General features: G+C 48.3%; 1 protein-coding gene and 1 pseudogene across 3 annotated transcripts; both read right to left on the reverse strand.

Annotated features, from left to right (window-relative positions):
- Window positions 1-9,121: 9,121 nt before the first annotated feature.
- IQSEC3 (IQ motif and Sec7 domain ArfGEF 3) lies at window positions 9,122-116,320 on the reverse strand. Of its 2 annotated transcripts, XM_081083663.1 has the most exons (14): window positions 115,750-116,320; window positions 81,785-81,868; window positions 60,424-60,688; window positions 47,403-48,538; window positions 44,924-45,085; window positions 30,878-31,000; window positions 30,190-30,356; window positions 25,020-25,159; window positions 23,725-23,850; window positions 21,637-21,736; window positions 21,320-21,481; window positions 18,219-18,311; window positions 16,102-16,151; window positions 9,122-12,703 (listed from the first exon to the last, which is right to left on the reverse strand). In XM_081083663.1, exons 1-14 carry the CDS (start codon window positions 116,301-116,303, stop codon window positions 12,269-12,271), a joined length of 3,597 nt encoding a protein of 1,198 aa, XP_080939789.1. In that variant the 5' UTR covers window positions 116,304-116,320; the 3' UTR covers window positions 9,122-12,268. The 2 variants fall into 2 exon arrangements, with proteins under 2 accessions (XP_080939789.1, XP_080939788.1); XM_081083662.1 differs by lacking the exons at window positions 9,122-12,703; window positions 60,424-60,688; window positions 81,785-81,868; window positions 115,750-116,320 and adding an exon at window positions 15,937-16,018 and having other exon boundaries at window positions 47,403-48,604.
- A 2,934-nt stretch (window positions 116,321-119,254) lies between these two features.
- Window positions 119,255-120,093, reverse strand: LOC308514126 (cyclin-C-like; annotated as a pseudogene). The gene has a single exon. The product of its transcript is annotated as a cyclin-C-like (transcript).
- Window positions 120,094-143,525: the final 23,432 nt, after the last annotated feature.

Here is a 143,525-nt window from a genome sequence, read left to right on the forward strand (position 1 = left end):
CAGCACCCTTCACAAACCCGAGGGAAGTGCCCTCACCCCGTCCTCAGGATGCATGGACAAGCTGAGCAGCTCTCCTTCCCTGTCAGCTTTCACCATCTGGGACCCAAACACTTCCCTCATCCTTCTCCCCAAGGTCCTGGTGGGGCTCTCCTAGAGAGACAACTTGCTTTGGGGCAGCCAGCTGCAGTGGATAGGCGGGCGGCCAGCCAGGCTTCTCAGCTACCTGCTGCCACCCACACCTCGGCTCTGTCAGCCTGGGGGACAGCATTTTCTGTTGTGGGCAGGTCTGCACAGTGGTGGGGCACAAGCTCTCCCCAGCTCATAGGGCCCTGGATTGTCTCTCTGTCTCTGCAGACTGTTAACAGACACCATCATCCTCTCCCACCTTCCTCACCTCACATACATGCGCCAGACCCCCTGGCTCTAAACTCACAGGCTGTCTTAGAAGGTCTCTGTTCTGGCTCTGGGACAGCTGGGAGCACTCAGTATAGAGCCCCCATGGCCTGTGAGTCCAAAGAATCTGGAGGGGTGGCTCGGGGCTGAGGAAACAGGGCGTTGGGGAAAGGGACTTCCAGCCAACTTCATAGCTCATAGGAGCCCACTCACAGCATGGGCAAGGAGCAGCAATTGGGCCCTTTAAAGTACCCCGAGCACTGATACAGGTGTGTGTGTGTGTGTGTGTGTGTGTGTGTGTGCGCGTGTGCGTGTACATATGTGCACACAGAACAGGTATGGGGTTAGCTGGGCTTGCTTCCATCTCCTAGGCTGGGTATCATAGAGGCCTAATCTGGCAGCTATGATCTGTTTGGCCAGTATGATATTAAAAATTTTTTTTAAGTGTATGCTTTTAGGTACTCTCCAGTTTGCTGCAGACTCCACAGCTTCAAATTACCCAAACCTGAGCTTTTCACACATTTGAGTCTAAAGGCATTTGACTTCCTAACCTGTGCCCCAAGGGAAGGACTGAGACCTGTGGGCCAGGCAGGGAACCAGAACCCTTGCTTGAGCGGAGGGGAACTAAGGGCAGCGCTCTCAGGGTCCCAGTGCCTCAGAAGGGGGCAGTCCTGGGACAGCCAACACTCTGGCTTGTTCATCTGTGGGTCTCCCACTCGGTAACCCTTGAATCCTGGTCAGTTCTCCCCTTCCCACCAGCTCTTCCCTTTCCCAAAGAAGGGTGGTGGCCAAGTTTACTTTCAAAGCTAGCCCTGAAGTCTAGACCAGTGGCCCAGCCACAAAGACCTCTGTTGGGTTTTGGGATCACTTCTGCCTCCCAACCCCATCAGTTCACCCAGATGTGCTTAGGAACACCCTCCCCCCAATTTCCCTTTATTTTAGGCAAAAGCATTTAACCTGACTGTGGTGCTCCTCCACATGTGAGGCTGAGACTGTCTCACTTTTCTAAGCACCCGAGTTCCTCCTGGGAACCACCCCCGCCACTCCCAGGCTGGGCTCCCTGTGGAGCTGACTTGTCAAGGCTTCCGGTCTTGGGGTTGCAGTCCCCAACCACTCACCTTGGCTCTTCCCTATGTCCCCCTTGGCAAGGCTGAACCTGGGTTTGGACTCTCCCCTCTTGTCTCAACTGGGAGCCCCTTCTCCACCCAGCATGTGGGTTGCCTGTGAGGGAGCTGAGGAGTAAGCGAAGGTATGCTCTGTGCCCTCTCTACTCCCGTCCCCCAAGCCAGGAGAGCGCAGGGAGCCGAAGAGGGCCTTGAACTCCACTGAGATTGGAGCCCCAACCCCTGATGAATGGACTTCCCATGTGTGAGACTTCGGTCTGTGAGGATTAGGTTGGAAGGGCACCTGACCAGGGGAGATTGTTCCCTATCTAGCCGGCATCCCACTTTTACAGCTTCTCCCACCTGGTCCCATGCAGGGCCCCACCAAAGAGAGCCTGGGTCTGGTTTGAGGCCTCCAGGTATTGCTGGGCTCCACCTCCAGCTGACCTCCCAAACCACCCTCCAGGTCCAGACCACCTTGTGGGTCTCATGTCCGCTGCTCCCATGGAAAGGAAACATCCGCTGTGACCTATTTCATCCTAGAGCTGTCTGGGGATGCCAGCCTTGTCCTCAGGTTAGAGCTCCTCCCACCCTGTCAGAGAGAAAGAGAATGTAAGCCGCCTGGCCTGTCAGCTTTGTGGGCCCTTAGCTGCCTCGGTGAGGGGCCAAGGTTACGGGAATAAGATTTGGGGCAGGAGAAAGGAACAGAATCATCTGGGAGTCACAGGGACATAGATTAGGAGGCCAGGAGGAGAGAGGTGTGGATTTGGGAGGAAGGAGCCAGACTGCGGTTTGGGGGGAAACATCATAATCAGAGGACGACGCTCAGCTCACTTGAGAGGCTAGCACCTCGCCCTGAAATAGCCAGGGCATGAAGGAGCTCCTGGATGAACCTTTCGGCCCACCCCTGCCTCCTTCTCCCCCAGGACCCCAGATCTTCACCTCCTGCTGTTCATGCCCTGACCCACAGCGCAGATGGAGGACGAGTGAGGGGCATTTGCAGCTAGGTCATAGAGGGCACTAAGGCTTCATGATCTCTTGGGTCACTGCCTCTGGTGGCAGCCGATCGCCACACCACGTGGACACTCAGGCAGAACCATAGAGAGGCCCATGTGGAAGGAGCTGAGGCTTCCGGCCAAGAGCCATCACCAGCTGGTCAGCCAGGTGAATGATCACTGTGGACATGGAAACCCCAGCCCCTGTCAAGCCTTCAGATGACTGTAGGCCTGGCTGATGCTGACTGCAACCTTATGAAGGGCCCTGAGCCAGAAAATACCCCACGGGGTGGGCCCTGAGTCACTGACCCACATGAAAGATAATCAATGTATATTGTGTAAGCTACGAGTTCTGGAGTAGTTTGTTCAGCAGTAGTAGATACCTAATACGGGTCCTTGGCTTCCCTAAGTACAAGAATCGCCCTTTTTGAGGGTGGGGTATGCCCCTCAGAGCACTGTCCCTCAGCACTGCAGGAAGGGAGGCCTCGCTGGTGTTCGTCCTGTGTGAGCCCTTCGCCTTTCTCCCACATCCTTATCACTCTGACCCTCCATAGCCCTCCGGACCCTGGGCCTTGGCCTCTCCTCCCTGCCCTGAGGCAGGTGAGGACTGCCTGCCTCTCTCCCTGCTGCTCTAGGCCTCACATGCCCGCTCCCTGGTGACCAAGCGCACTGGCTTTCCTGCGGGTGTAGCTGCTCAGGGAAGTAACAAGGGCTGATTGGACTTGACAGGGGTGAAAGCTTGTTAACCACCCATCAATACAGAAGGTGGCGGGAGGACAGCAGAGGACGGTGGGGGCCAAGCCTGGCAGGTCAAATGAGGCTGAAGTGGGTTGGTGTCCTGGGTCCTGGCACCTTGCATACCAGCACGCTCTACTTCCAGTGTGATGACCAGCAGTCAGGTGGCTGCTCCTGGGGTCTGAGGAGTTAATGGGTTGACAGGGTGGGGAGGCAGGCACATCATTGCTAGGTGATGCAACAGACAGAGAGAGGAAGGCTCTGGTGGCCTGGGTTCCTCCACAGGATCAGTGCCCAACCCCACGGCTGCAGCAAGAGTTCAGTCAATACTCCTGACGCAATTGCACTTGGAGGCTTTCTCTGCACACACCATGTCACCCACCCACGCAGGGCCACTGCAGTGTAGCCAAAGGGCCCGAGGCCGGAACTCCCAAGTGCCACGTCAGCAGTCAGCAACGCTGTTACTAGCAGTGGACCGTCGCTCCAGGCGCCACTCATTCCCTGTCTCCACTCCGCAGGGGTCTGGGAAGGTGGCCGGCACCCTCCCTGGTCCAGTGGGTGCTCGGCAAGTGCAGTTGGAATCGGGGTCTGTTAATGAGAGGAGGGTCCCGGAGGAGGCAGGGGCAAGGCCAGAAGAGCACACCAGGCAGAGGAACAGCTCCTAGCCCGCTGCAGGCTTCTCTCTCCTCTGTATTAATTCTAACACTTTTACCTCTTGATTCTTTAGAGCTTTTTACATAGATAATCAGACTGTCGGAATTAATTTCTCTGATCATCATTCCTTTCAGTTTTTTCTTGACTTCCTTCACTTGGTAACTAGAAGTGGTGGTAGGAGGCATCCTTGTCTCCCTCCTAATTTTGAAAGGAATTCTAACATTTAACTATTAGAATTATTACTCAGGGTAATAGTTGACGTAGATTTTTGAAAAATATCATTTATTAGGCTATGAAGTTTTCTTCTGTTCCAATGTTTCTGTTTTTGTTTTGTTTGTTTTTTTTTAAAAGAATAAGTGTTAATCAGATGGTAACTTGACTACTGTGATGATCATTTCACAATATATACAAATATTGAATCATTATGTTGAATACCTGAAACTAATGGCATATGTCAATTATATCTCAGTTTTCAGAAGTGTTGACTTTTCTTGATTGCTTTTTATGCATTTATTGAGAAGATCATATTGTTTTCTCCTTTAATCTGTTAATGTGGTGAGCTGTATTAATAGATTTTCTAATATTTAACTATCTTTTAATTCCTGGGACAAACCTAACTTGATTATGGTGCGTCATTTTTTGCTTGCTAGTCTTTCAATGCTAGATTCAGTTTCTTAACAATTTGTTTAGAATTTTGTATTTATGCTCCTTTCTGACGCTGTCCTTGCCTGATTTAGTTTTTGTTAATAAGGTTACACTAAACCTATAAGGAGTCTGAAAGTTTTCTTTCTTTTTCTTTTCTCTGAAAGAGTTAATAAGAGATGGAAACTATTGCTCTTTGACTGTACAGTAGAATTTTGTAAAATCATCTGGAATGGTATTGTGAGTTTTTTTTAGGGGGGAGGTGTGTGGGTAGATTTTTAACTACACATTTAAATGTCTTTAGGGGGTTTACATCTCAACTTTTCTATTTGTTCTTGAGTGAGTTTTGGTAAGATATTTTTCTAGGCTAGTGTTCATTCTGTGAAGGTTTTCAAACTTACTGTCATAGGTTTCTAGTTTATTTGCAGTATTCTATTTAAATTTACCTCTGCAATATAGATAGCATGTCCCCCTGTTACTTATCTGTGCTGATTTTATTTTCATATTAGTCTTATCAGAGGCTTGTAAGTTTATTAGTCATTTCTTACTACTAGCTTTCAGTTTTGTTCATCTTTTCTATTGTATATATACCTTCCATTTCATTATTTCTGCTTTCATCTTTGCTATTTCCTTCCTCCTACTTACTTTGGGATTATTCTGCTGTTCTTTTTGTATCTTCTTAAGTTAAATAGTCCCCTTAGCCATGAAAGGAAGCAGTAGGACTAACTGACCTGTCTGTTTCCAAGTCTGACATTCAGGGATTCGGTGGCCTCCTGTGCTAGTGGAAAGGGCTCTCTTACGCCCTGCCTCTGCTCTCTGTGGAGGTAGGGAGGGAGGCTACTTCCTAGCCCGGGTGTCTTGGAAGGAAAGGGGGTTGGGCAGGGTGGGAGGCAGCAGTCTGTCCAGGGCAGCTGAGAATATGGGAACAGGAGCCCGCTCTCCTGGTGGTCCCCTGCTTCCCTGCAGCTGGTTCCCACAGTTTTTCCAGAGCCTGCCTGAGGTTCGTTAGGGTCATGGGAGCAGGAAGCACTGAGGTGCTAGGGGCTGGTGAGTGGGGTTAGGGTGCCTGGTTCTCTAGGGAAAGAAGCCATCCAGACCTGCAGGGAGGAAAGAATTCCCAGCCCTCCTCCCCATCTCCTGAGCCCAGTTCCCTCATCCTCCAGCCTCTTCCAGAATGGAATTTTCCCAGTAGCAGTTCTGGCTCAGAGCTGGGATCAACTACCTTTCTGGGAAGGGGTGGGGAGCGGATAAGGACTCAGCCTGCGACTCCAGGCCACTGGGCTCTGTCTGGGCCTCACCTCAGTCCTGGAGGAAACACCTCTCCTGCCTCATGAAGGGTCTCTCCCAAGCCCTGCAGTGCCTGGGTGTGGCCTCTCTAGGCCATGCTTTGCCCCGGGATGGAGAGCCCCTGAGTGACTTCTCCCTGGCATTCCCAATCTGCAGCTGTGGCCGGTTGCCATCTGTACCTCAAGGGCTCCGTCTCTGGTCAGAGCAGAGGGAGCTGGTGGGAGGTGAGTGGTGCAAGTGAGGTGAGCTAGAGCTGCCAGAGTGGTGAGTCCTGGAAGGAAGCAGCCCTGAGCATCCCTTGGGCAGAGCGTTGCTGAGCTAAGAAGCAAAGCAAAGCCCTTTCCATGAGCAATCTGAGAACAGTGGGCCGGGCCTGAGCAGCCTCTGCCACCATTCCTCGCTTTTTTTCCGGGGCGCTCGGTCTCACAGCCCACAGCTTCCAAAACGCTTGCCTTCAAGGTGGCTCAAGAAGGATGACAGGGTGACAGGTTGGCAAGTTAATTTCATGCTGGGTGTCGATGTACATTGATTGATGGTGACTCCTGGAAAGCTTGATCCATTAGGCATGCCTGTGGAGGCTGGGGAAGGAAGGAGGGGTGCCAGGCCTGCTGCAGGGCAAGTCAGTCTTACTACAGCTTCATGTTGCTCCTGCTGAGCTGTGAAGGGCTGTCAACCCCAGAAACCCATGGGAACTAGGCTACGAAGTCCACCCTGTTATTATTTTAAACAAGAGGCCTGGTGCACGAAATTCATGCACTCGGGGGGGCAGAGGGGTCTCTCAGCCTGGCCTGTGCCTTCTCACAGTGCAGGAGCCCCATGATGGATTGCCCCAAAGAGGTAGGTCAGAGCTGCCAGGACCCCCAGGCCTCGCTGCACGGAGCTGCTGGGACCCGCCTCCAAGCCGCGCATGCAGCATCAGGTCCCCGCCCACCCACGCGCGCCCGCTGTGCAGGCAGCCTCCTGGTGATGGATTATGACGGCATGAGGGCATCACGGCATGAGGGCATCACGGCATGAGGGCGAGAGGGTGTGATGACCATTTGCATATTAGCTCTTTATTATCTAGGATAGCAAACCTGACCTGCTTGGATGGGGGTGATGGGAAGAGATGGACAGAGGGCTTCCTGCAGGCCCACCAGGCCCTGGTGGTGCCTCCTGATCAGGAGCTGCCCTGACAGCTTGTCCTGATGGCTGGGGTTTGTCCTTCAGATTCTAGTTGGGGGTCTGGCTCCTCCTGCTGCAGCCCAGCCTTTGATATTACCTCACCCACCGCCTTGTCCAGTGGCCAGCCTGCTGCTGTCAGCCCTTCCTTCCCCGCTGATTGTGGTGACCCTTTGCCCTGGGTTTCCCAGAAGCCCAGTTTCATTATTTCCTTAATAAAGGAGACTGTAAACTGCACCTCAGTAAGGTGTAATAAGAATTTTCACGTAAGTAAATTCATACCCCAGGAAATAGTCCTTACAGACTCTCCCCTAGAGGTGGTGTCTGAACGGCTCACCTGCCCTGGAACCTGACCTTCGCCTTGTTGAATCTGCCCCCTTGGAGAGGCCTTCCTTGAAGGCTCTTCAGCAGCCCCCTTGCAGCACCCCTGCTGCACCACCATCTGTGTGAAAGTAGCCGGTCTGCTTGTTGATTTCTGAGGGCACTACCCAGTGGGAACTCGAGGGCAGAGGCATGGCTTGTCACATTCTGGGCCTATTCCGACACCTAGACCAGCACCTGGCACACGCCAGGTGGTCATGAGCTGGTCGCATTTCCCTGATTTCTAGCGCTGGCCTCATGTTCTGGCCCATCGCTCTCAGCCAGAAACCGGAGAATTCCAAGCACCTTATTGGAAACATTCCAAGTCAACGGCTGAGTTTCCCCGTCTAAATGGTCACTATAAGGAGCCATAGCTCTCCATTCCTGTGGCAGATGGAACAGAGGGCCTGGGACCCCCGGGGGCTCTGTCAGGGGCAGCAGCTGGGAGGATGGTGGCAGCACTCCACACCCGCACAGACGGCAGCAGGTCCTTTGAGCCGTAGTCCTCTCCCAGGCCTGAGCTGAGCTGGTCCCCTCAGGGGTGCTCTCAAGGGGCTAGTCCTCAGCTTCCCGGGACAGCGAGTTCCCAGGATGTGACAGGTCAGAGCTGGCCCCAGGCTTCTCCTGGAATTTCCCTTTTTCTGGAAGGAGAGTGAGGTCAGGTTTCCTTTCATTTTAAAGGAATAAGGGGACCCAGCCTGCGGAGCTACCGAGATTTCGGGATGTTCAGAGTTCCAGTCGCCGGGGGAGCTGGGTGTGTCTTCACAGGTGTCCCTAGGCCGGCCATCGTGGCCAGTTGCATTTCTCCCACAGGCGGCGCCTCTGGCCTCAGCTTGGCTGGAAGGTTCTCCTCTCTTGCAGCCAGAAGAGGTCACTCTGTGTCAAGCCTGCTGTGGAGCCTGATCTGAGCATTGACGCAGCTGTGAACGCTAGCCAAGCGACCTTGTGTCAGCCTGCTCTCCTGGTTTACAGCCACTTGGCTGCTGTTGTATCCTCTGCAGAACCTTGGCCTCCCTTCCGGCAACCAACAGGGCACCTGGCACACTGTGGGGCTTGGTAAACGTTTGCTCCATTGCACTCTATGGCTCTGTGCACTGTTCCCAACAATATTCCCCCAATCCTTTTACCTGGGTCTGCCGCCCCCTCCATTGCAAATCGCACACCCTAGGGCTTGTCACAGCACATGCTGTGATTAGGTTAGGTTTTTGGAGCTGATGTCTGGTGAGTCACCTGAGGGTGATGACCCAGCATGGTCAGTGGGACCCTGACCTCCCAACAGTCCCTCACTCCCGTGACAGAAAGCCAAGCAGAGCCCATGGGCTCCTGGCCCCCATCTCTCACTCTGTTGGGTGCACACTGGCCGTCACGGTGATCCCTTCTCCAAAAGTGCCCCTCGTCCCTGTTATAATCTGCTCTCTCAATTGGCTCAAAGCTGAGTGTGTGTGTGTGTGTGTGTGTGTGTGTGTTAGTGGGCCTTGCACCCCTAGCTCCAACCCTGTGCCCACCCATCAGATGACCCTCTCCCACATACCCAAGCCTCATTAACTTAAGACAGGACTTCCTAGTCTTGTCACAGCATGGCTCAGAAGGGTGTCACTCTGGGATAAAGGGGTGACGCCACTATGGCCGGAGAAGAACAGCCTGGCAGCCCAGCTGCCCCTGAAAGACCCCAGGGCTACGAACATCAGACTGTCCTCTTGCTCGGACCCTCCCCAATTAGACCCCTCTGAGTGAAGGTGGACCCTCCCTCTTGCAGAACAAAAGAAACACAACCGACAGTTTGCTCAAGTGACATATTTCAATATAATCTCTAAAACTCTATGAATTGAACAGATAAAATACCTCTGGGCTATTTTGTTACAAAATATTTGCCATTTGGATTAGTCGCTGGGTGCAGCCACCCTGCCTTCCCTAGAGAGGTTTCTCTCCAACAGGGTGAGGGGTGCCTGCGGGGAGGAGGTGCAGCAGGAAGGTACACACAGCAGAACACAGGGCAGACAGACAGATGGTTATCAGAGCAACTATCGGGTACAAGAGACGTTCTGGCAGGCTACAGGGGAACAGGTGGGGTGGGGTGGGGTCAAGGGCCCGGGGCTGATAGACATGTGTGGACACAAGCAGGCAAGCTTCCAGGTCAAGCTGCCCGGGCAGGTCTTGCTCCAGGTTTGGAGGTGGGACTTGCCCAAGAGTGGGTGGGAAAGCTCATTTCATCTCCACTCCTGATTCTGGAGCTGGAGCCAAATGGATAAAATTGATAAAGGGGCTCGGGTCCCCCAAAGTAAGGCCTAGAGAGTTGATAGAGTGGGGCCATGTTGGGGCTATGTCTGGGGCTATCAGCACTCCAGTGCCTTCAGCCTTGGGAGAGCAGAGGGCCCCATGAGCATCTCCAGTGGGGCCTCTGCAAGGGCAGGAGGCTTGTCCAAGGTTTCTGGGGCTAGGCTCTGGGGGCGGGGATGAGGGGGTCCCAGCCTTAGCCTGCTGGCAGGACAGGGGCAGGAGGATGCAGACAGTGGGAACTGTTGCTTCCCTAACAGGAGGAGGGCCAACTGCCCCTTGCTCAGGCCACTGGGATGAAAAGCCTCACAGCTCAGGCTTGGCTCTTGTGCTGCAGAGCCCAGGCTGGTCTGCTTCCGGGGCCGGGACTCCCAGTGCTGCCAGGGTCCCAGGGAAGCCACCGCAGTGCCTGGGAGCAAGCCCCAGTCCCCGAGCATCCGGGTCCTCAGGGAAGGCTCTGTGTGCTCCATCCCCAAGACCTCTGAGAGTCTGTCTGCAGAGTAAGGGCTGCAGCAGAGGTGGGAGGAAGGGGCCAGGGCTGCCATGCCCACTGAAAGGGAGGAGAGCACTTTGCAACGAGAAGCACTATGTGGGCAGTGACAAGGGCCTGACGGTAGGGGCTGCTGCTTCCTCACCAGCCCCTGGCATTCATGGTCCCCATTCCATAATCAGGTTTGGCCACCTCAACCCCCCACCCCTTCCTTCACAACTCATACTCCCTGCTGCCCACCCATTAACTTCCACTCTATTTCCAGGCTCCCTTATTCAAGATCCATTCACTCCCACCCCAACTCTGCTCCTCTTCCCGCTCGCACTCTTTACGGGCGATCCCTGCCCTGGCCACGTGCATCAGAAATGTCGTAGTGTGTGGCCCCATCTGTCAGCCACTCTGTTCTGAAAGCCTCTTATTGGCATGTCCTTGTTACAGTAGAGACACAAGAGAGGGACCAAGACAATAAGGACAAAAGCAGCTCGGCTGGGGAGCCACACGGAGGAGACAGCAAATTGGTCACAAGTTACGGATCCCAGGATGACAAAGACAGGGCTAGAAATAAACTCGCTGGGTGACGCCATAATGACGTTTGGTGACCACACATACAAATAAAACCAGGTCATCTGGAAGCTCCGAGAGCGCAGGACAAGGATCAGGGTCTCCTAGCTGGCCCAGGGCACTGCATTTGGGGTGTGAGGTAGGGTTAGGGAGAAGCACATTCACTTCCACCTCTGGGGACACTTTGATAATGGGCTCCAAGTAGGAGGGGAGCTCGATGAGGGACAGCAATGGAATGACGGCCCAGGACTGGAACCTGGCCCGGCTTGGACAGACACTTCCTGAAAGGGCGTGACTGGGGCCCGGGTATCTTCTGAAGTCTTTGAGGGGGCTGCACAGGCTCTGTGGGGTCACCTAAAGGTTGACTCCCCAATGCTATTTGGCCCCGAGGGGGTTGGTGAGACCCACTTTGCACTCTTTGCAATTCTGAGGGGGCAGGGACTCAGTGCCCCCTGCAGGAGGCGGGCCACTTCTTGGGGGAGGTGGAGAGGCGGGAGGTTTAAAGGCTGAGGGGCAAGTTTGGGATGGCAGCAGGGGGAAGGCACGTGCCTGTGGAGCACCTGCTTCTCCCACCCACTTCTGCATCCAAATCCCTCGCGGCGGCCACAGAAACCATGCGAGAGGGAGCCGGGCCTCTCCGACCACCTCCTCTGGCTGCATTTGCCCCTGGGCAAACCACTGCCCCTCCTCCCTGGCTCCACTGCCACAGGGGAGGGAACTAACCACTCTACTCCCAGGCCCCCTTATTCCAGGCCCCGGTGCATATTTCGCATTGGCCGGGTGTTATTTGGGGCTGGGGAACTAAAACCCTAAGAAGATTTATTTTAGATGAATGACCTCACGGTTCCACAGCTGGTTGAATTGACCTAGAGAGAGCTGAGACGAGTCCCCCTCCTCCCTCCCTCTCTCAAAGCTTTCCTGGAGTCTGCGCAGCCCTGGGCAGGCAGTGCCCAGCTCCAGAGGAAGGGCAGGCCCTGGGAGGAGGGGGAGGACGTGGTCAGGGCAACCAACATCCTTGGGGACAGACCGACCTCCTGCGTCTGCCAGTTGTGGGGGGTGGGGCAGGTGCAGCAGAAAAAGACCCCTCCTCACACTCCCACTTCCCTGGTCCCTTCAGGGATCCAGGGCCAACTCTCCTCCACCCAGTGCAGCACCTAGAGCTGAGCAGGGAGCCAGGCCACTTTCTGTCCGGTGCTGGGTGCTGGCTCCCCTTGGACCCCCCTCCCAGCCTGCGGCCCAGGGCCCAGTAGACTCAGACTCAGGACCCAGAAGCTGGGTAGGCCCTCAGTTCTTGTCCTCCGAAGTCCGTGGTCCACGTGGTAAGTGGTGGCAGGAGGAGAGGCCTGGCCATGCAGCTGTGCAGGGCCCAGGGGAGTGTGGGGGAGTCTCCAGATTGAAGGGGGGGGGGCGGGTGTTCAGCTGAGTACGGGAAGCATGTCGGGTGAGGCAAACCCAGGTGCCAGGGATCGAGGTTCTTTTCCAAAACAATGGTGATGGTGACCAGGAACACAGCGTGCCAGGGTGTGGGGAGCAGTGAGGGGGCGGCCGGGGCTCCTGGGTACAGCCCAGGGACCCTGGTGGCAGCCCCCTGGGGCAGCAGTGTGGGAAACAGTCTACACCAGGCTCCTGGAGCCGCTGGAGTAGCGGCGCCGGTGCAGCAAGGAGCCTGGCGGGCAGTACTGGTGAGGGTGGTTGTAGGGGGGCGGGGGTGGGGGCAGCGGGGGCTGGTGGATGACCTTGACCGGGGAGCCCGGGCCGCCCAGGGGTGTGGAGCCGCAGGAGTCAGAGGAGGAAGAGGCGTAGCTGGAGAGAGCCTGGCTTAGCAGGGGCTCCATGCGGGCCAAGCAGGGCTTGTCCAGGACAATGACCTTGACAATTTGCTGACACTGCACCAGGGTCCCTGGGGGCGTGGGTGGTGATGGCGGCAACGGCGGGGGCTGCTCTCTCAGGGGGCTAGGCTGCGGGTCTGGCGGTGGCACCGCAGCTCTCCTCTGGGCCCCCAGCCCGGAGTTGTGTTGGGACGTTTGAAGCCTGTTGTGAATTGACACCTAGTTTAGAAACAGCCAGAGAAGCATGAAATGTTACAAGACTAATTCCCAGCTACTAGGACTGGCTACCCTGAGCCTCCCTTCTCCCCTTCCCTGGCTCCTGTGCCCATTAGGGGCTCTCAGCCCTCACCTTGACCCACTCCCCATCTCTCCACCAGAGGAAAACTGGCAGCCAACAGAGGTTCCATCCCTGCCGTCAAGAGACTGGCGTGTTCTGCAACTGACCATGAGCAGCCTCAGTTCTCTCAGCCTCAGTCTCCTCATCTGTGAGATGGGCGTTTGGACCATAGACTCACTGAGGTTCTGCATAGCTCTGCAGTCTGACTTCATGGCCCTGCTGGGTGGCTTTGGGCTATGGGTAAACTTCTCCCCACCTTCCTCTCTACCAGCTTCTGAGCTTGAAAAACTGGGGTAAGGGTCTTTGCTCCCTCCCTGCCTCCCAGGGTATGTTCAGAGCCAAGGGAGGACTCAGGGACAGGGTTAAGCACCTGAGACTTTCCAGCCCTCTCCTTCCTCTGGCTTTGTTAGAGGGGAAGCCTCATTGTCACTGTAAACATCACGAAGGCACCCAAACCCCAGACTGCCAGGGACCCCTGAGGGGTGATCTGGAGCTCCCCCCACTCTCCCCGCCCCCAGACTCCCAAGGCCATGATCACACATCCAAGAGCAGCCCAGAGGGCAAAGGCCAGAGTCTGATCCCCAGCTGCCTTTATGGCCCAACCTGGATCCTGGTTAAACTTCTGCTGCTGCATGAGGGGTTGCCCAGAAAGGATTCTAATCCTTATCTCCTAGGTGGGGCATGAGGAGGTGGCCCCCTCCCTCAGGCCATGGAGGTACTATGAACCAGCCTGGCCTCTTCTTGCGAGCAGGGGGAGGGGAGGAAATGGGTGGCAGAGCGGCTAGAGGATTCTGGAAGGAGAGGGCTTTAATTCCCCACCCCGCAAGTCTCTAGATACTACAACCCCCTCCCGACACCTGAGCCCTTTGGGGGTGGCCGAGACCCTTCTCTCTGAGGATGTTTTCTACTGTCCTTGGAACCACCACCCAGGACAGGCTGTGCCAAGCCCAGGAGGATCCAGGCTACAGGTAGGGGACCTTATCCCCAGGCCTAGACCAGGAAGGCCCAGCCCAAAACGATCTTGGGGCCCTAACCAGCAGATCTTAACCCCATTTATTGGCAAAAGGTGCAATTTCAGGGATTCCCCCCCATTCCTGGGTCCCCTCTCCCAGTGGCCTGTGTCCCTCTCCACAGCTCCTGAGCCCCATCTGTCTGCCCTTCCATAGTCACAAGCCCCCAGCCAGGCTCAGCATGTTGCAGTCTTTACTCTTCATTCTCAACCTCCAGCCTTGGCAGCACTTCCCAGGCCTGAGATTCCCCCAAACTAATGAAGGGGCCCCTGAGCCCTGCACTGCCTTGACAAGACACAGGGTGAGCAGAGAGCGTGGCTGGGCCATTTCCCTCCTGGGGAGCCCTCTGTGGCCCTCACTTGGGCAGAAGGCCTCTGTCCACTGCTGCTGGGGGCAGGGTGGGGGGTGGCGGGGACAAGCTCCCTTCCCCACCTGCTCATATTCTGACCTATTTCCCAGGAGAAAAGTGGCCAAGACAGCAGGGGCAGGCTTGTGTCCCTTCTGCTCCCCCCCCCAAGACTCTATGGCTGCCCCTCCCCAGGCAAATGCCTAGCTGCCCAGTCCACACTCGCTGAGCCCTCTTCCTCCCCCTCCCCAGCTGCCCCCATGTAGCCCACAGCTCTGGACCTCATCCTGCCCCTCTTCTTCACCTCCCCTTTCTGATCCCACCTCCACTGTCTCACCTTCCTCCTCCCCACCCCAGCCTGATCCCTTATCTTTAATAGTAAGTGAAAAGCAGGAAGTGACAGCAAAACATTTTCTCATTCTGACCCCCTGCTGAAGAAAGAAAGGAGAGAGAGAGAGAGAGAGAGAGAGAGAGAGAGAGAGAGAGAGAGAGAGATTGAGGATGGAACATGAGTAGCAGCTCGAAGATGGAGAAGCGCCTGCCAGAGCGGCTTGGCCAGGCAATGAGGAAATGACAGAGAGAGGGCAGAGGACAAGGGAGCTCAGGGTCCAGCTGAGAGGGTGGGGCAGCGAGGCTGCCCTCTGTGCGGGAACAGAGGCTGGCAGGGCCCTGGGGCTAGCTGGGGTGGCAGCCTTGCAGATAGCCACATGGCCCTCTGGGGAAGGTTGGAGGGGAGAACGGGCCATCAGAGTGCTTGTCCTCCCTGTGCAGGTCCGGCTAAGGTGCGGGCAGGGCTGGCAGAACAAACCCGAGGGCTGGTAACTTGGTGTGTTTATCTGCAAGGCTAGAGAATGGGCAGCTGCAGGAAGATGGGGAGCGGAGGGGGCAGGGGATGGAATACCCACCCTGGGGGCTTGTCAGCTGCTGGGGCAGGAAGCTCCTCGGTGTAAAGGTGCCTCCTCCAGACACAGGTGTGTGGGAGATGGGGGCCGTGGGGAGCAAGAAGAAACTGGGCTCCCCTGGGTATCCTGGGGCTTCCCTGAGCTTAGTCAGGCTGATAGGTGGCAGGGCTCCTCCCCCAGATCTCTACGTGGGGGCTCCTCCAGCTTGGGTGGGGGGGGGGGGGCGGTGGGAAAGGAGGCGTCTGTGTGAGCAGCTAGTGGTCCCTGGAGGCTTGGCAGAACAGGAGTGAGGAGGCTCATTGGGGTTTGAGGGGAGCCAGTGCAGGAGGACAGGGGCCCAGCAAGGCTAGCAGGGCAAGCAGGGGACGACGCTCTTAGTGCCTGGGAAGGAGTAGCTGCTGCGGCTACTCCCCAGTCCTTCCCATGTGGCTTGAGGATGGGCTTCCCTCTCACATGGACAGTCTTCAGAGAGATCAGCTCTCCCCGCAAAACCCCTAAGACAACCCCAATCTATTCTGCTTCGCTTTCTCCTGCACACACCCTACCCTGTGGCCCACTTTCCAGATGGACCAGCTGTTCCAGGGAGAAGCTCTGTCCTCCAGCTTCTCCAAGAGGCACCGGTGGGCAGGGTCCAAGGGGCATGGTGGTGGTGGGGGGGTAAGAATATTGGGTTCTCTGATACAGCAGGTGTTAGGGGATCGGTGAGCAGTGTGCTGGTGGCGTGGGCTTGGGGGTGTGTGAGAGGGCTTCATCTGTAAGGTGTTAGTCAGGGAGCTGGGCCTGGGAGGGCAATCAGCTGGCCAGGCTGGGGGTGGGAGGAAGTGCTGCAGCTTAACTAGGCGCTGAACAGTGGCATTACCCATGCTAGCAGTAACTTTTAATTGTATCTCTTGAAATTGGTAAAATGGTGAGTCGGGCTGGGGAGGCATTGATTAATACCTGAGAAGAGAAACAACAGAGACAGTGAGAAGGACAAGCGGGGGCACAGAACCACTCACCGGGGCAACCAGGCCTCCACTCACCTCCACCGTGCTCTCCGAAGGCCTCTCGCCCAGCGCAGCTTCCCTTTTGGCTTTGAATGCAAAGAGCACAGGGCTCATTCTCCACCCTCCCGATACAAACCCCTGCCCCCTCCGACCCCTCAAACTGAGCATGCCTACAACGAGAGGGCGTGGCTGGTGAGACTCTGGGTGCCACGCCACTCCTGACTGAGATGCAGCCAGGGCAGTGGACTGGCAGGGGAGCCCAGCTGTGTGACCTGGGCAGGATGTCACGCCTCTCTGAGCCTCCACAGACCAGAAGACCTCTGAGATTCCGTCTAACCTGGCCATTGTGGAGCCTTCCCGACATGGACTGTGCAGGCTGGTTATGAGCTGGCATTGGTTCTCGGCTCCCAGAAACACAAGGAGGCTCTACTGGGCATTTGTGGGCACCACGTTCATCGGCCTCCTTCAAACACAGGCTCCTTTGTGTGAGGAGGGGCCAAGTTCCTTCTCTGTTCCCATCCCCGCTGCTTGGCCCACTGGTGGGGATTCAGTGAAGTGAGGCTTCCAAGCACTCACCACAGGGCCTGGCACGGGAGAGCCTGTGATGGCTCTGTAATTGCTACAAGGATAGACTGACTGGCCTGGAGCAGCACCAGAGACCCTGTGGACCCCCAGGGACAACTTGATGACTTTTTCTGGCTCAGTCATCTTCCTGCCCTCCCCATCCCACCCAGCAGGCATTCCAGGGCTCCTCTGCCAGAACCCCTCTTATCTCTCACACCCCTGAGGTGGGGAGGTTGTCAGCTCCCACGCTGCACTCATCCCCCTGCCTTCTGTAGCACAAAAGGGAGCTGGGCCAGTGTTTGGGATCAAGAAGCACTCCATGTGGAGGCCCCTGATGGACAGGGCCTGGGGGACAGGGCCTGGAGGACAGGGCCTGGGGGGGACAGGGCCTGGAGGGACAGGGCCTGGGGGAAGGGCCTGGAGGATAGGGCCTGGAGGGACAGGGCCTGGGGGGACAGGGCCTAGGGGACAGGGCCTGGGGGACAGGGCTCGTCTGACCAGGGCTGCAGCTTCAAAGAGGCAGCTGGGCTGCAGAGCGTGCAGTGGGCTGTCAGGGAGTCGATCACAGCTGCGATTCAGCTCTGGATAAACAGCTGCGGAAACAAGCAGCTGTGACCTGACAGAAAGAAAGGGGCCAGCTGAAAAGCAGGCGGGGGCGAGAGGTGGGGGAGAATCATGAATGCATGATGGCAGGTCAAACTCCAGTACAGAAGGTGACATCACAGTGAGCATCTCCATGCAGCTCAAAGAGCTCTCAGTCCTGCCTAGAAAATGAGTCACATCTCCCAGCTGGTGTGACTCGCCCTGTGAGCACGTATGTTGCAGCAGCATGGCATCCTGGCCGTCACTGAGGGGTGTGGACCGGCATGGAGTTTCTAGGCTCAAGCCGACGTCTTGCTAGGACCCTGGCTTCCCAGTGCTCAACGCGGGACACACTGCAGGCACTCGTAAATGTTTGTTACACATAAGAATAGGTGCCTGAATGAATTAATGAGCGCGTAGTTCTGGGTAGTTTGCCGGGGGCTGATGTGATGGGGTTTAATTCTCATGCCCCCTCTCCTAATTCTATTTCATTTGGGACTGTGGAGGTGGAGTAAGTCTTCCCTGAAGGTAGGAGTGAGGGGAGAGCAAGGTGTAGGTAGGTAGAGGTGTCAGTGGGAGGAAGGAAGCAGGCCTAGGAGCATGGCCAATGGGGGTATAAAGCCAAGAGCTGGCTTCATTTGCGTGGAGTGAATAATTCAACACCCCATGAACCAGCAGTCTTCCGAGAGCCTGGGTGTGTGAGGGCAGAAGGTGTCCTCACTAGGGCCAGGGTTATCAGGGCTCGGGCCTGACTCCCCATGGTGGGCAGCAGGTGGACGCCGGGCCCTGGGGCAGTCTCTCTCCTTCCTCCTCACTCCCACTATGAAGGCCCCATGAGAGGAAGCCTGGTGCTCCTCCGCAGGGAGAAATGGCCATGGAAACCAGCCCTTCCCTCATCCCCAGTCCCCAAGATCCCACGCCCAGGGGTGGTAAGTGGCCTCCATGCCCTCCCTGGCCCAGCCACCCAGGCCTGGGGTCTGAAACTCCAGAGCAGGGCCGAGGCTCACCTGTAGGCGATCCCTGCTTCAACTGCGAGTCCACCTGGGCTCCTCCAGACTTGAAGGAGCGTGTCTTTGCTCCCTGCTGCTTCTCCAGCTCCCCTAGGGAATGGAGAGGCTCATGAACAGAGAGAAACCCTAACCTCAACCACAAGAAAAAAACACGAAGAAGCAGAGAGAGCAGGATGAGAACGAATCCTTAACACGTGCTACAAAAGGTGGGCCTCAGGGTCTGGCACCCCACTTCATGGCAATTACTACCCTCTGGAGCCTCAGGTTCTTCATCTGTATATGGGGATGAAATATCTGCTTGACTGTAGAAGAGGTTAAGAAGAGGAAGGTGGGCTGTGTGGGTTTGAATCCTGGTTCTGATACATTCTGTATCACTTCAGGCAAGTTACTGAACTCCTCCATGCTTCACCTGAGGGATAGCAGTGCCCAGTTCAAAGCATCATTAAGAGGATTTACACGAGGAAATATATTAAGGCACTTAGAACAAGACCTGGCGGTGGCAAGTGCTCAATAAACATCTCTCATTACAATGTGTAAGATCACTTGGCACAGCAGACTTTGGTGACGTCTAGCCCGCCCGCCATGCGCCCCAGGGCTCTGCGCCCCCCGCCTGCGGTGCTTCCGCAGTGTTTTCTGAATCTCCCCAGGAGAGACCCACGTGCCCGGGGAGGAGCGGGTCTGTCAGTGCTGCACAGCCCGCATGGCCAGGGCATCTGTCTTGGTACTCAACTGAGTCTTGGTATTCAATTTCAATTTTTCTCTCTAGACTGTAAACCTGTTCCTCCTTGTTCTCTGGGTGCTGCTAGAGAACTGCCAGTTACCATCCTTGGAGATTTGACAGTCATTATTAAATCACTCCAGCTTCTCTCTTCCAGGAGACATAACTCAAGTTTCTTTTATTAAAGCTATTCTCCTGGGTCCCATTTCCTGCCTCTCTGGTTGTCTATAATCCAGGGACACAGACTGCAAGCCCCGAACCAAAACCATTTGTCCTGATTGCCTGAATCACAGCATCAATCAATACGAAATACTGTTACTGAACTGGGCTTCGTTCCTCTCCCCGCAGAGGGGCTTTCTCAGCTTTGGGGAAATTGGTGCTCAGTAAGCAGTAGCTGTGGCTGATTTTCATTTCCTCCTTTCTCCTTGACTCCCTGCCTCCCTGCCCAGCACTGCATCTTCCCTCAACTCACCTTTCCTTTCTCCTCGTCTGAAGAATCAGAGCTAGATGTCTCTCCTTAAGTCCCTTCCCTCTAGACAGCAGGAGAGGATATTCAGCTCCTGGCATACAGATTCTGGCGATGTCTACACCTTTGTACTCTGGGGAGATACACGATGGGCTGCTCGCAGGCAGATGGGAAAAGGTGCCTCTCCCAGCAAAGCTGGTGCCCATAGGCCCACTGTGGCTCCTCGGGGCTGTGTGGAGCCACCTGTGACATTTTGATGATGAGAGAAGTGAAGCCATTTCAGAGTGTGTCCTCGAGAATGTTCAAGATCAATGGCTGAAGTAGCATCTCTGAGCATGCAGCCCAGCCCTCTTTAAAGAGTCTGTTGGTTACACTGTGAGCTCCAGCATTGCAACGGAGCGCCAAAAGGGAATTTACACACCTCCCTCCGCCCAGTGACTCCAGTTATATAGTCTGGTCTCGTGCAGTTTTCTTGTTATAACTTGATTTAGTTATGGTTGTTTTCTTAGGAAACTGTCAACAAAACCTCTGCTTTCCCTCCCAGAGTGGAAAGTACCTCAAAATCAGACAAATGCAAATTCCAGCTCCTCTGCTTTTAATATGCATGACTTTGGACATATCCCCTTAACATCTCCGTCTTATCAGGCAAATGGGGACAATGCACCCACTGTGCAGCATCCGTGTGAGGATTAGTGGAACATAAGAAACTGCCTGGCACATAGTAGGTGACCCCAAACACTGATTAAAAAGCAATACTATGTAATACAGCTCTGGCTCAAAAACTCCCACTGCAGCTCCTGTTGTGTAGATTTTTATGATTTTATTTTAATCCTCACTAGAGGATATGTTTATTGATTGAGAGAGAGAGAGAAAGAGAGAGAGAGAGAAAGAGAGAGAGAGAAAGAGAGAGAGAGAGAGAGGAGAGAAACATTGATTGGTTGCCTCCCTTACTAGTGATTGAACTCACAACCTAGGAATGTGCCCTGACTGGGAATCAAACCTGCAACCTTTTGGTGTATGGGACGGTGTTCCACCCAACTGAGCTACCAAGCCAGGGTAGATTTTTATGATTTTAGAAATACTTTTCAACTAAGTGGCTGAATAAGGCAGACCTGAAGTTTAGTTTTATTTTCTGTTTTACTTTCTGAATCCATTCTTGTCTGAAAGGCTACCTGAAGCCACAGCAGTGCTTCAACAGTAAAAGCTTGCAAATGGACACAAGTAAAAAAGCAACCAGTAAAGCAGAGTCCCATGTGTTCTAACCGCCTGAACTGGAATAGTCAAGAACCAAGGTTTTCCTTAGAGAGACGGAAAGACCAAGTGAGGGGCAGTCGGAGAACCAGCCTGGCTCTTCTAAAGCACACCATGAAAAACTAGGTGGGACGACTATTTGAGATGAAAACAGACGAAAGAAATGAAACAACCAGATGTAGTGTGTGAACCCGGACTGGATCCAGGGGAAGAGGTTGAACAGGGAATTTGATGGGAGAGAAGCTGGGTCCCGGACCTCTTTGGTTTGCAGGCTGCCTTGGCCAGCTCGCTCAGTGTCCCGTCCAAACAGGGAGTTCTCACTTCCAAGGGGCGCATCTGCCGACCCACCGCCTGGCCAGGTGCACGCACGCACACACACACACACACACACACACATGCACGCACGCATGCAGCTCTGGCCGACCTTGTTTTACCCAAGAAGAAACAGAAGAGCAGTGCAGCCACACGGAGCCGTGATGTGCAGTGGCCCGGGGAGGGTTCAGGACGGCGGGAGGGGCCTTGGCTCACCCCACACTCAGTCCAAAGTGGAGGAAGGAGGCAGAGCATGTCTGTCTCCAAGCCCACTCTGTCCCTTGCCGACTGGGAGCTGGCCCGCCCTCCCTGCCGACCACCTCAGAAAGCCTGGGTTGACTGTGTCCTTACACTCTCTCCGGATCTGCTCCAGTTCTGTCACCTCCGCGATGGACTCCTTCAGGTCCTCCACAAACTTCTGCATCTCGTCTGAGCCCAGGGCACAGAAATGCAGCACCTGCTTCTTCTCGGAGCCCGAGAGCGGGGTCGCCAGGGTGATGCCATGAGAGTAATCTGGAAACCAGACCCAGGCCCATGGGCCGTGAGCAGCAGCGGGTGAGGCTGGAGTCAGCTGGCATGCTTACCCCCCTGCCCCGCCCCGGTCCATACAGCCCTCAACTCCCCCCCAACCATCCTCTGAGGCATCTCTGGGTCCCACGGAGACTCACACTCATTCTCAAAGAGGTGGAACTGCATGCCCAGCAGACCCACCGACTTGCAGAAGGTGTATGTGGAGGAGCTCTTCTTCTTTGGGCAAAGCTTGAGGATCTGTCAGGAGAGGGAGACAGAGATGCACTGGCGGGTGTTCACATGCGTGTGCCCAGAGGCATGGACCCCCAGGACAGTCCTGAACACACAAGCAGACGCACGCAAAGATACATGCACACACATACACACTTATGTACTTAGGATAGATTCACACACGTACATATACATCTACATGTACACACACACACATCCTCGTATATAAACACTCCCTGCATCAAAATGTGTGTGTGTGTGTGTGTGTGTGTTTACTGCATAAGACCCTACAGTGGCTATCCCCTCTGCACTTAGAAGAAGCCAAGCCACACTTCCTGCCCCACCTGATCTGGTCCCTGCCTTACTCTGACTTATGCTCAAGCCACACTCTCGCCCTTTCTGTAGCTTGAACAGGGCAGGCTCAATCCACCGCAGGCCCTTTGCTCATGCTATTTCCTTTCTGCAGCTCTCCCTGCAGCTGTCTGCACATCTGGGTTACTCTCATTAGTTAGACCTGAAATGAAATGTGTCTCCTTAGAGACGCCTTCCTTGAGCATCCTACCTAAAAAACCAACAAAATAAACAAACAAAGAAGTCCACCTGAACACCGTCCTCCTGAGCCTATCACCTGTTTTATTTCTTCATAGCACCTTCCTCTCAATTTGGTATTATCTTCTTTATTTGTCTTCTTAATTATTTTTTTATCTCCCTTCTCTACTAAAATGAAAACTCTGTAAGCCAGTTGCTCAATACACAAAATATTGAGCTGGACTCGGGGACACAGGAGAATGGGAGACAGAGAGCCCTGCCCTCAGGATGCTTATCAGTGGAGGAGGATCAGCTGGGTCAATAATGCACAATAAGCAAAAAAAGGTGAAGAAATGGATAAATAATGTAATTTCAGAAACTGAGAAGTGTTTTGAAGAAAATGAAATAGAGTAAGGATTAGACAGTGACTGGCAGGTTACCTTGCTAGGTGGGCAGGGAGGGCCTGTGTAAGGAGGTGATGCTCAAACTGAATGCAGGGAGGGTGGTGGTGCAGGTTGGGGAGGCACACGTGGGGGAGGTGGGGTGAGGGGAGGAGTTTTCAAGCAGACGGAGCAGCAAGCACAAAGGCTGGTGATGGAATGAGCCCGGCCCATGAGAGGCAGCCTGCGGGGCCCAAGGTGCCAGAGCAGCCAGGGAAGAGGGAGGGGGGCATGAGGTCAGAGGTCAGAGGTCCTGGAGGGCCGTGGGACTTCCTTCTCCTGCCCCAGAAGCCAGGGTCAGGTCTGAAGCATGGCAGACAGGCCTGATCTGCACTCTGGAAGGACCACTCCTGGCTGTGGCAGATGGGTCCTGCGTGTGAGCATTAGATTTGGGATAGTTTTAGATTTAGTGCCAACACGACTCATGGATAGAGGGGGTATGGGGATTGAAGGAAAGACAGAAACCAAATCCTGTTCACCACTGTTTGCATTTACAACAATGCCTGGCACACAGTGGGCATTTATTGAACATGTGTGGAATGGATACCTGGCTTCAAAGACCAAAGAATGAGTACCATACAGATGTAGGTGTGCTCACGTGCGCGCGCGCGCACACACACACACACACACACACACACACACACACAAACACACCAGCAGCCCTTCAGGCCCAGGAACAGCTCATGCCCCGCTGAGGTCCACCGCCCAGCACCGTACACCCTGGCTGTGGGACATGAAGTGCATCCCTTACCCTGCCTGCCCCAGGCTTCCGCTAAATGGAGAGAAGGAGGATCAGAATCTAGTTCATTTCCACTGTGACCGGGGAAATGATTTGACCTCTCGCTGCCTCGGTTTCATAACTTATAAGGTAGAAATGATCCTATCCACCTGAGCTACCTCACCCACAATGTGAAACCGCCACGAACAAGTTAAATCAGCCACTAAGCACACAACACTCGGTGTGAAATCTGGGAGGCCCCTTCGGCCCCTCTCGGGGGTCCCTGCTGAGGCTGAGCAGGGCAGAGGAGCCCTGGGCCGGTCACTCACCACCAGCAGGTCGTTGAAGAGGAACACCTCCCTCTGATGTGCGGCCTGCTTCTGCAGCTTGTTCACATCCGTCACCTCAAAGAGCCGGCTGCAGCAGACCAGGCGGCGATGGGGCACTGACAGCACCTGGAGAGAGGCACGTGCTCAGCAGGAGGAACCCAGAGCTCACGGCCCTCCCCGCCCCCACAGCACCCATTTCCCAGCAGATGGAGGGCCAGGGCTCTATTACAGGCCCGAGCTGACCCTAAACCCCCTCTCTCCTCACTGGGGCCCTTTCCCCTTCATCACGCTTCTTAGGGAGCAAGGCTGGGTGAAGGGCTCAGGATGCTGGAGTAAATGAGGACGTGAAGGGATGGGAAAGACAGTTGATAAGCGCTGTCAGACTGTTCATATCCAGTCACTGTCAACTGTTGCCCTCCAAGACCTTCTTCAGGGCACCCCATGTCCCAGGCTGTGGCCTGCAGGATAGCACCCCACCCCTTTCCACTGCACATGTAAACGCAAGTGTGCAAGAGGGAGGGGACTATAGGGACACCTTGAATCTGCTCCAGGGTGTAAAACTATCCACTCCAGTGGCATCTGCAGATCAGATAGATGCTAAAACCTCAGCATATAGGCTCTGGGCAGAATAGGGCTCTCCCTGCACAGACTGGGCAGCGGACCCAGTGCACAGCCTCACAAGGTCCCTGAAGTGCCCCCCAGCAATCGAGGGAGGAGGAACTGGAGACAGACCTCAGAACTGACTCCATACCCTTTGTATTTATGGCATAAAGAGCCCCCGCTGGCATGTAAGTAGAGCAGTAAACTACAGAGAACTGCAAAACCACAACATAAAAATCACTGCAAAACCACAACATATTTTCTGTGGCCCCAGTGGTTCAAGACACCACAGTCCAAAACCTACTGTTAGCCTATTCTCTGTGTCTATCCAGTAGGACCAGCCAGGCATGCCCAGGATCCACCCCTCCCTAAACCTCCCTATTTAGCCATCCAGATGCTTCAACCCTAGAGCACTGGGCAGTCTGCCCCTCACCTCACCTCTGTCTCTCCTGCTGCAGCAGCTGGAGCAAAAGGCAATGACGCAAGGAAAAAAAGAGGGTGCAGTCTATGAGATACAGCAGGGACTCAGTAACTGCTAAGTGCAAGAGTAAGGGAAGAGTGTTCTTGAACGGCAAGGAGGAGAATGGGAGGAGATGTCAGGAAGAAAGAAATGAGAGGAAAGGTGATGGGGGAGCCCAGCAGACACAGGAGAGCTAGTGATCCCCCAGGGGTACTGTTCTACAGCAGGCACTTACTGTCTTCATGCCCACGATGGACTTCTCCACCTTGGTGACGTACGTGACATGGTCCTCATTAGACTTGAGCTCTTTCTGCTGTATCCTTTCATAGATGCCCACCACCAGCTCCCTGGGGATGTCTGCGCCATCATCCACACCTGGGGTGAGAGAAAGGAGGCGGGGAGGTGGAGGAGGGAGGCGTCAGAGGCTTGGAGCCAGAGAGGGGAAGCCCCCTTCCAGACTGATGCCCTTAAAGGGTAGCCTTGATTTTGCCCTGTCCCTGCTCCAAAGCCTTCAATGGCTGGCACCCACATCCATTACATTAAGGACAAACTCCTCAGCCAGACACCAGAACTGCTATAATACGACCCCACATTTCCAGCCTCACCTGGAATGAGGCAATGAGGCAAGGTTCTGCTGTTCCAGAACCTGCACTCCCACCTCCCAGGCCTTTTCCCTCCTCTCCAAATGCAGCCTCCCTATTCCTGCCATGTGCCTTGCTTCTGCAGTCCACCTCCCTTCCCCCATCCCACCATGAGAGCATCTTGAAGGCTAATGTTCTGTCTTGTTTCTTTTAGAATTTCCCCCCTCCTGGGCTTTCCCCTCCCTTCCAATAGGGAGAATAGTGCTCAGTGATTAGTTGTTGAATGGGTGACAAGATTCTTCCCTCACTGGGAAGGTGGAGGTAGTTAGACATTGGATGACAGAGGCAGCCCTGTGTGCAATGCAGGTAAGGAGACCCTGTGCCCATCTCCTACTTCACAGTAATGGTAAAACTCTGGTAACAAAAATTAATAACAGGAAATACATCAACATGAAAACATATTTCTTTAGAAGCAGAAACAGATGCAATAAAAAATTCTACTTTTTCTAAATCTTTAATACACCACACTTCTTTGATAAGAGGAAAAAATTGAAAATTAATCAACTTCAGCAAGTGTCCTTAAAGGAGTTTTCCTACAACTGAGAGGACATTCACCTTCTATGAGCAATTCTCTGTATTGACCCTGTTTCTTCCATATCTGTATCTGGTCCTTAAAGGTGGGCTAATGGGCCATGCAGCACCCCTGGGGGCCTGAAGGAATGTGGCTGCGGCAAGATAAAGCTGGGATCAAGACAGAATACACAGGCCCCCCCCCCATCCCAGTAAAGATAGAAGGTTGTACATCTTCTCTTTCTGAATATTCGGTACAAAGGAATTTTTAAAAGAGGCTACACCCACAAAGACAAAGAGGAGGGGAAGAGGCGATGGTACCATGGGGTTTGGAAGGCAGATGAAGGAGTGACTGGATTGGCAAACCTGAGGAAGTGGACACGGAAGCACCACAGAACCTAGAAGGGCTCTAGAGTTGGCGGCAATAAGATCTGTTAAAGTGGAGGTGAAGGTGGGCTGAAGGGAAAATAGGTTGAAAATCGAGAAAACATTTAGATTTTCCTATCCCTTCCACTACAGCAGAACACTGAAGGTTAATCCTCTGAAAGGGATGAACCAGAAACTCTGGGTTGCAAGTTCCTCCTTTAAGCCCAGCCAAAGGGGGGAGTCTGTGCTGAAAACTGGGGGGTAAAACTGATGTCTATATATTAAAAGACCCCCTCATCCCTATTCATCCACAAAGATCTCAGAATGTTGGCAGGCAGACTCATAGCCTTTGGACAACAGATTGGACATTTCTCTCCAACCAGCACAAGAGAAAACATCTAAAGGTACTGCAGTAGGGGTCCCCCACTGAAACAGCTCAACTAAAGCACCCTATGATTAGTCCACCATTCAGCAGCCCGCCCGCACTCACAGAGTATTTAATCAGCTGTTTAGTGGCTCACTCTTAAATATAAATGGACAACCATTCATCAACTATATATGAGAAAGAAGTATGGGAAAACAGAAAGCAGAAGCCAGAAGAAGTAGAGGCAAGCAGGAAGAAACTGAAACAAGCAAATAAAAATATATCATTAATGTCTTCAGAGACATATAAGAAGATATTGCATCTACAAAACAAGAATATAACGCTATGGAGGAAGAACATTTAGAGGACAAAAAAGGAGTTATTTAAAACGAAAAGTATGACAACAGAAATGGAAAACTTAGTAAGAGACTCGAAAGGTAAGGATATCTTCAAGAAAGTCAACTAGAAGACAAAGATGGCAGGTAGAAAACTATAAACATTAAAAGATCAAAGTATGAGATCTAAAATCTGAGTAATAAGAGTTCTAGAAAAAGAGGACAGAGAAAATGGATGGTGAAATGAGCAAATACAATATTTAGAAAACTTCCCACAAGTGGAGGGCTTGTGTTTCTAGATTGAAGGAACAACACAGTGCCTAGTACAATAGATTTAAAACACACACACACACAGCCCCACAAGGTACACCTTCATGAAAATTCAGAACAGAAAGGACAGAGAAGAACCTATAACTTTTCAGAAAGAGCAAGAAAAAATAATAGCAAAAGGTCAGGAATTGGAATGGCAGTGTTAGCATTGTCAGTTAAAGGACACATACATAATACCTTAATCAATAAAGAAAAAAATTAAAAAAGTTTCTTATGGAATAAAAATAAAGCTGCTCTCTAGAAATGTCAATTTCTGTTCTTAATAGTTCCTCATTGGAAGGGGACTTACTGGGAGTCTAGCATCACTGTCATCTCTGATTTTTAAAACAATCTCAATAAAAATATAATCTAATGAGAGAGAGAGAAAAAAAAGACAATGGAGCAACGCTTCAAAATTCAGCGTTTAATGTTTCCAATCTGTAATTCTATACCCAAACAGATTGCCAATCAAGAGTGAAGATAGAAGCCCGGCTGGCATGGCTCGGTGGTTGAGTGTCAACATATGAACCAGGAGGTCATGGTTTGATTCCCAGCCAGGGCACATACCTGGGTTGTGGGTTCAATCCCCAGCGTGGGGCATGCAGGTGGCAGCTGATCAATGATTCTCTCTCAGCATTGATGCTTCTATCTCTCTCTCCCTCTCCCTTCCTCTATGAAATCAATGAAAATATATTTTTTAAAAAGTGTTGGAATTAACCCCATTTACTTAAAAAAAAAAAAGAGTAAAGATAGAAAAAGATATACTAGTATTCAGACACACAAGTTCTCAAAAAGTTTGCCTCCAGTGTACCTTTTTACTGGGGGGAAAAAGTGTACCTTTTCTCTCTCAAAGAGGAAGCTGTGAAATCTAGGCAACAGAAATCTAACACAGGAGAAAGGTGAGGATCCCCAGACGATGGTGAAAGGAGATATCAGAATGACAGCCATGCAGCTGTCCAGACTAGAGCAGAACTAGAGGACCCAGGAGACACAGCTCCCAGAATATGAAACTCAGGGAATATCTGCTGGGGCTCAATGTGCTTAGAGGAACTTGACACTTGAGGTGAAGAGTTTGGAGATGAATTAATGGCAGGTACATGAAGAGTTAAACAAATGGGCAAAGAATACAAGTATTCACTCCAAGGAAAATAGAAATAGAAAGGATTTGTAATCATTATATACTTCAAGACTCAGCTTTGTATTGTGTTTGCTCAGCTTTGGGTTGTGTTTAATATAAACAATGACATCACAAATATGATGCTACAAATGATGCATGGGTTGTGACATAATTTTAGTGGGAATGGGTTAGTGAAGGTAAATGAAAGAGGGCTAACTCCTTTTATTCCACTGTATGTCTGAATGTTTATGAACCTGTCACATTCATATGTTGAAATCCTAATGCCCAATGGTATTAGGGGCAGGGCCTTTAGAAGGTGCTTAAGTCACGAGGTTGGAGTTCTCATGAACCGTATCAGTGCATCTATGAGAGAGACCCCACAGACTCCCTTGCTCCTTCTACTTTCGAGGACACAGCGAGAAGCATCAGCTAGAACCCGGGCGTGGGTTCTCACCAGACACTGAGTCTGCTTGTGCCTTGACCTTGGACTTCCAGTCTCCAGAACTGTGAGAAATAAGTCTGTTGTTTATAATCCACCCAGACTGTGGTAGTTTGTTTTAGCAGCCTGAACAGACTAAGACAGAAATTAATAGATAACACTTAAAATTTTTCAAAATGAATAAGTAGCAGAGTGTGAAAGAAACCGCATACCAAAATATATGTACTGTGTAATCCCATTCATATGAAATTCCAGAACTGGCACAACTTGGCAATGGTGTTGGGAGGTCAGAGGAGTTGTTACTCAAGGGCAGGGGTATTGAATGGAACAGAACATGGGAGAATGTTCCGAGGTGAGGATAGTGATCTATATTTAGATCTGGGTGTGATTACATAGCTGTACAGGAATATAAACACTCATCAAGATTTCAGATTTACTGGTATAAGCCTTACAGTATGCATTTTTTACCAATAAAAAAAGGAATAAGAAAAAAGAAGCAGAAGGAAGCATGCTCTATATTTAATGATATAGAGCAGTAGTCGGCAAACTGCGGCCCCTTGAGTGTGGCTCTTGCACAAAATACCACGTGCAGGCGCGCACGTACAGTGCGATTGAAACTTTGTGGCCACACTTAAGGGGCCAAAGAGCTGCATGTGGCTCTCGAGCCACAGTTTGCCGACCACTGACATACAGGAAACACAAGAAAGAGGGAGAAATGACAGTGGTTGCCCCTAAGGAAGGAGAGTGGCTATAGGGGCAGGGACCGATATTTTTAATAAGCCTTGTAGAATTATTTGACTTTATTAAATTATGTTTGTGCATAACTTTTATTTTTAAAATGCTAAAAAAAGAAAAAATCAATTGTGCGCCCACCACACCCTGCCAGGTGGGGTACCGTATCAGTTAGAAGAGGACTTGGCTGGCAGATGCCATTCCTTATCTGCAGGGCTGACTTAAATGGACCCAAGACTGAAGAGACCTCAGAAGCTGTGAAGTGGGAAGGGCTAGTGCCACCTAGGCAGTAGCTTTGGGGCCAGGGGCTTAGAGGTCAACCAATGGAGGACAGTCCATGCAGGGCAAGGGACATTGCCCACGGGCCCTTGCTGCTTGGTACAGGGCAGTGGCAGTGCCTCCTGGAAACTCCCCAGGTGCCTGGCATGCAGGCAACTTTCCCTGCTGTGCATGACCAGGCCCAGAGAGCAGCGTCCAGTGCCCTTGGCTGCTGAGTGACAATCTACAATTGGGCTCAGACTCACAGAATTAATACTGAACAGGACAGGCGGGAGCAGTGGCCTCATCCACCCCGCTGCCCCCACCTCCTCACCTCGAAGGTTTCGGATGAAATCCTCCAGCATCATCTTCCGGTCAGGCTTAATGTTGGGGCTGTACATGTCGGTGTTGAGGAGGATGATGGCAAAGGCCAGGATGAAGATGGTGTCAGGGTTGTGGAATTGCTGCACCACCTCGGGGTTGCACATGCAGTAGCGCTGGCTGTGGTGGGGGACACAGAGCGGGGGCTGAGGCCTCTCCCCAACCTCCCCAGCTCCAGCAAGGGGGACTGTGGGGGCAGGAATCAGGCTCTCTGCAGGCCTTAGGTCCGGGAAGCTCCCTTCCTGTCGTCCCCCCCGTCCGCCCCCCATCGCACAGCCCCTCACACTCCGAAGCCTGGTCCTCTTCCCTTCTGAGGGGACAGGGCAGGTGTCAAACACCCACAGATCCCACCACACCAACCTTGCACTGATGTTCATTAAAGATTTGCTTGTTGTGGGATGAGTGAAATGCACGCAGGCCCCTGAGAACCCAGTGCTGTTCCAGCTTGGAGAGCTTGAGGGCTCTATCCCTTTTCTCTCCCTTCCTTTTTTCTACTAGCCCACCTCTCTCACCTCACCAGAAGGGCTTCTCCCAGCCCCCAGGCCCACAGCAGCTCTCCTTCTCCACCCCACCTCTCCCACCCAACCTCCCTAGGTGTGTGTTCTGAAGTGTATGAGGGAGGGGCTGCAGAGGGGTCCTACCTGAAGGCCTCTATCAGCCGCTCCACCTTCTGGGCCTCCCCCTGCACGCGGATGTGCGCCTGGAACTTGCGCAGGGCCTCGTCCAGCTCCATGCCTGAGAAGTCCATCTCATCCACCACGCAGCTGAGGCAGCGGGAGGAGGAACATGAGGAAAGGTTGGGCCCACACCCCCCCCCCTTCGCACTGGAGCTGAGAAAGGTGCAGCCACCAGTGGCTGGAGGACTCCACCCTGCTGGGGTGAGGGAGCCACTTTGCTCCCTGGGACCTCCCAGGCCTTACTCACCCCGAGGGGCTCCCTTTAATAACCCAAGAGACCCTTTGCCAGACCTCTCATCTAACACAATGGTCTGTGAGGCAGATGGCTGACTGTTGTCTCCACTTCACAGCTAAGAACCTGAGGCCCAGAGAGGCCAGCAGGTTGCCCAGGCCACAGAGCTAGGAGGAGGCTGAACTTCCAAAGCCCAGGTCCTTTCTTCTCAAACTCAGAGCGTCTCAGACGCAGATGAAAGTTTAAGACGTGCAATTCACTCTCCTAGCCTTCGGAGACCTGCTGGGAGCGTGCATGTCTCCCTTGCTTCCCCTTCCAGGTCCCATTGGGGTTTCTGGTGAGGGGACCCCCTCCTGCACCACCCTCCCATGGGCTCCCAGGTCCTTCCTTTGTAGCCAAGGAGCCCCAGCGCTCAGGGGAGCTGTGGCCACTGGGAGGAAATGACATATCATCTTAACGTGGGAGGGGACAGTGTGAAGCACAGCCACCCTGGGCCTGGGCCCAGCACTGAATCTTTTGTGACTTTAGTTCACAGACTCACCATTTGGAGCCCCAGTTTCTTCTGAGAAGAAGGAGGTCAGAGTCCTGCTCCCCAAGGGCCCCCCCACCTCTTAATGCCACCTCTAACCTTGAGGAGAGCACCAAGGACTTCCTCAGAGGGAAGGGCTGGTAGGGGCTGTCCTTCCCCCACCCTCTAGGACAAGGAGGATGGCCATCTCACTCTGGGAGCCTGTCCTTGGCTTGGTCAAACCCAGCCTTCTCTCAGGCTTGTCCAGCTGGATAGTGAGTCAGAGGGTGGGGCTGGGAGCAGGAGGCAAGAATTTGGCCCAAGCATGAGAATTGGCAACGTCAGTGTCTGAGCATTTGAGACAGACAACTGGGTAGTAGGCCCTCCAGGTTCAGCCTGATTTCTTGGCAGCTCTTGTTGCCTCCTCCTGATCCCTTCCCAGTGGAACGTGAGCTCTGAGATCAGCATCATGGGGCCCACATCTGCATGTCCCCGTAGCCCCGCCTGGTCAGGTGTTATAAATCCAGCACGATTGAGCCATACAGGGATGCCGCTGTCCGGAAGAGGTGAACCAGACAGGAGAGGGAGGGAGGAATAGAAGGGAGGAGACAGAGACACAGAGGACACAGAGAGTCAGTGAGAGAGACGGAGAGAACAAGGAGTGAGAGGCAGAGGGAGAGAGACACACAAAGAGAGGCAAGGAGATGAAGAGAGAGAGAGACAGACAAACAAGGGGAGACAAAGAGGGGGTGGGGGAATGAAGGAGGGGGAGAGGGAGGCAGGAGAGGTGGAGGTGGAGGAGGAAGAGGAGACAAAGACAGGACAAGACAGAGGCAATGAGGGGAGGAAAACAGCAAAGACGGGACCTGGTGGGCCTCGGCGTGAGGTGGCAGTAGGTGGGGGACAAGGGGGCCTTGCAAGGCCAAGGGGAAGGGCACTGAACCCCAGCTTGGTCAACCCTGCCTTTGGGGCCTGCCTCCCTGGTGGACCCCAGAATGGCCCCTGGCTCCCCTGGCCTGGAATCTGGGTGCCTCCCCAGGACCACTTGTCCCTGTGGGCCATCTACCCACTCCTCACCTGGCCCTGACCTCTCCCTGCAGGCCTCTGAGGTCCTGGCACAGTGCACCCCTCACAGTGTCCCTCCCAGAGCCTCTGTGCATGCGTCTTCTGGTACCGCACTCTGGTCCAGGCCTCACCCCTGAGGAGGAGGGTGGGTGCCCAGAGGCCCAGGCACTGTGCACAGTGGACAGAGGAGGCGGTGGAGCAGCTGGGAGAGGGTGGGATCTGCTCAGCGAAGCACGATGGCCTAGTTTCCAGCCCTTCACTCAGGTGACACGAAGCCAGCTCACTCGCTCTCAGGGCTGCAGCTAAAAGCTTCAGTAATGAGCCCATAGCCTGCAAGTCAAGGACTGGGACAGACACGCAGCTGGTGGAAACACCAGCCACGATGGGGAGCACTACATAAATCAGTCACGGCCACGGGGATGATGACTTCAGTCTCTACATCTCACACCTATGAAAACCCCGCGGAAGGAGGCTTGTTAAATGTAGATCCCTGAACCCTACCCCAGATCTACCGACTAGAATATCTGGAGGCAAGGCCTGGGAATCAGCATCCTTCAAAGATTCTTTAAAAATTAAAACTAATAGCTGAGCTGAGTGCACGGGTAGGGGGATCTGGCCCATGTAGAAGCCTTTAAAATGTAAGTCCAGCAACTCACAGGCCAACAGGCAACAGCTCATGGGGGCACATGTGTCCCCATCAGTTCTCAGGGGCTGCCTTTGCAGTGGGGGTGGTGAGGGGGGACGATGGAGGTACAGACAGAGGCAGTCCCCACCACACACACATTCATGCTTCCTCCCTGCCACTGCCACCACGGGGCCGCAGTGGTTAATGGGTAGCTCGTGTCCTGGCATTCTCGGATCCCGGGGGGGAAATATCAGTGTTTTCTGTGAAACCCCCAGATGGCAGCAAGAAGCCATGCTGCAGGGGGGAAAGGCACTATTACCTCCAGCAGACAAACGTTTTCCTCTCTGCGGAGCTGGCGTGGGGCCAGGTGACCTCCCAATCTGACAATCTCTGACAAGGACTCAGCCATTCTCTACGGCTCTGCAGACGCTCCGGGCTGGCAGGAGAGGCATCATTTCCGGCTGGCTTTGGAATACAGCTCACGATGACTGCTTCTCCCCACGCCTCCCAGAGAACCATCACTTGCCTTCCTGGTGAGCCTGTGCCTCCTGGGGCAGCTGCTCTCTAACAAGCCTGCTCTGGTGGAACCTCACCTCTGGGGTCTCCGTCATCCTGGGATCGCCCATAATCCTCGCCCGTCCCCACAGCTTGATTGCTTTCTCACCTCAAAGTAGCAGCGTGGGCCTGCACCTTGACCTCTGCTATCTCTCCTCTCCTCTCACCTTTTCCATCGCTTCTCTTATTTTGCAGTATCTACCAGCGCTTAGAATCTCCCTCTCCCTGTCCTCTTTGCCACCCTCGAATTCTTGTAGGGAGCAGATTGTTGACAGTTTTCCAAATCCTTTCTGCTGCCTCCACCCAGGACAACCAACTACCACTTCTTCTCTTAGATCATCTTTAAGGTGAAAAATATCACATGTTTCTGGGTGGTATTTTTTGATGTATGATCTCCCCATTTTACAGAAGGCAAAACTGAGACCCCAAAGGGGCTTGCTCCATGCTCCCACCACTAGGAAGGGCAGGTGTCTGGCTCCCTGCTTGTGAGCCTCTCCGCACCCCTGGGCCCTCTCCACTTCACAGGGGGTCCTAACACTAGTGGAGAAGCGCCTCTGTGCTCTCACTGAGCACTGCTCTTAGTGCCTCACTAAGCGCACAATGACAATCTCCTCAATCCTGTGTGATGTTAATTATCCTGTTATTTTTATTACATACAGGAAAGTGAGGCTCACAGGAGAGCTGGCCCTGCAGGGAGACTGCATGCATCCAATTCCAGGGCCAGGCAAACCTGCCCCTCCCCCTCTCAATGTCTGATGCTAATGTGTCTCTCCCTTGGGACTGCTCCCTTACCCAGGTGCCTGATGGGAGCTATGACGGGACAAGGGGGGACAACTGGCCACAGCCATAGAGTCATGTGTGAGGAGCCACTTCTCATGCAGTCCGCATGAGGCTGTGTGACTACCCTGCAGTTTCAGAGCTCGCCTGGGCACACAGCCCACGGCAGGGGCTAAATCCTTGCCCTCCTACCTTCCCCTTTCTGGTCTGCCCTCCATCTTTCCCTCACTCCCTTCTTCTCCCCTCTCTCCCTCCCTCAGTCCTTCCCTCTTTTCCTTCCCTTCCTTCCAACAAATATGCATTTAGTGTCTTCTGTGTGCCAGACACTGTGCTAAGGACCTGATATAAGTGCAACACAAACACAGATCCTGTCCTGATGAAAGAAACAAATGGAGTTTGAAATAATTATTTCATTATAATTGTGATCAGTCATATGTAGGAAAAAGACAGGTTCCATGAGAGGATGAAGGAGACATATTTTATACTGGTGTGTTCAGAAAGGTCTCCTTGAGGACATGACATTTGAGCTGAGATTGGAAGATGAGTAGGAGCTGACCAAGGGAAGAGGAGGGTGGGAGAGAGCTTGGAGGCAGAGTGGGGAAAGCACATGCCAAGGCCCTGCGGTAGGAAAGAAGTTTCAAGGACCTAGAAAGGGTCAATGAGGCGGCAATGTGGAGAGTAAAGGGGAGAATGGAGAATGGAGAATGGCAGACTGTGGGGCTGGGAAGATGGGCAGGGGCCCAACCGGTTAAGAGCTCTGTGAGTCACAAGAAGGATTTTGGAGTTTATACTGAACGCTGTAGGAGACAATGGAAGGGTATGGTCAGAGGTCTGATAAGATCCAGTTTGCTGTAAGAAGGCTTCTCTGGCTGTTGGGAAGAGAATGAACAGCAAAAGGAGGGCAGGGAACCAAGAACAAGGGAGGGGCTCAGCTAGGACACTACTGCAGAGGTCCGAGTTAGAGAGGGTGGGGTTTGGGCTGAGGTGGAAGCAGTGGAGACACGCTGAATGGACAACCTGAGATACATCGTAGAGGAAGAACAGATGCACCAGGTGATGGAGGGGGATGTGGGAAGTGAGGAAACGAGTCAACGATGAGTCTCAGCTCTGGCTTGGCACCTGGGGGCCTGTTGCTCATTTTTTAGGACGAGTGATAGGGTGACACAGATGCTGGAGGAGACAGGGAGTTTTGGACACATTAAGTTTGAGATGTTCTTTCATACAGTATCAATTTTCCCCTCTACTAAATTCTCATTAGTAAATTATTTTATTTTCTATTTTACAAATTAAAGCCCTGCTTTGACCCTTCTTTGCTCTCTAGAAACTACTCTTTTCTCTATTCCTCTTTAGAGCCGAACTTCCAGAAGGTATCCCTTCCGTGCTGTCTCCACTTTCTCAACTCCATTCACTTTCGCCCGGCTCTGGCCATGCTCCTACCTACAGTATTCCACTAACACTTCTCTTGTCAGGGCCACCACTGGCCGCCGTGCTGCCACGTCCAATGGCACCAACTTCTGTCCACGTCCCACCAGCCTCTTGGCAGCAACAACATGGTTAATCACTCCATTCATAAAATACTCCTCTCTTGCTTCCACCATACCACCCTCTCTCAGGTTACTCTTTCCTCTCTGTGGGCCGAAGCTCTAACCATCTAGCAGCACCAGCCAGGGCGTAACCAGCCCCCTTTTGAGTCCTGCCTGCTGTCTGAATCTGGGTGCTCTTGTCTGAAAGTCAGTCATGGGCAATACTCACATGACCAGAGGTTGTGCTAGCATCTCTTGCAGAGAAGTCAGGTTGTATATGTTTTATGTTTTACTTGGTATTTATTATTTTAACTTGTTTCAGTAAATATTTGATAATGTCTGATTTCAGGAATTCTTCAGATTAAAGTCCCAAACCCAGCATCCCCCTCCCCCCAAAACTGAAACTACATGCACGTTATTTAGTATAATTTGCACGCATCACTGTACACAAACATATTCATATCAAAGACTGAGTGTTCTGAATTCTCAGCGGCTCGGTAGGCTGTCCACTGGGATCTGGCCTCCTCGTCCCTCTACACTGCCACCAGGCCCTGCTTCGCCATGCCTCTGGCTCCACCAACTCCTACCCTCCCCAAGGCCACTGCTGAGATTTAGGGCACCATTTCCCTCCACAGAGTGACTGCAATAGCCTCCGAACCAGCCTTGTTGCCTCCAAATAATCTCCCAGAACAATCCTCCTAGGGCATCATTTGGCCCTGTCTCTCCTCTGCTTACATTTTGTCATGGGTTTCCCACATCCCTCGTAGGAAACCCGAGTTTCTCAGCAAAGCAAGCCAGGCCCTGTTAGCTTCCCAGCGTCCCTGCCCCTTCGGCATACTGGCGCCCTCCTGCCATCTCACTATCATGCCTCCACACTTTTGTACACACTGCTCTTCCTTCCTGCCACCCAACCCCAACCTTGCAGTTCCTTTAATTGTCAGTCTCCCCAGGAGTACTCCTCCACCACCACTGGGCCCTGGGCACGCCTCTGTCTACCACCACAGTTGTGCCCATGTCCTAACATTTAGCTGCCCGTCTTCCCACCAGGCTACGTGCTCCTGCAGGAAGAGGCAGTGCTCTGAATCTCGGCATCCCTCTCCAAAGATGAATCCAACAAACACTTGTAAGATGAGTGAATGAGTAAGTAAGAGGCCAACTGAGTGAAAGAACAAGACCTCGAGCAACATGGCCAGCTGGGGAAGGAGTTCAGTGGCCTGCACCTTTGGAAGCTCTGCCCTGTGACCCAGGATGGCTGGGCTCACCGGCTGGCTGTGCACAATCATCTGCAGCTGATCTGACAGTTGAAAAAGCTGCCAGGGAAATGGCCCCGTGGTTTCCATACGGCAGGCAGCGCGGAGCACAGGTCCTTCCCTCCCCCCTCAGCTGCACATGCGAGTGAGTGAGTGATGATGGGGCACCGGGGGCAATTAGAGGGCTTCCCGCAGAGCTTGTCTGGCCCTGCCTCGCAGGTGCTGCTGATGGGCGGTGCGGCGGGAGTAGTCTCTGGGCAGGCCTCCCGCGCCTGTGGGTATCTGCAGGGGCTGCAGCAAGTAGCCCACAAGAGGGGGAACCCTCCGCACAGATGTCCCCTGCACCTGTGTAAAGAGGTACAGTCGTGCATAAAATGGCTCAGCCCTGATCTATGTGTGGAATCAGTTTGTGTCACAGGGAGATCCACATGATGTGTGATTAAAAATGATTTCTTTTTTAAAAATATATATTTATTGATTTCAGAGAGGAAGGGAGAGGAAAAGAGAGAGAGAAACACCCATGATGAGAGGGAATCATTGATTGGTTGCCTCCTGCACGCCTCCCACAGGAGATTGAGCCAGAAACCCAGGCATGTGCCCTTGACCAGAATCAAACCCGCGACCCTTCAGTCCGCAGGCCGACACTCTGTCCATTGAGCCAAACCAGCCAGGGCAAAAATGATTTCTTTTTTAATGACAGCAAGACAGTGTCTGGCAGACAAAGAAACTGGTTGGGAGCTGAAACTAGGTAATGATAGCAGAACAGACAGCAGAGATCTGGCAGATGAGGCGCAGGCCGAGGCGGGGAGGAGCTGCCTGAGCTGCAGACCTGGACCTGTGCTCCTGGTGGAGACTGCTTTCAGGTTCCAGGATGAGGGTGGAAAACGAATCCACCCACAGCCACGATGCAGGAACCCTGGTTTTATTTCTGCAGTTCTTGGCTCACACAATTCAATTAAAAATATCCCCATCCACAGAGAGTTATTTCTGTTAACGGAACTCACAACGTGCCCAACAAAGGTCAAGGCTTTTTGGGAAAGTGCAATGTGGCTAAGGAAATGGAGCAGAAGAAGGTCCCGGGACGCAGGAGGATCTGCCGTGCTCCTGGTGATGACATGAGGACAAAGAAAATCATTTGAGGGGCCTCAGAAGAGATGGCTGCCAGTGACACCTTGAGGATTCAGGAACCAGAAGAACTCAGTATAAACTATCCAAACACATTGGAAGTCAGTGTGGATGCCTGAGATGATTTCCCTTTTGTGGGCCTGTCAGCATCTGTTTGCCAGTGACTCTCATACTTGAGTGGGCATCAGAATCACCTGGCGGGCTTATTAAAACACAAATTGCTGCCCCCAGAGTTTCTGATGCACTGGGTCTGGTGGAGTCTGAGAACTGATGTTGCTGACAAGTGTCCAGGGGCTGCTGCTGTTCTGGGGAACACACTTTGAGAACCACTGCTCTATTCCAGTCACAGTGGGAGGAATGAGAAGCCAGGTCTTTGGTGTCAGATGCCCTTGGGTTTGAATCTTGTTTCTATCATTTAGCTGTTCGGTCACTTAGCCTCTCTGTGCCTCAGTTTCCCCATTTATAGAATGGAGCTGATACCTATAACACCTCAGGGGCAGGGTGGTTATGAGTTTTAAGTGAGTTCCTGGTATATAACAGAGCTTAAGAAAGGTAGTTTCCATTATGTACCTGGAGATCAAGTGTGAACTGGCATGCCAGGTGACTAAGTGGACTTGAAGTTCCTTCCCTCTAACATAGGCATTAAGACCCTCCCCCTCATCACCAATTAACTCTGCCTGAAATTACACCATCAGACATTCATCCACTGACCCTTTAAAATATACGTATTCCAGAAAGAGGAAACTGAACCTAGCTCAGACTTCTTGAGATTTATGAATCAATTTTTTGGCCCTGCTTTCTTCTCAGATGAGAGGGTCGGAGCATAGCAAATAAAGGTGAGTCAATGGGTAGTACCTGACTCCGTTCAATTCTCTGCCACTGGCCAGGGGACTAGTCATTTCCTCTCTCTGGGTCTCACTTTCCACCTGGTAAAATGAGGGGGCTGGACTACCTGACCATCCAAGGGGTCTTCTGGTACAACGAGTCACTCCTGGGTCTGACGGGGACTATAAAGGCATGGGGCCCACACTTCTCTTGGGGTGCAGTGCAGAGATAGGACGTTGTAGGCTTAAGAGCTCAGGTTATGAAACCATCCTGCCTGGCTTCAGATCTCAACCATCGATTGTGGACAAGCTACCCACCCTCTGCTCCTCAGGGCATTCATTTGCACAGTTTGACAGCACTCACCTCTCAGAGTTGCTGTGAAGATGAAATGAGGTTTTGCGTGGTATGGGTCTTAGAACAGTGCCTGCTGGCACACAGTAAATGCTTAATATATATGTGAGCCATGATCATTACGCTTTGAGGCCTGCTCACTCACAGCCGATCCTCCTAAAACCCCAGGAGATCTTAACTCCCAGGAAGCCTCTTCTAAAGTCCCGCATCAGAGTGGCCAGTCTACAGCACACCTGAACATCACACACGGATTAAGAGAGACCCCTCCAGGGCTAGGGCCTGACTAATCAGAAAGGAACTGGGTGGTAGGTATATTCATTTTTGTATAAAAGCCCAGTTTATATGATAACGTGGCCAAGCCAAAGGAGTCTCAACTCTGGACTCGTTCACCCCACGCTTAGGATCCCAAGATCTCCATAGGGGTAAGTGGTTCTTCAATGCTCATGACTCTTTACTGTTAGGGGGAATCTCTCATCTATGTGTGTGCGGGGGTGGGGGGAGGAGGGAGTGTGGTTGGGAATGGGGGAAAGGCAGTGGAGAAATAAGAGGTCAAGGCCATAAAACCCCAAGACATCACTTTTAGAAGAGACCCCCTCCTTCCATTCCTGTGGTGGTGACAGCCTCAAGTTTTCAGAGCAGTGGCGATCACCTCAAAGTCTCTGTCCCTTTCTGCTCCAGGCCTCTCTCCATGCTTCTCCAGACATATAAGGGTCTGCCTGGGCCCTGAGGGCTCTCCTCATGGAATTCCTCGGGACCAGGCCGAGGCTCTGAGGTTGCACAGGGCACTAAGGGCAGGAAGTCCTCAAATCCTTCCTTCCTGGTGACGAAAGGCCAGAGCCTTCCAGACTGCTGAGTGTGACAGACAGCCTGTCTTCATTTCTGAATGTCCCCTAGGAACAAATCTGTTACACTCTGGCCAACACATTTCTGTGGGAATTAAATAATGAAATCCGACTAAAATGTCAAACTCTTAATATCTAACAAAGAATGAAGTAGACACAGTGAGAGAAGGAACACTCAGGAAACTTCCTTCTAGCAGTTCAAACCGAAAGCTGCCCTTTTCGGGCACTTCCGTGGGAATGACAGATACCGATGCCCTCCATGTGCACGAGGTTCACATTGCAAAGATCACGTGGGCCGGGCCGGAGAAGAGACCACTCACAGCCAGCACCCCCCGTCCCCGCTCACCGGCCTTCACACCTGCTGAAGCGAACATTTCAGAAAGGAAATAGAGCAGAGCCGTTTCCCAGCCATGTGAACACCGAGCGGGAGAAGCTCTCAGCCCCAAAGGACCCCGATCCCTGGGGCTCTCTCGCTCCCACTGCCGCTCCCGCTGCTGGGCGGCCACTGCCCTTGTGTCCTCAGTACCCAGAGGACTTCTTCAGAGCACAGCATGGTCCCTTCCTTCCCCAGAAGCCCGAAAGTTCTTGCTGTTCAAACCAGACCTGAGGAGTCTGCGGTGTCCCTGTGTTGGGGGTGGGGTGAGGTAGGTTCATGGTGGGGCGTATCTAATGCCTTGTGCTTTCAAGTAGGAAAGATAATAGAAATAGGTAACATTTAAAAAAGAATTTACTAAGCATCAGGTGCTGAGTTAAACACTTTATATGCATCTAAAATATTTAATTCATACGAGGTAGGTACTATAATCTCCTTTGGACAAATGAGGAAAGTGTGGCTGGTTTCTCCTTAAGAGAACACAAAATTGCCCTTTCCAGGTAAACACGAATGGCCAGGACCTTTTGAGCTCAGAAGGCCTTCTATTATTACTCGAATGAAGCCCGGTTGAATACATTCCTTCTTGGAATGTGTCTTCTATGGAAGTAGGACACAAAGAGATGGAGAGGTCAGCTTCTAAGAGCCCTGAGGACCTGATTCTGGAGGCAAACATTACCGCATCTATGATGCTCAGACACAGGGCAGCCTGCTCAGCCCCTCTTCCTGTCCCCCACAGGCATAAGAATGGGGGTGGGGGCCTGGGGGTCCCATCCTTTCCCCTCCCAGAGGCTTTCAACCTCTCTCCTTCCTGTCTGGCTGCTTCTTGGAGAATGCTGTGGCTTGGGCTGTCTCAGTCTCCAAGGGGATGGGTGACTTATGTCCTTTTATTCAGCAAACAGCTTTGTACAGAATGAATGCAACTTGCTGAATGTCACCATGCGGGGGCAGGGGAGTCGTGTGGAATCCCAATGAAGCCTTTCAGTCCTGGGCGAAATGGCACCGGTGACGTGGTTATTGTGTGTTCTCCCTGGTGGGAGTAAGGAAGAGGCAGAGCATCCGACAGATACCAGGACAGTTGGCTTGAGTGGCAGAGAAATGCCCAAACTCCCAGTGCCTGGCTCCCCTGCTAGTGCCTGCCTCTTCCTGCTTCTCCACCTCCTTTCTCCTGGCATTTTGCAGGTCAGTACACTGCGGACTTGGGAGAAGAGGGCTCCTTTCTGTGTACAGAGGCTAGTGTGCAGAGACCTCAGAGCCCAAGCCGGCATGGCTGCAGAATAAAGCACCAGGGACCGAGGCATTGAACTGGGGCTCAGCTCTGTACTCAGTCTTCCCCAAACCCACAGTGCTCACGGGAGCTTGCTCCGCCCCCTGCCTCCCTTTCCACGCCTGGCTTTTCCATTCTTCTCTCCCAATTGACACTTGGGTCTGTAAGTTCCCTAAGGCCATGAGCCATTCCTATTCCTCCCCAATTCTCCCCCCACCCCATTCCCCCCTCCCCCACACACACACTGGACGGCAGGCTCAGCCCCATTTCCAGCACATGGTAGGCACTCAATGTTCACTGAATGAATGATGAATGGTCGTCTGGTTCTTCCATGAACTTTGGTGCCAACGCTGCCCTGGAGCCCGAGGGATGCTCTGGCAGGAGGACAGAGCCTGACCTCCATGTTCAGGGCAGATGACTCTGCACGATGCCAGTGTGCTACGAATGCAACGGGAACAAGGATAGATAGTTGGAGGGACCTCTGAGGTCACACAGCCCAACCCTCTGACTTTACAGACGAGGACACTGAGGCCTCGAGGCAAAGTGCCTTCCAAAAGCTACACAGCCTGTTAGAAGCAGGCCAGGTTCAGAAGAGGGCTCTTTCTCTCGGGCCCAGCCATCTCTCCTCCCCTGCCTCCTCCCCTCCTCCCCGCCACACACACTGCCCTCCTCATCCCAGGCCTCGCTCTGCCTTAGCTGCTAGCCCCGTCCCTAGCCTAGGTCCCCTGACAGCACAGGCTGCATGGCTGGTCTGAGTTTCCAGCCCACACACTCCATCTCCCAGGGAAGATGGCAATTAGTTTCCATTGTGCTGCTCAGCATGGCCTGGACTGGAGAAAAACCCTGTGTTCCCAATACTCTAGGCCAATGTGAGCCTGACAGGTTAAAATCCCAGGACCAGGCAATACCAGGACTGGGACACAGAAGGTCAGGGACTGTGAGTGAAGCTTGGAGACAAAGCAGGGTCACCCAGGGTGTTGGAGCATCTGAAAGAACAAAGCCATAGGGAACAACACCTCCACTCACCCTCCTACCAAACGGAAGGGGGGCAAAAGCCAATGAGAAAGCCAGAGAGGTGAACCAGATGGAGGAAAAACAGGGGAAGGAAGGCACCTGGAAAACTCGATCTTTCTCTTTCTATTTTCCTGTTTCCCCGGACACCCTACACAGCAGGGGTGTGGTAAAGGGGAAGAGGAGCCAGAGGCAGAGGGAGAGGAAAGGAGGGTGCAGGGAAATGCTGCACATGCATTGGTTTACTTTCCTTGGGAGGCATTCAGAGCATCTCGACCATCTGAGAGGGACAGCAAGTTGTCCAAGGCCACTGAGAGTCACAGGCAGGAGCTGGGTTCTGCCAACTAAGGGCCATCTGGGGATTTCATGGTCCCTCAGATGGATCCAAGCCCCCACTCTCTGACTGTGCTCAGTTAGAGACAACCACCCTATCAGTGAATTTAGGAATGTGACAAGGATTCCAGAGGGCAACTGGTCTACCCCTCATAATCCAACATCCCTACTTTACAGGCAGGGAAATGCAGGCCCAGAGGGCAGTGACTTACCAGAAGACACAGCACCAAGACCACCCCTGAACTAAGCCAGGTCTCTGACATTGACAACCTTGCCAGACAGGTTGGGTGACTTCCACGCTTCCAAAGACTCGATCAGGAGCCCTCTGCCCCTCTGTAGCAGACCCTTGCTGCTCCAAGAGCAAGGACAAAAAGGAGAGGTTCTCCTAGCACCCCAGGGAAAAACTCCTGCTGACTGTACCCAAGGAGAAAGAGGGGAGGGAAGTGGGGGTGGCTCCCTATAGAATAATGACCTTCAAGAACATTTGAGCCTAGGTGGCCTTGTGGAAGAGAGAAGGAGCATCAGGGAGTGGTGGGGGCCTGGAGCAGACTTCCTAGGACCTGACCCTCTCTTTGCCAGGGGAAGGGTGCTCCAAGGCCCTTCTCCTCAGCCCCAAGTAATGCCACGTCTGCCCTGCATCTCCAGAAGGGGAGCGAGTAAGAAGAGACTCTTGCCCGTCCACACCGACAAAGCTGAGCACTGGCAAAAGCAGCCCCTCACCTTACCCCCCATCTATTAGACTTTAAAGCAATTTTCTTTGTTGTGATTTGGGTGGTCAGTATTTTCCTGCTCTAAAAACCCTCAGTCTAATCCCCCTTTTTTTTCTGTCTCATGTTTGCCTCTACTGATATGAAAACGACCCTGTTTGGGGAGCAGACAGATGCTTGTGGGGGGTCTGGGTTCTGAACAGGTAGCAGGGAGAGGGTGGGCTGAGGGCCTGTTCCCCAGGCCGAGATGGCCCCAGCACTGACAGCCCTCTTCTCTTCCAGGCTCATTCTTTTGCCCCTGAGGGTGGCAGAGAGGGTGGTCTTTTTATTACCCTTGACTATTTCTGTACCAATGGTACTCTGTGCACGATGTGCCCAATAAATAGAAGACTTTCTAGGGGAAACAGGCTGGTCAAAATGCGGAGACTGGCTAAAGGTCATTGATATTCTGGTTCCTGGAGCCAATCAGGAAGCTGCTAGGACTGGGGAGAGGATTTCTTGGAAATGACCAAGACTTCAGAGGTCCCTTTCCCTTCCCTGAGTCCTTCCCCAGCTGAGATTCCCCTGCTCCTCTGGACATCCTTGGGGGGAGAGGGGGTGTGGAGTGGAGTGGAGGGAGAGTGCCAGGAGGGCGGGGCACTCACTCTAGCACATCGTGGTTGAACTGCTTCTTGTTGTTGCCCAGGAACTCTCCAATCATTTGCCGGCTGAGGCCTTTACGCTGGAGCAGGAAATGGGCCACTCCGATGGGGGTATCAGGGATGAAGCCACGTGAGATCAGGAACTGGATGCCCTTGTCCGGGTTTCTGGGGGTGCGGATGGGGGTGGGGAGAAGGAATAGAGAGTGAGCCAAGGCCATCCATGACTTCTTTTTCTGTTCTTCCAGCCAATTGAACCCAAAATAGTGCCTGGAGGTCCTTGGAAAGAATTCTCAGGAAATGCCAGGATCCCTTCCTCCACAGAGGGCTTCTCCATCAGAATCACCTTTCACCTGAGCCTCACTCTCCTGAACCCACACAGGAGTGAAGGTCGTGTGGGGCAGGAACGGGGGGAGGGGAAGTCTGGCCAAGCAAAGTGAATTCCAGAGCAGGTGAAGAGGTGTCCTCTTTCTTTTGGCCTCACTTCCATGGATCTCATCCTGAGGTCCCCAAGGCCTGCCAAGAGGTCCCCAAAGTCCTTTCTGCCTGCATCCTGCTGTCTACATGCAGTACCCACCCTGGAATCTGGAGAGGATGAGATTGGGAAACAGCAGTGAGATCTCTCCCACACCCCCTCTTCCCTGTGGATGGTGGATACACAAAAATCCTGCTCCCCAGCATTTACTTTCTCAGGCTTGAGTCTATGTGTGGGTGCGGGTGCGGGTGCGGGTGCGGGTGTGGGTGCGGGTGTGGGTGCGGGTGTGGGTGTGGGTGTGGGTGTGGGTGTGGGTGCTGTGTCTTAAGGCAACTGTGCTCACAGTTTGGTCTGCAAATCCACGCTGCTCCCTGAACTGTTTTTTACTGGCCCAGGAGAATATAAGTACAGAAATAGAGGGTAAGCATTTAGAACCTTTTATAGCACTTTGACATTTTCAGGACAACCAAGCATGTGATTATTTTTCTAGCAGTTCATTTTTATTGTAGTTTATAAAGGTATTGACCCACAATGTGTTGGGTAAAAACCCAAACTGGTCCTTCACCACAGATAGTTTGAGAACCACTGTCTCGAGGGATCCAAGTATCTGTGTGAGCATTTGTGTGCATGCAGAAGTGATGCTGGAGTGTGTCCGGTAGGGGCTGCTCACTAGGATAGCAGCCTGAGGTAAAAGAAAAAGCAATGGATTAGCCCTAACCTGTTTGGCTCAGTGGATGGAGCATCAGCCTGTGGACTCGGGGGTCCCAGGTTCGATTCCGGTCAAGGGCATGTACCTTGGTTGCGGGCACATCCCCAGTGGGGAGTGTGCAGGAGGCAGCTGATCGATGCTTCTCTCTCATTGATGTTTCTAACTCTCTATCCTTTCCTCTCTGTGAAAAATCAATAAAATATATTTAAAAAAAGAAAAAAAAGAAAAAGCAGTGGATTGGGAGTCAGACAGATCTGGCTTTACCTAAGCCTGCTGCTTACTAGCTGTGTCAGTGTGCAACTCACCTTACTCTATGAGCCGGTTTCCTTTCTGTAAAATGGCATAACAATGTTCTCTCTTACACTGTTGGGAAGATTGCAGATGCTTTATGAACAGTAACTGTGCTCCCCAGGATATAGGCTTCTGGAGACCAGGGGATGTCTTACTCATTTTTGTGGTCATGGTGCCTGGCATTCAATAAATAATGCATGTGGGCAGGAGGGATGTTGTATTTCCTGGCTCAGGTCTGTGGTGAAAGGGCCAAGTGGAGGGTGGAATCAGTGCCTCAAATACTTGAAATTTCCGTGTGTGCCCTCTGCTTGCCACCAGCTCTATACATTCTGGTTGCAAGATAAGGTTGGGGGTTCTGGCTGTGGGCTCTGACAGTCAATTCTCTCCCTCCTTCCATTCCCCTTCTCTGTGTACTACACCCCTGCTTGCTTCGCATTCTCTTTCTGTCTCCCTCCACCCCTTTTGTCCCACACCCTCTTCCGCTTTCTCCCTGTACTCCTTAAAGCAGGCCTCTTCTCTTTCCCTCACCCAGTCCCTCACTCACCTTTCCTCACTTTCTCCTTTGCTCACTGTCTGTTTCTCTCTTCATCAACCCCAGGGGATTGCTGTGTGTCCCTAACTTCTTATCTTACCCGAGGGATTTCTGCTCAATCCTCATGTTACCCATACTATTATTTACTTAATATTGTATTTTCTTTTAAAGTCTCTGACTTTTCGAACTCTAGCTTCATTTTAAGCAGTGACAGTGGTGAAAGCATGGGTTTGAGATGCTATTTTGTTCCTAATTTTTCTTAAAATAAATGAATAACAAGTAAAAGCAAAATCTGTATTTGTACACAGTATCTCAAGGAGCAGGCATGGCACAGATGCCATCTGGGAGGACACTGGATGACGTGCTAAATTACAGGGCACCCCGCTAATCCGTCTTCCCTCCCTCCAGGGCCCCTACTCCCCCCACCCCCTCCCCACCCCCAGGACGCACTGCAGCTCCAGAGCCGGAGCTCACTCACATGTTGAAGAGGTTGAGGCCGATGCGGTAGAGGCGTTTGCGCAGGGTGTCAGTGGAGAGCGTGGGTGACTTGCAGCTGGCAGGGTTCTCGCAGTGGTAGCGAGGCAGGCTCAGGATCATGGCCTGCAGTGCCTCCTTGGAGGCCGACGCCGCCGAGACTTCCGAGCCCGACTTGGCGGACGTGCTGCTGCTGCTCAGTTGCTCCGAGTTGTCGCCAGCCTCCGTCTCGGCCCCGGCCCCTTTCCCCACCTTCCCGGTCTCCTCCTCCTCTCTCTCCTCTACCTGCGCGGCTGGGGCCTCCTCGACCATCGCAGCTGCAGCCCCATCCTCTGCCTCAGGCGAGTTGGCGCGCAGGGTCTCCCCAACTCCCGCCTCTGCGCACGTGGTCTCGGCGGGCGCGTCTCCCTGGCCCGCGGCCGGGGTCACGGGAGCCTCCTGACCCCGGGCCTCGCCCAGCTCGGCTTGGCCGCGCAGGGACTCCGCTGGGGCCGGGGAAGTCTGTGCGCCCAGGCAGTTGGCTACTGACAGCGAGGTGGAGGAGGAGACGGAGATGTTCTGGTTGGCGATCTGCACCGTGACGTCCCGGAAAGCCATCATCAGGGTGCTGCTGTGGCCCTGGGGCAGGCCCGCGGCCTCGGCGGCCTCTTCCTCGGGCCCTGGGCCGGCGCTCTCCTGCTCCCGGATCTCCACCTCCCGGCTGGGCTGCCCCGCGCCCGCGTGCAGGGCTTGGTGGATCTGGTAGGCGCCGCTCTCCTGCAGGGAGCACATGGTTTTGAGGCTCCAGGTGCTGAGGGCGTCGTCGATGGACTTGGCCAGGGACTGCACCTGCTCGGTGAAGGAGTCCTCCAGCTCGGTGAGCGTGCCCGCGAAGGTGGGCGGCAGGGAGGGCGAGCGCACCAGCGGCAGCCCCAGGAGGCCGTAGCCCTCCATGAGCGCCTTCTCGGCCGCCAGGCTCTCCGCGGTGGGGGCGCGCACCTTGCGCAGGGAGATCCGACGCGGCAGGCGGCTCTCCAGGAGCGAGTTGCGGATCTTCTCAAAGTTCTTGCTGAGCTGGTACTGGCGGAAGGCGGTTTGGATGGTGCAAGCGGCGCGCCGGGACACCAGGTGGCCTCCGTATTTGTGTTCTAGCATTTCAATCTGCGAGGACGGAGAGGAGGAAGAGCACGGTTAGGGAAGGGGTGTTACAGCCCTTCCAAAAGATGGGGCTGATGGCTGTCCATCAATGCAGGGAGTCGCCTGGCTAAACTTTGCAGGGACCCAGATTGCACAACTGGGGGGGAGGGGGGGGAGACACTGAGGCGCTCAGGTCTGAAAACTAGCGTGTCGGAGGAGATACCAGGTCCTTGGCAAGACCCTCAGAAGTGTAGGATGCAGGAATGGGCTCCAGGGCTTGGTAAGGTCTCAGGCAGGGGGAGAGGCATTGCTGATTGTAGTAAGATATTGCTGGTTTGGGGGTGATTTTAAAATGTTCCTATCAGCCCTGGCCAGTGTTACTCCGTGATCAGAGCCTTCACCTGCTAGGGTAGCAGGTTAGATCCCCCACTGCATGCGGGAGGCAACCAACTGATGTGTCTCTCTCATGTCGATCTCTCTCTCTCTCTCTCTCTCTCTCTCTCGCTCTCTCGCTCTCTTGCTCTCGCTCTCGCTTTCCCACTCGCTCTCTCCCTCTCTCCTTCCCTTCCACTCTCTCTCTCTAAAGAAAGAAAAAAATAAATGGAAAAATATCCTTGGGTGAGGATTAACAAAATAAAATATTCCTATCAGAGATGCATATGGAAGTATTCATGGGTGAAATGCATAATATCTTGAATTTGTATTAAAATACTCCATCAAAAAAGTGGAAGGGTTAGATGAAACAATATTAATAAAAATTGTTGAAGCTGGGTGATGGTTGTGAGGCAGTTTATTCTTTCTACTTTAGTGCACATTTAAAAATAATTTTTAAAAATTAAACAGAAATGCTTTAAAAATTTGCTGCTACTCTTGTTCTCTGCTCTCCCTCTCAGCATTCCTGTCGCTGCTTTGGGGCAGTCCCTCGGGCATCATAAGGGTTGAGACTGGGGTTTGATCATCTCTGTGTCCCAGTACCCAGCCCAAGGGCTGGCACATAGTAGGTGCTGAATAAATGTTACTTTAATTACAAGGTTGATGGATGGGTGGAGGATGGAGGATGGATGGCTGTTTCAAGAGTGGGAGGCCCTCCAGGCTGCCCTGTTTTACAATTCCCGTCACCTCTGTGCTCATTGATGGGAGCTGTACCACCAGGGCCCAGCTTGGTGGGGCTGCTGGTGGGGGCACACAGCCTCGTCTGGGTAGATCTGAACCCAGGAAAATGTCTGACAAGGGGCCAATCTGTCCTACTTTACTTACATCCTCTCAGCTCCGACCCCAGTCTAAGGTCTTTTCTACCCCTTAGGTTATGCTCTTACTTCTCTCTTATCAGAACTTCTCAGAAAAGGACTTGAAAGATATTCCCACTGAGATGTGAATGACCAATAATGTTTAGCCATGCCCCTTCCTGGAGATTTTTGCATTTAAATAAGGGACAAGGACTATGTTAAGGGGATGGACAAATGGTAGCACTGTGGGCTCCAATCAGTCCTTAGGGAAGTTTAGAAAGTGAGAAAGTCCCGAGGCCCCGAAATTATGTCCTAGTCACAACCATGCACTCCACATACATGAAGTGTCACTCCTGAATTAAGAATCGGGATAAGTGGGCTGAGATAAACAACTTACGGCAAGAACAGCATTATCCCTCCCATGTTCCCCCAGGACCAGGGGTGGGAGGGGTACAGGTAGGCCAAATTTCATTCCTCAATAGGAAGAATCATTCTACTCACTTCCTGCTCCACTCAACCGGCCAGGGACTGCAGCTGGCGTGATTGCCTCCCCATAATCCCAGCAGTCCTCTCTGTTCCCACCCTGTGGGTACTCCACAGCTGGACCAGTGGAGGCACCTTCCTGCCCTAGGAGACCTCACAGATATAATCCCAGTCCTCTGGAACAGTCCCAGCTAAAATGAATGCCCTCAGTCCTATCTTCAAGATTCTCTCCTAGTCCCACCACCCAGTGCCCTTACCTATCCTCAAACCTAGCGGCAGTGCCCTTTCCTGTCTCTCTCCCACATCCAACCCTCTTCTCTGAAGATAGTTGGAAAACTTCATATTAAGGTTTGGATGGCCCAAAGGCTTCCTATATGACTCCTCCCAGAAGTATTTGCATTTTATAATGTACAAGAGCTTAAACAGAAGGCAGAAAGCTCTCCCAGTCCTCATGATCTTCATATTGTAGGGGCCTCCAATATGCTCTTTTAAAAACCATACTAAGTGTATTAGTTATCTATTGCTACGTAGCAAGTTACCACTAATTTAGCAGCTTACAGCACCCATTTATTTTCTCACAGTTCTGCATGTCAGTAGTCTGGACACAGCTCAGCTGGGTTCTGGCCATGGGATCTCACCAGGCTGAAGCCAAAGTGTCAATCTCATGTAGCTCAGAGTCCTCTTCCAAGCTCACTGTGTTGAAAGAATTCAGCTCCTTGAGATTTTAAGATTGAGGCCCCCGTTACTAGAGGCTGCCTGCTGTTCTCAGCCACAGGGCCCTCTTCACAGCAGGGTTGTTTGCCCTGTCAAGGCCAATAGGAGAGAGTCTCACTGATGCTTCACCTTGTTTTAAGGGGTTCAACTGATCAGGTCAAGCCATCCAGGATGACCAACCTTTTGATGAACTCAGCGTCAGCAGATGGGTAACCTAATGATAGGAGTGATCTCTCTCTCCATTCTCTAGTCCCACCCACACTGGTGGTGGGTGTTGTGCAGGATGTGTACACAAGGGGGCAGGAGTCTGGGGACCCTCTTAGAATTCTGCCACCATACCAATTGGACAGTTGCTTACTGGGTCTTGATCTGAGCATGACCTCATGTACCCAGGAGCTCCAGAGACACACCTGCCTTCCAGGCATTCAGTTCCTGCTTTTGCAGAAATCGTGCCAGAAAGGAAAGAGTACTGTAGCTCAGCTGTTCTCCCTGCAGAACTCTGGCAAGTTTCCTGAGGCCTGGAATGTAGATTGGCCTTGGCTTGGGCAGGAAAGTCCTCCGAGGAGAAGTATAGAGTGAGGGGAACTGACCACTTACCTGCCCCCTTCTCTCAATTTCTGTCTCCCTCTTACCCCTCCCCAAGCACCCCAAGAGAAACTGACACCAGGTGGAAATTATACCTCTTTTCTACCTGGTCTATTCATTAGGGAAACCCCACACCCAAGAGCATTCATTTCAGGTTATGAGATGCTATTGACAATAGAGGGAAAGTATGAAATCCCATTGCCTGAAATGCTTCCAAAACAGTGAAGGTGTCCCATCCTCCTTGCATGGTATCAAGGAGGCAGGAGGCTGGCTGGGATGACCCTAGGAGACTTCTACCAGCCACTGTCCATGCTTCATCAAAGTAGAGAAGAAAACCTGATTTTAAATTCTTGAATCTGTTCCATCAAGTCCTCCACTAGATTATAAGCCTCATGAAGGCAGAAACTTTGCCTGCCATGTTCACTGCTCTATCCCCAATGCTTGGAGAATGCCCAATCCATAGTAGGACTTCAATCAATATTTATTGAATAAATTAAAGAATTAATTCCAAAGTTATCTTTGTGACTCTCCAAAACCCTCCTAATCTGCCCTGCAACTTTCCTCTCCTAGAACTGATTATCTCACCCTCTCTTACCTCCTTTGTGCATTTACTTCATCCTCTAGGCTCTCTTTTACTTGTATTTCCCACCTTTACCCTTCCATTGCCCCTTTCCACCAGCCTACAGACTCCCAGATCTCCCCAGGCTAAAATACAATTCTGCTTGGCTCCCCTGCTCTGGGGCACTAGCTCAATCTCTTTTTATTTCCACCAAACCTCTTAGAGAACCAGTCTACACCCTCTGCCTCACTCTGTGAGCAGATGCCAAATTGCTGATCCAACCCTGTATGCCCTGGCTCCTTGCAGGCTGCCTCCTGCCCCCACCAGTCTTCTAAAATGATCTTCAGTGACTAAATCTAATGGCCCATCCTCAATCTTCCTCCTCCCTCTTTTCTGCAGCTCTTGATATTTTTATCACCCTGAAACTCTATCTTCAGCTCTCCTGTCTCTATAGAGCTCCTTAATCTTACATTTTGACCACTAAATCCCTAAGCATGTTAGTTACAAGTCACATATGTGCCGTCTTCTATTCTCCAGACACATTTTAATTATTTTTCTATGCACTTCTGGACATTTTCCATGATTTCTATGTTTCTGTGTTGGAAGTCATTAGAGAAGCTCCTGGTAGTTGATAATTAACAAGTAATTAAGAGGGAAACTATCTCTGGCAGAGCCTTTGTGGCAACTCTAAGATGTTCTGCAGGCTGTTCTTACCTCTTGCCTGAGAACCTCGTCCACACTACCATAACTTCACTCTACTTTAATGGATTGATGAGAAAGCCGTAGGGGATATACTCAGTCCTAGATCTAACTCTTCCCTGCTAGTTGACTTTGGACATGTTTCTGTCTCTCAGTTTTCTTATCTGTTAAATAAGGCTGATCCTGCTGACTCTGTTGCTTGTTGTGAGGCTTAAGTTATTTCACATAGCACATGGCACATAATAGGTGATCCGTAAGTGGTAGCTATCTGATGATGACAATGATGATTATGAATGACTCTCAAATCTCTGTTCTTAGCCTTCATCCTGCATTTCCAACAGCCCATGGGTCCCCTATCCAGCTATTCAAAGCCATTGTCTTTGCCCAAACCAGCTTTCAATGACTTCCTTATTTGCCTAATAGCACCTTGGCTATATACCATCCAGTTGGGAAACCTTTCATTTGTCCTTGGGTCCTCCTTTGCCCCATCATCTACATATATCAGCCTCAAAGTTCTATAGCCACGCCCCCTCCCAATATCTTTTGCAATCACCTTGACCTTTCCACCAGACTGGTGTGATGTGGGCTTTCTTTGACTCCCCACCTGGACCACTCCAGCAGTCTCCTCACTGCCTCCCTGCTTCCTCCTCATCCCCACTATCTACCTTACACCCGATTGTCCCGATCACTGCTCTCAAAAAGCAGGTATAAACACAGGCTTTCTGTTGCTTGAGACCAGTGCCCAAAAGAAGTATAAATGCTTCCCCCTGACAATCTGGCCCAGCCTACCTCCGAAAGTCTACTACACGGAGTCCATGTACACAGCAATTCCCCTCTGCTCAGCTCTCTCGCTCTGAGCATTTGCTCAGCAATGTTCTCCCCACCCTCAAATCCTACTCTTGTCCCCTCCCCTCCAGGTAAAACTTGGCTCCTTTCTTTAATACCTATCTCCAGTGTGCCTCATCCACAAAGCCTTTTCAGTCCCCCAATAGACCAGGTCTCCCTGCCTTGGGTCCCATGGAGAATGTTTTTTTTCCATTAATCTTTGTGATATTTGTCTAATCCCTCCTTCTCTCCCCCAAACTCCAACAGAGCATATGTTATTCGAGGTCTCAGATATGTCTTACTCATCCTCTGACCCATGTATTGCACCCGGCACAGAGCCTGGCATGGAACAACTGCTCACTGTCATGTTTAAATTCAGTTGTTGGCTCTTCTCCATTTGTTTCAATGTATTGAATGCAACCATCTCCCATTTATTCCAGCTTTGTGCCTGCTGTACCCCCCAGCCTGCATGTCTCCCCACTACTTCCTTCCCGCACCCTCAATGCTCTCTCTGCACCTACAGACTGGACCTACAGTCTCTGCATCCCTGGTGCCCAGCGCTGAGCCAGGGCCATGGTTGGGACTTCATAAATGTTTGCAGACATGAACTAAACTGAACTCTCTCTTATGTTCCAGGGGAAATAAAAATCCAGGCTCTCTTCCGGGACTGGGCTTGGAGTCAAATGCTACACACCGCCCCTGCAGTTCATAAGGATTGGGGTCTTGACAGTGCCTTAGGTCAGTGCCACCCACCCTAACCCTATTCTTAAGCAGGGCCAGGCCAGAGAGTTGAGCGATAGATGTGGGAGGGAGGGGCCTCTGGGCCAAGGAGCAGCTCTGCTCACTTCTCTCTAAACCCCTTGAATCATGGGTAATTGTGGCCTTCCTTCATCCCAAGAGAGCAATCTCTCTGCCTCTGCCAGAAGAAGCAATGGAGGGGGCTCTGGGCTTAGTCTCTAATGAGCCTCTCAGTGTTAATTAGAACATGCTTCTTCTTTTCAGGTTGTTACTGAGAGATGGCCGCCAAGTCAGGGTGGGGAAGGAAGCAGCTAGCTAGAGAGCCACCGTGCTGAGGAACATGGGGGAGGGAGGTGGGGATGGGGATGGGGGTGCTTTCTTCTGATGTGAGCAAGGATTTCCTCTGATCCAAGATTTCTCAGTTGAGAACATTGAGACATTACATGGAAAAAGCCTGCAGGACTTGGCAACGCAAACCTTACTGAGGCTGAGGAGCAGAGTCGGGGGAGGGCAGAGGAACCTAGGAAATGCTCGGGGCAGCCCAGGAGAGGTCGGCCTAACTGGGAAGGATGTGGCCCCTGTGTCTTCTCTGTGTGCCCACTGTCCAAAATACAGAAATGCTCAACATGGCAGGGCACTGAGACCTGTCCACCAGCAGGGCCACCCTTGCGGACCCTCCCTGATTACAATCCGGTAGGGGTAGTGGGCGCTGCAGCTCAGCTACTTCTAGGTCACAGACGCCCTCAGGTGAGCTGCTTTGAACCCCAGCTGGGCTGCTGTCCTCTTCAGTGCTCCCACAGTGCACTGGGTGCCACTTCCATGGAACTATCCTTCACTGTAACAGGAAATAGTGGCAGGTGCTGGGTTAAATTCCTAGATTGTGAAGTTCAAGTCGTGGCTGCACGAGGGATGACCCATACCTGGGATGTATCCTCGGGCAAGTTACTTTCTATCATTAAGCCTTAGTCTTCTCCTTCTTAGATGGGGAAAGTAATAGTACCTCACTCACTGGGATATGGTGCAGAGCTGAGGACATATTGCATGGGAAATGCCTAGTACTATGCCCAACACATAGTGCCCTTCATGCCAGCTAGTCCTGGTTACATGTCAGTGCCCACCACTAGGTTGTGGGCTCCCTGAGCACAGGGACTGTGTCTTTTGCATCGTGGTGTCCCCAGGCCTCTCACAGGCCCTGAACAGAGCAGCTGCACTGAATGCAATTGAGCGGAGGAAACCCTGATGTGCCTCGCCATCAGCTGGTCCCCTGGGTTCCCTCCTCATTCCCATGGTAGAGCTCTCACCTTCAGAGTGGGCAGGTCCTCAGATACATCTGGTAAACCCCTCCTTTCACATCATAGTTATTAAGATGAAATGAGGAAACTGAAGCCCAGAGAACTGGAAGCCAGCACTTCTCCCCTTGAGAGTTATCCCATAGTGAGGCCAGACCCTGAGCCTTGGGTATAGGGGACCCACTGGGGAAGGGGCTGCTTTCCAGAAGAGACATGGCTTCCATCCAGGACCCTAATTTGGGGAACAGGACCTGGATGCCGCTGACTACAGCGCCATGGCCCTGGTTGGACAGCACAGAGAGCTATGTAATACGGACATCCGAGATGGGCTCCAACAGTGGCAGGAACAGGATGCAACTCTCTAGAGAGCCTCAGTGAATTTGGAAATCACCACAGCCACTTTCCTAAAAGGCCCCCCAAAGCGACCTGCATGTCCCTCAAGGTCGTAGTTCCAAGGTTCATTGAGAGGGAAGTGAGCGAGGGGAGAGGGAGCAGAGGACGAGAGAAGCTTACAGGAGGGCCTGTGACTATGGGGAAGGTACTGGGAGGCGGGGAGAGTAGGGAAGCCTGGGGCAGGCCTCATTCACGTATTCCTTCAATACTGAGCATTTCCTAGGCACCAGAGACTGTGCTGGGTGTAGGAAAACAATGGTGGGAAAGAGCAGGGCAGCACCTAGTGCCCAGCTCTAGGGAGTGTTTGCTCCTCACACAGACTATGAAGTGAATAGCACCCCTGGAGGTGTTCAGTGCACAAGCTGCTGAACTCCTTGATAACCCTGAGGATGACATAGTCCTTGCCTTAGAGTGGGAGAGCCACCAGACAGTGCAGCACCAGCAGTGGAGCACCCAGTGAAAGCATACAGCCAAGATCAGAGAGCAGGGCTGAGACCTGAAGTGTGAGGAGAGATCACCAGGTGAGGGTGATTGGGGGACAGGTGGGGAGTATTCCCAGCAAACAAAATATGTGAAGGCCCAACGGCAAAGGATGGCATGGAGACAGAGAAAGGTACATAGGAATGGCTGGAACCCTGAGTGGGCCAGGACATGGAGTGATAGAAGAGCCTGGAGAAGAGTTTGTCCTACATGTATGAGGGGTCATGGAAGTACCATGGGGGGAGTACAATGATCTTTATAAGGAGGACTCAGCTGCAGTGTGGAGATAGGTTGGGAGAGGCACAGCCTTCAGGGAGCTCTGTGGGGGTTTGTCCAGGGGTGCAGGCCAGAGATGGTAGTGGGCTGGCCTAGAGTAGAGGCAGGAGGTGGCAGGAGAGGGTGGGATTTGGAAAATAGTTGAGAGGTAGCATCAGTGGGGTGTGGGGTTGAAGCAGATCCAGGGGAGAGAGAGGAGCCACAGAAAGTGACTGGGATTCTAGACTGGCTGATGGAGTAGGGCTGGCAGGTTTGGGGCCTGGGGGAATGATGCTTGTCCAAGATTCCTTCCAGCCCAAGAACTATAGGATTTGTGTGACTGGTGCAAATCATGGGATCAGAATACTAAAACCAAGATCTCAAAGAAAAATAGAGTCAGGTCCTGGCTGAAGGCTTCGTGCCCATCCCCATCCCCCTTCAGGTCACTGAGTTATCATTTTCCCCTTTTCATCGTTCCAGCATCTTCTTCATCCGGGCACCATGTCCAGCACTGGGGATATAAGTCAGGTGCCCTGTTTCTGAGAGGGAGTCAAGTAAACAGGAAACGATGATATAGGGTGGAACAGCTATGACAGGGAACCCCTGGCTATGGGAGCGCTGAGAAGGGGCATCCAGTGCAGTGTCGGGAGGGCAGGGAGAGCTGCCAGGGGAAGAAGGAGCACGGAAAGTGAGTCCCAAAGCAAGAGGAGGAGTGATGGAGGCCCAGTGCAGAAGTGTGGAGGGAGTAGGAGCATCAGCAGTGGAGGCAAAGGGAACAGCATGTACAAAGCCCCAAAGAGATGTGAGGCAATGAGGCCAGAGAAGTTAATGAACGTTTCCAAGGTCACATAGTTCATTTGCAGAAGAGAGAGGAGCCAAGCTCAGTCTGTAGTAAATGTGTGCCATGTTTTTAATCACTTTGCTCTAGCCTGTCAATCCCTTTCGCTCCTTTCTCCTACCTCCAGATAAGCTTGGCCCAGAGAGACACCTGAGCCAGGGAGGTGAGCTCCTTCCCAGGGCTGGGTCCACCTCGCATGAGGATCCTGTCACCTCTACTAACCCTCATCTTTCCTGCCCCACTCCTGCTGGCCTGATGTGCAAGCCCATCTATTAGAATTATGTCATGTCCTATAAAATGTGTCCATGGGCCCTAGCTGGTTTTGCTCAGTGGACAAAGCATCGAACTGTGGACTAAAGGGTCCCAGGTTTGATTCTGGTCAAGGGCACATGCCCAGGTTGCAGGCTCAATCCCCAGTTGGGGGCGTGCAGGAAGCAGCCAATCAATGATTCTCTCTCATCATTGATATTTCTATCTCTCCCTCTCCCTTCCTCTCTGAAATCAATAAAAATATATTTTAAAAAATGTGTCCATGGTACTAATCAGAACCTGTGCACTCTGTCTCCCACCTCGTCATCAGCATTAAAGGAATTCTCCTGCCCAAGCTGAAGCATGAGTTTTCTGTGCTGTTATTAACTGGACACTCCTTAAGTTGAACTGTAATCTCTTTGTGGAGAGACCATGTTTCTTTTCTTTTCGTACCCTCCTTCCTTGTTGCTTTGCCCATCATAGTTATTAAAAAATATTCACTCAGTGGGCCCTTACTATGTCCAAGACACACTGCTAGATGCTAGGGGGAGGGTAAAAAGATGAATAAGAGATGGTCTCTGTGCCCAAGGAGCAGAGTCACGGGGAATTGAGAGGACTTCCTCATCCGGGCCAACTGGCCACTCCCATCACCCTGTGGTGTTCAGATGGGCTGTGCTCCAGCCACTGCACAGACTCACTACCTCACAAGCAAGACATTCTGAGTTTGTAACAGCTCTAGTTGTTAATCAAGCTAAAATCTTCCTCTCCTATAGCTTTCATACAGTAGTACCACTAGTTTTGCCTAGAATGACAGAAAATACATTTAATCCCTTTACCACATGCCAGCTCTTCCATACTTAAAGCTTGTCTTCATGTCTACAGACAGTTTCACCATATGTCTCCAGCCAATCCTGGAGAATCCTACAGAATTCTCATTTCCCCATTAAATGAAGCCCCAGAGCCAAGCACGGGCTCCAGACAGGCCCAAGCAGTAGCCACTGTGGGGCTCCGCGCCTGCTCCCTATTCTGGGGCCTTGCCTACCCTCCTGTGAAGGCTGCTGTGCTCACTTCTTTGGCAGCTGCTTCACCGTCTGTTGACTCATCTTAAGCTTTCAGTGAACTGAAGCCCTAAGGCCTTTCTCCAGGACCAAATCTGCCCATCTTATACTAGTGCTGTGGGCTTTTCAAAGCGAAGAGCAGAACTTTCGATTTTTTTCTATTTAATTTGTCTTATTTCACATAAACCATCTTTCTATCCTGGATTCTATCATCAAGGTATTAGCTGTCCCCTATTAGCTGTGTCATCAGAAAGTTCTGCCTCGTTACAATGATTGAACCAGACAGGACCAAGGATAGTGCCCCACTCACCTTGGAAATGGCACTGATGGAAAATAAACGGTTTTGAGAATTCTGTTTGAGAACAACCCACCTGATTATATTGTGATCTAATCTACTTTCTATCATGTCTGCATAGCTATAATAAGAGATTTTATCAAATACCATTTGAGAGCCAGGTGCACCGAACTGCAGCTGGCCCCGGTCCAGGACAATAGCTTTGCATTGATGCCTAAAGAAAGACATAGGTTGGTCTCGCTTGATTCAGTTTTATTGACCTTTCTATTAGCTTCCTTTCCTGAGACTCACCTTGTCCACTGTATTAAAGATTGGTTCTTTAGGACCTACTCATTTCAGAGCAAAAGGAACCTTGGAGATGATTCAAGATCTCATTCCCAATTTTGCTGATGAGAAACCAATACCCAGAGTGCTTAACTGGCATTCCTGAAGTCACAGCATTACTAGAGCAAGAACAAGGCATAGCAACATCAAGTCATAATGTCTTTCTCTAAGCACATTCATACACGTGTGCAAATGGACACACACACATACACACACACACATGCATACATACACACATACTTATAGATCTCCCTTCAGGTCTCTTAATTGTCCACCAAGAAAAACTGTGGCATTATCATTTAGGGGTTCAGCTGGGACCCCATAACTGATGACTTTCTCCTCCTGCTTCACAGAACAGAAGATAAGGCCTAGAACCCCTCAAAGGGACTTGTTCTTCAGCAGGGAAGCTGTGGACTTCCCCCAACCTGGGTTTACCTTGGGAATCCTCACTCTACCAGGAGACCACTGTCTTTGAACTTCTTTTGAGCCTGTGTGTGCCTAGGCATGGGATTGCCCCTTGAGTGGGCATATAAGCTAGGCTATCTCTTCTAAGTAGTGAGTGGAGGTGGGATTTCCCCAGAGAACAATAGGCCACTTGCCTAATGCTGTGTGGGGCAGTTTAGGCTTCCTCCATATGGTGAGAGGAGCAGAGCCCTGGACACACTGCTTAAGGGCCTGGCATTGCAAGGGTGTGACCCTACCATGTGGAGGCTGGTTGCATTGGAGACTGGGCTGCGGGGAAGGGCAGATTACTTAGCTCTTTTTGAGAGAACTCGTGGCAAAAAAGATGCAGTTGCAGCAAAGGTGGGCCCAGATGGGGAGATCCCTGGTACCCTGGACAGCTCCCAAAGGCAGGGCCCCTTCACCACCCTTCCCACCCCCCTAGAGGCCCTGGGTACCTGTTTATTCTTTAGGTCAAGGGAGAGTTCGTAATCGGAGGCAGCAGGGGCGTGGGAGCAGAGTGCTGTCGCCAGGGCAGGCTGCTGCCGGCCAGGGGAGGCCCCGCGGTGGGGGCCAGCCCTTGGGGAGGCACCCCCCGCCCCTGGCCTCTCCTCCTCCTCCTGCAGCTCCTGGGCTTGAGCCTTCGGGGCATGGGCACTGGGTCTGCCGGCTGCCACCATGGAGTCCTCCATGCCCCCACTGGCCTGGGCACAGGAGCCGTCACTGTGAACAAAAGGCAACGGTGCTCGGTTGGCGGAGAGTGGGACAGGGTGCATGTGGGTGCAGGGGTGGGGGGAGAACCTGGGGAGTCTGGCAGCAATGGGCCTTTCTAGAGGTGAGGGCTGGTGGAGATGTCTCCTGCAGTCCCCTCTGGGGAGGGGCTCTCTTGGCATGGAATAGCCCCAGGCAAGGAGGAGGACCTAAACTTGAGGAGGGAATCCCACATCGAGGAAAGAAGCAGCTATGGCCAGAGCTCATGAACCTCTACTTAGGAGCAGTAGTGCAGCGTGGCAAAGAGTAGATTGTCTGGGTTAAAATGTGGGCTCTGCCTCTTAGTAGCCAGTGGGTCTCTGAGCAGATTACTTAACCTCACTGTACCTATTTCCCCATCTATAAAATGGGCATAATAATAGTATCTACCTCATAGGAATGTTGGAAGGCTTAAGTTAGTTAAAATTCTTAAAACAGTGCTTGGTTCATGGCAATTGTTGTGTAAGTGTTAGCTATCATAGTTATCAGATACTTGGCTTAGCTAGTGAGGAGAAGGCTGGCTCACACTAGACCAACTCCCTCTTTTTTCCAAAACGAGTCTGGGGAAGGAGTCATGTTTACAGGCCTGGCTGGGGCAAAAGCCCCTCCAAGGCAGGTGGGTGCCAGCTTTTCTGGGCTGTATCTATGAAGAGGAGGGTTCTTGCCCTGCTGGGTTTGGGAAGCATCTGTTCTCTGGGCCCTCCTCTTCTCCCGTGAAGCTACCATACAGGTTGAGCTGTAGCTGCTGCCTGCCTGCCCACTATAAGAAGACACCTGCTAGCTGGACAGCCACACCCCAGCCTGCCCTGGAGTGTTAATGCAGTTAGGTTTCTCCCTTCCCCAGTCAGCCTCCAAGTTCTTCACTTCCCTCAAGGCCCAGTGCTAAGTCACCTCCTGCCTGAAGCCTTCCCAGGTGACTCCAGCTTTCACTGTCCTATCTGCTGGAATACTAGGAGCTGTGCTTAGAGAGTCAGTGTCTATTTCACAGAGGAGAAGTATCATGGCTCACAGTATGGGCTCAAATCCAAGCTCTTCCACTGTGTGGCTTTGGTCAAGTTGCTTTTTCTTATCTGTGTAGTGGAGATACTAGTACCTAGCTTACTGAGTTTTGGGGGGGTGAGTGTAAAGGAGTCAGTATATGAAAGGTGTTTAGCACAGTTCCTGGCAGAGTAAGTTTTAAAAAAACGTCAACTCCTGTTTTCCCCATCTGTCCCCTCCCAGAGGCCGGGACCTATATTCCACCTGGTTCTCTTCCCGCACTTAGTTCTGGGCAAAGGATGAGTGCTCAATAAATATTTGCTGATTATAGAGTTAAAGAGAATCCAAGGACCAGAGGATGACCTCTGGAGTGGACAGTGACAGAAGGCCAGGACTGAATGGGACCCTCAGGTCATCTAGTTCACTCTTCCAGTCTCCCTTTTTCACAGATGAGGAGCAGGGGCCCAGGAGGTGGCATGAGCCTAATTAGAGAGCTAGGCAACATCAGGACTTGCTTATTTCCTCCATGGCTTTGCCTCCATCTAAAATGCCCCAACTCGTACCAGAGAGGAGACCTCTTCCTGTTGCCTCCACCCAATGTTGGAGACTCCTGGTGCTAAGAATAACTAGGGGCAGAGTGAAGAAGCCTCTCTTCACTAAACCTCCATCTGTCCTCTCAGCATCCCCCAGATAAAGGAGAGCTCATTGACTTTCCCTGGAACCAGGAACCTCAAACTCCCTAAGGTACCCTTCTTTGCTACTGTGCATTCCTTTGCTCTGTCAATTCTTGTGTGGCCACCAATGAAGCTACACAGTTGGATGAGCTCTAGATATCTGATACGATTTTCTTTTTAATTAGTATCACCAGGAGGTTCTTTTAAAGCTCTGACTTCAACTCTTGCTTAAAGTATATGCCCGTTCTTCCTTTGGGGCACATGGAAACAGCCCTTTCCCTCTGTGAGCACAGCCTGCCTCCAGATTCTGGAGGGCAACATCCAGTCTCCTCCATCTCCTCTACCAACATCCATCTCCCCCATGTCTGTCCTTGGAACTGACAGCCAAGGTCTCTCCACCCCAAAAGGTTTCAACGCTTTAGAGACTGGTGGCTATGCAGGGCTACAGATATCTTTAAAACTAGCCCTTTGTTTTGTCTGATTGCTAGAGTGTGCTTGGCAAGAGGTTCTGCGGAGTTGATGCCACTCAATAGCAGGCCTCAACCAGCAACACTAGAGGCTGGTAGATAAATATACCAGCTTCCTCCTCCCTTGGGCTAAACAACTCTGAGGTGCATTCCATGCCATCTCCCCAAAGTGCCCAGTGCAATGGAGCTCTGGTTGGCCAAAGCAATGATCTAATCATTGAATGAATTTGTTTCCTTCTTTTCTGTGTCTCATTCCCAACTGTCCTATTGACACATTATAAAGTTACCTTGCCCCAAATAAACGACTTATGTTAAAACAAAACAAAATTTTGAAATAGCCTTCTGTGTGGGCCACCCCTCTGGATATAGACAAGGGCTCTGAGGCCTTCTCACCTGAACTCATTCACAGGGACTAGGAGTTAGGCTGCCCCCACTGCCATCTCCAGCACATACACATGTGCACAGATGCATGTGTGTGTGCATGTGTGCACTCATGTCTGTGTGTACATACACACAAACTCGTGTACACACAATGTTTCTAAATAGCTATGAGGCTTTGAGTAATTCATGTCCTCCTCCTGGGTCAGTTTCTTCACCAGTCACATGAGGGCAGTTTACTCCTCTCTCAGGACCTTCCAGCTCAGACATTTTGGGAGCTTGGGTTGCAGTGCTGAGACCTGTCCAGCCAGGCCCACCAATTCTAAAGTTCCAGGCTTTCTACTGGTAGAACCAACTCCCACCTATGTGCACAGGGACCTAAGAGGCTGTGTTCCTCACAGGTATATGACTAAGAGTGTAGAAAGAGGACCCTGTCCTTGCCCTCCTTCCTTAAACTTCTCCACAGACTTGTGTGGTAGAAGGTGACTATGGAAGCCCAGGACTGCTGTCATCAGTGTGTATGGCAAAGTTTAAGGTTATATAATGGAAGGCAAAGAACATTGGCTTTGATTTCAGGAAGACCTGGGGTAGAACCCTGGTCTGCTACCTACTACATGACCTTGAGCAAGTTATCTAACCTCCTCATCTACAAAATGGGCATCCTAATATCTCTTTTGCAAGATTTCTGTGAGAAATAAATATAGTTTGCAAGGCACCTAGTACAGTGCCTGGCACACAGTAGTCCTTGTTAAGCGGTGATGGCAGTGGTAGTTGTATTCTGAGCTGGAACCCTCCAGCATGGAATCTCAAAAGAATCCCAGAAAAATAGCATGAGAATTCCTAAGTGGAAAGGGTTCTCAACATTTAGTCTACCTGTCAACCTTCATGAAACAGAAACAACAGAATTTGTGTGTGTTTTTTTATCACACCTCCTGGCCTTTCCCAGCCCTCCAGACTAACTCCCAGGGTGTTCAGGGAGAAGACTGAAGATGGGCTGGCTTCCTTGAGGCTTCCTCCCACCTCTGTTCTCCATCCATGGGAGCAACAACATAGTGAAGGGCCTTGCTCTGGAATGTCACCAAGTCATGGGACCCATAGAAACCCCATGGCCTCTGAGGAATCTGTCTGTATTCACCACCTACAGGTCATCCCTTTAACTGTAGCCACCACAGTGTGGGCATCCCTAGGGGGGCATTTGTCCAGTGCCTATTGTGTGGATTTGTGCTTTGGTCACTTTATCAAAGAGCAGTGGAGGCCTGAGTGTTCAGCACCTCTATTTAAAGACTGAGCATCAGTAGAATGTTCCCAGCCTCTATTTCCCTCTCTTCACTCCACCTATAAAAATAGTCCAAGGAAAGAGGTTTTAATCTTCATCTTAGGCTGTCATAGCTGGAAGGACTATCCTTCAATCCATAGTCTCTTATGGAATTGGCAGCCCATTGTTCCAGCTCCTGGAACATCATTCCTCCCAAGACCCAGTCTGTGTATCCATTAAGCTTCCAGAGTTTGCTGGGCTGATCTCACATCATGAAGCTGCCACCTCAGTGGATCAGATTCCAGGCAGCCTGGCACTTGGACAATTATCATTTGGAATTTACTCTGTGACCTGCATAGCTTCTTGCAGCCCCTCCCTTGAGCTGCTGGAGGGGGATCCTGGTGATCATAGCTGTCTTGGGCTCCATGTCCATCTCCAGAAACAGAATCTTTGAATGGCAGCCCACTAGCCCGGGGACACTTAAGGTCACTGCTGACATATGGGCGATGCTAGTCACAAGAGTCTTCCCTGGGTTAAGGCACCCATTTGAGAAGGGGAAAGTAGAATGTGAGTGGCACCAAAGTGAGAGGTTCTTAGAAGGCTTTGGTTGTGCCCACATGATATTAGGCTGATACATATACAGGAGTCCAGGCCATCCATGGAGGTTATTCTATGCATGAGAACATCGGATCTGAGTATGGGAAATGAAAGTCTTTGAGAAATTGAGAAAACAAGAGTTGCTGAACCGGAGGAGGGCCACTCATGTGGAAAGCCAGCTCGTGTTCAGAAGGATGCTGGGTGCCTGCTGAGCACGCTAGTCCTGGCGCATATGCGACTGCCCTGGGACTCCGATGACCACTCCAGCCTATCTATCATGTCTGCTACCATAGTTGACTTCCTACAATGCAGATGCTTTGATATCAATTCTCTGTTCAAAACCCATCTGAGACTTTCCAGTGCAGTACTGCTGGGATAAAGTCCACCTGTGCGGCACTCAAGAGCATTCATGATCTTATCACAACCTCCCTTTCCAGACTTATCTCCACTGAGTGACTAACCACTCTGTCCACACTGAAACACTCCCCAAATCTGCCAAGCCCTCTCAGACCACCATGCCCCTCACATGACTTCCTTCTGCTTGAAATGCCTTCTCATCTTCATGCCCTTACCCTACCACCTACTCCTTTCTTTGACTTTGACTCATTCATTGCCCCCAGAAAGAATCCATCCACCCTCTAGTGTGTTCTAATAATTCTAGACATTTGCCTCTATTCCAGCAACAACCACTTCACACTCTAATTTTTCAATGAAGTGCCTGTCTTTCTCCTCTACTAGACTGTGCCATACACATCTTTTTCTCACAGGTGCTTATCACAGTGAGCTGGCTGATGAAGCATGCTTAATAAATGTCAAATGAAAGGATGGATGGTTATGTGGGTGGATGAATATCATTTAATCTGTACTACTTTCCCAAGGGCAGAGCTACTGGGTTAGCAGATGCACCACCCAGACCCTCCTTCAAAGAATGACTTCCTTACTCAGCTACAAAAAAAAAGAATGAAATCTAAAGAACAAAATAGGTTGGGGGGCAGGAGGGAGGGGGGTAAGAGATCAACCAAAGGACTTGTATGCATGCATATAAGCATAACCAATGGACATAAGACACTGAAGGGTAGGGGCGGCCAGGGGATTGTTAAGGGCGGGGGGAAAAAAGGACACATATGTAATTCCCTTTGTAATACTTTTAGCAATAAAAAAAAATGAAAAAAATAAAATGAAATAAAATTAAAAAAGAACAAAATAAATGAACAAATAGAAATGACTTCCTGTTCGGCTTTGGGAGTGCTGCTGGAGCCTGCCTTCAGTAGTCAGCCCCATCTGCTACTTCAGGACTGTCTCAGCTGCAGAGAGCTACTTGGCCCAAAGTCACGTCCAGGGCTGTCTGCCTTTAATGACTAATTGAGGTGGTGATATAAAGGCTCAGCCATTTCAACCCAACGTGAAGTTGATAGGTTGTTCTTGTTCCAGAGCTCGCGGAGGATTGGCCACGTCTTCTGTTGCACCTCCGTTGCATTTGCGTTCTCCCTTTGCCCCACACTGTGTTCCTCCCCGCCCTTCCATGGGTGTTGATCCCGAGTGCATCCCCTAGTAATCATTCGGCACCCTGAGCTCAGAGTCGGCTTCCTGAAGAACCCAGTCAGTGACGGATGCCCAGCTTTTCATTTCCTTCCTTTTCCTCAACACCAGGATTACCCTGGTCTCTCTACCCCCAGATCTGTGAACATTTTTGGGTTCACATACCTTTGATAAGTACTCTGGGCTCTCTTCCCAGAAAAGTGCACATTATTTCATGCATGCCAAATTTTGCCTCCACGATCAGAGGCCTTACAGACTCCATGGACCCAGGCTAAAAACACTATTCTGAAGAGATGATCATGGATGATCTTCCATATGCTGAGGACAGTGCCAAGGGCTGCAGGCAGCTCTGCCCATACAAAGAAAATGTTAGTACCACACACCACAGAGCTTTCAGACACAGGTCACTGCTGTCCTCAACCCTGAGAGAATCCTCGTTCACAAGTAAGAAAACTTGAGTGGCAGGAGACCCCTAGCTTTGCAACTTACTAACTGGGTGACCTTGTGCAAGATACCTTCCTTTTCAGCTCTGCAGTTCTCTCATTTGCAACATGAGGATGTAAATATCTCTCTTCCAAAAGAGTGATGAAGGGAAATGACTTCCTAGATTGTCATGTGGGCCACCAGGGGAAATGGAGCCTTTCCGTAAGAGGAATGAGGGAGAAGGAAGGCATCTGCCAGGAAGCTGAGTGCCTGCGAGGAGCTGGAGGGGCCAGAACTAAAGGGCTGTGTGAGGGCGAGGAGAGGGTCTGGACCAGGGGTGGGCAAACTTTTTGACTCGAGGGCCACAATGGGTTCTTAAACTGGACCGGAGGGCCGGAACAAAAGCATGGATGGAGTGTTTGTGTGAACTAATATAAATTCAAAGTAAGCATCATTACATAAAAGGGTACGGTCTTTTTTTTTTTAGTTTTACTCATTTCAAACAGGCCGGATCCTGCCCATGGGCCGTAGTTTGCCCACGGCTGGTCTGGGCTCTGCTTGGAGAGAAAGTGTCAGGGGCGGGGGTGCCCAGCCTCAGGCTTCCATACCAGAGGCTGGCTTGGGTGGTGGTGGCCCTGGGCACAAAGGTGGAAAAAGGAATGAGGAGGAGTATAGGCCAAGCTCTGAGGCTTGTTGGTACTGACGGTGGTGGGCAGGCTGTGGGCTGCTTTCCCATGGGCGCAGTGGCTAGAACAGTAATTACTAGAGACTTGCTACAGTGTTTTGAAGGCCACAGGCCTCCTCAGGCTGGAAGATTCCCCCACACTAGATTATCCCAGACTCGGCCAGCTCTTCTTAAAGCTCTCCCGGGACGAAGAAACGAGGCATTTTCCAGACAAAAAGCTAGTAACATGCCTCACATCTCGAGATTTCTCTCCCTTGTCCGAATCAATAAAGTGATCAGAATAAGGGAACAAGGGAAGCTAGGTACCCTTCGAGGTTCAGGTGGTACTGGGGAGAGTTGAGGTGAACCGAGGGCCAGTGTTAAAAACAAATTCACTCTGGGCTGCTTCAAAGCACAGGCTGGAAATGCTGCTCAAGGTGGTGGAGGGAGCACTGGGAGTCGGGGTCCAGTCACCTCCGTTCCGCAGCATTCGCATAACCTTAGGTACTGTCTTCTCTCTGGACCTCCTTCCTCACCATGAAATGGGCAGTTCGAGCAAGTTGCTGTGACATCTGGAAGGAAGGAGGGCCAGCCTCTTCCTCCTCCCCTTCCTCTGCGCTGGCCCAGGGCCCACACACACCTTCCCTGTTACGCCCACCAGTCAGCCCTCCACATCCAAGGACACAGCACCAGCCTCCCCCTGCCTCCCTACGTCATTTAATCCACACCAGCACCTCCTCCAGCCCTGGCTCCGTGACCTCCATTATTTGAGCTGAAAGCCAGGTCTCAGAATAGAAACCCCTGGAGGAGGGCAGCTGTGGCTTTCTGGGCTCATCCACTTGCAGACGCTGCCCTGACTTCATCGGTTTTGACAGAAGAGCCTCCCTCCCACCTCCCAAGGGCCCTGAGAGAGTAAGTTATTCTCTCTCCTGTCGGCTCCTTGGAGACTCCCGCCTTTGGTCTCACGGTTGTTCCAGAAGGCGCTGGCCAGTCTGGTTTGTCTATAGGGCTTTCTGTCAAAGGGATCTTAGCACTTCCCTGAGCTTGTGCCTGCCCCACACCCAGGCCCACAATACCAAGGGGCTCACTCCCGATGGGCAGCCTGTGCCCAGACATCCAATGTGGAAGCACCCCTGCTTAGCTCACTCCACAGTGGAACATTAGCCCCTGGGCATGTCAGAACCTGGCACGCCCCAGAGAGGCCTTATCTAGAAGCTTCCTCAGGACAGCGCCCTCACAGGCTCCCCAGCTGGTCACGCTGACTAATGCCATCTTATTGCCCCCGGAATCCTCACATTTTTGAGTGCTTTATTTTCTCACAAATAGGCATGGACTGATAGCAAAATCAAGCTCTAAGGACATCCTCCCTGTTCCCTGCCTCCTACACACACACACACACACACACACACATACACACAAACAACAGTTTCAGAAATACGTGCTTCTCTCACCCGGGCAGACAGGCTCAGTGTGCACCCGAGTGTACCTGGTGCACTTTTATGTGTGCTATGTGATTACCCCTAAGATGGGATATTTCCTCCTCCCAACGTTCTCATCTCACCAACCTTGAGATGAAGCTCCAGAACGGCCCCCCTTCAAACTCTCCTGGGACACATGACCTAAGTCAGCAACAACTGGTACAGGCAGCACCTAATACAGCGGTTCTCAACCTGTGGGTCACAACCCCTTTGGGGGTCGAATGACCCTTTCACAGGGGTCGCCTAAAATCATCGGAAAACACATATATAATTACATATTGTTTTTGTGATTAATCACTATGCTTTAATTATGTTCAATTTGTAACAATGAAAATATATCCTGCATATCAGATATTTACATTACGATTCATAACAGTAGCAAAATTACAGTTATGAAGTAGCAACGAAAATAATTTTATGGTTGGGGGTCACCACAACACGAGGAACTGTATTAAAGGGTCGCGGCATTAGGAAGGTTGAGAACCACTGACCTAATAGTTACAGCCCAGTGAACTCTGGTTTTCATTTCATTTTTTCTTTTACTATGAACTAGTCTATAATGTGAATATGAAGAACATACATGAAGTATAAAGGAAAATATACACCTGCACCCAGCTCAAGAAATCACCCATCAGAAGTCTTAATGCCCGTGCGTTCCTCCTCCCTCCTCAGAGGGATCCCTGTCCTGCATCCATGTTCATCATTTCCCAGCTTTCTCCTCGGGGCAGAGTCCCTTCTGTCTCTGTGTAAGCATGGTGGCTGCTTGGCAGGAGCACACGTGTGCACAGTGTGCTGGGTGGGAGGCTCAGGAGCACGCCTGGTCTTGCAGACCCTAAGGGGGTCAGGAAGCCCCTCCTTGTGGTGGCAGGACTGCAGAGATGGCCCGGGTATGACTGCAGCTGGGTGTGCCCATTACTTCAGCAAGGAAGACTTTCAGGAAAGAAAATGGACTTGTCCCTTAAGGACCCACCCCCCTACTGTCCCTTTGTGGCCTGGGTGTGTAATGATCTCCAAATGGACTATGGTGACTGTCGGGAGCCACACGGGTGAGGCTGGGAGAGGTGTGCTAAAGAGAGACATCAGCTGTTTAGCATCTGGGAGCTGGGTCCAGGGTGTGAGAGCCTCAGGGGTCCCTGCAAGGAGGGAGCACATGAAGCTTCAGGCAGTGTTGGCCAACTCATGATCAGGGGCAGTACTATGGCAGCTCCAAGTGTGGGCTCGGGGCTGGGCTGCCTGGGTCTGAATGCTGGCTCTCCCTTTCACCTACTGTGTGGCCTTGGGCATGTTGCTTAACCTCCTTGTGCCTTATTTTCCTTTCTATGAAAGAATTAGGTAGTGATATATATCAAGCACTCAGTAAGCCCTATATAAGTAGTAACTATCTTTTTTCTTTTTAGGATTTCCAACATGCTATTTTGCTAAATATGAGAAATTGTTAAAAGTGCTCTTTAATTTTCCTATCTATATATATAAAAGCCTAATAGGTTAATCATCCCTCCAACCGGTGGACTGTTCGACCAGTCACTATGATGTGCACTGACCACCAGGGGGCAGATGCTCCAACTGGTAGGTTAGCTTGCTGCTGGAGTCCAGCTCATCAGGACTGGGCGAGACAGGCTGGACATGCCCTGGAGCTCTTCCACAGTCCCTCCCCTGCCTCAATTGATTGTGCACCAGTGGGGTCCCTCAGCCTGGCCTGTGCCCTCTCACAATCCGGGACCCCTGGGGGGATGTCGGAGAGCCAGTTTTAGCCTGATCCCCATAGGTCAGGCTGAGGGACCCCACTGGTGCACAAATCCATGCACCAGGCCTCTAGTAATGTTATATATATTATAAAAGAATATGAAAAGTAGGAAGGATGTAATTTCAGAATAAAAAACAGTCCTTTAACTTGAACTATCATTTTTTTATGTTCTTGGTGTTTTGTGATAGAATTCTTTAAATGGAGAAGTACTGGACTTTTCTCTATTGTGTAATTACTGAAGCTCTGAGCTAGAGATGATGCCAAGAGGAGCTCACCAGAAGGCAGTAAGGGCTGAGAGGCAGCAGAGTGTAACGAGATGAGACTGAGAACCAGACAGACCCACTGTGGTTAAAATCTGGCCACTCCCTATCGGTGTGGCTTTGGGCTAGTTCCTTAACTTCTCTGAGCCTATTTCCTCATGTGTGAAGGTAAGATGCTTGCCACATGATTTTGCTGGGAGAGTTAGCAAAATAATGTCCATTAAGCCTCTGGTACCAATTTGATGCTCAGTAAAGGTAGGTTTCCTACCCTAATCTGGGCCAGTTGTGCTTCCCCACCTCCTGGCTCATGGGCAATTGCTCCCTGGAGAACAAAGACCTGGTCTTGTCCTTCTTGAATCTGTCATAGAACCCTGTGATGCTGACCTACACAAACCATGTGTGCATACAGCCCAACCCAGAGGCAGGGCATGAGACCTAAAGTCCCTTCATTTCACCCTCCTCCTCGTGCAACCCAGATCAGCCCTACCTCACCCCAGAGTAGATGTTTCTTTGGTCCTGAGCCATTTCCAGGGAAGGATGTCCTTCCAGCTCCTCACAGGCTCAATTTCACTATGTGCCAGGGGAACGGGTCTCTGATGGCCCATCCACTATGTTTATAGATATGCTCACTGTCATTGCTTGCCAGTCTTCTTCCGAGTCTTAAATGGCCCAATCTGAGAGGTGGCCACTGATTTGCATGAGCTATCATTTAAAAAATAGCCGAGACCGGTTTGGCTCAGTGGATGGAGCGTCGGCCTGCGGACTGAGGGGTCCCGGGTTCGATTCCGGTCAGGGGCATGTGCCTGGGTTGCGGGCATGTCCCCGGTGGGGGATGTGCGGGAGGCAGCTGGTCGATGTTTCTCTTTCATCGATGTTTCTAACTCTCTATCTCTCTCCCTTCCTCTCTGTAAAAAATCAATAAAATATATTTAAAAAATAAATAAATAAAAAAAAAATAAAAATAAAAAAGGGGGAATTTTCCGGAAGCCGGTCCATCCTTGCTGCTTGACACAGTCGCTGCAGGAAAGAAACATCTGCACAGCATATGTTTCAAGGGACCTGGCGTATATAGCATACTGTTCTTAATATGTTTGCTCCCCTTAGCGCTGTGTGTTTTAACCAAGGTCACCTCTCCGAGAAAGGTTGTTTCCCCAGGTAGGGATTTTTCCCTGAAGTTAGGGAGGGGATAAAACTCCTTAACTAAGTGCCAGGTGGGTAGTTAATCACTTTAACTACAAACAATCACGCTTAAACTACATAATCTTTACTCCCTGGAATGGAGATAAGAAATGCCCTAACCTTTGCAATAGAAATTGACAGGATTAAAATCAACTGGTATAAATACGGATGTAACAAGACAATAAACACCAGAACTTCACTGGAGATCCAGACCAGAACTTGGCTGGAGATCCTGGCTAGAGATCCTGGCTAGGCTGCTGATCAACTGAACGCTGTCTCTGTGTCATTCCTTCTTCGCCGACTCCATCCACACCTTTGGGGACCCCTGGACCTGCTGGGGTTGGACCCCAGCACTTATGGTGGTCAGGTGTGTACTTGCCAAAACAGGACACAGAGATAGAAATGGCAGAATTACCTGTAGCATAGGGTATAGCTCTGGACATTCATTAAGTTCTTATGTAGCAAGATTCCTATCTGTTTCCCTTATCAGGGAAACACCTTCCTTATCTTCACCTTTCCTACTCGAAGTCCTTCCTAATGTCTAGCTTCCATCTTCCTTGCTGCAGTAGAAACTACTCACAGTACAAGAATGGCCCTACTATTTCCCACATGTTTGTGGATTTCAAAAGTGTTTAGGAGAAAGGGACACTGCAGGACCCACTGGCTTTGGGAAGAAGCCCCAGAAATCCCAGCTTGGGGAGCCCTCCACAGGCAGGGCAGGCGTCAGGGCCAGGCCATAAACCTCTCCCTGAGGGGTTAAACAGTTTCCTTCTCTTAGGAGAACACAGTCAAACTGGCAAGAAGATTTTCCTGATAAAAGTGCCTATGCTCTTAATCTCATCCCAGCCTGCACTGTGGCGGCCTGGTGCAGGGAGAAATCATTTCCTCTCCTGCCCTGACATCTAGAAAAGCTCTTTTCCCAGCCGTGGCCCTGCTTGATTGGCATTCATCTGGGCCATTAGCTTCTCTGGTCTCTCCCCCCAATTAGTCCCTCAGTTCTGAGAGCCTCTTTCTCTCTCTGATATTGGGCTCTTTCCTGCCAAACATGCTATTTTTCCTGGGCTGGGTTGGAATAGAAACATCTGAGACTGCTTCCTCCTCCTCCATGCCCATTGCCCGCCCTCCAAAGAAGGAATGAACCCTCTCCGTGAAGGGCGTGGCTCAATGACTCCAAACAACTGCAAGGTAGTATATCCCCTGCTGCTTGCCCTACCAGGGGCTCTGCCACTAGGTTCCCACGCCCTGAAGTACTCAAGCCATTCTCTCTTAATTGAGTTTCTAGACCCCTTCTCCTGGGACTCCTAGATCTTAACTGACCGCCTCTCTGCTCTTGAAAATCCAGCTTTAAAATACCTAGCATTTACTGCGTGCTGACTATATGCCAGATACCTTGCCATGCATCATCTCACTGAACTCTCCCAACCACCCTAAGAGGTAAGTGGTATTGTGAGCCCCATTTTACAGATAAGTAAACTGGGATTTGAATTGCTCTGTCTTATGTTCTTAGCTGCTCCACATTCTAGTGCTTCCTTGAAGTCGTTCTGAATTGGGCTCATAGCCCAGGGCACTCCTTTACCACCTCCTCACCTCTCTTCCTTTCTAACCTAGAAGGGAGAATCTGTGGAAATCTTCTGGTGCTCAGTCCTCTGTCCTTGGAGTGTTAAGGTCATGCTGACTGTGCACTTCAGCCTCCTTCATCCCCATCGTTTCTGCCCTGGGAGTGAACAGAGTGCACCTGGGTCTAGGACCAATGCTGAAGCCGCCAGCACCAGGGTGGGGAGGGGTGAGGGGGTACCATGCTCTCCCTGTGGCAATCTGGGGGCACATCGTCCAGACTGCAGTGCTCAAATGTGTGGAGAACAGGGGAAATGAGAGGAGGTGCTTGTACAAGGACTGTAGGTTATGAGTGAGGTGAGGTTGTTCTCCTTTTTTAAAATTTCTTTTTGTGTTTTAACAATAAGTAAAACAGAGAAATGAAAAGCCCATCCAAGGCTTTTTTCTCACGTGTGCTCATCCTAGTCTGCACGTTGCCTTTCTCATCTGCCTCTCGGGTCTATTGTCGGTGTCGTATCACTTGCCCTTTGTTTTGCTTGTGGATGTTCCTGGTCTCCCCATGTGTATGTCTCACCCTTGGCCTGGGCACAGTGCCTTCTTATGGAATCGCTGCCTTGGGACTTAGACAGCGCCCCTCCCCCCATCACGCCAGAGCTGAGGACACTGAGGCACAGGGAAGGGGAGTTCCTGGTCTAAGTGAGGTGGTGCAAAGCCCCAGCTTCATCAGGACTTCTACCTCGTTCTGCACTTGACCGGCTGTGAGACCTTGGGCAAGGAACCTTTCTCGGGTCCTCGGTCTCCTCTGTTCAATAGAGGGCCGCTGCACGCCTTGGCTCGCTTCCAGCCATGACATTCTGAGGTTCTAAATGAACAGACGCTTCTCTTTGCTCCCGCTGGCACCTGTCCTTGCCGGAGACAACAACACATGCCAGTCTTCCCTCAGACACAGCTGTCTTCCCCGTTTTGCTTTTTAATTGTCACAAAAGAAATCTCTGAAAATCTCCTTTCTTAAGCTGTTCCAAGGCCCCTGAGAGGCAGTGACGTCTTCAAGGATGCCTGGTGTGATTAAATCACTCTTGCTATAGATCAAGATTGTTTCCTCTTTTTTTTATTTTATAAAACAAATTTAAACCCTTTTTTCATACATCAGAAACACTTATTGGAATTATAAATTATGTTCATGGTCATAGTATTGGTTAAAAGTAAAGTAAATTCATAGTATTGGTTAAATGAATAAGTAAAGATGCCCTTTCGGAGGAGAAAAGCAAGACAAGAAAAGCACAGGAGATGGTGAAAAATCTCTAGGCCTGCGAAGAGAAGTGATTCTCTGGGAAAGAGAGAAATATATATAGCCACAAAACTCAAACAGGAAGTTTTCGGTTAATGAAACAAGAATTTCTTTCCCAGAAAATTGTTCAAAACTCTACATTAATGAAGGCTGACCGAACAGAGATACCCAGACATTCCTTGTGGTATATTTCACTTTGCTGTTCTGAAAGTGTTATCTTTAGTTATGTCTATTTCTTTAAATAATAAAGTCTAGAGCTTTTTTATCCCTAAAAATGTCATCTGGGTCATCTCTCTCCTCAGTCTGATTGCTCTGACATGTTTACCTAATTTTCCTGGAGTCCGAAAACAGCCTCATGCACAGGGTGGACGGGCAGGAAAGAAAGGCCAGGCCTTCTCAACCCTTGACGACAAGCCAAGTTCTCTCAAGGAGCTGGCCCTGAGCAGCCTGCTTCCTGTGGCTGGGAAGCGGGAGCCAGCTGTTCACGCCCCAGCCTCACGTTCACTTCCTGTGCCTAAAAACACCTCCCTTTGGTTATCTGACTCCAGTGTAGAAGCTGCAACAGATGCTTGGCTCAGATCTTCACCCTGCCATTTACCAGACCTGGGATAAGTCATCCATCAGCTCTGATCCTCAGTCTTTGTTTCTAACATGGGAATAGCAATGACATTTTATAAGCGTTTAGTGAGAACGACATAATACTTGTGTCGCACCTAAGCAAGTGCTCAATAAATGACAGCTTGTATTCTCCTTCCCTCTCCCAAGGGTGAGGGACACAAAATACAACTAGTGGGAGGAATTCTCCGATCACCTCCAAACGCCGCTGACAGGAAGCTGTCTGTCCTCACTAGCAGCTCTTTGAAGGTGGGCCCCGACCTAGCCTCACTCACACGGGGTAGCCCTCTGCTCAGCACCATAGTTTCCTAAGCACCCTCTGGTGGCAGCCTGGGCCTCACGAGGAGACCAGTTGTAGAGGAAGGCTCAAGGCCTGGGAGGGAAGATACACAAGGAAATTGGCTGGACAAGTACTTGACTCCGAACATGAGTTTCACAGCCCAGCTGAGGAAAGTCCTCTGAACAAAAGGTCAAACATCATGACAAGACAAAGCTTTCCGAACACTTGCTGGAAGTAGTGTGGGTGCCCACTGCAAGGCATCACAGTGTTTTGACATCTCTTGTTTTTGTGCCTACTGAGTCTGGCAGGGAAGACACAGCTGGAGCAAAAGGCATGGGAGGTGAAGTGACAGGCCACACAGTTCCCTGGGGGACAGATTTCACTAGCTCTCGGATCAAATTCAGCCATCTTGTGTGGCACCCGCAGGTAAGGAGCCCAGCCAAGGTGGACTCTGCTTAACTACACGAGATCCTCAGAAGACTGGCGAGCACATTTGCTCAAAAAGCCCAAATAAGAAGGAGCAGCCCCTCCCCTAGCTCTGCTGTGTCCCACACCAGACAGAGTCCTCAGTCTCCAGAGTCCCACGTGGGCCAAGCAGGCAGGCGCCTCACTCCAGGGCAGGGCATGGAAAGGTTTACAGCCCTGGGTCAGGTCCCATGATCCCAACGCTTGCAAAGGCTTCTGGGAACTAACCACTGGCCTGCCCCCAGCAAACCCTCACCCCAGGGCTTGGGAGGGAAGCTGAGGCTTCTCTGTGCCTCTAGGGACTGGGAGCACACAATTCTGCAGCCCCAGAACGACCCACCCCCTCCTACTGGTGGGTGGGCAAGTTTCCCAGCAGCCTCTTAGCTTGGACGTGACAAACAGAGTAGGCACTGACACCAAAGCTCCCAAGCCCAGCGGTTTGAAGACTAAACTGTATTGACTGAGAATTTAATTGCTCCATAAAGGCTGAGTAAACATGGAGGGTCTATTGATCAGGCCTCAGGCAGGCTGTGGAGAGAGGGAAGTTCCCGGATGCACAGGGCAGTGCCAGCTAACACAGGGCTCCCCCTGACAGCCATCCTTGGAAGGGTGTCCCTTCCTCAGGGGCCTCAGCCTCTGCCGCTCACACTCTTCGGGCTGGTTAGCAGGTGACAGACAAGAGGGGTGGAGGCACCAGGAGGTTCTGGTTAGGGCAGGAGGCTTTCTCAATGAATGTGTGCAGTCAGTGGGACATGCAGGCCACCGTATCCTTATTTTTTAACGGGGGCACATGAAAAACCCAGTACAGAGAAAAATAAAACCCCAGAAGCTTGTGCACTAACATATTGACAGTGGTTAACTCTATCTGACTGGATTCAATTTTTATTTTCTTTATGTTCCTGTATTTTCCACATATCCAACAACTAGCAAGTGTGTAACTTGTAATCAGAGAAAATAAATGTTATTTAGGATTTAATGAAATGTCTCAAAGAACTTCTCCTATGCTATTCAATAAAAAACTCCTAGCAGCAGCTCTGTGCAAAGAGGTTACGTTTTGGAGTTAGACCTGGGCTCACCTTCCAGCTCCAGACTGATTCTCAGTGGTCCCTCTATCAAGGTACCGAATTTCTCTCCTTCCCAGATTCCCTTATCTGTCAATGGGAGTAGCAGTATCTCACAGAATTCGGTGAGACAAAATATTGAGCGTGCTCAGTGCAACAACTCTGGCATGTCCAATAAATATTGTGTTGAATAAATGTGAGTCTCTCTTCCATCCTGGAGCAGGACAGGGTGGTTGAGAAGGAAGGACCAAATATTGGGGGTGAGTCAGTTCGTCTGCTGGGGCCCAGAATGCCATCATCCACACTCCTATCCTATCCCCTCCTCGTCCCCGAGGCTGCGGGTTGTTCTGTTTCCTCCCTAGCACCTCCTCTCTCTGACCTCCACCCTTCCAGCCTCCCGAAATTGCCCTCATAGAAGCCAGTCTTCCTCATCTTGCCTCATTGCCACCCATGGAGACAAATGGGCTAGATGCCGGGAGGCAGCTGGCAGCACCAGGGTCGTTGTTCCAAATGTCACCGAGAGCCTGAGAGGGAGCGCCCCCCCCCCCCTGTAAAAAGTAGGGCTGCAATTACTAGTCTATTCAATTCCCCAGAATAAAGCCTTGCCGTCAGCTAGCAGCGGGAAGGGGGATGAAAGAGGCTGGCACGGCCTGCTGCCCCCTGGCTGGCTCTGGGCCCAGTTCTCACCTGAGGGCCTATTACCCTAGTAAGCATAAGCTGTTGCCTAGGGATGTGTGTGCCTAAGCACAATGGAGCCCATGATAACTCTGTGCCAGCCCCATAACTGTTCCATTGTACCCAGGACACAATGCCTACCATTCAGCCTCCCCTTTGTGAGACAGCAGCTGCCGGACTTGCTCTTCCCACTTCTGGAAGCATCACCTCCTGGCAGGCTCCAGGTCCCCAGAGAGATTTCTCCTGAGCCCATCCCCCAAAGGCTGCTCTACAGGTGGCGGGGGAGGCTGTGCTAGTACACACTAACAGGCTGGAGCAACCCCCTCTTTGGAAGGAAGTGAGGATCTATCTGGGGCCCTGGGGCTCTCCCCTGGGCTGAGGGTTTGCCTCAGGCGGCAGCAGCAGCTCCTCTCTACCCGAGGATCAGCTGTGGGTGATAGGCTTACACAGATCAGCTGCCACTGCAGCCCCAGGGCATGAGCCCAGTGGCTCATGGAAAGGGATTCTTGCTCAGTCCCACAGCTTGGGGTGGGTGCAGGGAGGGGACAGGTACCCCCTCACACTTGTGCTGGCCTTGGTCACCACTGGCATCAGAGTACAGAGGAAGAAGGTGAGGGGGTCTCTGTGGCCAGCTCTGAGGTCACACAAGAAAGGCCCCAATGACACTAGATCTGATGATTGGTTTGGATTCCTTATATTGGTGCCCTCTGTAGAGATCAACTGGCTAATTCCTAGAAATTCTCGGAGGAGCTTGAGGCTGGCTGATCCGGTGGGAAACCAGACTGACCAGTGGGGAGGAGCCTGGCTTGTCTTGGAGGCTTGTGACCCGCCCACCCTGAGCTCGCCCTCAGCCTGTTCTCTGACCTCTACTTCCTTGTAGAGAAACTCAAGGGGTGGTGGTGGGAGGGGGGGGGGAAGCTTGAGCTACACTGGAGGCGGGACGAATTCAGAGCTGTGAAGGAGTCATGGATAGGGTTGGGAGCAGGGATGTTGGGAGTCTGATGGGAGAAAATTTATCTCAGGATGCAATTCTCCCAAGAATCCAAGAATAGACAGATTGACTGACACATACATTGTTAGAAAACATTGAGGTAGCCTTCTTCCAGAGAAGCCAAGAAACTGTCATCAGAGAGACAGACAGACAGACAGACAGACAGACAGAAACACACTCTAGGAAACTACAAACCAGACAGACAGGACAACTTGGAATACCTGGGAACGGAGACAGACAACAGCTGGACCAACTTGGCTGCAAGCCTCCCTGCCCCACCCCAAGGGGAGGGCTGCCACAGGCAGCACTTACAAGCACCTCCCTGAACCTTCCACCTCCCTCCCTCCCTCCTTAGAGCACCTCCACCCAACCTTGGGGCCTGCCCTTCAATAGTTTCCTACCATCCCACCCCAAATCTTGGAAAAGAACCCGATTCCCTTGGAGCCCAGGTCCCATAGGGGCAGCACCCTTCCCCACCTCCACATACACCGGCCTCTCTCCCACCCCTTCCTACCAGGAGCCAGACTGCAGGGTGGGTCCAGCAGAAGAGTGTTAGCACGTGAAAGAGTGGGAGGGGTGAGTGTGAGAGAGAGGAAGGACCAAGGAAAACTCAAGGGAAGATTTCTGTTGCTGGGGCCCCTGGCACTGACTTTGTGAGGGTATGAAGTTACCCATCCTCACCAATGCCTGGTGCTCAGGGAGCAGCAATTGCCTGTCCACCGAAATGAGTTGGACTGAGGGGGTGGGAGGCAGACTACACAGCTTTCCTTGCTTCTCCTTCGCTGTCAGGGAGGACATTTTTTAGGAAGAAAACACAGCCACGTGTCTGAACAGTGACAGCTCATGGAAGGAGCCAGGGCTCCCTATCTCTTTCCTCCCAGACCACCCTCACACCACTCACTCTCTGTCCTCTCTCCTTTCTCTCCACTTTCTCATTCTCCCATTTCTCTTCTTCCTTCCAGTTTCCAGGTGAGCCATTTCCCATTTGGAGGCATCGTGATGTCCCGCTAGATGGGGAGCTCCTTGTGTCCCGGCACAGAACATGGCACAGAGACCACCCAGGGCATGGCATAGGGCCTGGTCCTTCCCTTTGCCTTCCGTCCTCTAACATGGTCGGCTGCAGGGAACACATGCCTCCTGAAGCCCCAGACTGAAGGGTCTGGAGGTGTTACTGTGGCCCTACTGCCATAGTTCCCTCCTCAGAGTCCTGCCTCATGCCCAGCCCCCTCTAACTTCTTTAAGGGAAATGAGTAGTAACACCTTCCAGGGGGTCATTTTCTGTCCTTAGCTGGACAGCCATCAGCTCTGATTATCATCTAGTTATTTTCCAAGGAAGAAAGGGAACGATTATGGGATTGTTAAATCTTAAACCTGGAAGTGGCGAGCAGGGAGTCAAACACCGTAAGTGTGCATCTGGGCGTCAATACTTCCTGGCTGTGTGACTGTGGGCCAGTCCCTTGAGTCTCTGAGCTCACTCGCCTCTCAGGTAAGACAGCGGTTATAAATCTGCCTGGTCTTGTTCTCCTAAGCAGGCAAGAAGCTCAGTGAGGTTACATGTAAATGCCATTTTCTAGACAGACCAACCCCTTCATTATACTGATGTGGAAACTGAAGCCCAGGGGAGTTGCCCAAATTCATTCTGACAACAGGAGACTATACATGGGGGAAATTTTTGTCCCAAGTCGAAGGATCATGACTGAGTGAAGTAAAGAACAAGAGAAATGTGCAGAACTGTGAGACAGAAAAATTGGTGGAAAAGAGAAGGAAATGAAGTGGGATAAGGACAGAGACTGACAGCACACACATCAAGATGAGAGGGAGTGGAAACTGATGTGAGTGGAAAAGATGGGAATGGAGGAGCAGCAGGGCAGCCAGATAGATGAATGTGGGAGGAGAAAGATGAAAGCATGATGGAGAGAGAACACTGGGGAAGGAGACAGGAAGAAAGAGTGAGTATGACTAACCCAAAACAAGATGAAGGAGAAAGCCTGGGACAGTGACACCAAATCTTGACTTTTCACTACTCCCCGTCCTTCCCAAGCTGTCAGCTAACTCATCAAAGGTTGAAAAATCCCTGAAATTAAAGTCAGTCATCTTGTCGTCGTTATGGAAGGAGAAAAATCAGGAAGACAAATGGAAATATTTGATATAAGAGGAAAGATGGGCACTCTCATTGGTTGAGCAACTCCTAGGTGCCAGCATCCTACTGTGCTCTGTAATTACAACCACATTCATTTCCCTTGATGTTTAAAAATGTATTTTACACGGGTCATTTAGAGGGGAGCAGTAGAGGAAAGGGCATAATGACCTCAAAAGTTGGGAATGGCTCATCTGGGGTCCAGAGGAAGCAAAGAGAAATGGAAGTATGAGGAAGGAGGTAAAAACAAACAAGTAACAGCACAAGACTCAAGGAAGAGGCCAAATGGTGCAGTGGTGTGTGCTTTGCTCCGAGGGGAAGGACTGTGGGGTGGGGAGGGGAGGACCATCCACCAATGACTTCCCACCTTTGGGAGGCCGGGTCTGCGCAGGAGGGCTTCTGCTCGGCATCGGCGGCTGGGCAGCAGAACTGGTGCAGCACGGTCTCATTCCTGAGGGCAGAGCAGAGGAAGAAGGTCAGAGCTTGGCCTGGACAGGCTGGGCCCAGCAGGGCTCTCTCACCCCAAGGCCTTTCTGCCCTGAAACCTTGCCCCTGTGTCACTGAGGTTGCCAGCACAGCTCCAGGGAAGGAAGTGCAGCACGGATGCTCTGCCATCGAGGCTCCATTCAAATACCACCTCCTGCTTGCAGTGCCCCTGACTTCCTGCCAAGGGAACTCTTCCTACTTCTGCACCCCCATCCCCTCAGTAGGCTCCTCCAGTTGTATGAGCCATTTGTTTCCTCTGTCTTTTATCATTATCATAGTTCTTTATAACCCTGTTCCCCACTAAGGTCCGGCAAGGCAGAACTAGTCTACCCACCTATGATGCACAGAATTGCATACAGTAAACATTTTAAAGCTGATCATATGCAAAGGTACAAAGCACTCACACAGAGATCTTAGTGTTGCCAGCTGAAAATCCAAGGTATGGTGCTTGATGGATTTGTTTGACACGGATGGAAAAGCAATCCAGGAGCAGAGACCTGGGCTCCAGCGCCAGCTAGCCAGCTGTGTGACACCTAGTTCACCTCTTCTGGGTCTCAGTTTATTCATTGGTGAAATGAGGGAGTTGAACTAGAGAAGTGGTTCTCAACCCTGGCTGCTTATTAGAATCACCAGGGCATTTAAAATCAACCCCTGCATGGGCCCTATCCCCAAGGACTGACTCACTTGGTCTGGCCTGGCTCGGGGCGGGGAGGGGGGGGGGCGGGGCAGGAGGGTGGGGGGCACCAGGACTTGTTATAGGTTCCCAGGTAATTCAGCCAGAATTGAGAGCAATTAGACTACCTAATTTCCAAGGTCCCTTCCGCCTCTAAAATGTTGTGATTCTAATATCCACTTTGAGCCAACTTGGGATTTAATATTGAAATTACTTTTTCATAAGTAATGCTGTGCATTGCCTTCTCTCTCTTAGCAAGCAGTCGCTGTACTGGGCAATATGGAGTCAGAGAATGTCAGATCTGGAAGGGCCCCCAAAGATCACCTGAAAGGGATTTTGAAACTTCTTTAGCTTCAGGACACGTTGTCCAAACCCATTCTGTACTGGAAGCTGCTAAATCTGGCTATCCTCAAGGAAGAAAATAATGTTGAAGCCTACCTTAGACAAAAATAAATTCCAGAGAGACTGCATGTTTAAATGAGAAAATAAAACAAGGGGAAATAAAGAAGGAACCTTAGGAATATAGCCTATGTGTTAAGGAGGCTTAAAACAAAACAGGAAACTGAAAAGCCAGTCAGAAAAAGATAAACATATCTGACTACACAAAATAAAAACATCTAGTATGAAGAAAGATACCCTATTAAATCAAAAGAAAAATGACAGAATGGGAAAATATATACTTTGAACTCCCACAAATTCATAGTGCAAAGACAAACCCAGTTAAAAAAAAAAATTGGCAAAGGATATGAATTCCGGTTGACACAAGAGAAAATCCAAAGAGCTGGTGAATATATGGAAAGATGCTCCACCTTATAGAAAACAGGCCAATGCAAATTAAGGGAACACAGAGAAGCCATTTCCCATCCCCCAGACTGGCAAACATAAAAAATCCTCTGACCCAGCAATCCCACCTCTGGAATTTTATACCCTAGATAAGCAAGTACCAATTTATGAAGGTCTTTGTACAAAATGTTGTGACAGCCTTATTTTTACAGGACTGGGGGTGGGGGGTGAGGGGAAGAGAAATAAAACCACTAGAAATAACCCGAATCCCAATCAATCAGAAAATGGTGGCTGAGTAAACTGCGATAGCTTCATCCATACTATGGAATTATGTGCTGTATCTCTTGGCCTGGTGTGATTTCCACAATATATGGCTAAATGAGAAACGAACGTTGCAGAGAAATTATATAGTTTTGTAAAATAAATATTAACCTGTCTCCCCCAAATGTAAATTCTATACATTGTACTATATTCATATATGTGTGCATACATAACTAAGCTATTAACATTGGTTACCTCAGCAAGATTAGAATGGGGAAAAAAGAGTGTAGGTATAAAAAGGAAAAGGAAAAAAACAGTGTAATGTTAATTGAAAATGTTAAATATACTTATGCTATTACAATATGTGCCGTGCCAGCACAGCCAAGGGTTCGGTGAACCTGAGGAGGGGCGGTGAAGGATTAAAGAAAAGACAGACAAGACAGACAAGAGAATATAGCTGGGGCTTGGCTGATATCCCATGCCTGGATGAGAACACAGAAAAATCCCAGCCAGCAAGCTGAGGCTTTATTTTATAGTCAGAGAAAAACAAGGTAGTGGTTAATATAGTTACAATGTTCTTGTGAGTTTCACTTGTTTTGGCAGCACTTGCTGCATCTCCCACAGCCCATTAGCTACCTACAAGGAACTAGGGAGGGCTGTGAGGTTAAGCTTAATTACACTAAGAGGGCTCTGCCCTCCAAGCTGGGACTTGTTTGTGGCCCTGCCACAGGTCAGTCCAAGGCTTAACCCTATAGCCGCTCCCTACACTATAAATACATTAAAATTGAATATGTACCTGAACAAGGACCAGCAAGTGTTAGAAACCAACACAAATATTAATGTCACTCCAGAATGAAGCAGGGGCAATTTTATGTTGGATTTTTATTAATTTAATAGATTAGTGATTATAGATTATGAATAATCTATAAATTACAGATTGATATTTATCATAACTAATATAGCTTTTTTTAAAGGGCAATGAAGCAATAATTGAATTTGACCCCTCATTTTACAATTGAGAAGGCTTAGGCCTAGAGTTGGGGAAGTGATTGTCTAGACATTCCCTGACCAAAGTTCAATCTTCCAGTCAACCCTACCATTCCCAACCAGCCCAGACATTCAGGGGCAAATCAGAGCCTTTAGAGAATTGTCTTGTGATAACCCCTGAGGGCCACCTGGCATGAGAAAAGGGGGAAGGAGGAAGGAGGAGACAGGGCAGATGGGCTCAGAGGCCAAACAATGGAGGGGTAGACCCAGGTGTGTAGCTAATGCAGAGAACCTACCTCTTCACCCCAGTTCCTACCACTAATTGCACCTCTGCCCCAGAACAGGTTCAGAAATCTGGCAAAAGCCTGTGAGACCTAGGCAGAGAGGCACAGTTTGTTCACCACAGTTTGTTCACCACCCGCCACACTCCCATTTCAGGAAAGAGAGCGCATGCAGACACCGTCACAAGCTGTTTGATCCTGACCATTTCTGAGAGGCATCCTCCCAGGCTGGGAGCTGCTCCTCAGACCAGGCACTGAGGCAGGCTCCAGATGGTTTTTCCAGGTCCCCAGACTCAGCTGTGTTGGCCCATGCAATGGGTGACATAAGCCTGGATGTCCCCAAGTCTGTCCACACCTCAGGCTTGGGAGGGCGGTGCTATTGGGGTTATACTCTCTTTTGCGGTTCATGCTAATGGGGCTCCTCAGGACAGTCCAGCTGAGAGGAGAAGCTTGCCTTCATCCCTTCTCCAGTTTCTCCTCTATCCACCTCCTGTCCCATGAGCCTCCTAAGCCTGGACGTGGAACCTCCCTTTTTGCCTTCACTTGGGGTTTCATTCATGATGAATTATAAGTCCTATTCTGCCCACCTCTGACCAGTCTGGCCACCTCTCCTGCCCAAGGTCATGGTCAAGTGCCCTGACCTAGGCAAGTCTTAGCTTAAGTTGGCTGAATACTGCTTTAAGCCTCCCAGACTCTCCTTCCCTCCATCCTAAAGAAGAAACTTAACAAAGCGACCCAAAGAATTAATTGCCATTAAAAACAAAAATTGGAGCCCTGACCAGTGTGGCTCAGTTGGTTGGAATATCATCCTGTGTACCCAAAGGTTGAGGGTTAGATTACCAGTCAGGGCACATACCTAGCTTGGAGGTTCCATCCCCAGTCAGGGCGAGTACAGGAGGCAACATTGACATTTCTAACTGAGAAAAACATCAGACCAAACCAAATTAAGGACACTGTACAAAATATCTGACCAATACTCCTCAAAACTGTCAAGTTAATGAAAACCATAAAGAGCTACAAACTGTCACAGACCAGAGAAAAGTAAGGAGACATGACAATTGTCATGTGGTACCCTGGATGCAATCCTGGAACAAGAAAAGGATATTAGTGACAAAATTAATAAGAACAAAGTCTAGAGTTTGTAGATAGATAAATAGATGATAAAGGTGGGGCAGCAAAATGCTAATAATTGTATATTTTTTCTGTATTTTTATGGATTTCAAAGAGGGAGGGAGAGGGAGAGAGAGATAGAAATATCAATGAGGAGAGAATATCATTGTTTGTCTGGGCACGCCGTCCCCATTGCGAATCGAGCCCACAACCCGGGCATGTGCCCTGACCTGGAATCAAACCGAGACCTTCTGGTTCATAGGTCAAGGCTCAACCACTGAGCCACACTGGCGGGACTAATAATTGTATTTTACCACTTTATAATGTTTACTATATGGCACATATAATTCTAAGCACTTTCCATGTATTGAGTTAATTCTCACAAAACATCCAACAAAACATTCTCATCACTATGCAGATGAGGAAAGTGAGGCATAGTGAGTTTGTGAACTGCTGATGAAATATTATACATTCAATATATGCTTCATTTCTTATAACAACTCTTAGGGTATGTTTTATAGTCTCCCGCCCCCCCCCCCTTTTTTTTTACAATTGAGAAAACCAAGACTCAGAGGAGGTAAGTGACTTGCCCAAGGTCACACAACTGGTTAGTAGGAGAGCCTAAAGCCCAGTCAGGCTTTGGAATCATATAACCCTCAGCTCACCCCTGAGTATGAGATTGGGAAGGGCTTTCTCAGAGGCCCCATGTCCCACTGTTCTGGAAGCATCATCGACATTGTAGTCTGTGGGGTTCACAGCCTAAGGCTGTGGCCCTTGGGAATTCTGGAGCTGGAGGGGAGCCAAGGATTTAGGCAATGGAAGAGCCCCTCTGAAGAAGGAACACGACCCATTCTGAGTTCTTGGCTCTTGAAATTCCGAAGGAGGGAAGTTTGTGGTATCCAGGCCAAAAGCTTGTTTCTTGGATTCTTAATCCCAGGGCCCACGCTTTTAGGCAGAATCCCGTCCTTCCTGGTTTTAGCAATCTCAAGTGCTCCAAACTGATGAATATTGAGGGATAGCTGGATTGTAGGCGGATGTGATGAAACCTAAATGTGGGGCAGCCCAGACCCACCAAGGGGAAAGTGATGTGTGTTCTACCCCTGGTTATGCTGGGGGTGGGGCTGGGGAGGAGAGGAGTAAAGCGAGAAGCAGCTGGCTGAGGGAACTTCAGGCATCACCCAAGTAAGATGGGGTTAAGGGTCCTCAAAGAAGGCATTGTGGACCTGAAGGCAGAGAACCTCGGGCTCAGCTAGAAAAGGACCCTTTTTCTCAACTAGGAAGCTGTGAAGAGAGTGGTGGTGCTGCGGAGACCTGCAGGGCTGGAAGGGGAAGAAAACAGTGCTGTAAGGAGCTGATTACAGCTTGCCAGGGACAGTCGGAAACTATGGGGGCTGCACACCTATAACTCCCACATCTATATTTAGTCTGAGGCTCAGGATTCCACTGCAAGGCCATGAGAACAGTTGAGTTGTTTAGAGGAACTGATGATGTGTGCAGTCCTGCCTGGGTGAAGCTGGCAGAGGGATGGAGAAGGGAATTCCCTGGAGAAGAATCAAGGAGGAAAAGCCAGGGACCTAGTGAGGCAACTCTGAATGAAAAAAAACAACAACAAACCCTCCCCTTCACCAAGGAGAAGAAGGCAGATCAACCCCCAGTCTTTGAAAGGAAGCAGTCAGGGAATGTCTCTACAGGCGCTGTCTTGAACTCCAGTAAAAGGGAGAAACCTAAAATCATTTCCAGTCACCTCCCAACCCCCATTCATCCTGGTACCACCATCACTAGTGCTGGGAGAGCCTGAAGACTGAGTTCCTTTCCCCCCAACTTTCTCTTAATTTTTTCACCTCCTCAAAGAAGCCTTTTCTAGCTAAACATGATGAATAGGAGGAAAAGATACCCTCATTCCCTCAGAAATCACTCCTATTACAGGGGATGAGTGAAGGTGTGGGGAGAGGGTAAATCTACAAAACAACGTTGAAAAACAAGAACAACTTGTAGGACACACTGTGTGCTTTCAAGATTTACAATGAAGCTACCAAAATTAAGACAGTTTGGTGTTGGCATAAGGACAGACATGCAGAGTGATTGAATCAAATAGAGGGGCTGGAAATAGAAAAAAAAAAACAAACTTCTATTGGTTCTTGGTAAAAGTACCAAGATAATTGAAAGGAAAATGATAACCTTTTTAACAGATAGTGCTGAAATAATTGGGTCTCCATAGGGGGGAAAAAAGTACTTTAACCCATGCCTTGCCCCATGTATAAAAATTAATACAAAATAGATTATAGATTAAAAAAACAGATAACCCAGCTAGTGTGGCTCAGTGGTTGAGCATCAACCTATGAAACAGGAAGTCATGGTTGGATTCTCCAATTCCCTGGCAGATCGGGTTCAAACCCCAGTAGGGGGTGTGCAGGAGGGGCAGCCCATCAATGATTCTCTCTCCTCATTGATGTTTGTATCTCTTTCCCTCTCCCTTCCTCTCTCTAAAATCAACAAAAAAACAACCATACAAATAAAATTATAAAACTGCTAAAAAAAAAAACACATGTAATAAAATCTGGGACTTTTGAATATGCAGAGATTTCCTAGGTAGGAAATGAAAAGCACAAACCATAAAAGAAAAAAATCCATAAATTAGGCTTCATCAAAAATTTTAAAAATTTTCTTTCTGAAAGACACTATTAAGAAAAATAAACAATTCTTTCTTAAATTTCATTTTTCAATTATTGTTGACATTCACTATTATTTTACACTAGAGGCCCAGGGTCTCTTAGCCTGGCCTGCACCCCTCACAATCCAGGGCCCCTCAGGGGATGTTGGACTGCCAGTTTCAGCCTGATCCCTGAAGGCCAGGTTGAGGGACCCCACTGGTGCACAAATCCACGTACCGGGCCTCTAGGATGCATATAAGATCTTTGGTTAATCTCTTCCTCTCCTCCTCCCTCCCCACTTGCCCCTGAGATTCATCAGTCTGTTCCATGTTTCCATGCCTGTGCATCGAGCGTCTGACCCCTGGTGGTCAGTGCACATCATAGCTACCAGCCAAATGGTCAAATGGTCACTTGGGCTTTTATATCTATAGATGACCTAAAGACTCAAGTAAACATTTCTCCAAAGAAGACATACACATGATCAACGGGTATATGAAAATATGCTCAAAGTCACTGCTCATCAGGGCAATGCAAATCAAAACCACAGTGAGATATTATCTCATATCTATTAGGATGACTATTATGAAAATAAGCAAATAAAAGACAACAAGTGTTGGCAAGGATGTGGAGAAATTGGAACCCTTGTACACTGTTGCTGGGAATGCAAAATGGTGCTATGGAAAACAGTATGATGGTTCTTCAAAAATTAAAAATAGAACTACCATATGATCCAGAAATCCCACTTCTGAGTATTTATTTAAAAAAACTGAAATAAGGATCTCGAAAAGATATTAGCATCCCAGGATCATTGCACCACTGTTCACAATAGCCAAGATTCACAAACAACCTAAATGTCCATTGATGGATGAATTAATTTTAAAAAAGTATATGCATTCAATAGAATATTATTCAGCCTTAAAAATGGAAATTCTCCAATATGTCATCATATGGATAAAATTTGAAGACATACTAAGCAAAATAAACCAGTCACAGAAGGACAAATACTACATTATCCTACTGATATGAAGTATCTAAAATAGTCATACTCATAGAATCAAAGACTAGTATGCCGGTTACCAGGGGCTAGGGGAGAGGAGAAAATGGGAAACTGCTAATCAATGGGCATAAACTTTCAGCTATGCAAGACGAAGTTCTCGAGATCTGCTGTACAACATTGTATCTGTAGTTAACAATACTGTATTGTACACTTAAAGTTTGTTAAGAGGGAAGATCTTGTGTTAAGTGTTCCCACCACAATAAAATAAAATTAAATTAAATTAAGAAGTTAAACATCAATGCTTTGGTTTGAATATTTTTTTCTTGAGTTGTATGACTGAAATGAGTGGTTCCCACCTTGTGAGCACCTGAGCCCTGCCAGGAGAGTAGGAGTGAGAAGTAGCTGGTTCTGAGTTAATACAAGGAGTGCACAAACATTTATGCACACCCAGCACTGTCTGTAAATTAGTGATATATCCTGCACACATAAGGATGTTGTATTCTAAATGGATGCAGAAGAATTAGTATCAACAAAATAAAGATTGATGTTATAAAACAACAACATTAATTGGTAAATGGATAAAATTGTAGTACATCTAGACAATGGAATACTAGTGAGCAATAAAAAGGGATGAGCTACACATGCATGCATCAACATGGATGAATTTCAAAAGCGTTATACTAAGTGAAGGAAACTAGACACAAAAGTCTACACACTGTATGGTTCCATTTAGAGAACATTCTAAAATAGAAAAAAACTATAGTGATAGAAAGCAGATCAGTTTTATTGGTATAAGGGAGGGTCAAACTACAAAAGGGAAGAAGGGTCAATTGGGGTGATGGAAAGTTTCTATCACTTGATTGAGATAATGGTTACACAACTGTAGACATTTGTCAAAACTTATCAAACTATACACTTAAAATGGGTAAATTTTATTATATATAACTAGAAGCCCGGTGCATGAAAATTCATGCACTGGATTGGGGGGGGGGGGGGTCCCTCAGCCCAGCCTGCCCCCTCTCACAGTCTGGGAGCCCTCAGGGGCGTGAGGTGACCCAGTGATCAGGGGAAGGCAAAGCCCCCGTAACACCTCTGCTACTGCCATTGCCAGCAGTGCAAGCCTCAGCCAGCCCTGGCTACTTGAGCCTCAGGCGGCCCTGGGCAGCGGGGCAGCCGCCATCTGAGGCTTCCCTGCACTTTGGGCGGCCCTGGGCAGCTGCCATCCAAGGCTTGCCTGCGCCTCAGGTGGCCCTGTGTGGATGGGGGTCTGAGGGTGGTTCCGGGTGCATTGTGTGCCTGCCCCCCCTCCCCCCCAGCCCCCCCCCCCCCAAGGCAGGGCTGAAAGGACTGGGGACTCCGGTGGGGTTGAGGGGACTGGGCGCTGCCATTTTGTGATGGTGTGACAGTCAATTTGCATACTCCCTCTTTATTAGATAGGATTGTATCTTAATATAACTGACATTTTTAAAAGACCAAAATCTTTTTCTTCCCCTTCTCACTTCTTGATACTCCAAGAGGCTTTAGAATAATCTCTTTCCTAACTTCCCTCCTCCCATTTCTCCCCAGATCACCTAATTATTAACCCCCCTCCAAGCAGCAGGGGAAAACACTGTATTTTCCCTTCCTTCCAACTGCTAGATCCGATTTTCAGAGACCAGATGGCTTATAACTGAGCCAAAGGAGTCCAGGAGGCCAGAAACTAGGACAATGAGAAAATCAGGGGTTGAGATGGTTGAATGGGAAAAATGTGGACCAGGCCCTGGAAGTGCAGTAGCAACAGTGCTGATGAGATGGGGACCCCGCCCCACTCCACCACTGCTGGCCCTCAGGAGTGTTGGGTCAGTCTTGGTAAATGGGGCTCTTATTCCTGCCTGGTTTCTTTCACTGAGCTGTGGGGACTCAGTAAGACTTTGAATGTGCAACTGCCTTGGGAGAAACATAATCAACCTTGCATAGATGCAAAATCTTATCATGCCTATAACTGATATTATTAGTCTTTGCCACCATGGAACTCAGCAGAGACCTCCCAGGATGTCATCTTGAAGTCCTTCTCTCTGGTCCCCACCCCCTCCTCCAGGCAGGCCTGGGGGCTGTGAGGGTAGATTTCCTTTGCTCATTGGTAGAATCTGCCACTGCACGGTCTTCTACGGAAAGTTTTAGAAAGACCTTAACAAGGCTGGTGATTACAGCTGTTCCAGCAACCCGGAGCAAAAGGTAACAGAAAATATCATCCTGGTGGTATCCAGGTCTGGGAGGACAACCCGGCTCAGTGTTCATTGTTCAGTCCTGACAAAGTCTGAAATCTCCACGGGGACCTCGCACTCACCTGGATTTGCTTCTTTCATTCTCTGCTCACTTTCTTTTGGGAGAGTTTTATAGGTCACATAGTCCATGCCCCCAAGGAATAGAAGGTTACGGACTACTAGAGAGAGTTCCTGCCTCTCCTTTCCAGAGAGCCTTTCCCTGAAAACACGCTGCAGGCTCTTCAGATGTTCATATGAAGAGAAGGCCTTTGGTCTTGTGGTACCCAGTGTTTCTCTCCTGTGTTCTCAGGAGCCCCACTGCCCAGGGGTGGCCCCAGGAGACACTCTGAGATTAGAGGAAAGTGGAGAGGGAGGGCAGGGCATAGAACCTTACACTACAACCCACGCAGCTCTGATTTGGTCTGTTTTACCTACTAGGGATGCGCCTTAGGTTTAACTTGGGGATAAAAGTTTCCTTGTTGTTTTTTGTGGTTTTTTTTTTGTTGTTTAAAAACAACAACAACAACAACAAAACAGCTGGGAAAGGATTCTTCTAACCCAAAGCCCTGCTACTGCAGCTACTGCAGCTACTGCAGCTCCCTAGATCTCAGCCAATCACAGCTCCTCTTGGGGAGTAGCTGCTGGCCGCCCTTTGGGTAGTGGTGCCTTGCCCTCTCTTTCTCATTGCCTGGAGGAAGACCCCTTAGGTACTCCTACCTAACTCCTCTGCACAAATTCTGCCTTGGTTTCCTTGTCTGTAAAATGGGGTTAGTAACAGAACTTTACAGTATTGTTTTGAGGATGAAATGAGTTAAAACATGTAAAGCACTTAATAGAACTTGGCACATAGTAAATGCTTAATAAATGTCAGCTGTTATTCATATCTTATTTCTGCCAGTCTTGCCTCTGTCCCTTTGATCTCAGGGAAGAGGTGTTCCCTCTTCTCCAAGCCCCATCCAGTCTCTCCTGCTCTTCGTCCTTTGTCCCCTACTGTCTTCAGTGCTGTCATTCTCCTAGGCCTTTTCTCTTCAGCATATAAATATGCTCAGATCTCTCATCCTAAACTACTGTTTTTCCCTACAACTCTTCCCTTCGTTCTTCAACCAGCCTTTCAGGAAGAGCTGTCTGTGTCCAGGGATTTCTTTCATCTCAATCTCCTGCCAACTTGCTGGCATACAGTTCTTCCCCCAGAACTCTCACTGGGGAGGTCTCCAAGGATCTAGTTGCCCAACCCAGTGGAATTTGTCAGTTCCTAATTGACTTTTCTTAGTTATTGATTGGCCAAACCTTCCTTCTTGTAACCCTCCTCCCTTGACTTCCAGAGAAGTGCTCTGCCTGCTCCTCCTTGTTTTCATGGTGAGGAGGAAATCAGCCACTGCGCTGAGAGGAGCCCAAACAAGTCCACAGAGAGGTCCATGTGGAAGGAACAAACAACCACCACCAGCTCACCAGCCATTTGATGACGATCCTGAAAACGAATCTTCCAGCCTTAGTCAAGCCTCTCCAACTGATGCCACGTGGGCAGAAAAGAACTGTCCCTAACAAGCAGATTTCTAAGCAAAACAGATACTTACTGATGTATAAGTTCCGGGATGGTTGGAAGACACTAAGTTGGGGTGCTTTATTATGCATCTCATAGTGGATGATAGTTGTGGGCCTGTCTCCCCATCTAGACTATAAGCTGCTTCAGGGAGAGACATCTCTGCATCAGATATTGATTGACACCTATAACCCCTGTGAGGTAGGTATCAATGTTGCCATTATTCCCTTTTTACAGATAAGAAAATTGAGGCTGAGGGAAAGGAAGTGGCTCTATTCAAACTGCAAACAGTGGGCCCCATCCCTTTTTCACAATTCCTTAAGAAGGCGCCAAGGCACCCTTTCCCCACAGAAAAGATCATCTCTCCTCCTTAGTGTCTCCACACAGAGCTCAGAAGACAATGAACACTCCATAATTGCTTGCTTGTCCAATGATTTACTGAGCACACTTACTGTCTACCAGGAACTTGACATACAGCAACTATAACACAAGAGTTACATTTTACAGATGAGTAGTGAAATTTAGTAACACGGTCAAAGGCACACTGCTAAGTAGAGGCTGAGGTAGGAATTGAACCCAGGCCTGGTCCCAGCCCCCACATTATTCTACACCCACAGAAGAGGCTCTGATGTGCAGTGGGCCAAATAAGAGGCCTGGGTTCAAATTCTAGAGAGATCTAGCTGTGCGGTTTGGGGCTGGTCACTTGAGCTCTCTGAGCCTATTCCCTTCCCTATGAAGTCCACTACCTCACTGCGCTGCTTTGAGTGTCATAAGAGGTAACCGGCATGAAACTCTGGTTGATGCAGAGTGCAGGCAGCATGGGGTTGCTGGTTGTTACTGTAATAGCCCATCCCATGGACCACCACCATGTCCATTTTTAAATCAGATTGTTTATTCTTGCTAGTGAGTTGTCTGAGTTCTTTATATATTTTGGATATTAACCCCTTATCACATATATGATTTGCAAATATTTTCTCCCATTCCATCAGTTGCCTTTTCATTTTGTTGATGGTTTCCTTTGCTGTGCAGGAGCTTTTTAGTTTGATGTAGTCCCACTTGTTGATTTTTGCTTTTGTGGCCTATTGCATTCCTTATCACATTCACCACAGTGGTGGGCACAGTGCTGTCTCTTCCTTCCGCTACAGCACCTCACCATTTATACAGCATTTTCTCACACAGCTTCTTTTCATCTTTGTACCGCTTGTGAGTTACACCTAGGTACTCCCCTTTGCAGAGATGTGACCTCGTTTTCCAGTGGCCACACAGGGGGAACAGTATTGCATTGAGGTCCTCTGGTCCTAGGAGTGCTCCGTCATGGAGCAGTGAGGGAGGAACAAATACTGGAAGGAGGACATTCATCAGGCTCTTTCTCAAACCATAGTAGGTAGCTCAGCTCCACGGGAAGCCGGCAGGTTATAGGTTCGGCCACTGGGATGGCTCTGAAATCTTAGACAGATTATCTGACCTTCTTCAGCCTCAGTTTCCCCAGCTGTAAAGGGGAGGTCATAAAAGAAACAGTCTCATAGGGTTGCTGTGAAGGTCCAACAAGATAATCCATACTTGCTTAGTGTACAATGCTTAGCACATAACAGGGCAACATAGAACATCTGGAACATGCACTGGTGTTTAAAGGAAGTCCAGTGTTTAAAGCCCAGTTTTAGTTAACAGCTTGGTCTACCTGAGCCTCAGTTTCCTTACCTGTAAAACAGGGTACTGTTAGCATTTACCTCCAAGTGTGATTGAGGATTAAATGAGCAGATTTATCTAAAGTGCTTAGAACTGTGCCAGGCCCAGTTAGTCCGCCCCTGCTGCTCCTAGACTCAGAGTCCCTCGCCCTCAGCCCTGGAGGTGAGTACTCAAAAGCCTCACAACAATGCTGTGCGGATGGCACAGCTTCCATCTATATTTGAATTTTATGATTAGGAAAGAGGCTAAAGTGATGGAAGCCTCAGTCAGAGATCCCTGGCTGCCTCAATCTCCAAATCTCCCAATTCTGCCCACTCTTCCGGGCCTGGCCGAAGACATTTTCCCTGCAAAGTCTTCCCTCGCTCATAACATGTCCACCCCTCCTGCCCCTGCCCCTGCCCTGCCCCTGCCCTTGCCCAGGCTGGAAGCATACACCTCCGGATTCCCACAGCACACAGCAGCCTCCCTGCAACACGCACAGGCTAAAACATCATATTGCCAATGTCTATATGCATTTGCACCTCCCTATTCTAGAGTGAGCTTTCCAGCTCAGAGCCAGCACTGTGACCAATTCATGTCTAAGTACATCCAGTACAGATGTAGCCTGGCTCGTGGTAGTAGATGCCATTTATCAACTCAATGCCTGAGTAAGTCTCTATTTCTGAGGATTCTGGAGAGAAATGGTGATTAAACATGCACATGCATGAAACAGGCACATGCATGGAAAAAGCCCAAGTATGTTACCACAGAGACACCATCATCATACGTGCAAAGCAGTGTGCAAGCCCTTTCCATACATTCCCTCATTTTAATCCTCATTTTACAGATGAGGAAACTCAGAGAAACCAAGACACTTGCTTAATATCACACAGCTTTGGCATCAACCTGGCAATCTTGGGGAAGCTTAACTCAGACCAGGAAACTGAGCCTGTAACTTGAGTGTGTCAGGAGGCCCAGAGCTCCTCCTCTCTACACTCACCACCCCAGCCCAGCCCTAGAGCTGCCAGGCTTCCTCAGTCCTCACACTGCATGCTGCCCTCTCCCCTTCCTGCCCAGGGGGTGGCACTGCCAGCAACCTCAGAGCCCTTTAACTGCCTAGCTCAAGCCTATTTGTGTAAAGTCCAACGCCTTTGTAGGCAGCCAGGAGGGTGCCGGCACCAGGCAGGGGTGGCTCAGTGTGAATGACAGGATTGGAGCTTGGCTGCACTTTGCCAGCTTCCTTCATAAGAGATCTCTTTATTACCTGGCAGGCGGGTACCTGGCTGCTGGGCAAAGCCAGCTTGAGAGGACAGATCAAGGCCATCTGGCCCATACAGCCTCAGAGGCTGCTTCACACTGTGGCCTACCTCAGGATGCCAGAGGAGCAGCCCACATGGCATCACTCCCACACCCTTAATCAATGGTGAGCATGCACTGCATTTCCAGGAATAGTGAAGATAAGTTGCGATCAATAATAATGACTGCATTTGTGCAGTAGTTCTGATTTATGGAAAATGGTAGTAATATTATTATATATTATAGTAATTAATGTTAATATTAATTCCACTTGACTTGAGCAAGGTTTGATGACCTCCTGAGAACCCACAGCTGAGACTCTAGCCCATGCCCTTCCTTGCTGTGCGCTGCCCCCGGCACCTACTCTCACTACGCCACTCAAGCCCACAGCAGGCATCTGCATGTGAGGCAGCCACTGGGCTGTGAATGGAAGAGGCTTGATCTTGCCTTCCATAGCACAGGCAGACTCTTGGAGTTAAACAAAAACATAAAACCTCATCCAGCCAATCCCCAATCTCACAGCTTCAACCAACCTCCTAGCCACCTGCTCATGTGTACTGTACCCACCTAACTCACATACCTGCAGAAACATCTCTTACTTCTGGTAAACCAGCTACATGCTAACATGCAACATGCTTTTTATACCTGCTTGATGTGCAAATATTAATACACATAAACATATACACATGCTTCTTGGTGTACACACACATACACACTCCTTAATATGCACACCTCACTTCATAAACACATCCAGAGCTCTCATAAAAATGCACATGAGTCCTGAATATATACTTGTCCCTTGGTATCTGGAGGAGATTGGTTCCAGAACCCCCCACAGATACCAAAATCTGCAGATGCTCAAGTCTCATATATATGTCGTATCCTATATAATAAAGAGGTAATATGCAAATTAACCCTCACGCCCTTGACCAGGCTAGCAGGGGGGTTAGTGAGGGGCAACCAAACGACTGAACCAGCAGGCTGCGTGGGGCAACCAGGCTGGCAGGGGGGCAGTTGGGGGTGACCAGGCTGGCGGGGGTGGCAGTTATGGGCAACCAGGCCAGCGGGGGGCAGGGGAGTGTAGTTGGAGGCAAGCAGGCTGGCAGGGGATGAAGTTGGAGGCAACCAGGCTGGCAGGGGGAGCAGTTGGGGGCAATTAGGCTGGCGGGGGGGGGGGCAGTGAGGGGCAACTAGGCCAGTAGGGGGGACAGTTGGGGGCAACCAGGCTGGCATGAGGGGCAGTAAGGGGTAACCAGGCTGGCAGGGGTGGGGGCTGTTAGGAGTGACCAGGCAGGCAGGCAGGTGAGTGATTAGGAACCAGCGGTCCAGGATTGTGAGGGGGATGTCCGACTGCCGGTTTAGGCCCAATCCCCACCTAAACTGGCAGTCAGACATCCCCTGAGGGGTCCCAGATTGGAGAGGGTACAGGCTGGCATGAGGGGACTCTCTCCTGTGCAAAAATTTTGTGCACTGAGACTCTAGTTTGCATATAACTGGCACACACCCTCCCGTATACTTTAAATTATCTCTAGGTTACTTATAATTCTTAATACAATGTAAGTGTTATGTAAATAGTTGTTATACTGTATTGTTTAGGAAATAATGGCAAGAATAAAAAGTCTGTACACGTTCAGTACAGACACAAACATGTAGGCCTAACTACATAATACACATCAGCAACAACATAACTTGTTTTCCCTGCAAATTTTTGATCCCTGGTTAGTTGAATCTACAGATGCAGAACCCTTAGATATGGAGGGCTGACTGTAATCTAAGTCTCACACTCAATATAAACTTCCCAAACCTATGCACACACAATCCTGCACACACATCCACATGAGTGTGCACACACTCTTGGATATGTAGATACACATGTACATATTTTCGCATACAACCCTGTATGTGAAGGTGTGTGTACACACACACATTCACACACACACAGGGCTGAGACCAAGAATGCTCTATCCCCTATGTGAGCCCCCAGAGTGTGTGGGCCATAGAAGGATGTCATGTCCCTTAAGGACCTGTAAATCATCCATCTTCTGGCTACATGTGGATGGCATTCTGGCAGTCCTCCAGTCCAGTCTTGCATGGCATGCACAGATGAGTGGGCCAAGGGCCAAGTTCTGAGCTGCAGCAACATGAACAACTGTTACATGGGCATGGTGCCTCCAGCCTTTTTGTCTCTGAACAGTGAGCCATGTTCTGGATCAGGCCTTGCCTAGGGCAAACATTTCCAACACCACAGGGGACCCCCTATAGAGTGGGGATAGCTATGTCAGGGTATAAGAGGCTAAAGCTTGAAGATGCATTTTAGCTGTGTGACTTTGGGTGGGTCATCTTAACCTCTCTGAACCTCAGTTACCACATCTGTGAAATAGGGGTGTAGATAAAATGAGATAATAAAGGTACATGAATGCCTAGCACATAGCAGAAATTAACAAACTTTTCAGGGTCACCCATTACCTCAGTGTTGCTAAAGCCAGTGGATAGTATTCATTCCTCACCCTGCTCCAGTGTTTGACTCTATGTTCCTGCACTCCTCACTGAAACACCTCTTGGTCCTCCAGCTTTCCCCCTCCTCTCGGCTTCTATGCCCACCTCTTGACATTGGAGTGCTCCAAAGCTCCATCCTTGCTCCTCTTCAGTCTTCTTAACTCACTCCTAGGTGGTGTCATCCAGTCTCAAAGCTTTAAAAGCCACCCCAAATTTGTATCTCCGGTCCCTTTGTGGTCTCCACCTGAATATTGAACAGGCATCTCCAACTTACCATGTCTAAAACTCCACCCCTCATTTTCCCTCCACAGACTCCCCCAACTCATCTTTCCAATAACTTTGACCCAAACTCTTGGAATCACTCTCAACTCCTCCTCTTTCTCTCACACTCCACATTAATCCCCCAGGAAGTATTGTTGCTTCAACTGCTACTTCCATCTCTTACCTGGACTTTGCAACAACCCCTTACCCAATCTCTCTGCTTCTGGCTTTCTTCCACCTTTCGTCTATTCTCAACCCAAACTCAACCAAGCATCTGAAGTTCTCTTTAAGCATTCTCTGCTCAAACTATCCAATTGTCACTTGTTTGTCTTAACTACAAGCCAAACTCTTCACAACAGACTCCCAGGCCCTACCAGTGTTTCTCATCAAGGAACACGTATTTGGGGCAGGAAAATGCTTCCATGTGGGTACTATCCTGTCTATAGGACAGTATAGGTCTAACATAGCCCTTGTCCCCTCAATGCCCGTAGAGCACTACTTTCCCTACATGTGCCCGGTATTATTTTGCTGTAGCATCTATGCCACAAACATATTCACCACAAACATTTTCACCCCATAACTAATTGGCTGTGAGGCAATTTTGCTGTAAAAAAAAATAATAAAAAAATAAATTCACAACAAATAGAGGGACATTAAAAATGAGTAACAAAATGAAAAAGACTTTATTGTGAAATACAGAATATTTGAATACATTTAAAATGTGTATAGATTCATGACAATACTGTGCAAATAATTGATTTTATATTGTGGATTGTATCTAAGCATTTGTTTTCATTCTACAGGAAAGGTGGATTCAACTCTGTACCCTAAAAGAGGCCCCTCAGTGCCTCTCTTTCTCCTCCCAGTATAGTGTGTTTCAAAATAAGAAACCAATGAACTCTTGGGGCAAAAATCTTCATGTGGAAGAAATGCTATTTTATTATTATTATTTTAGAGAGAATAGAAGAGAGGAGAAGAGACAGAGAGAGAGAAACATCGATGCGAGAGAGAGAGAGAGAGAGAGAGACACATTGACTGGTTGCCTCCCACATGTGCCTCAACCAGGGCCAGGGATCAAGCCTGCCACTGAGGTACATGCCCTTGACCAGAATCAAACCCACGACCCTTCAGTCTACAGGCCAACACTCTAACTGCTGAGCCAAACCAGCTAGGGCCGTGGTCGGCAAACTGCGGCTCGCGAGCCACATGCGGTTTTTTGGCCCCTTGAGTGTGGATCTTCCACAAAATACCACGTGCGGGCACATGTACAGTGTGATTGAAACTGCGTGGCCCATGTGCAGAAGTCAGTTTTCGGCCTGGGCGAGTCTATTTTGAAGAAGTACTGTTGATATTTGGCTCTGTTGACTAATGAGTTTGCCGACCACTGAGCTAGGGCAATGCTGCCTATTTATTTAAATGTTTTTATTGATTATTTAGAGAGAGAGTGAGGGAGATAGAGAGATAGAAACATCAATGAGAGAGAACATCATTGATCAGCTGCCTTCTGCACACCCCCTACTTGGGATTGAGCCCACAACCTGGGCATGTGCCCTGACCAGGAATCAAACCAGTGACCTCTTGGTTCATGGGTCGACGCTCAACCACTGAGCCATTCCAGCTGGGAAATGTTAACTATTTTCAAACACCACTATATGTAACTACTTTCTCCACCATTTCCTCAATGGAAAAATGAAACCAACCTGACCAATCTCCCACCTCATCCCCCCCGCCCCCCGCCAAAAAAATGTCCAACAGTTATTTTATATTTTTTACAGCAAAATTGCCTTTCAGCCAATTAGTTATGTGGCAAAAATGTTTGCAGCAAAAATGCTAGCAAAGATGACTATGGCAAAGATACTATCATGAAAGTACCTAGGCCCTCCCCCTTAACCCTGCCAGCCACTGTGATAACTAAAATGTTCCCACACATTTCCAAACACTGCCTGGTAAATTTGGAAATCCCAGCTGAGAATCTCTATAAGATTTGCTGCATCCCTGTCCTCGCCAACCCTCCCCTACATCCCATTGATGTTTCTGAGTTGGTCTCAGACTACCCTCCCTGCACGTCCTCTGCTATTTTACTGGACCAACCAGACAGGCTCCTGTGCTAGGCCTACGTGCTGGCTGTGGTCTCTACCCGGAAAGTACCTCCTGTTGCAGATAACTCCTTTCTCCAGGTCTTTGCTAAGGCACTATCTTCTCAGTGAGGCCTTCCCAGAGCACCCTGTTTGAAATTGCAAATCCCTTGATTCCCACGCCCCACTCTATTTTTCTCTTGAGCATCAGATGTACTATATGTGTTTATTATTAATCTCACTTATTTTTTGTCTGTAAGCTTCACACAGGGATTTGGAGATTTGGGGTTCACTGCTGTACCCAGTGCCTGAAATAGTAACTGGTACACAGAAGACAATCAATCAATATTTGTTAAGTGAAAGAAAAGATATAGATGCTATGAACATAAACTTACCTAGAGAAGAAAACAAGCACTTTTAAGTCACAGGAATAAAAAATTAATTTCATTCTTAGAAAGGACTGGAGTATGCTCAGCTTGGGGTGGTAAGTAGTGGAAGAGGCTACAAGAACCTCCGTTTATTTCTCAAATCAGTTCAGGAAAACTTCCTGAAGAGATGGGTTTTGTGGACTCCCCTTCAGCTTGTTTTGAAGCAGATTATAACACCCTGGCAGCTCTCCCACCCCTAGGGAACAAAAGTGAGCCAAGCTAGAAGAGTGTTGAAAAGTTTTCAGTCTGGGAAGCACACTCCATGAATCTTATTTCTACCATAATTTACCTGTAGGACACTAAAGTAGCAAGTCTGCAGTTGCAGGGCCAAGTTCAAATGAATCCCCTTGATAATATCTGCCCACTCCCACCCCTGGACCCACAGAAAACCCACCCCAAATGATCACACAGAGGCAAGCCTTCCAAACTCTCGGCAGACAAGAAGAACGAACCTAGATTCACAGCTATACAATGAAATACTTTGCAGCTATTAAAAAGAATGAGGCAGTTATTTTTATACTGAAGATGGTGGCTCAACCACAAGATTGTGCACAAAGCCCACACAGGGACACACCTAGAGTGACCAACTCAGGTGACTGGGGAGGCTGAGCCACTGGGCCCTACAGGACAACTACTACACACAAGGCTACTCTACCAATTCCAGGAGACATAGCAGCTCTACCTAATACGTAGAAACAAACACAGGGAAGCAGCCAAAATACAGAGACAAAGAAACATGTTACCAATAAAAGAAATGGAAGCAAGCAAACTACTGGATACAGAGTTCAAAACCATGGTTATAAGGTTATTCAAGGATCTTTATGAGACATTCAAGGTTCTTAGTGAGAATGTCAAAGACATGAAAAAGGATCAGTCAGAAATTAATCAAACAGAAACTGAAATAAAGAATAATTTACAAGGATTCAACAGTAGAGTAGAGGATTCAGAGAATCAAATCAACGATTTGAAATATGAGGAAGCAAAAAACACCCAATCAGAAGAGCAAAAAGAAAAAATAATTAAAAAATGTGAAGATAGTGTAAGAAGCCTCTGGGACAACTTCAAGCATACCAATATTTGCATCATGGGATTGCCAGAAGGAAAGAAGAGAAAGCAAGATACTGAAAACCTATTTGAAAAAATGACAGAAAACTTCCCTTACCTGGTGAAAGAAATAGACTTACAAGTCCATGAAGCACAGAGAGTCCCAAACAAGAGGAACCCAAAGAGGCCCACACCAAGACACATCATAATTAAAATGTAAGGGTTAAAGACAAAAACAGAATCTTAAAAGCAGCAAGAGAAAAATAGTTAGTTACCTTCAAGGCAGTACCCACATGACTGTCAGCTGATTTCTCTACAGAAACTTGGCAGGCCAGAAGTGAGTGGCAAGAAATATTCAAAGTGATGAATAGTAAGGACCTACAACCAAGATTACTCTATCCAACAAAGCTCTCATTTAGAATTGAGGGTCAGATAAAGGACAAAGAGCTTCACAAATAAGAAAAAACCAAAGGAGTTCATCACCACCAAACCAGTATTACATAAAATGTTGAAGGGTATTCTTTAAGAAGAGGAAGAGGAAGAAGACGAGATTAAAAAATATGAATAAAATGGCAACAAATATATATCTATCAACAATTGAATCTAAACATCAAAATTAATGAACAAGAAATCTAATGAACAAAATAAACTGATGAATAAAATATCATCAGAGGCATGGAAGCATAGAACAGACTGATGAATCTCAGAGGGAAGGTGGAGTGGGAGCAGGAAGAGATTAACCAAAGATCTTACCTATGGACACAGACAGCAGGGTGGTGAAGTGGTGGGGTGGGAACTGGGTGGAAGGGGGCAATGGAGGGGAAAAGGGGAACATCTGTAATACTCTCAACAATAAAGACAGATTATTGGGGGGGGGGGAAGCAAGGTGAGGTACAGTGTAAAATATACTACCATTTGTGTAAAAGAACATACATGCATGTGTACATGCACATACACACTTAAATGTATATACAATTCCCTGAAAAGATACATGAGAAATTGTTAACATTGGTTGCTGGTGGGGTGACAGTGGGGGTGAGTGGGTTGGAAGTGGGTGGGAAGACACTTTTCATTGTAAACTCTGGAATCTTGTAAATTTTGTAGTATGTCAATATATTACCTACTTGAAAAGAGTGAAATAAATTTTAAAAAGAACACAACCAGATTGACAAAATAAAAACCAATAGGTCCTTATAAACAGTTCCACCTTTTTTTGATGTTAAAGTGCAAGCCACCTGCAAAACTATAGGGGCCTGGAGTCAGAGAACAGAGTCCTTCAAGCAGAAGGAGCCCAAGGGCTTTAGCTGACCGGTCCCTTCTTGGCGTGAGGCTGAGAAAGCCAGTGAGTTCCTAGGCACCAATCACCGTTCAAAGCCAGGCTGGGTCAGAACTTGCCTGGTTGAGGCAGGAGGTTAAGGGGGGGTCTGGCCATACCCCATGGACCGAAGGGCTCCCTTCTGGCTCCTGTGTAGGAGAGCAGTGATAAGAAGGCACAGCAACCCACAAACCACTGCATCAGGACGTGGTAGGCTTAGGTGTGTTCCCCTTAAAGAAAAAAAGGCTGGGGTTGGGGAGATAGTGGACAGAAAGGCCAGGGAAGGAGGTATGACTCTCTTCAAATACGTGAGGGGCTGCCAAAGAGGAAAAGAGGAGTTTGTTCTGAGTCCCCTGCAAGACACAGAACGGTAAGAAGTGTGCTCTACCTTCAAAAGCACTTTCTGGCCAGTTCTTGCCAGAAGGATCCCAAAATAATAGCAACTACTCTACTTGGAGTCCTTACTGTGTGCTTGGCTTACTTGGTGATTTGCTGGCATTACCTCTCAATTTTCACAGCAATCCTACCAGGTTAGTACTAATTGTGTCCCCATTTTGCAGATAAGAAAACCAAGGCTGTCGCTGATCAAGATCACACAGTAAATACATGACGGAGTCAGGATTCAAACCCAGTGTCACACTCTGAGCTATTATGCTTCATCACAGGTTGGCTTAGAATTCTAAGATTATGTGATCCATTAAATTAAAATATAAATATGGGGGTACTAAGAGCTGGGCTTTTCTTGCGAAGGTGTCTTGGGAACAAGGACGGTTATGGAAGGTGGATACTGAGAAGTTGGACCTCGGTGACACCATCCTGGTCCCCCACCTTCTTCAAAAGGAATCCACTCACAGCAGCCTGGGCTGGGCCTATGGAGGCGGGGAGAGGAGCGCACGTCAGCCCGGAGGGCCCGCACCCTTGGGGAGCAGCCTGAGTGGAGGGTGAGTGGGTCGTGATCTGAAGCCTGAGGCCGCCGGGATCCCAGGCGCAGCGGCTGCAGGAGCAGCAGGGCTGGGCGGTGACGCAGCGGGGGCGGCGGCGGCGGCGGCTGCGGCGGCGCAGGGGATGCTCCCAGACGCCGTGGGCGGGCGGCGTGCGCGCCAGGCTGAGCCGGCGAGGGCGCTGGGGCCGAGAGAGACCCAGGGAAACAGCCACAGTCGGGAGACCGCCCTGCGCTGGGGCCGGGGTAGCGTGGGTGGGAGGGGAACCCAGGGGAGCACCGAGGACTCGGGAAGCCGGCGGGGGCGCCGCGCCCCTCCTTCTCCTCGGCCCCCGCGCACGCCGCGGGCCGCCAGAGCCTGCGCTCCCAGGTGTGGCGCGGGGCGGGGCGGGGCGGGACGGCGCCAGGGCTGCGCTTCCCTGTGTGTGACTCAGCACCGCCTCACCGGGTGGGGGCGTGGGCCCGCCGCGCGGGGCTGGCGGAGTGCGTGGGCTGGGAGATTCCATTCTGCTTGTCAGCAGCTCCGGCCGCCCACGCGGCAGCAAGCCTGACTCCGCGTTCCCTCCCACCGAGAAGCCCCCGGGACACGGAGGAGGAAGGGCTTCCCCAGGCTTTCGGAGAGAGATTGCGGTCGGAGGCGGGAGAGGGGACCCCAGGTGGGGAGAGGGTTGGACCTAATCTCTGCCTTCCAGCTGCTCCCGGATTTTCAGCAGTAATGACCTGAAGGAGCCCAGTGGAAATTCCTGGGGTATGTAGAGCTGGAAGGCCCTGCAGAATTCACGTCATCCTTGCAGACCTGCAAGGCCGCCATACTTAGAGCCCGCAGGTGTCTGTTTCCTCTCTCTCTCTCTCTCTCTCTCTCTCTCTCTCTCTCTCTCTCCTGAAAGGACGAGTGAATTCATTCTCTCCTGGTCCCCCATTCTGAGCTCCCTTCCTAAGGCTCTTCTCATTTGGAAATCACTTTTCACATCTAGGCTGGGCCCTTCGTGCTGCAGCAACCTCTAAAGAGCTCTGCTTTGCCACAGACTTGGTCAGCTGAGTGGAGAGAGGGGCAAAAAGTGATTGTTCCTATTGGCCTAGAGAAAGGGAGGGGGTTGCTCCAGACTTACACTTGGCTTCTGTGAAGGTGGGCACGGAACTCAGGAGTCCTGGCTTCTTGGTGGAGACCAGCGGCTTGGAAGGAAAGTGTCCCCCTTATCTGTCCGTGGAATTCCCTATGGCCTTCCCTGGTGGAATCTTATGAGTTAAGTAGCTCTAAGAATGTCAAAGATGGCAAATAGCCACTTTGGAAGCATTCTGGGCATCTGTTTGTAAAGCCCAGGCTGTGCACAGGAATCACTGAAACTGGATGCAAGCAAGGGGTTCCCAACTACTTTGTAGAGTTTCTGTTGCTGCTGCTGTTTTTAAATAATCATTGTGTTGAGTTGATGGCTTGAATGAATAGCGTGGTCGATTCAAATCATTTATCAAGAAATTATAGACTTACCTTGCCTCTCTGCCTGGTATGTGGGGTGCATTCCTCATTGTAGGCAGGGAGACAGCGGTTTGACCTGACTTATCCAGATCCCTGAGAGGTCATGTGGTGCAAGGCCAAGGCCAAAGCTAGGCCAAATCAGGTGCAGGGAAACCCCACACTGCAGCCTTCCCTGCATCCCCGGCATCTCCCTGCTGCCGGGTTAATGAGCTTCCAAATATAATAGCTCAGTAGAGAGTCCCAGACGCCCACCCCTGCACCCATCCACCCTCCAGATAGCCTTCTTCCCAGGAGCTTACAGCCTCCAGAGACTGCAAACCCCCTGATCCCCAGGCTCCCTTGAGACAGAGAAAGCCTAGAGCCAGGCACTGTAGACTCACCCCATTTTGTAGAGGAAAAGACCCAGAAGGAACTGGCCAGCCAAGAGAGATGAAACAAGCCATGCAGAGAAAGAAGAAGGAACTGCGAGTCCTGATAGGGAGACAGACCAGGGTGTCATGGGGAGGCAGGAAGAAGACCTCTGTTGAGCTTTGCTGTGAGGCCCACACATCTTCTGCATGGTGTGGGTGACATCAGTCTCCCCCAGCCCAAGTCAGTAATACACTCACCCATGCGCAGCTGTATCCACTCAGTCCCACACACACATCCATACCATACACACCCCCGCTTACCCCTCAGCCCCCTGTTAGTGCCCTAACATTTCCCTGAACAGACGTGACGCTGCCTGATGCAGAAATAGGAAGGAAAGTCCTCGATAGAGCCTGGGTGTTGGTTTTTGCTGCGTTCCCAGGCCAAAGGGTGATCCCAGTATCCAGCTCACTCTCTGTCTCTTTCTACCTAGAGACATGGCCACAATTTAAGCTTCCTTTCCCTCCCATTATCATAGACCCATTACACATTTCTAGTTCAACCTGCTGAGGAGGCCGTGTGTGTGTGTGTGTGTGTGTGTGTGTGTGTCTGAGATGAAACGCTCAAGTGCTTTGTCATGCTTAATAATGCAGCTTCCCAGGCTGAGGACTGGACTTGTCAGCAGCAGACACAGAAAGAGAGGAGGGCTCACATGGATAGAGTTGTTAGCTGGGAGGAGCACACATGTCCCCATCACTCCCCAAACATCCTTAAGAGCTGAGCCTCAGATCCAGGTTTTCACACAGGCTCAGCTGCAGAAACTGCTATTGGGCCTAAGCACAGCTTATTTGCCCAGTGGGGCCTCCCTCCAGCTGACCTCTCTCCCTCCACTCAACCACCTATGAGCTTGCCTGAGCCCTACACACTAAGAGTTTATTCATTCAAGCAGTGTTTATCAAATACCTCCTAGATGTTGACTTAGCCTCTCATCCCTCATTCTCTTCAGGCCTATGCAACACCAGCCTCTACTGTCTGCTAGCCCTTCCTGCCCACATCTTCCTGCTCCATAGCTAACCCCAATAGGGTTGTGTGAAATTTTTCCTTCCAAAATATTATTTTAAGATGCTAGAGAGAATCAAAAGAGGTTACCAAGCACCAGGTGCTCCTTAAATTCCTGCCTTATGACTTTACACATGAAGCTCATTGGAACAGTATCCCTTCTATGGCTCAGATAATTACTTTTCCAAGACAAGCCAATGAGGGAGTGCCCAGTTCCATCCCCTTTGCTTGCCAGGTCCAGACAAGACAGTTCCAACTCCATGCAAAATATAGCAGTGATAAAGATCATGTAAGTTCTGGACAGCCCCCTTCATGGGCCCTTCAACTCCTTATGAGCCTCTTGACCTGGCCCTTAGTCAACCATGGCAACCTCCGCCCTTATCAAACCTGTTCTCAGACATGGCTCAAATACACTCTTTCATGCTGAAGTGTAAAAGGCTGATATAGCTAAATGTGTTGTTTTTCTCCTGTCCTCAGATAGTTTACATTTTAACAAAGGGGATAACCTTGAAGTACCAAGGAATCCCTAATTGTGGAATATCTGATGAAGAGTTCTGCCACTAACTAGTTTGGAAGCACCAGTCACTTGTATCTTGGGCCGAGAAGTTTGGATCAAATGACCTTTAATAGGACCTTTCTAGCTCTGACATTCACCTGACTCCTCAGAGGGGCTGAGGAACCCTATTCCATTTCCTAAAGCCCTCCATCCCCTGTAGCTATGGCTTAGAGGGAATGGCCTGATGCCAGTACAGAAAGTGGGCAGGGAGTTGGACAGGCCTGCGTGCTCTCTGTCCACAGTAGCCTGCCCACTTGCTGAAGACAAGAGGCACCATTCAGTGCATACACCAGTCTTGCAGTGTTACATAACCCTCCCAGATGGGATATTCCAAACAAAGAGCAACAGCAAAACAGCACACACACACACACACACACACACACCAGCAGCAGCAGCAGCCTTTGCCTATGGTGGCCTCACAGCCACAACCACCCTGGGAGAGAATTTTAGAAGCCCACCATCTCTACTTTTCCAGTTGTTTTGTTTTTCCTAGGAGGTATTTCATCTAAGAAAGTCTTTCTCGAGAAGAAACTCTTTTACGTTCTATGCTTGACCTGATAAAGCAGAATCCTCCCCTAACCTCTACTTACCCATCCACCGCCAAAAAAACCCACAACAACACACCAGGCCTCTCCTTTCCTCAGTTCATCCTGCTATTCTTTTCAGCTTTCTGACCTCAGAGTCCTGAAAAGAGCAGGTCTACCCTTCCATCCCCGGGCTGGAAGAATTTGAAGGAGTGGATTTAGTTTTCATTCATTTCAGGTCAGAGGCAGTCTCCTGGTTCAGGCCCCATTGTTCCCACCCTCCCTTCTGTCCTTCGTAAGTCTGTATACTTGATGAGACTGTAGTTTCTACATTTAGAAAATGGGTGATCATCCTTATTACCATAGGGCATTGGGTGATAACTCAGATCCTTTCAATGACCTTAAGTACAAATCCCCAAATACAACAGATGAGATTTAAGTTGGGCTTAAGGAAACATTTCTCAGCTATCAAATTGTGAGCCTTCAACATAGATCACTAATGGATGGTGGATTTGGCCTGCCTGGCTGCATTTCAGTGTAAGCTGTACATTCATGTATCTAGAATTGCTTGGGTGCACATTGTCCAGAGGTAGAAGGGCAGATGGGGAAAGGACAGATGGGATAGCTGGCCTGTAAGAAGGGAGGGAATCCTGCCTGGATCCCAGTCTGTAACTATGGTCTGACTGTGGATGAGTCCTGGGCCCTGGGTTCTCTATCTCTAGAAATACTTCAATGTATTGAGCACTTACTATGTGCCCAGAACAATACTAAGCAACTGATACTATTTAACTTTTAAACTTTACAACAACCCTTCAAAGCACATACTACTTCTCATTTTATAAATGAGGAAACAGAGGCTCAAAGAAGGTAAGTAATGAATGTAGGGTCTCGCGCTGGTAGTAGGAGAGAAGGATTCATACTTAGCTTTGCCTGACTCCAAAACTCATGTTCTTCATCCCCTAGATCTGTGATCGGAAACTCATTAGTCAATAGAGCCAAATATCAACAGTACAACGATTGAAATTTCTTTTGAGAGCCAAATTTTTTAAACTTAAACTAAATAGGTAGGTACCTTGTTATTAACTTAATTAGGGTACTCCTAAGGCTTAGGAGGAGCCACACTCAAGGGGCCAAAGAGCCGCATGTGGCTCGTGAGCCGCAGTTTGCCGACCACTGCCCTAGATCTTGACAATTCTGTGATTCTCTGGTTTTCCTTTCAGCCTGAAAAATCTAATTTCTCCCTCACTCCTGATCCTTTTTCGTTGAGTTGCTATTTCCTCATTGCACGAAATGGAGATGACTACCTCTCCCTCTGTTGAAACCAGAAGCCCTTTGCAGCCCCTGTGGGAACCTGCAGAGGAGGAAAGAGCTGCAGTGCCCAAAGCCTTGGAAAGCTGCCAGATGGCCTTGTGTCTGGGGACCTGCGAGGTGCCATCAGAGTCCCAGAAACTCTTACTAAGAAACCCCATACTAAGCTGCTGCTGCCCTGTGTCCAGGTCACTGAGGGTATGTTTGGGCCCCCATGAAAAATATTTAAGTTTCCCAACAAAGCCAGTCTGTCTGAAAATCTTTACATAGGATTTAAATTCAGGATCCGAATCTCTTTCCAGATCATGAGCGGAGCTATTTGTCCCAGCTCCCCTCTTCCTTTTCATATCACCCTCCCTTTCATTGGTTCTCCACCCAGACCTGACCCCTTCTATTTTCATGAGTGACCTTTGAAACTCAGGCTGCACAGATATTTGCTGAATCAGCAGCACCAACTGCTGCTCCTCTTGCTTGGTTTTGGGCCAACGGGAAAATGCTCCAGGCTGCCACTGTGAAGCCCCACGGTGTTGACTATGTTGGTCTGGGAAGGGCTCAGGAGTAAGGAAGGAAAGAGTAGGGGTAGAGCAAGGCAAAGGGGGTTGGTGAGGAGGAGAAAGGCCATCAGCATTTCCCAGAAGGCAGGATGACTTGTTTCTCTTGAATTGTGTTCTTTTTGGCTGAATGGGAAGGAAGCGTAGCAGTCTGGGCCATTGGAAAGGAGGGGGACAGAAAATCTTTACAAATGCCCACTCCATGTCAGCTTCCAGGTGAGCAAAAAGCCACACACTCCCTCCCCTCAGTGAGCCTTCGTTCTGGCCCCATTTTCCAGCTAACCAGCTACAAGTCCTCTCCTTGCAGCAGACAGAGGAAGAGAAGGGGCATAGGCAGGTTGGTGAGCATTGGCTCAGCAACCAGGCCTTCTGTCATGCGATAGACAAGGACCCCAAGTCCCAGGGCTTTCCTTACCCTATGGATAGGGTTTTGCCTGGAGGGAGGGGATAAGGGGATTAGGGAACTATGTCATCAGAAGACAGGATATATGCAGATGCTGTAGTGATTCCATGCACTGAATCTTCTGGGCCCTGTCCTCCATCCAGCTAGCCTTGACTCTTACTGTTCCTGACACAAACCCTTGAGTCCAACCAATAAAACCTTCTCTCTGGACTCTGAATGTGATTTGTATGCTCCCCCCTTTCACCATTCTGTTCTGATAGAGGGTAGCTCTAGGCAGCTGCAATCTGCTTACACTTGTTTGGATGTTTCCAAATATGTGTCTCCTGCATGTTGAACCACAACTGTTTGCTTATTTCCTCTTTCCACAGCACACAGAATGCAGGGTTTTGAATTAACTGGACAATTGATACAATAGAGTTGACTGACTGATAGACCTTCATACTCTTTTAATAGCTCTCAGGATGGGTTGGCCATGAGTTGCACCTCCAAACAGAGACACCTACTCCAACCAGCACCTTTGATAACAGGGTAAAAAACACTTCCAACGATCTTCTAACCAGCCTCCAGCCTCCAGTCAGTATAATAACTCAAAAGATGACCCAATATTTATTTTATGCTGAGAGGGTGGGAGTGGAGAGGGGGAGACTTCCCTATGCAGCTTAAGGAGAAGCAAAATATAGAAAGAAGAAAATATGGGAGAGAGAAAGTGTGTGAGGGGCAGGAAGAAAGGGGCAAGAAAGAAGAAAAGAAGAGAAAGGGTGGATGGTGAGGAAGAAGTGTATAGAAAAAAAACTAAGGAGGAAGGAAAAGAAAAAGGACAGGCGCTACTGAGCCATTCAGACTTCATGGCCACTTGGAGGTGGGGAGTTTGGGGTAGGGGCTAAATTTGAATTATAATGCAAGGTTCTTACCTAGCCTCCCCAAATCCTCTGCCCATGGGCTTGGGTATGTTGGCAAGCCCTGGGGTCCAGGTGCTCTAAATGCATAGCTGGATGGCTGGGCAAACCTGTGCTCAAACAGAGAAACTGTGGTCATACTGAAGCCAGTAGCTTCAAGTAGGGCCATATGCTTCCATGGCAAGGAGGAGACTTTGCCAGGTCAGGCTGAGGTTCTGGCTTCAGCCAGGGAGAGCATAATCAATTCTGTAGATGTAGTGAGCCTTGATTGAAAAAATAAAGAGGAGGAAGCTAAGACTGCTGCTTTCATTAAGAGGCAAAAGCAGTGGGGGCTGAAGCATAGCAAGAGCCAGGAAACATGCAAAGAAAGAATTTTAACCCCCGAAGTCTCTTCTTCCATGATGTCTCCGCAATCACTTATCTCCATAATGTCACTTCCTTGGCCTAATTTCCAAGGCCACCATTATTTTATCTCCCTCAGCTGAAAGAGGGAGCGAGGCCAAGCTGCATATTAATGCTGATCTGATGACAATTAAACAATCCATTATTTCTCAGTCCCAGGTTCCCTAGGGCTCCTGCTTCTCCTGGATTTGGGCAGGAAGAGGAGTTCCGTGGATAAGAGACAACTGTATGATGAGATAACGCATCTAACACAGTGCTTGGCCCCTCGTAACCCTCACCTACCCTTCAGCAACCTCACCAGGGCCTCATTTTCACTATAATGAGGCCAGGGAAGGGAAAGTATGAAATTAGAAAAGAGTTCAGCAAAATTACAATCCAAAGACACCCCCCCCCCCCCCCCCGTCATCTCTTCCTCCACTTCAGCACCCCCAGTAGAGAACTGATTCAGCAGGGAGTTCCCTAGGAGAAATACTGGGGAGAGCGCTGCTGGCTCTGCTCTTCTCCTCCCCTAACTCTATCCATGGAGATATCTCCCTGCCTGCTGGCTGCATCTAGCTCTGCACCATTGAGAGGCATGGAGAGGAGGACGGACATACAAGGAGGATGTCATGGGTAGAGAGCAGGCTGAGGCCAAAGATCTGGTCAACAAAGATAATCCCTTCCTGAAGTCCTGTGGGGAAAATTTGGGTTGAAGCAAAACAGTGGGGAGAAATGAGTGGTCCAAAGGCATCCGGCAAGCCAACAGTTCACATCTATGGAAGAGAGAGTGCCTTGGGAAGGAGGTGAGCCATGCATGTCCATACCCAAGCTCTCTAAGTCTCTTGGTGTTCAGACTTGGGGAGCAGGAGAAAAAGCTGGAGGATCTGGATAAATGAAGGAGCTACCAGTGATATCAACCTTTTAGTGCCTGGCACAACTTCCTACGTGAGAGATTTCCAACAATCTCTACTCTCTTCCACCACTCTAATTATTTCTTATTTTTGTTCTGCTTTCCTGGGAAGCAGAAGCAGGACAAGGGAGAAGGAAAAACATGTTTCCTCTCCAGTTTTGCCATATGAGGCTGGATGGAATCCAGATGGTTCCTAAACCCCTGAATTCCCAGCAAGAGCACCTGGGCAGGAGAGTTAGGGCTCTCTAAGCCACTGTGGGGGCCACAGCAAAGTTTTTATTCAAGAAAAAGGATCTTTTATCAACCTCTCTGGCCCACATAGTATCCTGAAGGGATGCAAACAATGTGGGGTGCAATGAAAGAGAAGGAGATAATAAAGAACAAGAGGAAAGGAATCAGGTGAAGAACCATCATTTTTATGAAGCCATGGCTGCCCTCAGGAAAAGGGAATGAAATAGTTTTTATCTCCCTATTTGGGGGGAAAGCCACATAGTATCATGGGCCTTTTAACTAGCTATGAGCATAAGGGAAAACTGACTTTCTTCTTTTTATGCTAGATAAGGAAAGAAAACAATGAAACCAAAGGGTGGGCAATTGGACCACTGAGGGAGCTAAGAAAACCATCTTCTTGGGGGTTCAAATCAAATGCTTTAGGTCAGCCAACTCAGATGGTCCTAGACCAGTGATGGCAAACCTATGACATGCGTGTCAGAGGTGACACGCGAACTCATTTTTTTGGTTGATTTTTTTTGTTGTTAAATGGCATTTAAATATATAAAATAAATATCAAAAATATAAGGCTTTGTTTTACTATGGTTGCAAATATCAAAAAATTTCTATATGTGACACGGCACCAGAGTTAAGTTAGGGTTTTTCAAAATGCTGACACGCCGAGCTCAAAAGGTTCGCCATCACTGGCCTAGACCTTTCCCCCTTAAGTCTCATGGTTTTGGTCAAATCTACCCTGTGAGCTAACATGTCCTGACCCAACTTCTCTAACCTACAGTAGATGTGAGGAGAACATGGGTTTTTAAGAAATATATAAAAATCTTCACAAGTATCCCCAGATCTAAAGCACAGCAAGACTGGATGAAGATGAGATTCTTGGCTCTTTTCCCTCTTTCCCCTAATCAATTCCGTTAGCGTCATCATTGTCAGGATCAGGTGCTGACCAGGTGCTGATTTCCCCAGAGCTGTTCTTCCATGCAGTTATCCCATCACCTCTAATCAGAGAAAGGAAACTGACATGATCACAGCTTTCCCAATACTCAGGGGAGAATATTCCAGTCCCCTTTCATCTCTTCTTTCCATATTCCTAGTTTATGGATATTGTGTGTGAAGAAAGAGCTCAAGGTCCTAGAGTCCCTCGTGGGGGGTTACTATTTCTCTCGCAACTCAACATGAGATTTCAGTTATCACCAAAAATCCAAAGGGAAAGAAGATTGGCAGTCACTAGACCTAACAGAGAGATTTAAACAGGAATTACACTGAAATACCAACTCCGTTTGGCAACTGTCTCTCTCATCATTGTTCCCTTTGTACGACTGCCAACCACCCTGCACAGAAATCCTCTTTGAGTCAGAGGGAAAGCTATAACCAGACTGAGTCCTCATACTATAACTCAGTCCTCCATTAGCTTGGTGGGTTGTTACCTTGCACCCCTTTAGTTCTGTGGGGATTCATAAGAAAGGCAGTCACTCAGGTCAGAGCAGCATAAGATTCCCCAAATGAGCCACTCCTGGCTTTGAATCCCACTGCATCAATTAAAGAGCCAGCTCATCTTCTATCTACAGCACCCCCCCCCCCCCGCCCCTGACTTTTTACATCATTCCTGCTTTATCCTCTGCCTCCTGAATTCCCTCAGACCCAAGTCTACTCTTCCTGGACCCTAGCCTTTTTAAAGCCCTTAACATGCCTGTTTGCCAAGCCTCCATCTTTTTCATATCTTACTACTCATTGAAATAATTTTACCACTCAAACTCTCTCCTAAGATTTTTCCAACTTAAATACATTCTCCAACTGTTCCCTTTTCTTCAGTTTAATCTTCACCCCAACTTTCTCTTAATCTTGTCCCCGTTAAGAACTGCTAGTGTTCAACATCCCCAATCACTTAAACCAAATTTCTTTCTTCTTTGCCCCTAATGATGGTTTGGATATTCCCCTTTTCTCCAACAACCCCCAAACCCTCTCAAACACTGATATCATTTCCTCCTTTTCCCCAAATCTCCTTGACACACTTCTACCCTCAGGCATCTTCCCGCCCCTTCACTTCACGTTACCTTAGTCCTTCAGATTCTTAAGTGCACCCATTTCCCCCTTGGCTCTTCCTCATACCCATTTGCTTCCCTTTCTCCCACCTCAACTGTCCGCAAACCCTCTTCTCCACTCACTCAGGTCTCCTGCTCAGGACGCCCTTGCCGAGAGCAGCGGGGGATTTGTGCTGAAGGAGGGTTCCAGCGGCAGCGCAACAACTCGGGGGACGCTCCTTCTCCTTGTTGGCGATGGCCCCTGACGCCCCTGTCTGCTGGTGGGGCGACTGGGGTGCTTGCGCCCTGCTGCTGTGGCCGGGTGAGGGATGCACCAGGAACTGTCCGTGGTGCTGAATCGGTGGCTGCTCCGGTACAGTCTGTGGCGAGGTGGGCGGGAGCTGTCCGTGGTTCTGGAGCTGTTCCTGGGCGACAGCAGTGGCGGTGGCGGCGGTGACTGGGATAGCGGGCAGCGGGGCTGGGGACGGAGGAGCGAGCCCGGGCGGCGGCTGAGCTTGCAGCAGCTGCTGGTGTTCCCACAGGCTGCGGTTCTCGGCGCTTAGCTCATCCAGCCGCCGCTCCAGCTCATCAATACGCTGGCGCTGGGTGTGGATGAGGCTCTGCTGGTTCTGCACGATGGCCGTGAGCTCCTTAAGATAGAGCACGGCACGCACCGGATTCTCCAGCAGGCTCTCCATGCCGCCCGCCGCCGCCTGCGCCCTGCCTTCGCCTCGGCAGGCGGCAGGGAGCGGGAGGGCGCGCAGCGATCCGCTCGCTTCCCTCTCCGCCGTCCCAGCCGCCCTCCCCGCCGCCTGTGCCGCGTCACTACCACACATTCACACACGCACCGAGGGGCGGGACCGCTGCACCGGGGCCCACCCACTCACCCTCCCACCTCCAGGCGTCGTGAGGAGTCTTGGCTTCCTGCAGGGCTGACAGCAGAGGAGGGAGGCAAGGGAGAGAGTGGGTAGAGACGCAGGATAAATGAAGGAGAACTGAGATGGATAAAGTAAATCTGGAGAGAAAGGGAAAGCGGGAGAGGCAGAAGTAGAGGTGCCGGGAAAGTGCAGTGGAATGGGTAGGAGAAGAGAGGCAGATAAGGAAAAAGGGGAAAAGAGAGAGAGAGGCTGGGAGAATGAGGAAAAGGGAAGGTGGCAAAAGGAGAGAGAGAGATCTTTAAAAAGAGGAATCATGGGTACTCTGAAGAGTCACGAATTCTTTTCCCTATGTCCAGCCATCCCAGAGGCAGCGGGTCATCTATAGACCTTCGGCAGAGAGGCCACGCTTGCCTCTTTTGTATTCAACAACCTATTCTGCTGGGGAATTCCTGGAACACAAGGATCAAGGGATTATAAGAGGCCCTAGAGAACACCTAGTCCTACTCCTTCATTCAGCCAAAAGGAAACTTAGAATGACAAGGTTGTTTATGCTGGGTTTTCTCTGGGAATTGGAGCTCAGGACAGTTTTGCCCACTCTAATAGGAACACAAAGTAAACAAACCGGAGCCTCTGTGTCATGGGCTGATGCTTCCAGAAACTTCTGGCGGGATTATATAAATGTTTGAAAAACATTTATAAAGTGCATGCTACTACCCAACACTGGGCTAAAATAAGGATGACTAGGATGAATTTTTTTACTTCTTGAAGCTTATGGTAAAGTAGGTCAAACTGGTAATCAATATTTAATTTTAATATACAACGGTGGTTATAAGTGATAAGATAGGAAGATGCTCAAAGTGCTATAGGAGCCCAACAGCCTAGGGATCTAGGGACGCGTATTGGAGGAAATAACACTTGAAGTGGGAAGGATTTTCCAGAAAAGGGAAACAGTGTAAGCAAAAGCTCAGAGATATGAACCAGCATAAACTGAATAATTCATTAATTTCTACAATAAATGTACACAACACACCCACCAAGTTCTAAGTAATGTACTAGGAAGTAGGCAGGCTACACCTAACATAGATAATAAGTTATAGTTTCTATAATCAACAAGATTACAGTCTGGTAGAGTAGATATGTGGTATGCACATGATGACTAAAATACAAATCAAAATTTCTGTAAGAGTTCTGAGGCCAAGTTCCAGGGAAGGAGAGCTTAACCATGGGGGCCTGATAAGAAGAAGGTGTTATTCAAGCTGGGCCATGGAAATTGAGAAGGATAGACTGAATAGAGATATGTCAGATAGCAGGAACAGACTAAGGAATGGAAACAGAGCACCCAGGTTTAATTTGGCAGGGAAATGACCCTTTCCTCTGGGCTAAGAGTGCTCTTAGCATATCTACTGTAGTACTGTTCTGTTCCCCACACAGGGATCCATCAGGCTCCCTGGCTATCTGCTGTTCCCCAGGGTAGGTATATCCATAGGTAACATGTGTCTAGTGACCTGGCCAGCCAAGCCCATCTTGAATGACCTTATGGGAAGGGATCTGTGTTCTGAAAATATATTGGTTTCTCTTCACTTATTATGTGTTTGTTTTTTAGCTAGAGAATATACTTTTATTTTTGTAGTTTTATACTAGGAAATCAGTGTTTAATTTCATAATTCATTGTTCACAATTGATTTATAAAACTTTTTAATCCTTAAATTGTACATCAGTATCCTTTGACTCTAAATTTTATTTATCATTCTTCTTCAAGTTTGAAGAAAATGATTAATTTATTAAGTTCCACAGACAGCACAGTCCCACTGACATAACATTTATTCTTAAGTCCTATGCTTATGTGAGAATTAAGAATAGCCAGTATCAAACTGGTCTGAAACCTGATTGTGTTTCTGGCTCAGGATCCACATTAAGACATAAAAATAAACTAGAGCGTGTATGTCATACAAAAAACTTTTCACAGTAGAGTATAAATTAACATTAAAATGTTACCAAATTTCAACCATATTATGTTTTATCCAATTATCTTTCTTAATGCCTGATTTAACTGTGAATCAAATGCAAATAACTTCATATAGGTTTTTTTTAAGTTTGCTCAGAATTTCAAAATAGTTACGGAATTAATATAACTTTTTAAAATTTAAAAACATCAAAGTATGCTATACAGATTACACTCTTCTGCTAGGCTGGGCTGGTATCTTCCATGGCAAGATACTAAAACTACTGAATAAAATACACTTTAAAATCAATAGGTACTTGATTAATTACCCTGAAATTATCAACATCATTGCCAAAATCTTCCAAGATTTTGTAGGATTTGATTTCTTAAATACATTTCAAAATTTAACTTAAGGAAGGGGAAGCACCCTCATATATTTCACTTCTTATGTCCTGTTTTTGGTCCTTCAATGACCAAAGAGAATTTTAAACAAGTTATGCTGCATGTTTCCTGGCTTAATAAAAGACTACAATTACTGTTATCCAGATTAAGAAAAAACTATACTAGGCAAAAGCTATTAATTTTGAAATGTCTGGCTGTAGGTCCCCTTAGAGCCTTTCCAAACTTTTATGATCAAGTGCCTTTAGTCACTTATATACTAGAATCAAATTAGATAAGGAAAAATTTATTTTGCAAAAATAAAGCCACTTCCCAATATGCTTGATAGAAACAAGCTATTCATATTTACTTGTGTTCCATTGAAGACATTACTGAAATCTGTCCAATGTTTTATTTCCAACTGGTCCACTTCGGAATTCTTAGGAATGTTTTAAGATTGGCTATAGCTAGAATTACAACTTCCATTTGGACTCTGCTCTCCTTCACTGTTCGGATGAGGTTTGGGTTTTGGCATCTTGCTAAGAATGGTTGCCATCTCTTTTCTCTCATCAAAATTCTTTCACAATTCATATAGTTTTAAAATAACCTTGATTATTTCTAAAATCTTCTCCATATCCACAGAAAACTACTATCTGGTATCTTCCTGCTGTACAACACAAGCTACATGTAGGCAAGTTAAAGCTATCATGAAAGGAGGATGCAGTAGGCAAAGATCCATTCTGTAGGTATCATTCACTATCCTCCATGCAAGGGGAAGAAACATGTCTTCTTGACCTATACCCTGAACATACTGGAGCAAAGGTCTATAAGGATGTTACACTATCAAGCAAAAATCCATTAGTTCTAAAATATAGAATTCACATTCTAATATATGGTCCATCCTATAAAAAAATTCCTTTGGAAAGGCATATGAAAATCTAGTTTTTAATACAGAAGTAGCAGCAGAAATCAGTCTTATATTTGAGACAACTCCAAATTCCTCTGCTTTGGATGCCAAGAACATACATGTAGGAGCCATTAATATAGGATCTATACTTTTCAGAGAATACCTGTCATAGAATATCTTGAAATAGACTGTAGCAGTGGCAATAACTTGTTGTCTTAATTTAAAATGTTCACCTAATGCTTGTAAAACATTTGTAAAAATATTTGTAATTTCCAATATTCTTCTTCTGAGAGAAACGTTAAGTCCTGGCATTCAATCCACTGATCTTTTTCATCAAAAATCCATTGCAAATGATGGGAGCTCTGCTGAAAGTTGCCTGCCATGGAACACAGCTTTCCCTGATTAAAAAAAAAAAAAAACAAAAAAAAAAACAAAAAAAAAAAACAAAAAAACACCAGCCAAATATTAGTTGAGCATATTTTTTCAGGTCAATTTCTGGGTTCTCTATTCTATTCCATCGATCTATATGTCTGTTCTGTGCTACCAGTACCAGGCCGTTTTGAGAACAGTGGCTTTGTAATACAGCTTGATATCTGGTATTGAGATCCCACCTACTTGTTCTTCTTTCTCAGGATCACTGCAGCTATTCGGGGTCTTTTTTTTTAATTGCAGATGAATTTTTGGAGAGTTCGTTCTAGGTCTGTAAAATATGCCATTGGTATTTTAATGAGGAGTGCCTTGAATTTAAAGATTGCTTTGGGTAGTACGGACATTTTAATGATGTTGATTCTACCAATCCATGAACATGGTATGTTCTTCCATCCGTTTATGTCTTCCTCTATCTCTTTTTTCAACGTCCTGTCGTTTTCTAAGTAGAGGTCTTTTACCTCTTTAGTTAAGTTTATTCCAAGGTATCTTAATTTTTTTGGTGTGATTGTAAATGGGATTGCTTTTTTAGTCTCTCTTTCTGTAAGTTCACTATTGGTGTATAGAAATGCCATAGATTTCTTGGTGTTAATTTTGTATCCTGCTACATTGCCGAGTTCATTTATTAAATCTATTAGTTTTTTATGGAGTCTTTAGGGTTTTTTATGTACAATATCATGTCATCTGCGAATAAGAACAGTTTTACTTCTTCTTTTTCCAATTTGGATGCCTTTTATTTCTTCTTCTTGTCTAATCGCAATGGCTAATGCTTCCAGTACAATGTCGAACAGGAGTGGTGAGAGTGGCCATCCTGTCTTGTTCCTTTTCTTAGGGGAAATGGTTTTAGTTTTTGCCCATTGAGTATGATGTGGGTTTGTCATATATGGCTTTTATTATGTTTTATTATGATCCTTCTACATACAATGGAGTCAAGACAGTCTCTTCAATAAATGGTGTTGGGAAAATTGGACAGATACATGCAAAAAATGAAACTATACCACCAACTTACACCATACACAAAAATAAACTCAAAATGGATAAAGGACTTAAATGTAAGATGGGAAACCATAAAAATACTAGAGGAATCCAAAGGCAACAAAATCTCAGCCATATGCCGAAGCAATTTCTTCACTGACACAGCTCCTAGGGCATTGGAAACTAAAGAGAAAATGAACAAATGGGACTACATCAAAATAAAAAGCTTCTGCACAGCAAAAGAAACTATCAACAAAACAACAAGAAAGCCCACTGCATGGGAGAACATATTTGCCAATGTTACCACCGATAAGGGTTTAATCTCCAACATTTATAGGGAACTCACACAACTTAACAAAAAGGAGATAAACAATCCAATCAAAAAATGGGCAAAGGACCTAAATAGACACTTTTCAAAAGAGGATGTTCAGAAAGCCAAGAGACATTTGAAAACATGCTCAAAGTCACTAATCATCTGAGAAATGCAAATCAAAATGACAATGAGGTACCATCTCACACCTGTCAGAATGGCTATCATCAACAAATCAACAAACGACAAATGCTAGAGAGGATGTGGAGAAAAAGGAACACTTGTGCACTGCTGGTGGGAATGCAGACTGGTACAGCCACTATGGAAGACAGTATGGAGTTTCCTCAAGAAACTACAAATGGAACTCCCATTTGACCCAGTGATCCCACTGCTAGGAATATATCCCAAGAAACCAGAAACACCAATCAGAAAGGATATATGCATCCCTATGTTCATAGCAGCACAATTTACCATAGCTAAGATTTGGAAACAGCCTAAGTGCCCATCAGCAGATGAATGGATTAGAAAATTGTGGTACATCTACACAATGGAATGCTATGCTGCTGTAAAAAAGAAGGAATTCTTACCATTTGTAACAGCATGGATGGAACTGGAGAGCATTATGCTAAGTGAAATAAGCCAATCAATGAAAGAAAAATACCACATGATCTCACTCATTTATGGATAATAAAGACCATTACAAACTGATGAACAAAAATAGATACTGAGGCAGAGCAACATCGAACAGACTGTCAAACTACAGCGGGAAGGCCAGGGAGGGTTGTGGGGGTGGGTAAGAGATCAACCGAAGGACTTGTATGCATGTATATAAGCATAACCAATGGACACAAGACACTGGGGGTATGGGAGGCTAGGGGAAGGTCAAGGGGAGGGAAAAAAAGGAGACATATATAATACTCTTTGTAATACTTTAAGCAATAAAACAATTTAAATATATATATATATATAAATGCACCAGCTAGTGGAGCTACCATAGACCCGGCTCCCCCCCACCCCCCAACACGCTCCTCCATCTCGTAATGTGTTTTTATTTTTATTTTCTCCCACTTAATTTCATAACAAACTTCCTTTTGTAAAGAATGAGTGAAGAAAGCTTATTCACAGCTGAGCCAGCAGTTGGGAGAACAGAGCACCCAGTAGGATACTTTGGTAGTGATCAGTATTCCAGCTAGAGTAAAGGTTGGGGGATGGAAAGAGGGCACACAAAACTTACTTTTCTTCTGAATTCTTTTGCTTGCAAGGTTAATTTGTTGTCCAAGAGTTGAGTACTTGGAAACCAATACAATTTCTATAAGTGAAAAATCTTGCAATATAATTATCCATGGGGCTTGTTTAAAATGCAGATTATGGGCCCCATATGAGTCCTGCTATGATGGGGCCCAAGTGTTTTTATTTTTAACTAGTGGCCTGATGCACAAAATTCATGCAATAGTAGGCCTTCCTTCCCCCAGCTGCCGGCACTGGCTTCCCTCTGGCACCCGGGACCCGGGCTTCCCTCCTCAGGCTGCCCGCAGGCACCCGGGACGTGGGCTGGCTTTCCTCTGGCCCTGGCTTTGTCAGGAAGGACGTCCAGAATGACGTCCAGAAGACTCCCAGTCTAATTAGCATATTACCCTTTTATTATTATAGATTTTTTTCTTTTATGAGAAACATCATCTTTGTTGAATTATAATTTACATGTAATAATATGCACCCACTTTAAGTGCACAGTTCAATGAATTTTGATAAACATATACACCCATGTAGTCAAAATTTCCATCACTGGAGAAAGTAGCCTCATGTCCCTTTGCAGTAAATTACTCTCTTTCTCAGCCCCAGTCAACTGCTGATCTGCTTTCTGACAAGATAAATAAGTGTTGCCTATGTTCTAGACTTTTATATAAATGGCAATCATAGAGAATATACCCTTTTGTGTTTTTCCTTTTTGCTCAACATAATGCTTTTGAGGGTCATCTTTTCTGTTATAGGTATCAATAGTTTGTTCCTTTTTATTTCTGAGTAATATTCTATGGTATGGGATATAAAACTGCTATGATCATTAATGGACAAGATTTTATGTGAACATACGTTTTGTTTAATATGTTTTGTGTGAACATGTATTTTTATGTTTTATCTGGAGGAAAATCTAGAATTGGAATTGCTGAGTCATATACAAAGTATATATTTAACTTAATAAGAAACTGCCAAATTATTTTCTAAAGTGGTTATACTATTTTTTATTCTCACCAGCTATGTATGAGAGTGTCAGTTATTTCATAGCCTTGCTAACACTTGATATTTTAAAACTTTATTTTTATCTTTATTAACTTAAGTAAGTAAGTAGTAGTATATTAATATGGCTTTATTAAGATACTACTGGTGACTAATGCTGTAGAGCATCTTCTCATATGCTTATTACTTATTTGTATATTTTCTTTGCCCACTGTTTCTATTGAATTGTTTTTCTTCTTATTGAGCTGTAAGTATAGTTTATATATTCTGGAAAGTAGTCTTGGTCACATGTATGCATTGCAAATGTTTTCTCCAGTCAGTAGCTTGCCTTTTTATTTTCTTGGCATTGTCTTTTGAAGAGCAAAGATTTATATTTTGATGAAGAAAAACTTACCATTTTTTATTTTATAGTTTATGCTTTTTGTGTCATATCTAAAAATTCTTTGCCTCTCCCAAAGCCAAAAACACATTCTCCTATGTTTACTTCTAGAAGTTTTATCACTTTTGCTTTTACGGTTAGGTCTATGATCCATTTCAGTGTAATTTTTGTGGTTGCTATAAACAGTCAAAGTTCATTTTTCCCTAAATGCTTGACAATTAATCATTGAAGCCACATCAACCTGGAGGTTTCTTTCTTTTTTCTTTTTAAATTTATTTTTATTGTTGACAGTATTACAGATGTCTCTCCGTGTCACTTTATAACACTTGGATTCTTTAAGACAATTTGCCTTCCAGCTATTGTTTTCTTTTGTCTAGTGTCCACCTTCCTTGAATTTTTTACTTTCTCCTCTCTTCAGAGTAGCAGCCTACCTTGTCTGCTGCTGTTCTCTTTTGTGCATGAATTTGCATGAAGAAAGAAGGCACGGAGAAGAGAGATGCTAGCTTGCATGGGAGACGTGTCCATTGACCAGGCACATGTATCTCAGATCGTATTCTCTTCAGAAGCCAGTAAGGAGCTCTAGCTTCCCAGGCATGAGAATATTATTTCCCATTTTTACTTTGGGTAACTAGAACATTCTTCTGAAAGCTTTATGTGGCTGTTCATTAGCATGGTACCAACTCTGGCACTGTATTGTGCTCTAAGGATGGAGAGCTGTGTAAAACTTGTTCTTTTCTCTTAAAAATAAAATGACCTAGTGATAGAAATAGGATTGTTTACCCTCTTTCTTTATCTTGGAAGAGCAGGGGAACTTTTCTGCAAGTGGTAACTCAGAGACATTCTTAAATGTAAGATCTACTGACGGACTTAATGACCTGGTGAGAACAGAGCTTCATGGACATCACAGGCTTGGGCAAACATGGGTGCCCTGTCTTGGGGATATTTACTCATGGGTTATTCTTGAACAGGTTTCAGAGGTGATGACATACATCCTAGCTTGCTTCTTTAGTTTTCCAGATAAAATGTTGGGGTATGTATATTGGTGTTCTAGGAGCTACTCTTAGTTAGTGTCTGGGATTTGAACAAGACATTTCTTCTGTGGCTTGTAGGGAGCAGCCTTCTTTATTTTATGGTCATTCTGTCTATATCTATCTATCTATCCATTCATTCACCCACCCAACCACCCTTCCATTCATCCATCCATCCACTTATCTACCTATCTCTCCTCTTTTAGTACCAAATCCTTCTGGATTTTAAACTCCTTGAGGGCTGGGATGATATGTTAAACACTTATGTCACATTTGCTTTTAAATCTTTATTGTTGAAAGTATTACAAATGTCCCCATTTTCTCCCCATTGAACTCTTCTAGCTTGCCCCACCCCCTGCTCCAGGCCTTCATCACCCTATTGTCTAAATCCATCTGTTATGCATCTACACTAATAAAAGAGAAAGATGCAAATTAACTGCCACTCTGCTACACCCACCAGCCAATCAGGAGCGAGTATGCAAATTAACCCAATTAAGGGCAGTGGCCACGGAGCTGGAGCAGGAGGCTTGGGTTGCCCCTGGCCATGGAGGAAGCCAAGCTTCCTGCCTGCCCTGGCCAGCCCTGGGCTCCGCTAAGGCTACAAAGTTTCAATTATAGAAGATAAATAAATCTCAGATACCTGCTTCCAGCCTGCCCTGGCCTCCTCTCAAGGAGGCGCTGAATAAAAAAAAAGGATAAGCAGGGACCTTGGGTTGCCAGGGGCATGGCCAGCCTGAAAATGGCCATCAGCCCCTCACCCAGGCTGGCCAGGCACCCCAGTGGGATCCCCCCGCGAAGGGGCTGTGGGCAGCCTGAAAACGGCCCACAGCCCCTCACCCAGGCTGGCCACACCCCGATGGGGTAAGTGTCCCCGCTAGGGGGCTTGGCCAGCCTGCAAACAGCCATCAGCCCCTCACCCAGGCTGGCCAGGCACCCCAGCAGGACCCCGCCTCCCTGAAGGGGGTGTGGCCAGTCTGAAAACGACCCTCAGCCCCTCACCCAGGCACCCCAGCGGGACCCCCAACCTGATCCGGGACACCCTTCAGGGCAAACCAGCTGGCCCCCACCCATGCACCAGGCCTCTGTCCTATATAATAAAAGGGTAATATGCAAATTGACCCTAACAGCAGAACGACTGGGAATGACTGATCACTATGACACACACTGACCACCAGGGGCCAGACGCTCAATGCAGGAGCTGCCCCTCGTGGTCAGTGTGCTCCCACAGGGGGGGCTCTGCTCAGCCACAAGCAAGGCTGATGGCTGCCAGTATAGCAGTGGTGGTGGGAGCCTCTCCCGCCTCCTCAGCAGCACTAAGGATGTCTGACTGCAGCTTAGACCTGCTCCCCGCTGGCAAGTGGACTTCCCCCAAGGGCTCCTGGGCTGCCAGAGGAATGTCTGACTGCCAGCTTAGGCCCAATGCCCTGGGGAGGGGGCCTAAGCCAGCAGGTGGTCATCCCCCAAGGGGTCCCAGACTGCGAGAGGGCACAGGCCAGGCTGAGGGACCCCCTCCGAGTGCACAAATTTTTGTGCACTGGGCCTCTAGTATAATAATAAAAACATAATATGCTAATTAGACAGGATGTCCTTCTGGATGACCTTCCGGATGAAGCCAGGGCTGCAAGGGAAGCCTAGGTCCCAGGTACCAGAGGGAAGCTGGTGCTGACATCCAGGAGAAGGAAGGCCTACTCTTGCACAAATTTTGTGTATCGCGCCTCTAGTATGTATATATGCATATATTTCTTCTCATTACAGCAGGCCCTTTAGCATTTCTTGCAGTGCTGGTTTGGTGATGATAAACTTCTTCAGCCTTTTTTGTGTGGGAAGCTCTTTATTTCACCATCTATTTTGAATGATAGCGTTGCTGGAAATAGTAATCTTGGTTTCAGATCTTTGCTTCTCATTACCTTGACTACTTCATGCCATTCCCTTCTTGCCTGTAGAGTTTTTGATGAGAAATCAGCTGACAGCTTTATGGAAGCTCCTTTGTAGGTAACAAGTTGCCTTTCTCTTGTTGTCTTTAAGATTCTCTCTTTGTCTTTAATTTTTTGTATTTTAATTATACCGTGTCTGAGTGTGGGTTCTTCTTGCTTGGAACTCTCTGTGGGTCCTGGACTTGTGTGACTTTTTCCTTCACCAGGTTAGGGAAGTTTTCTGCCATTATTTCTTCAAACATATTCTCTATACCTTACTCACTTTCTTCCCCTTCTAGCACTTCTATTATGTGAATATTGTTACATTTCATGTTGTCCCATAGCTCCTTTAAGCTGTCCTTCTGTTTTTTAATTGTATTTTCTTTTGGTTCTCTGATTGAATGATTTTTTTCTACCCATTTTTCTAATTCACTGATCATGGGCTACTGTGTATTCCTTCCAATGTGTTCTTTTTTTAAAAAATATATTTTATTGATTTTTTACAGAGAGGAAGGGAGAGAGATAGAGAGTTAGAAACATCGATGAGAGAGAAACATCAATCAGCTTCCTCCTGCACATCTCCTACTGGGGATATGCCCGCAACCCAGGTACATGTCCTTGACCGGAATCGAACCTGGGACCTTTCAGTCCGCAGGCCGACGCTCTATCCACTGAGCCAAACCGGTTTCGGCCAATGTGTTCTTTATTAGTGCTATGTCATTCTTTATTTCCAGCTGGCCTTTTTTCATAGTTACTATATCTTTATGCATGCTGTTGAACATTTTTGCCATCATGATTCCTAACTCTATATCTGATAAATTTCTTATCTCCATTTTGTTTAGCTCTTCTTCTGGGTAAATCTCTTGTTCTTTCATTTGAAGATTGTGTTTTTGTCTCTCCATTTTGGCTGTCTGTTTGGGTTTGTGTCTATGTGTTAGGTAGAGCTGCTATGATTCCCAATCTCTAATGCAGGACAATGTCAGACACTATTTGTGACTGGCCCCGAGTACTCTGTTTGGAGCTATCAGCAATCCACAGCTGGGAAACAGAAGCCAAAGAATGCAGGTAGCCTACAAAAGTTGGAAAAGGAAGATAGACAGATCCTACTTGAGAGCCTCCAGAAGGAGGAATTTAATTCTGCCAATACCATGATTTTAGCCGGGTGAAACCCATTTTAGACTTCTGACTTCTGGAACTGTAAGATAATAACTTTGTGCTGTTTTAAGTCACTATGCTTATGGTAATTGAACAGCAGTAGTAGGAAATGTGTCCAAGTGTCATCCATGAATGTATCCATTTCATCTGAGTTGTCAAAGTTGTTGGCATGAAGTTGTTTTCTACTAGCTTTTTAATGTCTGTAGTCTCTGTGGTGATGTCTCCTTTTTCATTCCTGATATTGCTAATTTGTGTATTTTTAAAATTATACTGGATAGAGATTTATCTATCTTTATGATACCAGTTTTTGGTGTCCTTGATTTTTCACTATTGTTTGTTCATTTTCTATTTCACCAATATCTTTTGTTTATATTTTCCCCTTTTCTACCTACTTTTGTGTCTATTTGCTCATTCTCCTCCTCCTCCTCCTCCTCCTCCTCCTCCTCCTCCTCCTCCTCCTCCTCCTCCTCCTCCTCTTCCTTCTCCACCTCTTTTTCCTCTTTCTCCTCCTCCTCCTTCTTCTTTAAACCCTCACCAGAGGATATTTCCCCATTGATTTCTAGAGAGAGTAGAAGGGAGACAGGGCTGGAGGGAGAGAGAGAAACATCAACATGAGAGAAACATTGATATGAGAGAGACACATTGATTGGTTGCCTCCCATATGAACCTCTACCAGGTCTGGGGAATCTGCAACTGAAGTAAGTGCCATTGACTTGGAATTGAACCTGTGACGCTTTGGTCCATGGGCTGATGCTCTAACCATGGAGCAAACTGGCCAGGGCTATTCTTCCATCTTTTAAAAAAAGTATATATATTTTTATTGATTTCAAAGAGGAATGGAGAGGGAGAGAGAAACAGAAACATTGATGATGAGAGAATATCATTGAACAGCTGCCCCCTGCACACCCCATATTGAGGATTGAGTCCAGGCATGTGCCCTGCCTCCTGGTTCATAGGTCGTTGCTCAACCACTGAGCCACACTGGCTGGGCTTCTATCTTCTTAAGATGGAAGCTTACATTATTGAGTTTAGACTTTTCTTCTTTTTAAACACTTTAAAAGTTTTAAAGTCACCACTAAGCATTGTTTTAGATGCATTCCAGAAATGTTTTCATTTTCATTCAGTGCCAAATATTTAATAATTTCCCCATTACTTTCAAATCTTTCTATTGTTGAGTTCTAATTTAATCTTTTTAAATTTATTGACATTATTTTGGAACTTTTAAATGGTACAATTTATGGTCCATTTTGCTGAATGCTTCATGTACAATTGTCTGATATCTACTCCAGCTTGCTCATTAGTAATGTTCGCATGACATGGCCAGATGGCTCTGTTGTATCGTTATCCCATACACCGAAAAGGTTCTGGGTTCGACCCCCAGTCAGGGTGCATATGGGAGGAAAACTGATTGATGCTTCTCTCTCATATCAATGTTTCTTGCTCTCTCTCCCCCTCACCCTTTCTCTCTCTCTCAAGTCAATAAGCATATCCTTGAGTGAGGATTAAAGAATAATAAGAATAATACGTAATGTTTGCATGTGGCTCCCAAATGGTTCCTATCTTGGAAACCTGTGAATATGTTACCTGACTTGACAAAGGGGACCTTGTAGATGCCATTAAAATTAAAGACTTAATGTAAATGGGCTGAATTCACCAATAAAAAGGCACACAGTAGCTGATTGGACCAAAAACCTATACCCAACAATATGCTGCCTTCAGGAAACATATCTAAGCTGCAAAGAAAAAGATAGACTCAAAACTGAAAGGGTGGGAAATGATTCTCTAAACAAATAGCATCCATAGAAAAGCAGGTATAGCCATATCTGACAAAATAGATTTCAAGATAACAAAAGTAAAAAGAGATAAAGATGAACATTTTATTTTTATATGTTTTTATTGATTTTAGAGAAACAAGAAGGGAGAGGGAGGGAGGGAGGGAGGGAGGGAGGGAGGGAGGGAGGGAGGGAAGGAGAGAGAGAGAGAGAGAGAGAGAGAGAGAGAGAGAGAGAGAGAAACATGAATTGATTGCCTCCCACACACAGCCTGGACCAGGGGACTGATCCAGCAACCTGGGCATGTGCCCCAACCAGAAATCAAACCAGCGACCTTTTAGTGCACAAGATGACTCTCAACCAACAGCCACACTGGCCAGGGCAAAGATGGACATTTTATACTTTAAAAAGGACACTATATCAAGAAGATATAACACTTCTCAATGTATATGCACCCAATTCAGGGAGCACCAAAATATATAAGACGGACTACTAACAAAACTAAAGGAGACACTGACAAAAACACAATTATAGTTGGAGACCTAAATACTCCATTGACTGCTCTAGATAGATCATTCAATCAGAAAAATCAATAAAGCAATATTGGCCTTAAATGACACACTAGACCAAATGAACATAATTGACATTTTCAGAGACTTTCATCCCAGAGCATCAGATTATGCATTCTTCTCCAGTGCACATGGAACATTTTCAAGGATAGACCATATGTTGATTGGGTCACAAAACTAGCCCCAACAAATTCAAGAAGATTGAAATTATACCAAGCATATTCTCTGAACACAATGCTTGGAAATTAGAAATCAACTGCAAAAAGGAAGCATAGAAATGCAAAAATATGTGGAGATTAAACAACATATTGATATTGGACACTATGGGTCTGAGGCCACTGTCACTACTTGAGCCAAATTAAGCAGAGACATGGTTGAATCATAATGAGCATTTATTCCAATAATGCCAGCAGTATGGGGAGAGCAGTCGGTCACCCTGGAAGTTCAGTTCTGACTCCCCTCGCCAGTTGGCTGAATATATATGGCAAGGGAGAAGGTAACTCCATGCAGCTTTGAGCTCCGAGTGTCACAGTGAAAGGGGAGAGGAGGGTCTGCAGTCAGGCCTTCAGTAGCTACTTCAGTAGCTCAAAGTCCAGTAACAAGGTGGCTTCTATGATGTTACAAACAGCTCAGCCCATTCCTGGGACCGGAGAGTGGTCACCATTCCTGAGGCAAACTCCTGAAGCGGGTCAGGGTCTGGGCATAGCAACCAAATCAAAACCTGTTCTGTCCTTGATCTGTTCTCCAAATGTATTTCCTTTCTGAGTAATGGACTCATTGAGGCATCTTATCTTTTCACAGCCTTGTTTCATCCTCTAGTTTCCCAGGGTCTGTAAGAAAACTTCTTATCTATAGTTAGTAAGGTGAATAATTATTAAACAACTGTGGCTCTATTCTAATTATGTGCCCTTGCCCACTATCAATACCACTAAAAAATTACTGGGTCAAAGAAGAAATAAAAGGGGAAATCAAATTATATATAGAGACAAATGAGAATGACAATACAACATACCAAACTTCTGGGATACAGCAAAAACAGTAACAAGAGGAAAGTTTTTTTATCATTACAGACCTATCTCAAGAAACAAGAAAAATCCCAAGTAAAGAACTTAACATCACTCTGGACAGTGTGGCAAATGAAATACTGCCATTTGCGAATACATGGATGGACCTTGAGAATATTATGCTAAGCCAAATAGTCAGAAAAAGCTAAGAACCATATGATTTCACTCATATGTGGAATATTAAACTGAAACTCATCAACAGACAACAGTATGGTGGTTACCAGTATGGGGGGTAGTAGAGGGGGCCAAATATATGGTGATGGAAAATGATTTGATTTTGGGTGGTGGGCACGCAATGCAATATACAGATCATGTATCATAGAAATGTACACTTGAAACCTATATGATGTTATTAACCGATGTCACTCCAATAAATTTAACAAAAAAATTCACAGATACTAGAAAAAAATTAAAGACTTTGAGATGGGGAGATTGTCCTGAATTATACAGGTTGTCCAACCTAACTGTATGATCCTTAAAGATAACGAACGTTTCTGGTTGTGGTCACAGGAAGACGTGACTACAAAAGAATGGTCAGAGTAGTGTGATGTGAAAAGGACTAGACTTACTTTGTTTTGAAGATGAAGGAAAGGGCCATGAGGCATGGGGTGGCCTCTCAAAGATGGAAAAAGCAAGGTAACTGATTCTCCCTGAGCATTTCAGAAAGAAATGAAGCACTGCCGACACCATTATTTTAGCTTAGTGAGACTCATGTTGGATTTCTAACTTACAGAACTGTAAGATAATTAATTTGAATGGCTTGAGCCACTACATTTGTGTTAATTTGTTATGGCAGCAACAGAAAACTAATACAGAACATTACATTTCCCCATCCTTTTACTTTTAACCTAAATCTTTAAATTTAAAGTGTGTTTTTTTTTTTCTTATAGATAACATTTTGTGGGATCTGGCTTTTTGAAAATCCAGCCTGACAATCTGTCTTTTAATGGGGTGCTTAGATCATTTACATTTCATTTAATTTATCAATATGGTTAAATTTAAATCTACCATCTTGCTATGTTATTATTTGTCCCATTTGTTATTTGTTCTTTGTTCTTGTGCAGTTTTCCTGCCTTCTTTTAAATTGAGTATTTTCTGGTGCTCCATTTCATCGCCATATTGACAATACCTGTTTATTTATTTTTTAATGCTTGCTCTAGGTTTTACAATACTTGTTAAGTTTTCATTTTCTACTTTCAAATATGATAACATTTTGCATGTAAAATCTTACAACAGTTTATTTCCATTCTTCCATCCTCTGTGCTATTATCATTATAGATTTACATCTATGTATGAGTCCCACAATGCATTGTAATCTTTTTTTATTTTTTGTTAATTCTCCCCCAAGGATATTTTTTCCATTGATTTATAGAGAGTGGAAGACAGGGAGGGATAAAGGGAGGGAGAGAGAGAGAGTGAGAGAAAGAGAGAGAGAAATATCAATATGGGAGAGACACATCAATTGGTGTCTCCTGCATGCATCCTGACTGGGCCTGGGAGGAACCTGCAACCTAAGTACTTGCCCTTGACTGGGAATCAAATCTATGACCCTTTGTTCTGCAGGCTAATGCTCTAACCACTCACTCATACTGGTAAGGGCTGCACTGTTATCATTTTTGCTTTAAATAATCAATTATCTTTTCAATAAATTGAAAAGATATCTTTTATATTTATGCATACATACACATCATTTCTGTCATTTTATTGCTTTGTAAATCCAAGTTTCCATGTAGTTTAATTGTCCTTCTACCTAAAGAACTTCCTTTAACATTTCTTATAGTCAGGTCTGTTGATGGCAAGTTAGGTCTTTTTCTATGCTAAAAAAAGTATTTATTTCCTTTTAATTGTTGAAATTTCTTTTTTTCTGGATGTAGAATTCTAAGTTGACTTGTGTTTTCTGTCAGCACTTAAAGATATTGTTCCAGTGTCTCTGGCTTGCATTTTCTGGCAGGAAGTTTGTAATTATTCTTACCATTGTTATGATCTAGATGAAGAGAAAAGTAATTGATAGAAATGAAATGGTAAATGACAGAGAGGTGGAGTTAGCAGACAAAGATTTTAAAATAGCTATCATAAATACAGGGTGGGGCAAAAGTAGATTTATAGTTTTGAGTACGTGGAACACAGTTTATTCTTGTATTATTATTTATTAATTATTGTATTATTTTCCATACAAACAACTATAAACCTACTTTTATCCCACCCTGTATGTTTAAAGATTTAAATAAATATATGAACACAATGAGGAGAGAAATGGATGATACAAAAAAGAACTAAATGGAACTTCTAGAGGTGAAATTATAACATCTGAAATGAAAGTTTTACCGGATAGAATAAAGAGCAGATACATATTGCAGAATTTTTAAAAAGTCAGTATACTTAAAGATACAACAATATAAACTAAACTGATTAATATTGCTTTATGGTCACTGAGTCTCTATTCATTTTTTTCCTTTCTGTCTTTTTTCTCTCTGTGCTTCAATTTGGATAATTTCGCCTCTAGAATTTTCAATTACTTCCTTTTTGTATCTTTCATTTCTCACTTCATTATGTTTATGTTTTCTCCCAGTTTGGGCTCTCATGTTTCTGCTTTTTCACATGTCTAGTAATTTTTTTATTCTCTGTTGGGCATTTTGCATGTGACTTTATTGAATGCTGTATTTTGTTGTTTTCCCTTAAAGAGAGTTGGACTTGTACTTTGTTTTTGCAAGTAGTTAAGGATCCACTTGATACTTTCAAAAGACTTATTTTTAAGGTTTTTTTGTTGTTGTTGTTGTTTTGTTTGTTTGTTTTTAGGGCAAGTCTAGAGTAATCACTATTCCAGGACTAATTTATTTCTACTACTATAGTGTGATCATTCTGCCATCTGATTGAATGCCATCAATGTCTTTGCAGTTTGGCTGGTTGGAACTCTAATCTCTTCCAGCCTTGTGTGAGTCCAAATCCCTCAGTCATTATTTGCTCTGGTTTGTGGAATTTTATGCTACACGTGTGCAGTTTAGTGTTCAGATTAAAGGAGGGCTCTCTGCAGAGAGAGCTCTTTCTTTATATTCCTCTTCTCTGGTACTCAGGCCTATAAATTCCAGCTACCTCAGCCTCCCCAATCTTCAATCTCTGTGACTTCAACTCAGAAAGTCTGTTATGCTTTGCTTTGTTTCCCTCTCCCTGAATGCAATGTTGAAAGTCCTCAGGCAGTAAGTAAGCCAAGGGGATTGTAGGGCTCTCCTAGTTTTCCTTTTCTTAGGGATCATAGTCTTATGAAGCTAGTTCTCCAATGTCAGAAAATTGGTTTTAAAATATTTATATATATAAAAGCCTAAGCGACTGTGTGACCAGTAGCTATGATGCGCACTGATCACCAGGGGGCAGACCCTCAATGCACAGGCATGGAAACATGGAACAGACTGATGAGTCTCAGAGGAAAGTGGGGAGGGGGAGAGAGCGAGAAGTGATTAACCAAAGATCTTATACGCATACTAGAAGCCTGGTGCATGGATTCATGCACCAGTGGGGGTCCCTCGGCCTGGCCTGTGGGGATTGGGTCAAATCCATGCACAAGGCCTCCAAACTCCCCCAAGGGTCCCAGATTGTGAGAGGGTGCAGGCCAGGCCCAGGGACCCCACAGTTGCATGAATCCATGCACCGGCCCTCTAGTGTGAATATATTGAAATGTAACAATATCTAGTTGTTGATAATAGGAGGGCAAATGTAATCCCATTTTTTTATTTCTGGCTAGTTTTTAATAGCCAGAAGCTAACAACTACATTTTAAAATTTTATTTTATTGTTGAGAGTATTACAAATGTCCCCTCCCCCACCCTTTGTTTACACCCACCCATCTCCCACTCTATCCCAGACCTTCACCTGTCTATTGTCTGTCTATGGGCTATGACTAATTTGTATTTCTAAATCCCTTTACTCATCCCCACTCCTCTCCCACTAGCAACCATCAGCATGTTCTCTGTATATATGAGTCTGTTTCTGTTCTGCTTGTTTGTTCATTTTGATATTCAATTGTTGATAGATATGTATTTATTGCCATTTTATTACTTGTATTTTTAATCTTTTTTCTCTTTCTTCTTAAAGAAGACCCTTCAACATTTCTTGTAATACTGGTTTGATGGTGATGAACTCCTTAAATTTTTCTTGCCTGTGAAGCTCTTTATCTGACCTTTAATTCTAAATGATAGCTTTGCTGACTAGAGTAATCTTGATTGTAGGTCCTTCCTATTCATCACTTTGAATATTTCTTGCCACTCACTTCTGGCCTGCCAAGTTTCTGTAGAGAAATCAGCTGACAGTCATGTGGGTGCTTCCTTGAAGGTAACTTTTTTGCTCTTGCTGCTTTTAAGATTCTGTTTTTGTCTTTAACCCTTGCATTTTAATGATGATGTGTCTTGGTGTGGGCCTCTTTGGGTTCCTCTTGTTTGGGACTCTCTGTGCTTCATGGACTTGTATGTCTATTTTTTTCACCAGGTAAGGGAAGTTTTCTGTCATTATTTTTTCAAATAGGCTTTCAATTTCTTATCCCCTCTCTTCTTCTTCAGGCACCCCCATGTTCTGAATCTTGGTACTCTTTAACTTGTCCCAGAGGCTCCTTACACTATCTTCATAGTTTTGGATTCTTTTTTCCTTTTGCTATTCTGATTGGGTGTTTTTGGCTTCCTTATATTCCAAATTCTTGATTTGATTCTTGGTGTCCTCTACCCTGCTGTTGATTCCCTGTAAATTATTCTTTATTTCAGTTAGTGTGTGCTTAATTTCTGACTGATCCTTTTTTATGTTGTTGATGTTCTCACTAAGGTCCTTGGAATTATCACTAAATTCCTTGAAGTTCTCAGTAAGTTCCTTGAGCATCCTTATAACCATTGTTTTATTTTTTTTCAATTAAATCTTTATTGTTCAGATTATTACATTAATTACTCTTTTTTCCCACCACTACTCCCCTCAACACAGTTCCCACCCCACCCTCTCCCCTTACCCCCCACCCACTGTCCTCATCCATAGGTGCACGATTATTGTCCAATCTCTTCCCTCACCCCCACACCCCTCCCCCCCCCAAGAATAGTCAGTCCATTCCCTTTCTATGTCCCTGATTCTATTACAATCACCAGTTCATACTGTTCATCAGATTATTTATTCACTTGATTTTTAGATTCACTTGTTGATAGATGTGTATTTGTTGTTCATAATTTGTATCTTTACCTTTTTCTTCTTCTTCCTCTTCTTAAAGGATACCTTTCAGCATTTCATATAATATTGGTTTGGTGGTGATGAACTCCTTTAGCTTTTTCTTATCTGTGAAGTTCTTTATCTGGCCTTCACTTCTGAATGATAGCTTTGCTGGATAAAGTAGTCTTGGTTGTAGGTTCTTGGCATTCATCACTTTGAATATTTCTTGCCACTCCCTTCTGGCCTGCAAAGTTTCTGTTGAGAAATCAGCTGACAGTCGTATGGGTACTCCCTTGTAGGTAACTGATTTTCTTTCTCTTGCTGTTTTTAAGATTCTCTCTTTGTCTTTTGTTCTTGGCATTTTAATTGTGATGTGTCTTGGTGTTGTCCTCTTTGGATTCATTTTGTTTGGAGTTCTCTGTGCTTCCTGGACTTGGAAGTCTATTTCTTTCACCAGGAAGGGGAAGTTTTCTGTCATTATTTCTTCAAATAGGTTTTCAATATCTTGCTCTCTCTCATCTTCTGGCACCCCTATAATTCGGATGTTGATACGCTTGAAGCTGTCCCAGAGGCTCCTGACACTATCTTCGTATTTTTGGATTCTTTTTTCATTTTGCTTTTCTGGTTGGGTGTTTTTTGCTTCTTCGTATTTCAAATCTTTGATTTGATTCTTGAAATCCTCTGGTCTGCTGTTGGGAGTCTGTATAATATTCTTTATTTCAGTCAGTGTATGCTTAATTTCTAGTTGGTTCTTTATCACAACATCAAGGGTCTCATTAGATTTCTTGAGGATCTCACTACATTTATCGGCGGTCTCACCAGTCTTTTTGAGGGCCTTATTAAATTTATCGGCGGCTTCTAGACAGTTCTTTAAAGACCTTAAAAGTGTGGTTTTGAACTCTATATCCAACAGTTTGCTTTCCTCCAATTCTGTTGTTTGTGTCCTGTTTCTTTGTCTCAGCATTTTTTATGCTTTGCTGTGTCAATAGAGTGGCTTTCTGTGCTAAGTGTCCCAATTACCTGAGGTAGACAATCTTGGTGCACCCCCTTGTAGGCTTTGTGCACAGTCTTGTTGTAGTTAAGCCTTGATTGTTGTAGGTATCACTGTGAGGAATTGACCTCCAGGCCAATTGGCTGTGAGAATCAGCTGTGTCTGCAGTGGGAGAACTTCTGTGTGGGAGACACCCCTCTGGGGCTAGACTTGCTTCACTGAGTCTTCCCCCTGAGTGTGTCTTTTATGGTTCCACGGAGCTGCAAACTGGATGGTCCCACTCTGACCTCTGGGCTTCCTGTCTCCTGGATCTCTAGGGAGGTGCTAATCTAGCCTTTGCCTGAGGCTATCCAGCAAAAGTCTCCCTGCAGGGCTTGGGCGGGGCAGGTCCCACGGGATCAACAGGGTGGGGTTAGCAATTATGGCTGCTCTCATTCTTGCCCTCAGAGGCTCTGCTTCTCAGTGTCCCAGTAATCACTGCAAGCCCCACAGAGAGAATGCTGCCCTAGGATTCTGAGCGATGCCAGACAGTCCTGCTTCTCCCGTATGAGTCTGGGTCCCTAGAGACTCACCCGGAACTGGAGCTCAGAGCCTGAGACTCCCTCACAATTGAAAACGACAACCATACCCTCAGCCGCCAGCCCGCTATGCATGCACTCCGCACCTTAGTATTTTACTTCAGCACTGCACCTCCTCTGAGTCTCGGTATGTTTTTCTCTTTCCTCCTAGTTGTAGAACTTCCACTCAGCCAGCCTTCCTGTGGTTCTGGATGATGTCCATTCCGTCTTTTAGTTGTATTTTTGAAGTGGTTGTTCGAGGCAGCAAACTCTGGTGTTTACCTATGCCGCCATCTTGGTTTTCCCCACCATTGTTTTAAACTCTACATCTGATACTGTTCTTGCTTCCATTTCATTTAGTTCTTTTTCTGGAGATTTCTCCTATTCTTTCATTTGTGACATTTTTTTTTTTTTTGTCTCTGCATTTTGGCTGTGTCTCTGTGTTTATTTCTATGTATTAAGTAGATCTGCTATGTCTCCCAGACGTGGTAGAGTGGCCTTGTGTAGTAGGTGTCCTGTAGGGCCCAGTGGTTCAGCCTCCCCAGTCACCTGAGCTAGGCACTCCAGTTGCTCCCCTGTGTAAGCTATGTGCACTGTCTTATTATAGTTGAGCCTTGGTTGATGTTGGTCTCACTGGGAGGCACTGACCCCCAGGCCGATTGGTTGTGAAGACCAGTTGCAACTACAGCAGAAGAGCTTCTGTTCAGGATCCAACCCTATGGAGCAGGACTTGCTTCAGTGTGGCTTCGGTGCTCACAAAGTCTTCCTTAGAGTGCGTCACTCATGAAGGTGATAGGTAATCCAGTGTGGTCAAAGTTGACTACTGGGTGCACTGGCTCTGGAGCCTCCCGGGAGGTACAAAGTCAGCCACTGCCTGTGCCCTACCCAGGGCCACAGAGCAATCTACAGATGGCTTCTACTTGTGTTGGGCTTGAAGGTGTCTAGCAGGAGCTATGAACTGAGGTGGGCTGCCACTAGTGCCCAGCGTGGGGCCACTTATTGAGAGGTACAGGGCATACTGAGGCCATCTGCTATTTGTTTGAGAGATTTTAGGAAAGTTTGAAGCATGAGGCAAGAGAGGCCAGTTGTATGGGATAGCCACTGGAAATGGCATGGATGAACTGACAAGTAGAAAGGGGAGAGGTCTCAGGGAATCACCAGGGTGGGGCAAAAAGTGTGAGCCAGGTTGATGGAGATGCAGATATGGCTCCTACTTTTGGGCTCTGTGGTGGGGAGGGCTCAGCAAAGGAACAGTAGTCTCTGTCAGCACTTTGGTAGAAGAAAGCTGCCCCTACAACTCTTGCTCTGATTCCAGATAAGTTAGTCCTTCCTGTATGTCCCTGGATCCTTTCAAGCTGTTGCCCTAGTGCTGGAGCTCAGAGGGAGTGAGTCCAAGTAAGTCCATACATGGGCCCTTTAAACCAATCTCTGCTGGTTTTTATAGCCTGAAGTTGTGGGTACTTCCCTTCCCAGCACTGGAATCGGTGCTGGCGGGGCCTGAGTGTGGCACTCTTCAGGGAAACCTCCACAGCCAAGACATCCCTCCTGATTTTAATGTGAGTGTGGGGACAGTCAGTTCCACGATTTTGCCCCTCCTACCAGTCTCAATGTGTTTCTTCTTTAATTCCCTAGCTGTAGGACTTCCGTTCAGCTATATTTCAGGTATGCTCTGTAGTTTAGTTGTAATTTTGATGTGGTTGTGGGAGGTGGCGAGTACCATCTTTAACTATGCTGCCATCTTGACCAGAACCCCAACAACTACATTTTTAATAAGCACCCAAGTGATTATGATGCACCTCAATATTGTGCACTCCTGAGCTAGACAGAGGGCAAAAAAATTAATGACTTACATCTGTGTAGCACTTCCCAGTTTGCAAAACATTTTCATATTGATTATCATTTAACCCTCACATCCACCCTCTGAGGAAGGCAGGGAAGAAACTATTACTACCCTCTTAGGACACAAAATTTGAGGTCCAAGGAAATCTTAACTTTCCTGAAACAGAATTGTAGATAGGTGGAATGCTGGAACTGGAACTCTAGTCTTAAGACCTTAATGCAGTCTTGTCTCCCACACATTGCCAGAAGTGAGGAGTCCTAGAGGAAAAGGCCTACAAGTGAGCTTGGGATTCACCTTCCCTGAGCCATGCCCCATGTTTGCTTCCCAGAACTCTGGCTGTCTACCTTTCTCTGCCACTGCATGCCAGCTTCTCCTCCAGGGTTGTGCCTCCCCGCCACCGCACCCACCCCCCACCCCCCCTGCCGCACGCCTCCCAGTGAATATTAGCTTTCAACCAAATGGGACCATTTGCTCCTTTCAGATCCACCCACACTCTTCTGTTTCCCTCATATTGTTACAGGCACCTCACAGACACCAGTAAAGGTGCTATCAGACAGCCCCTGAGTTGAAGGGAGAGGGCTGTTCCCTCCTCAGTTCTTGTTAGTCTCATAGGAATGAATTCAAACTAGTGACAGCAGTGTTGTAACAAAGGTAACTCATTAAAGAAATAAAGCAAATAATTTTATTAAAGAAGCAAGGCAAGCAAATTTATCAAAATACACCCGACCTATAAGGCGGGGATGGGCTCTCTCAGCTAATTTGAGGAGTGAGTCTAGTAGGGATTCAGTGGGTTATATATCCTTCTGCCTGTAGGTTTCAAAATTCCTCTGCCAAATATCTTGGTCCAGATTAACTCTCAAGGTCTCCTCTTTTATTTTGTTACGGCTTTCCTAGAATTTATGAGAAGTACCTGGCAATTTTATATTGACAAGCCCCAAGTCTGCTGGCTCTACTGTTTAAACAGTGACATGAGTCTGCTGGCTCTACTGTTTAAACAGTGACACGATCACTCCCTTTTCTCTCCTCCTTCCCCACGATGGCTGACTTCTTTGTTTAGTGAGATAGGCTCTCCCTTCTTTCCTTCCTACCTTGGCAGTTCCAGGGTAGACTCTGGAACTATGTAGACTCTGGTTGCGGAGAAGAAGTATTAAATTCCCCTTCTCTCCTTCCCTTCCCCCTTGCTTTCTGGCATTCCTTAGTGTCATTTGTTCTCAAGATAAGGTTTTGCAGCAAGCTGGCTGCATGTTTGGCCTTGTTTAATTTTCTTGTCTCAGTTTCCTATTCCTCCTACCCTAGAATTTTCCTAGCTTCTCACTATCCTGAAAAAGTATTTTCTACTGTCTTAGGTGCTCTTCCTGAATCCCTACATGTCCAAACCCTGTCCCATCAAGGCTCAATATAAATGCCACTTATGCCATGAGTATCTTCCATTTTCTATTTCTTTAGATTCTGTAGTACCTTGTCTCTCTCTCTCTCTCTCTCTCTCTCTCTCTCTCTCTCTCTCTCTCTCCTGTCATGTGGTTATCTGTGTCGCTCTTTTCCTTTTCCTCCTGGACTGCAGACTCCTTGAGGGCAAGAATTGGTGCCTTATCCCAGGGCCTTGGACACAATAAGTATTCAAGCAAAGAATAAAGTAGCAATTGGAAGTGGGGGAAAAAGAGGACAATGAACAGTTATGCTTAGCTATAGAGAAGAATTCAGCCATAGAAATGACACTTTACCCATTTAGGCCTCAGATGTCTCTCTTTTAAAATAAAATGGTGAAAAAAAATCATACTTGAACCTTATCAAGCTTCTAGATTCAATTATTAATTTACCAAAAATTTTTAGAAGAAACAGAAACATGTCAAAAACACCTGGGGAATGTAAGCAGCAAAATCCAGGCCAAGGGAAGCTGCATAGGAAAATAAACAAAATAAAATGACATGCTGGGACATTTGGTGGGACTCGTGTATGTGTACTTGTTTACACGTGTATATATATAATCAACAATAAAATGTTTCAAAATTGAGACTATGGGCAAGGTCATTTCTGCATTTCCTCTTAGCTATGACATATATATCTGTAAAATTGTAATCCTGGGATAATTTGATGGGAGCAGAAGGGCTACTGATGAGAGCTTTGATGTCTAATAACCACCTGCGGGAATAGCAAGGCTTTCTTTTTTCTGGCTCGGGTTAATAACTCAGCCTCTTTTCTCCCCCAACAAACTGACAAGAACAGAAGGTGCTGCCACCTCTGCCCACCAGCTGCATCACCCTGAGGGGAAACCCTCTTGCTTCAGCACAGAAGGCTCACAGGTTTCACACCTGGCTCTGACTGGACAGTTGTCCAGATGGGCATGTGGGGCTGGGGAAGCAAGTGGCTGTTTCTGCTCCTGCCCAGAAGATTTGATGGATGCTAGACTAGACTAGAGGGGGCATTCAGGATCATTTCGTCAGCCCTCTGCCTTCACACAGCCAGAACTCCCTGCTCACACATGCTTTTCTGTACTCTGTTTCCAGGACTAGAACTAAATCAGGCTATCAGCCTACAGGGAAGTAAAGCAAATACTGTCTCTCCTTGTGACCTTTCGGATCTGTTTTCACATAAACTTGCCTTATTGTTATATAATAATAGTGATGAAACTCCTAGCCAGCATTTGTATTTCACTGTATCATTTTAAATATCTCTAGGCATTGGTTTCTTCAACTATAAAATGAGAATAATAATTGAGTCCACATCACAGGTTACTGTAAGGATAAATAAATAATGCATGTAATGCACAGTCACACATTTTCGTTGTATTTGATTCTTGGTGAGTGGTGAGCAAGACGTGTATGTTTTCAGATGTGCCAAATGAGGCTCAGAGAGGGTGGATAGCTTCCTTGAAGTTACACAGCCAGCAAAGGCAGAACCAGGACTGGAACTCAAATCTCCTAAGCCCCCACTGTCTTTTCTTCTTCACCACATATTAGGACATCCAACATGGAGCAGATAAGCTGGGGACAGAGATGGGGGCAGCAATGGCCTTATACTTGTGTGTGTATGATTAAATGAGGTAACTCCTGTTACCTTACTTAGAACAATGGTCTGGCAAAGAACACATGTTCGGTAAAAATCAGCTTTATTCCTAAGTGGTTAAGGCTATATACCAGTGGTCGGCAAACTCATTAGTCAACAGAACCAAATATCAACAGTGCTTCTTCAAAATAGACTCGCCCAGGCCAAAAACCGATTTCTGCGCATGGGCCGCGGAGTTTCAATCGCACTGTACGTGCATGCCCACACGTGGTATTTTGTGGAAGAGCCACACTCAAGGGGTCAAAGAGCTGCATGTGGCTCGCGAGCCGTGGTTTGCCAACCATGGGGCTATACTATGTATAAAGTACTTCCACAGATACATGATCTTATTTAGTTCTCACCAAAAGCCTATGGAGTATTTTGACTCACC

The sequence above is a fragment of the Myotis nattereri genome (assembly GCF_964212035.1).
Source record: "Myotis nattereri genome assembly, chromosome: 2".
Classification (NCBI taxonomy): domain Eukaryota; kingdom Metazoa; phylum Chordata; class Mammalia; order Chiroptera; family Vespertilionidae; genus Myotis; species Myotis nattereri.

What these genes read in the sequence shown, in the direction of transcription:
- IQSEC3 (XM_081083663.1), bottom strand. Translation starts at nt 116,303, where the DNA reads ATGGAGAGCCTGCTGGAGAATCCGGTGCGTGCCGTGCTCTATCTTAAG. An exon ending in CCATCGTGGGCATGAAGACA is followed by an intron (nt 23,851 to 25,019) that starts GTAAGTGCCTGC and finishes GCCTCTCTCCAG; the next exon opens with GTGCTGTCAGTGCCCCATCG. An exon ending in CTTCGGAGAGCACGGTGGAG is followed by an intron (nt 12,704 to 16,101) that starts GTGAGTGGAGGC and finishes TTTCTAAACTAG; the next exon opens with GTGTCAATTCACAACAGGCT.